This window comes from Delphinus delphis, chromosome 6, assembly GCF_949987515.2.
Source record: "Delphinus delphis chromosome 6, mDelDel1.2, whole genome shotgun sequence".
NCBI classification, from domain to species: domain Eukaryota; kingdom Metazoa; phylum Chordata; class Mammalia; order Artiodactyla; family Delphinidae; genus Delphinus; species Delphinus delphis.
The window spans coordinates 102901019-103040106 of record NC_082688.1 but is presented as its reverse complement, the minus strand read 5'-3'; the positions used below and the strand labels follow the sequence as shown (position 1 = coordinate 103040106).

The window sequence follows — 139088 nt, the reverse complement described above, 5'->3', positions numbered from 1 at the left end:
TTTTGTTCTTTTTGTTGCAGTGGTAAATGGGAGTGTTTCCTTAATGTCTCTTTCAGATTTTTCATCATTACTATATAGGTATGCAAGAGATTTCTGTGCCTTAATTTTGTGTCCTGCAACTTTACCAAACTCATTGATTAGTTCTGGTACTTTTCTGGTTGCATCTTTAGGATTCTCTATGCATAGTATCATGTCATCTGCAAACAATGACAGTTTTACTTCTTCTTTTCCAATTTTTATTTCTTTTTCTTCTCTGATTGCTGTGGCTAGGACTTCCAAAACTATGTTGAATAATAGTGGCAAGAGTGGACATCCTTGTCTTGTTCCTGATCTTAGAGGAAATGCTTTCAGTTTTTCACCATTGAGAATGATGTTGGCTGTGGGTTTGTCATATATGGCCTTTATTATGTTGAGGTAGGTTCCCTCTATGCCCACTTTCTGGAGAGTTTTTATCATAAATGGTGTTGAATTTTGTCAAAAGCTTTTTCTGCATCTATTGAGATGATCATATGGTTTTTATTCCTTAATTTGTTAATGTGTTGTATCACATTGATTGATTTGCATATACTGAAGAATCCTTGCATTTCTGGGGTAAATCCCACTTGATCATGGTGTATGATCCTTTTAATGTGCTGTTGGATTCTGTTTGCTAGTATTTTGTTCAGGATTTTTGCATCTATGTTCATCAGTGATATTGGTCTGTAATTTTCTTTTTTTATAGTATCTTTGTCTGGTTTTGGTATCAGGATGATGGTGGCCTCATAGAATAAGTTTGGGAGTGTTCCTCATGTGCAATTTTTTGGAACAGTTTGAGAAGAATGGGTGTTAGCTCTTCGCTAAATATTTGATAGAATTCACCTGTGAAGCCATCTGGTCCTGGACTTTTGTTTGTTAGAAGATGTTTCATCACAGTTTCAATTTCATTACTTGTGATTGGTCTGTTCATATTTTCTGTTTCTTCGTGGTTCAGTCTTGGAAGGTTGTACCTTCTAAGAATTTGTCCATTTCTTCCAGGTTGTCCATTTTATTGGCATAGAGTTGCTTGTAGTAGTCTCTCAGGATGCTTTGTATTTCTGTGGTGTCTGTTGTAACTTCTTCTTTTTCATTTCTAATTTTATTGATTTGAGTCTTCTCCCTCTTTTTCTTGATGAGTCTGGCTAATGGTTTATCAACTTTGTTTATCTTCTCAAAGAACCAGCTTTTAGTTTTATTGATCTTTGCTATTGTTTTCTTTGTTTCTGTTTCATTTATTTCTGCTCTGATCTTTACGATTTCTTTCCTTCTGCTAACTTTGTGTTGTGTTTGTTCTTCTTTCTCTAGTTCCTTTAGGTGTAAGGTTAGATTGTTTATTTGAGATTTTTCTTGTTTCTTGAGGTAGGCTTGTATAGCTATAAACTTCCCTCTTAGAACTGCCTTTGCTGCATCCCATAGGTTTTGGATAGTCGTGTTTTCATTGTCATTTGTCCCTAGGTATTTTTTGATTTCTTCAGTGATCTCTTGGTTATTTAGTAACGTATTGTTTAGCCTCCATGTGTTTGTGTTTTTTACGATTTTTTCCCTGTAATTCATTTCTAATCTCATAGCATTGTGGTCAGAGAAGATGCTTGATATGATTTCAATTTTCTTAAATTTGCTGAGGCTTGATTTGTGTGACAAGATGTGATCTGTCTTGGAGAATGTTTTGTGCACACTTGAGAAGAAAGTGTAATCTGCTGTTTTTGGATGGAATGTCCTATAAATATCAATTAAATCTATCTGGTCTATTGTGTCATTTAAAGCTTGTGTTTCCTTATTTATTTTCATTTTGGATGATCTGTCCATTGGTGTAAGTGAGGTGTTAAAGTCCCCCACTATTATTGTGTTACTGTCGATTTCCTCTTTTATAGGTGTTAGCAGTTGCCTTATGTATTGAGGTGCTCCTATGTTGCGTGCATATATATTTATAATTGTTATATCTTCTTCTTGGATTGGTCCCTTGATCATTATGTAGTGTCCTTCTTTGTCTCTTGTAACATTCTTTATTTTAAAGTCTATTTTAGGTGATATGAGTATTGCTACTCCAGCTTTCTTCTGATTTCCATTTGTATGGAACATCTTTTTCTATCCCCTCACTTTCAGTCTGAATGTGTCCCTAGGTCTGAAGTGGGTCTCTTGTAGACAGCATGTATATGGGTCTTGTTTTTGGATCCATTCAGCAAGCCTGTGTCTTTTGGTTGGAGGATTTATTCCATTCATGTTTAAGGTAATTATCGATATGTATGTTCCTATTACCATTTTTTTAACTGTTTTGGGTTTGTTTTTGTAGGTCCTTTTCTTCTCTTGTGTTTCGCACTTAGAGGAATTCCTTTAGCATTTGTTGTAGAGCTGGTTTGATGGTGCTGAATTCTCTTAGCTTTTGCTTGTCTGTAAAGCTTTTGATTTCTCCATCGAATCTGAATGAGATCCTTGCGGGGTAGAGTAATCTTGGTTGTAGGTTCTTCCCTTTCATCACTTTAAGTATATCATGCCACTACCTTCTGGCTTGTAGAGTTTCTGCTGAGAAATCAGCTGTTAACCTTACGGAAGTTCCCTTGTATGTTATTTGTCGTTTTTCTTTTGCTGCTTTCAATAATTTTTCTTTGTCTTTAAGTTTTGCCAGTTTGATTACTATGTGTCTAGGTGTGTTTGTTCTTGGGTTTATCCTGTATGGGACTTTCTGCACTTCCTGGACTTGGGTGGCTCTTTCCTTTCCCATGTTAGGGAAGTTTTCGACTATAATCCTTCAAATATTTTCTCGGGTCCTTTCTCTCTCTCTTCTCCTTTTGGGACCCCTATAATGCAAACGTTGTTGCGTTTAGTGTTGTCCCAGAGGTCTCTTAGGCTGTCTTCATTCTTTTTTCTTTATTCTGTTCTGCAGCAGTGAATTCCAGCATTCTGTCTTCCAGGTCACTTATCCGTTCTTCTGCCTCGGTTATTCTGCTATTGATTCCTTCTACTGTAGTTTTCATTTCAGTTATTGTGTTGTTCATCTGTGTTTGTTCTTTAATTCTTCTAGATCTTTGTTAAACATTTCTTGAGTCTTCTTGATCTTTACCTCCATTCTTTTTCCAAGGTCCTGGATCATCTTCACTATCATTCTTCTGAATTCTTTTTCTGGAAGGTTTCCTATCTCCACTTCATTTAGTTGTTTTTCTGGGGTTTTATTGTGTTCCTTCATCTGGTGCATAGCCCTCTGCCTTTTCATCTTGTCTGTCTTTCTGTGAATGTGGTTTTTGTTCCACAGGCTGCAGGATTGTAGTTCTTCCTGCTTCTGCTGTCTGCCTTCTGGTGGATGAGGCTGTCTAAGAGGCTTGTGCAAGTTTCCTGATGGGAGGCACTGGTGGTGAGTAGAGCTGGTTGTTGCTTTCGTGGGCAGAGCTCAGTAAAACTTTAATCCACTTGTCTGCTGATGGGTGGGGCTGGGTTCCCTCCCTGTTGGTTGTTTGGCCTGTGTCGACTCAACACTGGAGCCTACCTGGGCTCTTTGGTGGGGCTAATGGCGGTCTCTGGGAGGGCTCACGCCAAGGAGTACTTCCCAGAACTTCTGCTGTCAGTATCCTTGTCTTCACAGTGAGACACAGCCACCCCCTGCCTTTGCAGGAGACCCTCCAACAGTAGCAGGTAGGTCTGGTTCAGTCTTCTATGGCGTCACTGCTCCTTCCCCTGGGTCCCAGTGCACACACTACTTTGTGTGTGCCCTCCAGGAGTGGAGTCTCTGTTTCCCTGAGTTCTGTCGAAGTCCTGCAGTCAAATCCCGCTAGCCTTCAAGTCTGATTCTTTAGGAATTCTTCCTCCCGTTGCCAGACCCCCAGATTGGGGAGCCTGATGTGGGGCTCAGAACCTTCACTCCAGTGGGTGGACTTCTGTGGTATAAGGGTTCTCCAGTTTGTGTGTCACCCACCTACCAGTTATGGGATTTGATTTTATTGTATTTGCGCCCCTGCTACCATCTCATTGTGGCTTCTCCTTTGTCTTTGGGTGTGGGGTATCTTTTTTGATGAGTTCCAGTTTCTTCCTGTCGATGATTGTTCAGCAGTTAGTTGTGATTCTGGTGTTCTTGCAAGAGGGAGTGAGAGCATGTCCTTCTACTCCGCCATCTTGAACCAATCCTCTCCAGTTTTTTTGTTTTTTATATATGATGTGAGGAAATGTACTAATTTCATTCTTTTACATATAGCTGTCCTGTTTTCCTGGCACCACTTATTGAAGATACTGTGTTTTCTCAATTTTATATTCTTTCCTCCTTTGTCGTAGGTTAATTGAGCATAAGTATGTGGGTTTATTTCTGGGCTCTCTGTTCTGTTCCTTTCATCTATGTGTCTCTTTTTATGCCAGTACCATGATGGTTTGATTATTGTAGCTTTGTAGTATAGTCTGAAGTCAGGAAGCATGATAACTCCAGCTTTGTTCTTTTCTTCTTAAGACTGTTTTGGCAATTTAGGGTCTTTCGTGGTTCCATATAAATTTTAGGATTAGTTGTTCTAGGTCTGTGAAAAATGTCATGGGTATTTTGATAGGGATTGCATTAAATCTGCAGATTGCTTTAGGTAGTATGGACATTTAAAAAATATTAATTATTTTAATCCAAGAACACAGGATATCTTTCCATCTTTGTACCATCTTCAGTTTCCTTCATCAGTATTTTATGGTTTTCTGAGTATAGCTCTTTCAGCTCCGTAGTTAAGTTTATTCCTAGTTATTTTATTTTTTATGAGATTTAAATAGGATTATTTTCTTGCTTTCTCTTTCTGGTAGTTATTAGTGTACAAAAAAGCACCAGATTTCTGTATATTAAGCTTGTATCCTGCAACTTTGTGAATTCATTTATTACTTCTCCAATAGCTTTTTGGTGGAGATTTTAGCTTTTTCTCTGTGCAATGTCTGTCATCTGCAAATAGTGACAGTTTACTTCTTTTTATAATTTCTTTGGGAAGGTATCTGTTAAGGTCTTTGGCCCATTTTTAAAAAATTAGATCGTTTGTTTTTTTTGTTGAATTTTAAAAGTTCTTTGTATATTTTGCAGAACAGTCCTTTATGAGATATGTCTTTTACAAATATCTTTTCCCAGTCTGTAAATTGTCTTTTCTTTCTCTTGTCAGTGTCTTTCAAAGAGCTGAAGTTTTTTATTTTAATGAAATTCACCTTATCAATTATTTCTTTCACAGATTGTGCCCTTGGTGTTGCAATGAAAAAGTCATTGCCAAAAGCAAGGTCTTCTAGATTATTTTTCCTATGTCATCTAACAGTTTTATAGTTTTATGTTTTACATTTAGATCTGTGATCTATTTTGAGCTAATTTTTGTGAAGGATGTAAAGTCTGTGTCTAGATTCATTTTTCTTCTTTAGCCTATTGATGTGATGGTTTACATTAATTGATTTTCTGTTAATGTAATGGCCTTGTAATGAACTGGCCTTGCATACCTGGGATAAGTCCCACTTATTTGTGGTATATACTTTTTTTAATACATTGTTGGATTTGATTTGCTAATAACTTTTGAGGATTTTTAAGTTTATGTTCATGGGAGATATTGGTTTGCAGTTTTCTTATAATGTCTTAGTCTGGTTTTGGTATTTGATACCCCAAGTTTGGTATTTGGTATTATGGTATGCTGGCCTCATGGAATGCATTAAGAAGAATTCTCTCTGCTTCTATCCTCTGAAACAGATTCTAGAGAATTAATATGATTTCTTTATTAAATGGTTGTTATAATTCACCAGTGAACCCATCGTGGCCTAGTGCTTTATGTTTTGGAAGATTTTTAATTATTAATTCAATTTCGTTAATAGATATAGGCCTATTTAAATGGCCTGTCGTTTCTCGTGTGAATTTTTGCACATCTTTTTTTTTTTGCAGTACACGGGCCTCTCACCGTTGTGGCCTCTCCTGCTGCGGAGCACAGACTCTGGATGCGCAGGCCTAGCAGCCATGGCTCACAGGCCCAGCCGCTCTGCGGCATGTGGGATCCTCCTGGACCAGGGCACGAACCCGTGTCCCCTGCGTCAGCAGGCGGACTCCCAACCACTGCGCCACCAGGGAAGCCCCTGCACATCTTATCTTTCAAGAAATTCATCCGTTTCGTGTAGACTGTCAAATTTGTAAGTAGAGAGTTATTCATAGCATTCCTTTATTTTCCTTTTAATGTTCATGGGATCTGTATTGATGTTCCCCGTTCATTTCTTATATTAAAAATTTGTGTCCTTTCTCTTTTATTCTTAATTAGCCTAGTGAGTGGTTGATTGATTTCATTGATCTTTGAAAAGAACTAGCTATTTGTTTCTTTTATTTTTTCTATCAATTTTCTGTTTTCTATTTCATTGATTTTTCTTTTAGTTTTTATTAATTTTCTTCTGTGTAGTTTTGACTTAATTTGTTCTTCTTTTTCTAGTTTCCTAAGATGGGACCCTACATTATTTATTTTAGATCTTTCTTCTTATTTTAATACATGCATTCAATAGTATAAATGTCTCTAAAGCATTGCTTTCACTGCCTTCCACAGATTGTGATTACTTATGCTTTAATTTTCGTTTAGGTCAAATATTTTTATGTTTCTCTTGAAATTTATTTGTTGACCCGTGTGTTATTTAGAAGTTTGTTGTTTAATCTCTGAGTCTTTTGTGATTTTCCGGCTTCTTTCTGTTATTGAATGCTATTTAATTCCACTGTGGACTGAGAGCAGTTATTATATGACTTCTGTTCTTTTAAATTTGTAAAGGTATGTTTTAGGGCCAGAATGTAATCTAGCTTGGTGAATGTTTCATGTGAATTTGAGAAAAATGTGTATTCTGTGGTTTTGCATGAAGCAGTTTATATCCAGTTGAACAATGGTGCTGTTGATTTCCACTATGTCTTTAATGGTTTTCTGCCAGTCTAATCTGTCCATTTCTTACAGAGGTGTGTTGACATCTCTGACCATAATAATAGATTCATCTATTTCTCCTTGCAGTTCTAGCTGTAAAGTGAAAAGCTTTTTTTGAAATTAATTAATTAATTTATTTTTTATTTTTGGCTGTGTTGGGTCTTTGTTGCTGCACACGGGCTTTCTTTAGTTGCAACGAGCGGGGGCTACTCTTCATTGCAGTGAACAGGTTTCTCATTGGGGTGGCTTCTCCTGTTGCGGAACATGGGCTCTAGGAGAGTGGGCTCAGTAGTTGTGGCGCACGGGCTTAGTTGCTGCACGGCATGTGGGATCTTCCTGGACCAGGGCTCGAACCCACATCCCCTGCATTGGCAGGCAGATTCTTAGCCTCTATGCCACCAGGGAAGTCCCCATTCCTTTACTTTTAATCTATGTTTGTTTTTCTGTTTAAAATAAACTTTTTTGTAGGTAACATGTAGGTGGGTGCTGTTTTTTGATTCACTCTGACAATCTCTGTCTTTTATTTGGCACATTTAGGCCATTTATGTTCAAAGTGATTATTAACATAGTTCGATTAATATTTACCACATTTATCACCATTTTCTTTTCTTTTTATTCAGTTTCTTTAAACTAAAGAAATAAAAACAGTTTACCCATTTCTCCTACCCCTATATTGTGCCTCTGGTGACCACCAGTCTCTTCTCTGTATCTATGAGCTTGGTTTTATTTATTTATTTATTTATTTATTTGATTCTACATAAAAGAGAGATCATATGGTAATTGTCTTTCTCTGTCTGACTTATTTCAATTAGCATAATGCCTTCAAGATACATCCATGTTGTGGCAAATGGCATGATTTCATTGTTTATTATTGCTGTTGCTTGTTACTGTTTTCTGTTTTTTGCCCAGGTTCTTCCTATTTTTGTCTTCCACTCTTTTCCTGTCTTACGTAATTTTTTTTTTTTAAGTAATGTGTAAATACCTGAATAACTCTTTTTCCAAATGTATTTATTTATTTATTTATTTATGGCTGTGTTGGGTCTTCGTTTCTGTGCATGGGCTTTCTCTAGTTGTGGCAAGCAGGGGTCACTCTTCATCGCGGTGCGCAGGCCTGTCACTATCGTGGCTTCTGTTGTTGCGGAGCACAGGCTCCAGACGCGCAGGCTCCCAGACCAGGGCTCAAACCCGTTTCCCCTGCATTGGCAGGCAGATTCTCAACCACTGCGCCACCAGGGAAGCCCTGTCTCATGTAATTTTATTGGACAGTTTATATGATTCCATTTTGTCTTCTTTCTTAGCATATCATTTATACCTTTTTCCCTCTTTTTTCAGTGGTTGCCCTAGAGTTTGCAATATACATTTACAATTAATTCAGATCTACTTTCAAATAACACTGTACTGCTTCCCAGGTAGTATGAGCGACTTATAATAACAAAATAATCCTAATTCCTCCATCCCTTCTCTAGTATTATTTTTTTTTTTTTTTTTTTTTTTTTTTGCGGTATGCGGGCCTCTCACTGTTGTGGCCTGTCCCATTGCGGAGCACAGGCTCCAGACGCGCAGGCTCAGCGGCCATGGCTCACGGGCCCAGCCGCCCCGCGGCACGGGGGATCTTCCCGGACCAGGGCACGAACCCGCGTCCCCTGCATCGGCAGGCGGACTCTCAACCACTGCGCCACCAGGGAAGCCCTTGTTTTGCTTTTATCCTGCTTGGTGTTCTGCGTTTTTTGTACCAGTGATTTGGTATTTGACGTTCATTTAGGGGAAAACTCTTAGTCATTATTTTTTTCAAATGTCTTTTTTCCTTTTTCTCCTTTTTTCTCCTTCTGTTATAAACTGTGTATGTTACACCTTTTGTAGTTCTCCTACAGTTCTTTTGTAGGTTCCCTAAATGGGAAAACGATGAAGGAAATCATAGCAAGGCACATCCTAAATATGTGGCCAAAAAAAAAAGTGATAAAGAGAAAATCTTAAAAGTGATAGCTAAAAAACGACACACGACTTACAGAGAGACAAAGATAAGAAAACAGCAAACTCCTCATTGAAAACTATGGAAGGCAGAAAGTATTGGAATTTCTTAAAAGTGCTGAAAGCAAAAAGTCTACCTAGAATCTATATCCAATGAAAATTTCCTTTAATAAATACAAGATATCACATCATCATTAAATATGCCAACATCATAATAGCTACTGTTTAAACGCCAGGAAGTTTGCCACGTAAATTACTTCAGTTGATCCTCACCACACCCTGTGAGTTTAAGTATCATTATCAGTATCATTTTACCAGTGAGGAATCTGAAGCTTAGATACATTGAGTAGCTTCAGCAAGGTTATAGAGGACTAATCAAAAAGCCAGGATGTATTCACTCAATCATTCAATAAAATATTCTTTGAGCACTTCTCAAGTGCCAGGCATGTTTTGGCATCCCGATCACTGCAGTTAAGGCGGCCTCTTTATTGTAGCTTCCTATCTCAGTAGCGAGACAGGTAATTATCAAGTGTGTGATTGAAATAACTTCAGATAGTAACAAGCACCAAGACGTAAATAGAAGGTCAGCGGTTGGTGATTAAGACTAACTGAAGGATGTGGACTAGATTTAGTCTGCAGAAAACTCTCTGAGGAGTAGACATTTGAACAAAGACATAAAGGAGCAGCCTTGTGATGACCAGAAACTTGGCATGCTCAGAGCACAGGCAGGAGGCCTGAGAATGGCAGCAGAAGGCCCAGACGGGAGCCCTAGAAGAAGAAAAGGGGGCGAGAGACAACGGCCTGTTCTTTAGCACTTGGTAAACTGCATTAGGGTTTCCTTGATGTAGGGAAGCAGATTTCAGTGAAGGCAAAGTACATTACTGAGGAAAGCCTGAATCACTCCCAACTGCCCTGGTAAATGTCCCTTTCCCATATTTATTATGATGAGAAAAGCCACATGCAAGTGAGTTCCTAGTTAAGGGGGCAGGACATGTGGTCTAGCCGGGGCCACTTTGGGGGAAGGCCTGAAGATGAGTCTGTACCATAAAACGTTATTTACCATGAGGGGACATTTGTGAATTACGTGTGAGTTAAGCTGGGTCTAGATGCCAGAGAGTTTGTAGGTACAAATGTCGTGGATGTATACACATTGCCTTCATCCAAACCCAGTTAGCTAACACATCAGGTAGAAGGTGGTGTCACACATTTACAATAGCAGCTAACGTTATTGTGTACTTAATATGAGCCAGGCTTTATAGGTGCCTCATATAGATAATTTTCTATTTAGTTCTCTCAACAATCTTACAAGTTAGGTATTATTACTATTTTACAAATGAGAAAACTGAGACACTTGCGAAGTACCATACACAAGATGACAGTGATAGAACTAGTACTCGAACCCAGAACCATTTGACTGCAAAGTACAAACTCACCGCTACTATGCTCCCTTTTCATTTTCACACATATGTGAATGAAGTGGCCAGTGTATTCTGGTTGTTATCTAGTTTCTTGGCCTCCAAGGCACTGTCTAGAAAAATGGCTCCCGTTGGGCCAGATTCTTCTTTCCCCGGATTTACAGAGATCCCACCTGGACACACCAGCTGCACTGCCAGGCATCCTTCCTTCAGAACTTTTTACTAATCACAGAGTTCCTACTTATTAGTTATGGGGTTATGCGAAGTTTAGTCTATGAGGTGTAATTATTTAGCATTTGACTTGTAGGAAAGGATTGGTTTCCTTTCAAATGCTCAAAAAAAAAAAAAAAAAAAAAGCTGGCTGCCCGTGCATTCATCCGGGGAATGATTTCTCTCAAATTATAGTTTTACTTTCCTGTCAAGAGAAAGAGCCACAGTTGTTATCATGCAGAAAATATTTTGCCTTGATCCCTGAAGTTTCATCGAGTTTGAGAACTCTGCAGTGTTATTGCTTTTGGAAAAATAAGGACCAAATGATATAAATCAGTCAGGAAATGGACGTACTGATCCACAATTTTGGGAACTGCTTTGGCACCTGTAATATTGATATCTAAATTAGGATCTTAAGGGAATTCCCTGGAGGTCCAGTGGTTAAGAATCCGAGCTTTCACTGCTAAGGGCCTGGGTTCGATCCCTGGTGGGGGAACTAAGATCCCACAAGCCATGCGGTGCAGGGCCAAAAGAAACAAACAAAAATAACTTAGGATCTTAAGCTTGTGGCACTAACAAAGCTTTGTCTACACCCTTTCTGGTGGATACTGTGTATTCAAATTTTAAATGTAGTCTATTGATCTAGAACTTTCACTTTCAGGAAATTGGCCTAACAAAATAATCAAAGAGTCTGTACATGGATAGTCATTGCAGCATTATTAGCAACAAAAAATTTAGAAAAAAAAAACTAGATGTGGCCAATAAAGTCAGTTTAATATGCAATGGTATATCCTTGTAATACAGTCATTAAAAATGAAAATGTTTATCAGTGATGGGAAAATGTGGGCCATAATGTGAAAATAGTTTACAGAACAGTATGAATAGCACTCCATGTTTTGTATATATGAAAGCAAAACAAATGATCTCTGAGAGGTAGAACTGTGGATGGACTTTTTTTTCTCTTTACTGGCAGTCTAAAGTAGTGGTAAGACTGTGGGCTCTGGAGATGACCAACTGGGCAGTATTTACTAGCTGTGTAGCTCTAGGCAGGTTACTTTGAGAAAATTAATTTATGTAAAATCCTTAGTACAGTGCAATTATCATCATCGTCATTACCATTATAAAATGGAAATTAAGTAAAAATACAGATGTCTTTAACCTCAGAGAGGCATTGTGTGTAATGTAGCGCAAAAAACCATGGGACCCCGGAGTAAGAAAAACTGGGTCCCATGTCCAGGCTTACCCGTGGTGAGACACTGGGCGAGTTACATCCTCTCTGAGCCTAATCAAGGGTCGAACAGGGATAGTAACCCTCTCTCACTATCTCAGGGATATAGTAGGGATCAAATGGAATGTTTCTAAGAGCGCTACATAAACCATGATGTACTCTGCAAAGTATTTGATAATTATTAATTATATTGAGTATGAATTCCATATCATACCCAATTACAAATAATTTTGCCTTGTTTTGGCCCTAAGTCTAAAGCAGAGGTGTAAACTTAGTAGTTTCAGAAGGAAGAGAAGTAAGTAAACATGGTAGAATAAATTGAAGAATGAGCTGTTGAGAGGCCTTCTCATCCAGTGACCAAATCAACTTTTCTGCAAGATCGGTCATCATTTGCTGCCAGTTGAGAGTGAAGGGAGGCTAAGAGGAGGAAAGAACTTTATAATATTTTCTTAGACTGGCAGGGTTCCAGGTGTGGCATTACACCACATCCTAACCACCTTGTTCTTTGCCACTTAAGGTAACAACTACATAACCTGATCAGTGGATTCTTTCAGGCGTTACTAAGTAAACTGTGGGCAGCAAGAGTTTGATCTAGGTTGGGGCTAATAAATTAACATTTTCAAAGATACTGTGAGGAAGCAAAATGTCACTTGGAAAACTTCAAATTATGGTGCTTCATTCCGCGGACTCTGCTGAGAGATTCAGAGAATAATAAAATAATACATTTCAGTTCTCAAAAGGGACATATATTACAGTTCTCTTTGTAGAGTGACTCACAGCTAATGTGACCCTTGACAGAACAATTTTATATTGTGTCATCTTTCAAATGAGGAGTTTGGTTTAATGACATTTGAGTTCCCTTTAAGCAATAATTATTGATGTATATAGATCAAGATTAATTAATGCTAATGGGGCACATTATTTGATATTTTGGACTGAATACTTCACCTATAACAATTTTTCCCTCTTATAACCTTAATGGAGTTCAGAATTAGAACACCACTAATAGAAATGAGAATGCAATGAAGGAATAAAATGATTCATAATAAAACCATCAAACATAAAAATGAACATAAAATAACTTTTTCTCATTTTAAGTTGGAGAAGGACTTTCTAACTATAAATAACTCTTTGGTTTGACTATGAAATAATAAATGAAAACCCAGTTTATGGTATTTTGTTAAAGTAGTCTGAGCAGACTAAGACAAAAGATAAGAGAATGTTATGAATAACTGTGCTCATAAATGTGACAGCTTAGGTGAAATGGACAATTTCCTTGAAGGGCAAACTGCCAAAACTCATTTAAGAAATGATAGATAATTTGTGTAATTTTATGTCTTCAAAACAATTGACTTCAGATAACAACCTTTCAATAAGGAGGCCCAAGTGGCATCACTGGTGAATTCTACCCAACATTTAAGGAAGAAATTATATGAATTCTATCTACAATCTTCAATAATATAGGTGAGGAGAGAAACATTTTATGAGGCATTACACTGACCAATGACATTAAAAAGTAAGGAAACTAGAGATCAATATCTCTCATGAAACTTGAAGCAAAAATACTGGTTCCACAATTAAAAATCAGTGTAATTCACCATGTCAACCTTACGAAGAATGATCATTTTAATAGATGCAGAAAAAACATCTGACAAAATCCAACATCCATTCATAATTAAGAACTCTCAGAAAACTAGGAGTAAAAGGGAATTTCCTCAACCTGATAAAGACCGTCTACAAAAATCTACACCTGATACACTTAATGGTAAAAGACTGCATGCTTGCCCCCTAATACTGGTGACAAGGCAAGGATGTGTCTGATATCACCACTCCTTTCACCATCATACTGGAAGGTCTAACCAGTGCAGCAAGACAAGAAAAAGAAATAAAAGGCGTTGGAAAGGAAAACTGGAAAGACTGGAAAAAAATAAAACATTTATTATAAATAATAATCTGCAGACATGACTACGTAGAAAACTTTTAAAAAATCTACATAAGTGAATCTGGCAAGGTGTCAGGATACAAGGTCAAAATACAAAAATCAATCGTATATCTAGATATTAGCAATGAACATTTTGGAAATTGAAAATTTTTAAAGTACCATTTACAAAAGCACACACAAAAAAACCCATAAAGTACTAACAATATATGTGCAAGATCTGTATGCTAAAATCTAAAAACACTGATAAAAGAAATCAAAGACCTATATAAATGGAGCAACATGCTGCATTCATGGATTGGAGGACGAATATTAAGAGGTCCACTCTCCCTGAACTGGTCTATGGATTCAATGCAATCATTATCAAAATCCAAGCAGGTGGTTTTGTTCTTGTCAGCAGGCTGATTCTAAAATGTACATAGCAAGGCAAAGGAACTAAAATTAGCAAAGCAGTTTTCAAAAAGAACATAGTTGCATTACTTATGCAAAGCTACAGTGATCACGCAGTGTAGTATGGGTGAAAGCTCAGACGTATAAACTAATGGAATAGTTCAGAAATAGGCTAATGCTGTGTCAACTGATTTTCAACAAAGGTGCAAAGAAAAATGAACCTCAATCTATATATGGTACATATATAATTTTTATATGTAAACATATACAAAAACCAACTCAAATCAATCAGACGTAAATATAAAAACTGAAAACTATTAAACTTCTAAAAATATTAAAAATTTTGTCACCTTAAGTTAGGCAGATTTCTTAGATATGACACCAAAAGCATAACCCATTAAAGAAAAAGTTGAAAAAGTGGACTTCTGTGAAAATTAAGAATTTCTGCTCTTCAAAAAGCTCTGTGCAAAGACAAACCTCATACTGGGAGAAAATATTTATAAAGCATATGTCATAAAGTCTGGTATCCAGATTATAGAAAATAATATCTGACTAGAAACATGTAAACACAAATTGGGTTACCATTTTTGACTTTTTCTGATTGACCAAGATAAAACACGAGGTTTTTGTCCATTATTGAGAGTGTGAAGATAGGGGTGTATTTGTGATGGAACTTCCATTTTTGGAACAGAAATTTGACAATATGTACCAAATCTTAAATACACCCATATCCTTTAATACAGTAATTACAGTTCTAGGAGTGTATCCTAAAAATCTTACACACCAAGGCTGGTATGTATGGTCACTATTCCAATATTTCCACTTGCAAAAATGAAAATAAACATCAATCTTGGTAACAGGCACTAGTTAAATAAATAAAGGATCAGCCACAGATTATGAGGCTATTCAGAGGGGAAATCTGGCTTAAAGTATGCCCAGAAGAGAGAGAACAAAAGAATTCATACAAATGTGAATGGGAGTTTTCTCTGCATGATTAACTGCTGGGGTATTTTTTCTTTTTTTTGGTCTATCTGAAGAACATGTATTCAGAAGGCAGAAGTTACTTTTTTTTAAAGGAATTTAGACATTCCAGAGTTAAATCAGCATAAGCGTGCAACGTGAAAGTCCTGGTCTCCTTCTTAAGGAGAAAGTGAACATGGTACATAAGGATCTGATTTTGCAAGGGGAAGGGGGCAGACTGAGTTATCTATGACTGAAAGGGCAGTTCATAATTCTCTTCCAGTTTCATTTTTGCTACTTCTCCCGTAAGGTATGACCATGACAGCATAGTTGATATTTGGGTTCCCCCTCCATCACTCACTCCAGGATCATGTTGAATAGCGGTTTTATTTGGGCATAAATACACTTCGGACTTTCCCTTTATCTGGTTCCCAAATTTGGTTTTTAATAATGAAGCTCTTTCAATATAGAAACAGAATCTCATTTATGCATTCTCAAAAATACAAAAATTGTGTTGGTCAAGGCTTAACTGGTGTCCCCTAGTGGGAAAGTCCTCAAATAACTGGCTGCTGTTCATGTAAGTGCAGAACATTTTTAAAAGGTAAATAAATACTAGCTTTCTCCCTTTAGGCCAGTTTAATTATTTTTGTTTGCCAAATTGCTCCTTTTGCAGGAAACTAAATTTTGTAGTGCCTTCCTTTTTATAGGTAGGTGCTAAGGTGGGCCTTTTCATACGTATTATTAACTTTAAGCCTGCAAGGTGGGCGTTCATTTCTTACACAGTAGGTCACAAAGTTCAATACCATTATGCAATAACATGTCAAGGAGACAAAACTCAATTTATCATTACACTTAAAACCAGCATCTGAGAACCTCAAGACTTTGTAAATTCTCTAAGCTTTTGATTAACACCAAAGAGTGAGACATAATGTCTTGACCTTATATGCACAGTTACAAGATGAAGCGGAACAAGTTTCCAAGGCTTTCTGGAGAGGAGGGGTGTGTAAAAAACCTCTTTTAACCATGGTGTCTCTCTCACACACAAAGCTTTAATTATCAACCGTCTGAACAGATAAGTATCTAAAATAGTAATGCTCTCAAATACTACAGTAAAATTGCCTCGATTCTTTATTACCTAGCATAAACCTGTCTTTTCTTTCTTTTTTAGGGGTAGGGGTTGGGCTTGGCTTTGTTCTTCCAGAAGTGCACATTACTATCCCCCCTTGAATTTTTATGCGGTAGAAAGAAGATGCTGAAGCAGTGTTCCCCAACAAGGTAATGGTTTAAATTTCACTAAAATACTTCTATCAGTAACTGTTTAGCTTTCACAAATAATTTTCCAAGAACCAACATGTTACTTGTATAAATACTGTTACAAACTAAAAGAACCTCAGTTTTATTATTTTTAGTTTTCCTTAGGAATGTCTGTGAACAGAATAATCCTCACATTGAAGGTTGTTTTTTAAATCCTCGCTTAATTTGAAAGGAAAAAGAGTGTGTGAATGTACTTTTCTATTCCAAAGTCTCAGGGCTTCACAGAAGAAAGCTTAATATCCAGTAGTTAAGTTATATAAACATGAGTTTATACAGATACAGATTTATATAACTATTGCCCAGCCACTAAATCAAGATCAAGAGATTAACAGAATGAAAGGTTTTTTTCCTACCATAACTTTTCAAAAAGGTTAAGACAGAGGGATAGAATATGTATATATTTGTAGGTGTCAAGAGAATAGGAGAATACAAGCAACTTGACAAGACTAAGTGTGTTCTATAAAAGATTAACCACGACCATGAGTGGCTGGGCTTATAGTTTGCTACACCAAAGAAATTAAAAATTGATACTTGAGAATATTGTTATAATAATTTATAATAGCATTCCTTTATAGAGGCATTTTAATTTAAGCAATGTTTCTCTCTTAAATATATAAAACTAACCCTTAGTGTCATGGATGAGAATCGTCATAGCTACTGCTAAATGAAAGAACAATTTCCAAGAGCTGTTTGATGGTGTTATTTTAATACCTACACCCAAACTTTAGGGAAGCAATCTCCCAAGAAGATCTTCTGGAAAACTGCCTGATCTGCTCATGGCAGGGGAATAGCCCACTTCCAAGTCAAGCATGAAGAAAAACACAAGTTATGAATGTACCCAAGATCCCCAAATAAATTAGTAAAAGTGCCATTATTTTAAGAATTATCAGACATATAATCAAAGTGTTTAAACACAAATTCAAATTTGTTCAGTCCAAAAGATACAGTAATTTTATTACATATAATTTCTCCTGTGTGCTAAAAATGTTGACTTACAAGACATAGTATCTGTATAAGTGTAGAGGGAATTACGGTGGAATTCTTTAATCATTTTTCATTGGTGAGAAGAGAACAATAAGGTAGTGGACAAATAATAAGAAGCACTCAGAGTCCTCTAAAATTCAAGGTTGTATATTACTGCTCAACCAAAACATACTACCATTCTCTAATATAAATGCCTACTCATTTATCTTTGAAAAATAAAGGTCATTCTTTCTCCATTAAAGCTTCTGCAAGATTGACACAAAGGTTCATTCTACCTATTAAAAATAGGGGTACTCTTCATCTTTGGATAAGGTATCACCATTTAGGGAAAATGTAGTCATATACATATTACTAAATTTTTATTTGAGGCAGCTGTTGGAATCCATTAAGCACTTTTGGAACACTGTACCTTTAAAGTTTGTCTTTAACATTAATAGCTTTGGAAAACCAAAAATAAAAGAAAAACATCTATGACAAAGTACATTTCATTCAGATTTGATAGCAGTAGAATACAAAAAGAAAAATTTAGTGCAGTGTCCATTTTATCTATGTAAATCACTTGAGGATAGTTTTATGTTATAGTTTTATGACTGACTGATAAAAAAAGTTTTAACTTGTTTAAAAACTTTAAGACTTTGACTTAGTATTTAGTAACACAAAAATGAAATTAAGCACTGTAAAGTCTTTAAAAATGAAGTTCTACAAATTTGGTTCCCATTTACAACAGTTTCATTAACAGATAATGAATTAAGTGTAGATACAATGTATCCAATACCCTTATAACTACAGTAAAAAAAAAAAATCTAGTAGCATGTATAGATCATGATATCCTTAGTAATATCAATATATAGTCAAAACATGTTCATACAGAACCAATACCTCTCCTCCATGTAAAAGAACACTTGTTAAAAATAATTAACAAAAATACCCATAAAACAATGGAACCTCATTTCATTTCACTGCACCCAAAGCTATGACACAAAATATTGGCTTAAAGGGGTAGATTAAAAAGAAAAAGAAAACCAGATTCTCCATTCTTTGTCACGTTTATTCAGTAGTAGTTTTTTTTTTTCCTTATTTTCAGTGCCAGACATGGCAAGGAGTGATTACAGCCAACTGTTATTAAAACATTTGTTCGCAACATATACCCCCTTTACCACTGACCCCAAACTGACTCGTTTTGTGTGCTTTCGTTCTTTCCTTTTTTATACCACCACCAAGACTGGGTGGAGGGGCAAGGGTAAGAGAGATGAAGGGGAAGAGTCCAGGAGGCCAGAAGAGGAGGAATGCTACAAGCCACAGTAAGAATGAGCTGTATTTAATTTAAAAAAGGGGGGAGGGGTGTACCCCACAAATGATACAGTAATGAGGATACACAATTAAATCCCATAAGCATGACTGAAGGCTTTCACTTGTGTTTGACGTCATCACAATGGAAGGCATAAAAAGTGGAGTAAATCAATGTTGATACAGTCCAATCTAGTCCATTAGGCAAGATGGTGCAAGAAGTCATTTAAATTAAAAGTGCCCTACCCTTACCTAAATGGCTAGCAGACATGGAGAACACCACAGTGAGGAATCCACAGAGCTTTCTCCATGTAGCTATTAAAAATGTGTTGTCGAATGGCACATTGTCAAACACTGGAAAAGGGGCGCCACAATGGACCTCTCTTTTTTAAGTATGAATGCTAGATTCAACTATCTCAACTAAGCAGGAAGTGGGCTCTTCTGCTAGGAATGCCAACCCTAATTCACTTTGTCTTGAAATATATACAGATTGTTTGTAGTAGCTACAGCAATGATATTTTCCTTGGGGTGCCAGGCTGTATGAAGTATTTTCTTGTTGAAGTCTAGGCTGTCAACGCTTATTTCATCTTTCTTTCGCTTGCCACTTGCACACACTTTGCGTGGCTTCAGAACTGTGCGAGGTTTATTGTTTTCCCGTGATGCTTCTAGGGTTATGTCTCGCTTTGTGTTCCGGTCAAACATTCTGAAGAAATTATTGTAAGATCCAGTCATGACAACACTGTAAAAGTAGACAGAGCACTCAGTCAAATAATGAACATTAGTTTTCAATGGTGAAACCTTGCCTAGTACTCCAAAGAAAGAGCTACTTCAAGCAGATTTGGATTTAAGGAGGGGGCGGCTGACACCAACCCAGGGAACAATCACTGGAATAAACTAGGAATATAGTATTAGTAAACTTGATTTTCTATTAATGACTCCTTTTCATGACTACCAAAACTGTCAGCAAAGTTGAAAGCATCCTCAAGTAAAGCTTGTAAGTAGTACTGAATTATCAGTTGAATATTTTTGCAACTTCAGTCTATGCAACCAACTAGACCAGCCAGCTTCTACCAACCAACAACAAAAAAACCAAAACAATGGTATACAGCTTTCTGTAAGAAACCAGTGCTTTATTTTATGATTTACATTATAAGCTATTTATGTCCCCAGGACACTGTCTGGTTCAGACAATAACATCTTATGTATGCTTATAAGAAATCTGCTTCAGAGTATATAAAGAAAGTAGCATATACAACTATTATTAACAGAAAATCGTTTAACCTATAACACTAAATATATTTTAAGCATTTTTTGACAAATATTTTTAATAGTATCATTTTACAGGGGCACCACATTCTTGCCTATTAACCCTAAGACGATTTCTCTGTCAGTCCTACTCGCCATCCATCACGGCTCAACATCTGCTAAGCAGCCCAATGAGCAAAACTTCACATGTTTGAAACCATTAATAAATTACTTACATCCTTCCCACATGGTTTAAATTATTATTGTAAATAAGATTATAGGACACCGGGAACTGTTTAAGGTAATGCTTGAAAACATCTCTGAATACTTACAAATATTATATATTATACAGGGTCACATATTAAATACAAATGATCATGACCTATTCATTAATGTCAATTCTCCCGAAGGACACTTCACAACATTTTAACCAAACTCAGGTCGGTGCATATTCCTGAAGGTAATAAAACTGTATTTCTTTTAAAATAATTTCTGTAGTTTAGACTGGCATCCCCATGTTAGCTGAACTTGAGGTTTTAATGGATTAGGGCACCTAGTCTATGCTATTTTAAAAGGTGTTGTTAGCCAGCATTTCTGTGGTATTCTTGCCAAAAATGTGTAACTGGAATCTAAACACGAGAGAATATTAGACAACACTCAAATTAAGGAAAATTCTACAAAATAAATTGCCTGTGGTTTTCAAAAAAGCAAGGTCATGAAAGACAAGGGAAGAATGAAGAACTTTTCCAGATTAAAGGAGACTAATGAGATGTGAAAATTAAATGAAACATATACTTTTGGACTGGATACCAGATTTTTTTTCTCTGCTAGAAAGGACATCATTGAGAGAACTCGTGTTATTTATGGGGATCTGTGGATTAGACAGCAGTACTGCATCAATGCAAATTTTTCTGCTTTAGATGCCTATACTGTCATTATATAGGAGAGTCTTTCAAAAAAAATTTTTTTATGTTAAGGGAAATAAACAATTTTTCCTGACAATGGAACACGACGTTTAAACACTATGAGGACGAGCTGGCCGTAGCACTGCGCCATATCCTGCTCCACCAGTGTCGCCTTCCCTTTCCTGTCTCCTTGACGCCTCGGGTGAGCAGTGGCATTCAGATTCGAAGCCTGCTTGCTCCTACTCCAGGTGTGCTGTGGCCAGCCTACAGGGCCTCATATTATAATCAGATAAAAACAATTTTAAGAATCAGACAGAAGATAAATTATCCAAGTTCTATTATATTCAAAAGCACCATGAAACCTGACTCTTATTAAGCTTCAGCAATAAAACTATTGTTGAATACTCATTAATGAGTACCTTGAAAGCAAGTTAATAATTCCAGAATTATGTTTTCTTTTACTATTGTCTGTTCTATTGGAACATAATAAATAAATACTGACATTTAAAAACGGAATGATTAAGACTTATTTATCCTTCGAAATAATGGTACACATTTTGATGAAGTTGTGGATTATAAAAAGCTTAATTACTCATGGTAATATGGTTAAAATAATACATGGTAATTACCTCTTCTCTTCTATGAGGTATTAATGTAGTACCTGGAAAAACCAGTGTGTAACGCTGCAAATGAAGTATCTACTGCCTAAATATTTCTCAAAACAATTTAATAGCAAAGTAACAACCAAACTGAAATTTCACCATTTTAACCACTGGCATGTCAAAAATGTGATTGATCTGGTTCATAAAAGGTAAAGTTTAAAATTTATATCGTAATATATTATATCTAGAATTTTTTGGGATACTTTCACATTTACTAGTGAAACATAATGTTTAATTTTTATCTGCCAATACTGCTGTAAGATTACTAAATTTATTTCAAGGAAACCCTAGGGAAAATGAAGTTGGTAAATGTAATTTATGTCAGTTTAAAGACAGGTTGGCCGTTAGTAAATGTAGCAACCATACTAGGAGTGAAATAGTAAATTTCTCTCCTCTAATGAAATTCAATTTGAATAAGGGGTTCAGTTCAAATTAAAATCAATTTACCTGTCAGATCCATTCCAACAACATTCAAATTTGTCAAATATGCAGTCATTTTCATATAGTGAACAAAGTTTACTTCTGAGGTATTCATGCACCTGGGGAAAAAATAAATATATATGTATACTTAGCTTACACCTTAAGATCTGCTGCTCTTGAAATTAGAAAAAGGTTTAACAAATCTATATATTTTTAAGGCATATACAAACATGTATACATACCTTTTAGTCTCATTAAAACTCAATTCTCAAAACAAACAAACAAAAAAACTCAGTTCTCTGAGAAACAGTAAAGGTATTTTATCCTTTCACAGACATCTGATCCGCCTTCCATGAACACACATTTTCCTCTCGTACAATAGAGAAAAATACCCTTCTGGGCATAGCACATGTACTCTTTACAAGCTTGACTGAAATATTTAGGCCAGAAAACATTTAAAACTGGCACAGATAAGAGACTAATTAAAGAATATTATAGCAATATTTGAATTTGCTAACACTTGATTTTCAGCCCATTAATTGTTGATAAAAAACATGCAATACTGTGGCTTTACTTCCTTTTTCACTACCATTTTTGGGGCATAAATAACTGAAGCCTACAATACCTTATTAAGTGCATACGTTATGCATTGCATGACCCTGCCCTAGTTTGGTGATAAATTATATGGTTATTCCAGGTATGTGTTATGGAAATATTTGATATACTTGTTATTACTTATACAATATCCAAAGATAATGAAAATGTAGCTCTGTTTTTTGAAGTATAATTCTATGTTTACTCACTAGTATTTCACAAAGGGATCAACTAGAAAATAAATTAGTTACATAAAAAGTATTCTGAGAAATGATACAATTCTATATTAATATTACTAAATTACAAAGGACAGTTCCAAAGTATTTGTTGTGATCATAAGGAAAAAGAACAAGTTTCTGTCTCACTATTCTTTTTTACTTAAAGGGAACCTTAAAAAGAAGTAATGATAGAAAAGAGTAGGTACCTTGGGACTTCCCTGATGGCACAGTGGTTAAGAATCCGCCTGCCAATGCAGGGGACACGGGTTCAAGCCCTGGTCCAGGAAGATCCCACATGCCGCGGAGCAACTAAGCCCATGAGCCACAACTACTGAGCCTGCACTCTAGAGCCCACAAGCCACAACTACTGAGCCCACGTGCCACAACTACTGAAGCCCGCACGCCTAGAGCCCATGCTCCGCAACAAGAGAAGCCACCGCAATGAGAAGCCCACGCACCGCAACAAAGAGTAGCCCCCTCTCGCCGCAACTAGAGAAAACCCACGTGCAGCAACGAAGACCCAATGCAGCCATAAATAAATAAATAAATAAAATTTTTAAAGAGTAGGTACCTTCTCAATGCTTAGAATTCTCTATGAAACAACCTAAAGTCATTTTAACTGTCCATTTCAATTACACATATTCAATAATAGCTGAATCTGCATATGCTACATTTGAGCATGATGTGACTCTACTCCCAATCACTAATCTAGTACAGCATAGGTAGAAAACTGCAAATCAGGTAAAACAGGTAAATCATGATAATTCAGCCAAGTTTTAGAGTGCACATACAGGGTTTCTCACCAAACAATGTAAGAGAATGAAGTTAAGGTTCAGACCAATTATTCTCAGTGGGAATGGGGTGGTGGTGGTGACAGTGATGGTGGTGCGGATCACTAGGAGATAGATCAGAATCTCGGCAGTTACACAAATGTAATTTAAAAACAAAGCAGTATTGTATCCCTTTGTTGTTTCAATGTAGCATTTATTTTGAAATTTCAAATACCATTAAGGAGACTCTTAAGTGGTTCATGTTTGTCAAAGAGGATTAAAAAGTTTGAGAAACATCCTTCTAATTTTACTGAGAACATACAACGTAAAGAAGGTACCATTTATAAATTCTGTGTTCCTAAAGCAGTGTTAAATGTTTTCTACACTGCAGCTTAGGGCATAACACAGGTTTCTACTGGCCCCCCAACCCTGTTCCCAGCTGTGCACATCTTCATTCTCTTCTCCAGAAGAAAGGGATCCACGGTAGTGGCTTGGCTGACAAGAAGAGAATCCAAACTGACATCCTACAACAGAAAGGCAGCTCCTAAAGCTGTCTGCTGGGTTCTCACAAGTCCTTCTCCTTTAGGTTAAGACAACAGTTATTAGCCAAAAGGAGAATGCCAGTTCACTTGACTGGGCACACCAAAGCTAAGCTCTAGTTCAACTAGCACGATCCAGACTCCATCCAGGACACCTCAACTAGGACTGACCATTCTCCCCAACCCTCTTCCCCCAGACCTTGATAGAGACCGTAATTCCATCCTCACTTTAAATGTAGATAACAGGGGAAAAAAGTTATTACCGAACCAAATTGGTAGCTTTACACTTTAAAACTGAATACACAAACACAACCTATAAAAATATATATAAATTTAACATAAGCAAAGGCAGTGTACTCATGGATCTCTGAAGGAAAAAGCCTAATGGTGAACACGCACTGCACTGTACTGGGATTAACACATAGTACAAAATCCTTCTCTATGAACACTTAAAAGTAAGTAAACAGGTTATATACTCACTGAAAGAAAAAATTGCAAATACCTGGTATGTTTCCACAGGCCTGTTTTCCATATTTAAGTCCCAAATTTTGACTGACAAATAGTCTCTAGTCATCATATATCGACCACTATGGCTGAATTTTACATCAGAAATTGAAGAGATGATTTCAGAAAAAAAAGACCTGTTACTCGGATCTTCAGGTTCTTCAAACACTAAAAACAAGCAAAATAGGAGGGCTGAGGGCAATTTGTAAATATTCTGGCTTGGACAAAGCATTTACTCAAAACACCATTCATCAACTTCCTAAGAGTGAGCTAAAAATGGCAGAGTAAATAAAGAACCGAAAAACATCTCTCTGGCTGTAAGAACATACCCTCCCTGAGAGTTTCTTAAGAGAATGAGAGTGACTTAGTACTGAAGTTGAAGATGCAAAAGGACGTATGTAGCACAGCACCTTCCAGAGTCATTTGGCTAATTCAGCAGAACCAGACCCACTCAAGATGTCTGACTTCAGTGCACCAATCTGAGGTCCTGCATATACCTCACTGACTTTGCCTGTACTGTCACCATGAGAAACACACCATCCTCACCATTCCAACTCATACCCGCATTTTATTTTTTTAGTGGCCTGGTAAAATTATTTTGATAAGCAGCATGTACCAATCTTCATGAGTTTTTAAAATCTTCAACAACTTGAAGATAAGAATAATGCAATCCTTTAATTTTTTTAACCTGGTACTTTTCAAACTTGTTTAAGCCAAAGAAACCTCATCTCAGAAGAAATCTTCCTAGGAAGCTCAAAACATAAAGGAAGAAAGGAAGGGAGGGAACAAAAGAGAGAAGGGAGGCAGGGAAGAAAGGAACTGCTCTACTTGAATACACGACTGGAGAACCCAACTCAAGTTCCCAAGGAATAGCATTCCATTAAAAATACATCCACTGGGACTCAACAGACATGCCCCCAAGACAGCCTTCTATGCTCTTCCAGTAGAATAACCTACAATCCCTCATGTTGAGTCAGACAGCTTACCAAAGGGAACAGGAGGTTTAAGACTTGTAAACCTATGTAAATGTAGTTACCATGTCTGAAGACAAACAGAAAATGTTATCATTTGAAAACAAGATGCAATAAACTTACGTTTAGAATGCCTATCACAGAGGGCGGATGCCCTCATGTCACATAACCGAATAGTTCCTTTACTGCTGCTGTATACAAATGTGTTACAACTGTTTGGATGGAATTCTGCTGCTGTAATCACCTCTGTCAGCTCCTCCATATTGGCAGGCTTGATATCCACAATATCTGGACAGCATTTTATTAAGGAATTTCCACTTAGAAAAAAGGTCAAGCATAATTTTATGTTTTTCAAATCTAAAATTCATTCATAGACTTAAGCACAACTATTAATTCTAAACTGCATATTACTACTTACATGGGTATAAATCCCAGAGGGATCAAAACTCTTAATGCTTGAAAAAAAGTCTGAGACGAAAACACGGGCGAATTTTAAATCACCTTAGCATGTAGAGGTCTTTTTTTTCTGAGTATGATAAGCCATAAGAAAAAGAAGCCATAAGAAAAAGACTGACACACCATCTTCCTAAATATTAAGAACTTAGTGTATACTCCAAACAAAACAAAAGGAAAAATCTGTACGGCGGCAAAAAAGGGAAACTGTTCACACACAAACAATGGAGCTGATTTACTTGATGTCGAAAAGGTGCTTTAAAAACAAAGAAATTCCAATAAGAATATAGGCAAATCCAACGAAAAAATACGGAAAAGAACAAAAGAAATATAAATGGTTGATAAATACGAAAACATGCTCAAATCTACTCAGGATGAAAGAAGCGAATCAAAACAAGAAGTTTTCACTAACTAGACTGCTAAAGGTATAGGAAAACAGGCTCTTTTATACACTATAAACATACCTCATTTCATTGTGCTTCGCTTTTATTGAGCTTCACAGATACTGCATTTTTTATAAATTGAAGTTTTGTAGCAACCCTGCATCTAGCAAGTCTATCAGCGCCATTTTTCCAACTGCATTTGCTCACTTTGTGTCTGTCACATTTTGGTTATTATCACAATATTTCAAACTTTTACATTATTATTACATTTGTTTTGGTGATCTGTGATCTTTGATGTCACTATTGTAATTGTTTTGGGGTGCCATGAACTGTGCCCACAAGATGGTGAATTTAGTCAATTGTTGAAAGGACAACCAAGGGCTTAGAACATTACATAAACTTAGTTGATAAAGCAGCAGCAAGGTTTGAGGGTACTGACTCCAGTTCTGAAGGGAAGTTCTACTGTGGGTGAAATGCTGTCAAACAGCACTGCAGACTACAGAGAAATCATTCATGAAAGGAAGAGTCAAAACTGACGTGGCAAACTTCGCTGTTGTCTTATTTCAAAGAAGTTGCCACAGCTCCTCCACCCTTCAGCAGCTACCACTACAGGTATGCCTGTATTGGTAGAGTATGAATAATAGTAGTGTGTTAATTTTTCAAATGATACCTATTTGGAAAGACATACATTAATACCAGTTATAATAACTAACATTTATCAAGAAATTAAAAACAAACATATATACGTTTCTATATTTATATGTATATAGTATATGTGTGTGTATATATCTGATATATCACACACTTGTATATGCACAGAAAAATTTCAGGAGGATAACATAAACAATGAAAATGAGGTTTGGGAAAGTATTTATACTGCCATGCATCATGACTTGTATGAATTTCTTTTTCCAATCTTATTTTTATAATTAAAAACATTTTTTAAGAATAATACTCCAGGGCTTCCCTGGTGGCGCAGTGGTTGAGAGTCTGCCTGCCGATGCAGGGGACACGGGTTTGTGCCCCGGTCCGGGAAGATCCCACATGCCGCAGAGCGGCTGGGCCCATGAGCCATGGCCGCTGAGCCTGCGCGTCCGGAGCCTGTGCTCCGCAACGGGAGAGGCCACAACAGTGAGAGGCCCACGTACTGCAAAAAAAAAAAAAAAGAATATACTCCACATATTTGTTTCTGTTACAAGAAACAGCTATTTAAAAAATTTTCTATTTTCATAGGTACAAACAGATGAATTCCTTAAAATTCTAAGAATCTAATTTTTAAATTGATACGTTATGCTTTTTATCAAATAACGTCAGCCAGTGTTTAATCACTTAAACACAAAGAAAATATGGTATAAAATAAGAAGCTACTGTAAAAAGAATCAAAACACCCTAAGGAGAGATGAAAATAAATCCAGTATGGGCACAACATGCGTTCTTTACCAAACACCAAAAAAAAAGAAACCAAATGGATACTAAAACTCCTGTCTGTAATTTCCAGGTGCCAAAGATTAATCCGCAAATCATCTGCAGATAAATACGTTTCGTAATCACTATTAATAGAAATTGAGTTGATGTGATATGTATGAGCATTGGCAAATATTCGTCGTGGACTGGCCTCAACCATTAGATCCATGGGCCTAAAGACCGGCACCTGTCAACAAGACACATGAAAAACCGTTGATTACAAAATGTTTACTGTTTACAAAAGCACTGAAGGTCCAGAATACTTCATTACTCCAGTTTTTGAGGGAACATAAAACAGTATAATATTACACAGATTTAGTTTTATAAAGCAACTGATGTTTGACTGCTTATTTAAAGTGTTAAAATGGGAAGAAAAATGAAAAATCTGGAAAATTTACCTTCTTTTACAGAGAGCAGTACTATGAGAATTTGCAGTTTTTCCCAGTTTCAATCTTTTGCTTGAAAGACTTGCAAAGCTAATAAATGTTTATAATTTAAAGTGGCTAAAAAGGAAATTAGCCCAAAGCATCTAATTCTTGGTATTTTTTTAATTGCAACTAAAAGATTTAGTCCATTTCTACTTTTTTTGATCTCCAAAGAAAGTTAACCTTGAAACTTAACCTTCTAACAGCTGACAATCAAACCATGAGAGCAAAAGAGAGTATGGTGGCACAGTATAAAACACAGGCTTGTGCTGAGTCCTGGTTCAGCCCCTGACCACAGTGAAACCTCTCTGTAGATCAGGGTCTGTTTAATATTTGAGTTATTAATGTTCTATCTGGTTACCGAATCTTGGGAAAGAGCAGACTGTAATTATTCCTACTGATGTTCTGCTGACTATCTATAATATATAACAGGAATACAAAATGTAATTCATCAGAATTAGAACCTTTTTTTTTTTTTTAATGTACTTACACGTAGTGTAGTGACTGTAGTAGGATCTCTATACCTTCCATCTTCCTCTTTCAAGTTATACCCTTCTGGTCTTTTGTCCCTTTCACTGATTTTCCATAATTTTATTGTTTTATCTGGGGAGAAAATAAAGAAAGTCCTCAAAAAAAAGATTAAAACTGATAGAAGAAGAACACTTTAAGATATATTTAAACACACCATTTCGTATCCCAAGAATAAAATCCGTGATCTGACTTAATAGAAAACAAATTTCCTACTACCAGATGAATAAAAACATCCATACACAGAAAAACAGTACAGAAATCGCATATTTATGTTACTGGCACTTGTAAAATTCCATTTGATATTAAAATCAAGTCACAGCCAGGTCCTTATCCTTCAAAAATAATTAAACCTAAAGGGAAAAAATTGTATATTTATGTACATATAAACACATATATGTCTATACATATATACAAACATATACATATATAATGCTTAATATTTAATTTTGCCAGGAGATGGAAATAACCTAAGTGCCCATCATCGGATGAATGGATAAAGAAGATGTGGCACATATATACAATGGAATATTACTCAGCCATAAACAAATGAAATTGAGCTATTTGTAATGAAGTGGATGGACCTAGAGTCTGTCATACAGAGTGAAGTAAGTCATAAAGAGAAAGACAGGGGCCTCCCTGGTGGCGCAGTGGTTGAGAGTCTGCCTGCCGATGCAGGCTCAGTGGCCATGGCTCACGGGCCCAGCCGCTCCGCGGCATGTGGGATCTTCCCAGACCAGGGCACGAACCTGTGTCCCCTGCATCGGCAGGTGGACTCTTAACCACTGTGCCACCAGGGAAGCCCAATAAGCTTTAATTCTGAAGTAAGTTTAGAGTTACAGAGAAGTTGCAGAGTGTTTCCATATACCCTTCACCCAGTTTTTTCTAATGTCAGCATCTTATGCAACCTCAGTACATTTGTTAAAACTAAGAAATTAACATTCTACATTACGATTAACTAAACTCCAGACTTGACTCTGATTTCACCAGGTTTTCCACTAATGCCTCTTTTCTGTTCCAGGATCCAGATAACACTGTATTAGCTGTCAAGCTTCCTTAGTCTCTCTGACTTTACCAATTTCTCAGACTTTCCTTAGTTTTCTTCACCCTGACAGTTCTGAGAAACAGTGACGAGGTATTGTGTAGAATGTCCCTGAACTGGGTATGTCTGCTCTTTCCTCATGATCAGACTGGGATCATGGGTTTTTAGGCGCCCAGAGGCGAAGCGAGTGTATACATAGCACCAACGTGACTTTTCCACTGGTGATGTTAGATTTGATCACTTGGTTAAGGCAGTAACTGCCAGGTTTCACTACTTCCCCATTGCCATACTCTATTCTTTGGAAGTGAGTCACTAAGTCCAGTCTACACTTAAAAGGACAATTAAGTTACAGTCCCTGCACGGAGGAATATCTGTCCACATATTATTTGTAATTCTCCTTTGTAACAAGCGTTCCTTCTCCCCACTTATTTATTTATTCAATCAACCATTTATATCACTATGGACTCAAGCACGTTTATTTAATATTATACTTTGTGTTACAATCCTGAAACTACACTTATAAAGGTATCACATTCTTAATGGCCCTTCATAAGCAAATGGGTATAACACAATTTGAAAAAGCAGTGCATAAAGGTACCGTAGAACTCTGTCATAGAGAGGTAGCAGGGACTCCTCCAGCCTGGCCACCCCGCTCTGCCTGGTGCAGAAGAGCATGCTATGCTGCCCCTGTGGGTGCCCTTGGCAGAGATGAAGTGTACACAGAGAAAAACTGCTAAGTTTACTAACTTGTAACCTAGTATTTCATCTGAACCCTCTGTGATCTTGTTTTTCAGTTATATTGCAGTTAAGTTATATGTGTTTTCTGTGTGCTATTTAGTTTATATATATTTATATAATTTAGGTAAAGAATGATATATTTTAGAATATTTAACCTGTCCCCAAATCTGTAATATAAATGAGCCAAGGCCTGAATTCTACATTTTGGGAGAAATTATCACCTAAATATGATAAGGATGACACACACACACCCCCGGGCACATACACGTCCCCATGATTATCTTATGGCCTGTTCAAATTCTTCATCCTTACTAAAGATCCAAATAAATCACGATATACTTATCAAACATTTGAAATAAGACATAATTAGTGTTTGTGGTTCCTAGTAGTGTTATAAGAAGAAAATTCTAAAAAAAAAGAAAGAAAAATGAAAGAAGATAACTTGGGTAAACAGATTTTTAAAACAAATTAAACTTCAAAACAAAAATTTTAAAGTGATAAAATTTGTAACTTAAGAGACTTTTTACAACCTTTAATGGCATAAACAAAGGATCCAGAAGTACTACACAATTTTAGTGCAGTGCCTGGGAACAAGGCAGGTCCGGAATTTAAAAGAAATCAAAATTCTTATGCTCTACAGTAGTGACCTTTTTATCTGGAGTTTTTGGTCCACAGTTAGAGGTACATGAGAATAATCAAACTCCATAAAACTGCGTGCAAGATTATGTGAATATACTCATTTTCTGTGAAGGGGATTATTAGATTCCTCAAAGAGAACTGTTGCTTCCAAAAAGTTAAGAACCACTGCTCTGCAGTGTTTCCCTGCACTGTGAACACTGATAACTAAAGAAGTCCACAACCCCAGCACCCCCCTCACCAGAGGGTCAGACCAGGGAGAACCATGCCACCAACTCTCCTCTGTGGGTGTGCAGCTTTTACATAAAATCCAAAAAGCTTCTTAATAATAAGCTGTTAAAACACAACCTGTTTATGAGTGAACTTTGTATTATTCATATATTCAAGGACCCGGGTCAACAGATTAGAGCTGGATGTTTTTGCAATGTAGAGAAACTGAAGAGAATTCAGAGAAAGGCAAAAGAAGGCTAAAGAGAAAGAGAAAGAGACCACTTGAAGAAACATTGTGAATAAGTTATAAGAAGGTGACTATTAAGTTATTTAAGTAAAAACAATCTGGGAGGGCTTCCCTGGTGGTGCAGTGGTTGAGAGTCCGCCTGCCGAGGCAGGGGACACGAGTTCGTGCCCCGGTCTGGGAAGATCCCACATGCCATGGAGTAGCTGGGCACGTGCGCCATGGCCACTGAGCCTGCGCTCCACAACGGGAGAGGCCCGCATACCAAAAAAAAAAAAAAGAAAACAATCTGGGAAACACTGAACAGTTTGTGATGATCATGGAAAGCCAATACAAAGATGAAAGTAAGATTAATTTGGGTTATTCAAAGCTGGAACGTTTGGTCCTATTTTCCACTGCTCTCCCCAGTGGTTTCTAATCTTTTTGTGAGTATAAGACCCATTACCTGTGGGGGGAAAAGGTACTATTATGCTATATCTCACAGAGAAAACTATACGAAATAACAGAAAGATACTGCTCAGATTTAACAGAAGTTGACATTTTTCCATATTTGCTTTCTCTCTTTTCAAAGAATAAAGCTTTTCAGATACAGATTTTTAAGTCCTACTCCTCTCATCCATTTTCCTATCTCACCATACCCAGACACAGCAGTTTGTAAAATGTCCGTACTTGTTCTAGCCTTCCACAATGGACTCTACTTTTAGCACAAAAAATACAGCCCCCACCCCCAAATTTGTATTTTACTTAGTATTCATTAACAACAGAAAGACAAAAACCTACAATGCATTGTGTAGTGTCCTTTAAAATAATTTGTATTATTAATCAATGATTTTTCAAATTTACACAGGAATCCTATTTGGGAAACACTGTTGATTCTGTCCACAGAAAAATATTACATAGATTCACATAACCCGACCCAACCACTGCAATTTCCAATGGTTTCTCCTTCCACTGAGCTTTTGTAGGGTTTAGTGTCTAGAAAGGCTCGCCTGGTTAAATGATGCCTTATCTCAAATCACAGAGAAGCACATGGAAACCTGCATGGAAGACACGTGTGGATATAAATAAGAACTGAAAGAGATTTAAGATTTAATCCATAAGTGAACTGAAGTGGGATTTGCTTCCAAATAATACTGAGAAGGAGGGGGAGGAGAAGTACCTGAGAAACAGCTGGTGAGGAACTGAGAACTACTGAAGCTGGGTGTTGGGTATATGGGGCTTCATTATTCTGCTTCAGCTTGTACTTTAAAAATTCCCTTCTAGGGCTTCCCTGGTGGCGCAGTGGTTGAGAGTCCGCCTGCTGATGCAGGGGACACGGGTTCGTGCCCTGGTCTGGGAAGATCCCACATGCCACGGAGCAACTAAACCCGTGCGCCACAACTACTGAGCCTGTGAGCCACAACTACTGAGTCCGCGTGTCTACAGCCCGTGCTCTGCAACAAGAGAAGCCACCGCAATGAGAAGCCCGCACACTGCAACGAAGAGTAGCCCCTGCTTGCCGCAACTAGAGAAAGCCCACATACAGCAACGAAGACCCTACGCGGCCAAAAATTAATTAATCAGTTAATTTTTTTAAAAAAGTGAACCGCCAAAATTACTAAGAGCAAACACACTTCCTGGAACATTTACTTCCAAAGAAGAAACTACGTAAATGGTATAATTACATATTATTTGTGTCAAAGAGCAGTATCTGAAGTGCTATTTGAAATAACTTAGTTACCTATGTAAATTAAAACTGAACCAAGATTAGAAGCCAACATGCGACATGAGTAAACATATAACCTCCATCTAGGATGCTCTAAGTTACAAGCTTTAAATCATTATTTCTATTTATTTTTCTTTTAGTAAGAAGAGAGGGGAATGCAATTTATGTGAAAAGAGAGGGGGTAGATGGTACAGATTTCAATGGACTTGTTAGGGAGAGCTTTGACAATCAGAAAAATTGGCATCTAAGAGGAAGCGAACATTTATGTTGTCAGCTAGTGGCATCATTCTGGGGAATGCATTTCCAATAATTGGATACAATGGGTGATAAGGACTAAGGTGGATGAGGGCAGCACTTAATGCTGTCTACCGGGTCACCCCCGAAGTCACTTGAGTTTACATTCTGCAAGTGCTAAAGAATGGTGAGGTCTAGGTGCTAAAATCTGATTTTATTAACACCGAGGGGATGAGAAAATGAGAGGTTTTCCCCAATCCTTGTGCCAGCCTCAAAAAACTTTTAATCTAAATTTTTACAGACTATAGCTACCCAGAACACCTGGACGTAACCCTCAATCACTCTAATGCTTCTCTTTAGACTCAAATCCACAGGGATAAACCAGGTCACAACAACTCATATGAAAAAAATTTAGAAGAACAAAAGAAATGACCCACTTCTTAACCTGTCATAAAGGACTTTAAATCCTGGTAGAGTCATTATATAATTCTAACCCTCACTTAATAACGTTTCCTGAACAAACAAAACAGTATAAGAAGCATCTTCTTACAGCCATAAGGCTCGCTGGGAAGAAGGCAATGAGTCAACTCCGGTTTGTGTCCTTCTTGGATGGGGATCAAGTAAGAAGAGGGTTCTCCTAGAGAGTATCCTGGAATGGGGGCCGTCCTTTGACAGAGTGTTTTGTATTTACAGTTTGAAATACTCTTTGGAGAGTTAGGCACACTTAAAAAGGAAGAGGAAACGCAATTAATATTTACTGAGCACTCACTATGGACACTAGGAGTCACCACATCTGCTCCTCACAGCCGTACTGTAACACAGATATTACCATCTCCAGTTTGCAGATGAGAGAAACTTGATTCAGTGTTAGTAACCTGCCCAAGGCGACTAAGCCAAGAAGTGGCAGAAACAGGATCTGACCCAAACCGAATGGTAAAGCTCATTCTTCTCACTACAAACTGTGTGGACTAAAAGAAGTGGACGCCTGAGGATCTCTTTCATAGAATTTAAAAACTAAAAGACAATAAAAAAGGGAAGACAAAAAAGAAGAGTTTACATTCTATATAGGGAAAAAATATTTCCAAATGTCTATTTGCGGAGATCTCTTAACAACTACTCCTCTTTGAAAAGGGGAAAGCATCCTACAGGCTTATGTGTACATACTGGGCATATGAAAAGAAAAAATTTACACTTACCATTGGTAGACAATAAAAACTGAGCAGCATTTTTCTGGGGTAACCACCTAATTTTGTTGATCTTTTCTTCTATTTCTAAACTTTTCAAGTAGTCAAACTCTGGTTCATGGCTCTGAAAGGTGCTGTAAACATTATATTCTCCTCTGCTATGAGACTGGATTTTGTTCTAAAATGGAAACAAAAATATTTGGACCAGTTGAGAAATATTGCAAATTAATCAAACATATATATCAATTCCAACAGACCCTGAATCTTATATACATTATATTGTTTTTTATATTTAAAGGCTTTCAAGGAATAAATACAAATGCTTAAAAGAAAAAAAAGGAAAAGCTAAATAAAGCCTAATAATTAGGCCCAATTCATGAGGAAAAGTGTTATTAAAATACAGATCATTTTGCTGATTACTTTACCTTTGTATATGACACAGTACAGAGGACTACTGAGCATACATGACAAAAAGTAAAGATTAAATAAGAAAAGCTCATCAGGAACAGCTGGCTGAGGCACACCTTCTTTCTCTGCCCACTGTTTTAAGGATCAATTCTCTATCTGTTACTTAACATGATGTACTGTCCTCTTCCTTTCCCTTTCTCATGCCTGCCTTTAGGTCAATTCACTGCTGAAAAACTCTTTAAGAGAAGAGCTCTCATAAATGCAACAGCACATCTGACCCCGACCCCCCCACACCCAAGACCAGAGTTACAGGGCTCTATTACCCACTGAGCCCACATTCAGCAATACCCAGCAGGCCTCACCCCATCAACAACTGCGTACCCTCCTTGAATTATCTTTCTTATATTATGAGCCTAGCACGCACCAACGATTTATTTCACTTAGTATCAGTGTGAGTGAATATAATTTAAGCTATTGGATACAGAGACTACCTGTGAACTTCTTCAGTTAACACTACCTTAGCAAAAATGAGAATTATAACCATGTTCAGAATTTTACCTTTTAATCCATCATCACATAATCAAAAACCTTTCCACCAAAAACATTAAATGTCTAGTTCAAAAAACCAATGGAAAAATAGTTTAAAAGATATTATTTATAATGAACTGTTTTAAGTAAAAGTGAATTAGCAAATGAAACGTTTAAGATTACTTGATAATAAGAATGACCTGTTAGTCACTATTATTATTTCTCCTTATAAAAAGAAAACTTTATTGAATCATCATCTTGTAAGTGTATGTTTTGGGTTGTTTTTTTCCAGTAGCTTGATTATCTGGATCGATCATTCATGGTTACAGTTGTATGTGGGTCCTCTAACAGTAGTATCAATTATTACTGAGTGGGTTTGCCAATACTGAGAATGCAGAGCATACCACAGAACATAATCCACACTGGGGATATGGAAAGGGTAAAAATCAAACTCAGAACCTTGGTCTCATTACCATACTCTTACACCAAATCTGATAACCTAACCCATTTAATATGTACATGCTAATATCTCACCAGAAGAAATTCTGTAAGTCTTCCATTGAAAGTTACTCAGTCTCTAAACGTTTGTCATGTTACTCTCCAAAAAAAGCTACATTATAATGCAGTGTTTTTAACTTAGGCTAGAGACTACAGTACTATGTACACTAGGTCCCAGAGGTACAGAGAAATTTAATAACACAGAATCTCTAATTTCTTGTAACTTGTGTGTGTGAAACTTTAGTCAAAAGTAGAAACTAAGGTCCATATAATTCAGGTAAGCAAAACAAAGAGCCAAGGTAAGCAAGGCCAAGGTATATGCAGAAACTAGGTTTATCAGGGTCTGTATTTGATGATAAGGAAAAGAAAAGCACAACCATATAAAAATATTTTCTACAACAGAAAAATAACATCATCCTTAAGACTCAGGAATAACCAAATGGGTCTAAACATGATCTATTACATGATTCAGAAACAAAATCATTGGAGGTGTTTGGCCGTCTCAATGGATTGCAAGAAGCACTGTTTCTTTCCGACAGGAAAAAAAAAAAATATATATATATATATATATATATATATACACACACACACACACACACACCACACAAGGAGAAAGTTACAGCTGACAAGTTAAAGATACATGACGCATGTGCACTCTCTCCTGAAACTATGCTAAAATTACAGTGAATTTTTAAAGACAATGGATAAGAACAAAAAATAACAGGAGAGATGACAGCAGCAGTAACAAATGAAAGATGTCATAAAACAGATGCCATAAAACAATGACTGACTTAACGAACTGCAGAGCCGGACCCTAGCAGACAGTGGGATTTTCCCTAAAACGTGGGGAGGGATGTTTACATTATAATGGTTACGACAGCACTGTTCTCTGCATGAACTAAGTACACTGAGCAAACAAAAAAAAGGAACATAATCCCATGTCCTCCAACACTGTGCCACTCGAACAAGAATGCATCAAAGTCAAAGAAGGCTATTTTATTTTTGTTTTAAAAACTCTCCTACAATCAGAGAGAATCATGATACATTCTAGAATGCTTCAATATTTGGGTTTTTCTTGCACAGCTTTCCAGAGTCTATTTTCTTAACCCCACAATCTATCTATGTGAAATCTTCTTAATGAATTTAGAAACGCTTCATCCCAACACCTGTAATAGTATCTGGCATATAACAGGCATTCAATAAAAATTTTCTAAATGAACAAAAATAAAAGCAAAAAGTATGAATAAAAGGTGGCACTAGTCTGGTAAAGGGCAGCTGGAATTAACCTGGCAAATGGAGTTGGTGCAGAAATTCCGAAGAATGGGTTAGATGCACACACAGCAAGACAGAAGGTTCTCGGAAACACAGCTCTTAGTGATAAAGTAGGACACAGAATGAGGTGCAAGACAGAGTATTCTTCACATACATTAAAAAAACACAGTCCACAAAAACAAAATCACATACTTCAACATGGACAGAAACAGAAGCCACAAATACATAAAGGATACTATAGCATGATCAAGTTTTAAAGCCACAATGAAGACAGTGTGGTGCTCACATGAGAACTGACAAATATACCAATGGAATAGAACAGATGGCCCAGAAACAGGCCTGAATTTGGACAAAAGTGGCACTGCTGAGCCAGGATGGTCTTCTCACTAAATAGTGTTTGGTTAATTGGCTATTCATATATAATAAAACAAACCCTGACCCCTACTACACCACAAGCCACTCATGTAAACTGATTCCAGGTGAATCAGAAATATAAATGTGAATATGTCTAGTACAACACTGTCCAAGAGAGCTTTCCGCAAATAGCCTGTATCTGTGCTGTCCAATATGGTAGCCACCAGCCGCAAGTGGTTACTGAGCACCTGAAATGTAGCTACTGTGACTAAGGAAGTGAACTTTAAATTTTACTTCATTTTAATTAATTAAAATTTAAATAGCCACAGGGATCTACTAACTACCATACTAGAGAGCACAGATCTAAAAGATAACAGAAATGTAGATCTTCCTGGACCTTGGGGTAGAGAAGTATTTCTTATACAGGACAGAAAAAGCAGTTAAGTCTAGAGAAAACATTGATAAACTGAATTATATTAATATTAATAACCTCTATTTGTCAAAAGATACCATTCAGAAAAAATGAAAAGGTAAGTCACAGAATGGAAGATACTTCCAACAAATACAACTGACAAAGGGTTCATATATTCAAAAAGTGCAAAAAGCCTACAAATCAGTAAGAAAAATGACAAACAACCCAGCAGAAAACAAGTGCAAGAGATTTCAGTAGGCACTTCACAAAAGATGATATCCAATGGCCAATAAACACATAAAAAGATGCTGAACCTTGGCGTTAATCAAGAAAGGTACAAATTAAAACCACCATAAGATACCCTCATAACCTCCCAATATTTAAATTTTAAAATTACTGACAATACAAAGCATTGGCAAAGATGTGGAACAGCCAGAATTTTCATATATTGTTCATGAGAATAAAATTGGCAGAACCACTTTTTACTGTGTTGTCTACTAAAACTAAATGCCTACCCCCCCATGACATGATAATTTCATGCATGGCAACGTGCACCAAAAAATCTGCTCAAGAGTGTTCGCAGCAGCATTATTAAGCCATGAACTGAAACAACCACAATGTCTGCATCTATTTGTAACAGAATGGACAAATTGTACAGTTTTACAAAAGAACATTATATAGCAACGAAAGTGAGAAAATTATTACACAAACATAAACTGAGCAAAAAGGCCAGACATAAAATACTTACTGTAGATTCCATTTATAAAAAGTTCTATAACTACAAGCCAAACTAACTGTTAGAAGACAGGTTTACAAGGGGAGGAAAGAGAAAGGAATGACTGGGAAGGGGAATGAGAAAGGTTAAAGGAAGGATGGGAAGTTCTGTGTGTGATAATCCACTAGTGTTTTGTGCACTTTTCTGTGTATATTTCAATACAGCTTTTAAAAAAATACAGCATAGAAACTGTGCAGCCACTTTGAAAACTGTATGGGCGTTCCTCAAAAAAATAAAAAAATAGTGTTTCTCTGGTGACGCAGTGGTTAAGAATCCGCCTGCCAATGCAGGGGACACAGGTTCGAGCCCTGGTCCGGGAAGATCCCACCTGCCACGGAACAACTAAGCCCGTGCACCACAACTACTGAAGCCCGTGTGCCCAGAGCCCATGCTCCGCAACAAGAGAAGCCACCACAATGAGACGCCTGCACAATGCAACAAAGAGTAGCCCCCGCTCACCGCAAGTAGAGAAAGCCCACACACAGCAACAAAGACCCAGCGCAGCCAAAAATAAATAAATTTATTAAAAAAAAAAAAAAGTACTTCCCTAGCGTTCTAGTGGTTAAGACTCCACGTTTCCACTACAGGGGGCACAGGTTCGATCCCCTGTCAGGGAACTAAGATCCTGCATGCCACAAGGCACAGATGGGGAAAAAAAAAAAAAAACAACTACCATATGATCCAGCAATCTGGTATATATCCAAAATAATTGAAAACAGAATCTCAAATGAGATTATTCACAATAGCTAAGAAGTGGAAACAACCTAAATGTCCATCAACTGATAAATGAATAAAGAAAATGTGGTGTGTGTGTGTATAATATACATTTAATGGAATATTATTCATCCTTAAAAAAAAAAAGGAACTCCTGTCATAGGCTACAACATGGATGAACCTTAGGACATTATGCCAAGTGAAATAAGCCAGTCAAAAATGACAAGTACTGCATAATTCCACTTATACGGGGTATCTAAAGTAGTCAACCTCATAGAAACAGAAAGAATGGTGACTGCCAGGGACTGGAGGGAGGAAGAAGGAAGTTGCTGTTCGGTGGGTACAGAGTTTCAGTTATGCAGAACTGGGGGTTCTGTTGCATAACAATGTATATGTGGTTGGCAAAATTGTATTGTACACATGGATATTTTGCCACAATTAAATAACAAACAGCACACAAAAACAAAATACAAATTATAAGAACACATTCAAATGGTTATCTATGAAGGGAGAGGTGCATGGGAGAATGGGAGCACATTATGCAAATAAGTTAACGTACGTGTGACTACACACATGCGTGCACGTGTTTGTTTACTTAAAGAAAGGGCCTCGCCATGATCTATAATGGTAGTGTCATGACCTCAAGTATGCCTCTGAGGTTCAGACAAGCCGAAACAGAATATAAAACAGCAGTAAAATCCAATGATGTTTGAGCCAAACAAACATTTGGAAAGAGAATTAGAACTTCATTTCTTACACAAAAATAAATTCCAGAGGGAATAATTAAAAGTAAATAAAAGCAGCCAAAAGAAAGTACAATGGCAAATAATTTCTATATAATTCTGAAGTGAAAAAGAGCTTCTAAGTATAAAAATGAAAGCAAAGAGCAGAGAAAGGTGGACGTCTGTCCGACTAGGAAGAATATTTAAAGGTTAAAAAAAGTATACTGGGGGAAAAGTGCATCTTAAGACAACAGGTTACTACCTTTCATGTGTAAAAGGTCCTTAAAAATAAGTAGGAAAAATATTAACACCCTCCTCTGAAAGATGAAAAGGTCATTTACCTAAAAAATGATCAGTAAATAAATATATGTGTAACTACTCATCATCATTAGTATTAAAAATTAAGGAATAATGTTTTGCCTTTAAACTGATGAAGAATAAAAAAACATGATAATGACCACTGTTTTAATGATGAGAATATGGACAAAGTCATACACTACTGAGAGAAGTATAAATTTACACAGCTTTTCTGGAGGATAATTTGTCCATACTTATTGAAAGCCTTAAAAAGGTACTGAACAATTCCACTTCAAAGTATAACCTAATGAAAAACAATGATGCAAAGATGTATGAACAACTTAATGCATAAACAACCTAAGTCAAGTAAATTATGAAATGCTATAGAGCCAATTAAATTCATACGGAGATCAATGTTTCTCAACCATGTTAATTTATGCGCAATGCTTCCTTGCTAATTAATACCTTCTGCAGATTCCACAAGCTACATGTTTGTTAAACTGTGTCATTTAAGTTATAAAGACAGACTATGATTCTTCCAAATGACACATGCACTTGTTTCCACTCAGGGTTTGCAATAGTCTCTTCACTTCCCTGACTGAGACTGAGATTAATGCAAGAAAACATTAGAAGTTACAGAATGATACATACAACATGATACTTTTTCTACAAAACAAAGTAGAGCCCCAGAATAAACACAGATACATAAATTGATCTCTATTCATGTGATGGGATGATTTTGGATTTTTATCTTATTCTTTGTGGAAATGATACACAGTTTTCATATTTTCCACGATAAACATATTAAGAATAATCAAGAGTTAAAAATGACTTCTTTGAAGGAACATCACTTGATGTTCTATAACAGCTAATTCTAAATATATAAAAAACTGCCTTGTGTTTTTACTAACTTCCTCTGCCTTAAATGAAACTCTGTGAAAATACAGAAAATATTTACTTTGCTCCTAGACCAAAACATAAAAAATTTTAGGAAACATTAAATGTATTTTCCTTTGATCACATAAAAATGAGAAAACAAAGGACTTTTTTTTTTTTGCGGTACGCGGGCCTCACTGTTGTGGCCTCTCCTGTTGCGGAGCACAGGCTTCAGACACACGGGCCCAGCCGCCCCACGGCATGTGGCATCTTCCCGGACAGGGGCACGAACCCGTGTCCCCTGCATCAGCAGGCGGACTCTCAACCACTGCACCACCAGGGAAACCCCAAAAAAAGGACATTTTTAAGCTTCCAAATAGAGCACTAAGAAAACTTAGTTACTGTTTTTTAATGCTCCTTTAATTCTATTACTTGTTAGAGACAACCATTTGTTTTATATTTCAAAATGTAGTTGACCCTTGAACAACATGGGGGTTATGGGTGCCAAAATCTAAAATAGTCAATGTGCTATTATTCAGATTATCTAACTACCCAGGATAATTTATTTCTAAAGCATGACACAGAATAAGAGCAGGGCATAGGGCAAAAAATTTTAATTACTGGGAATATTACGAGGTAAACTGAGACTAGCAATCTGGATAACAGATGGCTGAACAAGAGGGGTGGCTGGCTGGATGAGTAAATACAAATGAGGACTAGAACCCAGGTCTTTAAACGTGCAGGTCTTTCAAACTCGTTCCAACTTTTCCTTCTCTAAGCCTCTATAGAGAAAACATCATACCTTAATGGCTACTATTAAAAAGTCTGATAAGTACTTTTCTCATTACTATAAAGTTAATGAAACTGATTTTCTTGTGTGATTTATACCACTTAGGCTCATTACTTAGAGGAGTAAGATTTTTTTTTCATTGTGGATGTTCATCCCAATTTATACAGAATTAGCTTTTTTTTTTACCTACTTGACTAGCTGTGTGATCTTAGAGAAGACATTTATCTTCGCTAAATCTCAGTTCATTTATAAATCTGTAATAAATTGAGACATAGTAAGTGTGCATAACATCTTCGTTATTTTACTATGAAGATTAATAAGATTTAGGGAGCTTGGCAGAGGGTCTGGCATATAAACTGTTGTTGCTATACCCATGTCAGAATGGGAAAAGCAATGGACAGGGAATTGGGATATAAGGGTTCTAGAGCAAGGGTTCACTTCTTTGTTAACTGTACAACTTTCCACGAGTAAACCTGCTGTCTGAGCCCCCCAGTTTCTTTATTGGTAAAAAGAGATTGCATTACCAGAGGTTACAAATTTGGGGCCCACAGACTACTCAACTCCCAAGGGTCCATGGGATTTTATAAACTCGGATGTGGTAGAAATTTACATGTTACTTTTACTAATCTCTAGCTGAAATTCAGCATTTCTTTCAATTATGGATGTAGCAGCAGGCCACAGTATTAGCAATACCATGACTTTGTCACTATAGAAATGACATGTTTTAAAATCACACTTCAGCTGTTAGTCACAAAAAAACACATATTGCTCAAAAGTAAGTATTTTTAATAAATTGAAAAATATATTTCAATAGTTTCCTTCACAATCCTATGTATTTTATGCAATTAAAACATTCTTGAGAAGTCCACAGACTTTACCAGGCTACTGAAGGAAGCTACGGCACAGAAAGGATTAAGAACCCCTGCAAACCCTATAAATTTTAGCTCTTAATTTCTATGAACACACCATATACATATAAAGTTCAAAACAGGCAAAACAAATTCACGGTTAGTTCGGGATAGGGGCTAGTAGTGACAGGATAGAGAGGCTTCTGGAGTGCCAGTAATATCCCATTTCTTGACCCAGATGATAGTTACACAAATGTATTTGTTGTGAAAATCCATAGAACTGTACACATATAATTTATGCATTTTTCTATATGCATGATCTATCTTGGAAAAACAGTTTAAACATATTTTTAGAAAAGATAGACTTGAAGCTGTATTTTGGAGCTTCATTATCCTGGTATTGGAATGCAGTCAATTTTAATTTTAATTTTCTAACAGGTTAAGTCCCCAAAGCAGTTTATTAAAAGTAAGTAAGTAAATGAATGAATAAATAAATAAATAAATAAAAAGAGGAAAAGTGATGGTGTCTCTCTGGCTTCCAGAAATTCTGACTTAGTGGTTTTGAAGTGCAATCTAGGAACCTGCATTTTAACATTCTGGTTAAAATTTTTAGGTGGTTAGCTGCACTTTTAGGTGATTCTAACATTTTGTACTCTGAAAGCACAACCTTAGATTAAAAAATTGAATGAAAAATGAAGACAGGTAAAGCCCGGTAGCTTAGAAAAGGAAGCTTATTTTATAGATATTTTGATTTGGAAGAAACCACAGTGGTAGTATTTTCTTGAACTTCTCATATTCTTTCCACAATATTCCTGACAGATGGGCATCCAATTCTTGTGTACTTATTTCCATACACAAAATAAACTAATCTCTTCTTCCACATGAACCCCTAAGTTACAAGACTCTTCGTAGTCTCTTCTTCTCCTGGCTTTACAGCCTTAGTCCCTTCAACCATTACTCTCCAATGTCTCTAAATCTGCTATTCTGCTTGGCGCACGGGAAGTACTATGTTAAGTGAACAGTGCCACATCACTCTAAAACAGTAGGATCTGTCCCTTCACTTAAACAACTGACTAAACCAAGCCCTTTCTATAAACGATATTGAATTCTGTTACACCACATCTTGATTTTGAGTCCCATTCCAGTCTTTCTAAATAATTCAGAAAGGGAATACAAACATATTAACAATACTATCCATCTTTTGAGATAAGCACACTAAGCTTTCTTCTGTACTCTGTTAAGGAGTTTTGGGAATACCACATTAAGAACAAAAAAATGAGAAAGAAATCCTAGAAAGTAACCAGCAGTCACAGAAAACAGAAAACAAATGCTGCATAACGATCCAGAAAGAAATCAGAAAGGAACCACCTCTCTGCTCACTTTTAGCCTTAACTGTCCCTTAAAAATATCAACCCTCCCCCAACACTTTAGCTTATCATGTATATCAAAAAGCCTCAGAGGAACTAGAAGAAGTTCTGAGCAATCCAAAGCCAACAGGAAATCAACTACCTCAACAACTACTGATCACCTAATATGAGCACCCACAGAAACAAAGATCCCTTAAAAACTACGGAACACCACAACGTAACAGCTGCATGGAATCTCCCTCCAAATTATCATTATCAGAAGGAATGTATCCCACCATCCACTTTGTTGTCAAAAGCCATTATATACAAGCTGTGAAAATTAGTAAGATGGGTCAGTTATTTCAGGACATGCTATAAAGAACACTGGATTAGACTCAAAATTTTGGACTCTGACCATGTGATGCACATGATGCCTAAAATCGATTTACCCTTGTGCCTCAATTTCCCTACACACCCTGCTTCTATCACAGAGATTCTGTCAAATAGAAAACTATTCAAACGTGTTAGTTATAAAAATACTATTAAATAACAGCAGAAAATGTTACAGGAACACCAGGCTGAAATATACTCGAACTGAATGAAGACCCTGTTTATTGACCACCCAGTTTCTCTGCCTGGGAAACAGATGGACAGGCAGCAAAGTGTGCCTGACAGGATGACAGGAAGGGGACCTGCCACACCTGAAGGGTAAAAGTGAGACAGAAAGGTGGGTTAAAGATGTCAAAGTTTGATGTGCAAGGTTCACTGCTGCTACAGTATGATCTTTTCTTCTTAATTAAGGGCAATAAAAAGAGTGAGTGGAAATACGTAAATCTCCAGTCAAGTGAGTTTTAGCCAGGAATGCTGACACTGCAGACGCGATCGTTCAAGCATCATTGTGCTTTGCAAAGAGAGCTAGCATCATCATCAGGGTCTAAGAAATGCTCACTTGTTAAGCGCCAGTGTACCTTGGAATGGATGTATAATAGCTGTGGTTGTTAGAAAAGGCTGGATTAAAATTTAGAGATCCAAGTTCTAATCCCAGAGCTTTGCTATTAAACTAAGCAATATAACTTTGTTATGTAAACTTTTGCTAGGATTTACCTAAATATTAGGAAAAGACTATCTCTAGGCTTACTTCCAGTTTTTAAACTGTAACACTATTTTACAGACGTATAGCTATGAACTCATAAAATCTAACCTAAATATATTAGGTATTGATATAAATGTAAGGTACACACATTTATAACCAATGACATAGACGCTGAATGTCCTGAAGACAGCATTATATTAGAAGCTCCAGTATAAGACGGGGCTTAAAAATGTGGAAAATATATTAGGTAAAGTGCATCAGATTAATATTAACAAGATCAAGTTTCAAGAGGGAAAGCCAATAATTACCATCTTTGTTATTTAATCTATCCCTTAAAAAATACACTGATATTTACATTAAATAATTTTCAAAAGACACGCTACTAATCTGAGTTTCCAGATAATTAATTTTTGTCTTTAACTCTTAAATGCAGTTAAGAATGACAGACAACTTACACTTTTAAATAACACAAAGCCCCCATTTGAAATGTAGGCTCTCTCAGAAACCCTCAATGTAAAGCCCTTCAAGATGGAAGTGCCTAGGAAGCAAACTTAATTTTAAATGCTTTTCTCCAAACACCCTTCTTTAAAACAAAAGTGTAGACTGCCATTAATTTTCAGTTAAAAAAAAAAAATACACGGAAGGGCAGAAAATGCCTACGGGAAAGCCAGCTCTAAATTCTGCATAACAAAATTAACACTCACATTTTGGTTACCTAACATGAAAGACATTAGAGCGCACTGAGAGATAACATGTTGGAAGTTCTGGGTTCTGGTTGTTAGCTCTGCCACGAAGAAATCAAGTGATCTCTTAATAGCCTGGCTTTCTCATTTGTAAATAAAGGGAAATGGTAATGACCTGTAAGGTTCCATTTCGACTCTTAAGTATTTCAAAATTCTTATGGTCACATTTTTTAGCTGCTTGAAAACAGGAACAGAAAACTGATTTTGCCCCCCTTCCCACATGATCATTCTCTGTCAAGAAAAGCTTGAGTCTTATTTTCATATTTTCTTCCAACCAAAAAATAATAATAAATAAAAGGAGACATATTTAGTGTTTGTGCATCTTCGAATCAGACACTATTAATCATTTCTTTTAAAATTAAATTACCTACCTCACTGGGTGTTGTGAGGATTAATTCATTAGTGTTTGTAAAGCACTTTGAGATCCTCAGGTCAAAGGCGCTATAGAAGTGCAAAGTAGTAGTATTATTACTAGATTCTTGCTTATTTAAGGAATTTCACAATCCTTTAAAAGCTAACTCTGTGTTATGATTTAGACATCTATTTGTAAAACCCTGCATTTTATCCACATTACTTTTAACTCTTCTTGAATATCTTATAGATAGACAGGGGCAGAATGTTTGGAAACAAATGATAAAGGTTTAACTTTGATCTACAAATGCAGGGAGAGACTAAGGGAAAATCCATTGTGACAAATTCTGTGCAGCATAAAATTTTAGTGAGAAATCTTGTCAATCAGATTTAGAAGTGTGCCTAAGTTGTACCCAAAACAAAACCAAACCCTACTTTAATCACAGATTCTGTAATGAGAAATTCCTTTCTTCAAAGAGAAAGGGAAACAATTTTCAAATCAACTCCACTTTAAGAGGGGTACTGAGCTTATAAATTACGTTACATGCGTATACATGCAACTGTCATTTAAAACCTTTATACTTAAATCACAGTAATAGTATTAGTATAAACTGATGTCAAAATAATTAAGCAGCTTTTTCTTTAAACTACGCTCCCACCCCCAATTACACAAAGCAAACTATGCACTGAAAAGAGGTCAAAGCAATTTTGCTTTTATGGAATTTTAAGAGGAAAAAAAAAAGAGGGCCAAGGCTTTAAAACCAGTTAAAATCTTTTATTCCACACTTCCCACCCCTTTCTCTAACCAAATCTTCTCACAATTAAATCAAAACAACACACACACGTACACATACACACACACAGAGCTAAGAGAATCAGAGCCATCTATACATTGGATACTCTGCTCAATAAACACACTTTACAAATCTGCCAACATCCTCTGATGAGATTCTCCAGCATAAGCTCCAGTCCCAAGAGCAAACTGAAATTTAGATATTAAACTTTAAATACTTACCTCCTGCTCCTGTTGAAAGATGACGACTCTACCACCTTTATCTCCGGTTGCTAGTAATTCTCCAGAATGATTAAATTCTACTGTAGAAATTATATCTGCTGTATAAGTGAAACAAAAAATGAAAAAAAGACATTAGTTCTTTCTCAACTCACTATAGAGTTTCTTAATGAGAACTTAGCATGTTTTTCCTAATATATTCCAAGTCTATATATCAACCTGCCATCAGAAATAAAGTAAATCTAAAGTTCTTTCATGAATATTTTGCTTCACCCAGAAGAAAAAAAACTCCCCAGAGTAAACCAGTGACACTATTTTAACAAACAGGAACACGACAAATAATAAACACAAGCACTTTATTAATATTTCACTAAATTCATGAATGTAAGGAAATCAACAATTTGTGAAACATTCTATGACAGCACCATTAAACATTAATATCGATAATTATTGTGCTAATTTTCTTTCTGATATACTTTTGATAAGCTTCTTTATGCAAACCCAAAAATGGTCTATAAAATTAAGACAGATATAAATAAAATGGGGAAATTTTTTAAATGTAAAAATAATTGCAGGTGGAAATTTAACAATCATAAATATATAAATTAAAATTATGGCTTCTTAAACAAATGTTTGCAAATAGAACACACTTATACCAGCAATGCTTTGTGCTATGCACCTTCAACATGCACAGCTCTTCTTGTGGCTCCCAAACACAGCAGGGGCTACTAGAATCAGTCATGTTACACCCAAAGTCGGTGCTAACTTCACAGTCAAGTTCAAATAAAATTATCAGGGTTTTTTTCCTTGCTTTTTGACACCAGAGCCATTTTCCTAAAGAAAAAAATCTAAGTTACAGAATTGGGCATTAAGATAAAGCAATTACACTAAACAATTCACCATTTTCACAAGCATTATGCCATATTAGGAAAGACCCTATCATACGCATGTTACATAAACAATCAAACTTTTACCATAAGAGAAGGGTCATTTTCTTGCCTATATTAGCTAACCGTAAGAATTTTAAAATGTAACTTTATATAGTAAAGAACACTGTATACTTTAAATTTTAAAACTTACTGACCAATGTATTGTATCATATCAATAACCTGTCCAGCACAGCATTCTACCATTTTTTCATTTTAGTGATTTTTCCAAGTTCAGCTTGATTTTAGAAAGCTTTCTTTGCTTCCTCCATTGTCTAGGTCCAAGGCACCTTACCTTTTTGGAACACTCTGAGAACCTACTGAAAGTTCACATGCTCTCCCAAGAAACTGTACATATTTAAGTACACACAAAAATTTGCATATAATTTCAAAAGGTTTGGACAGCATCCCACCTCCAGGTTAAAACCTTTAGCCCAGACAACTCACCGTGGCCGGTGGTATCAGGAGGAAAGAATAAATCTAGTGTTTACACTACATGCAAATGCAACACCACGGTGTAAAACTGAATATACTGTACTATTCTGTAAAGCCCAACATCTAAATACTTAAAAGCCATTCTATTAGGTGCTCTGTACTGTATTTACCTCTGTAGTAAATATAATAAAGGATTAAAAACATACATAGTCCCTGCACTTAAAGCACATTATAGTATAGTTACAGAGAGAAAGTAAGTAGGAGCTAACAATATCAGAACAAATAGTTACATCTTATTTGAAGGTTAGATTCTAAAATCAGGGAATAAGGTAAAAGCTATACATAGTAAAAATTATCTTTAAATTCAAATCCCTCAGACAGACACCACTTTGGAAATGTAAACTCTTTCTCTTGTTCTTTAAAGTCCAACTCAGCCAATTTTCCCTACAGCATTGATAGCTTGTGGTTTCTTTGGCTAACTCATCAAATGAACTAGTTATTTTGAATATAAAGTCATGCTTCACCAAAAACACCTTATCTCTCGACTGTAGTGTATGCTCTTGGCTTGGTGAAATGCTCACACCCGATACCAACTCCAGATTCATTCTCCTTTTCACTCAATGGAATAACAGGAAGAGTAGGCTCAGTATTTAAATTATTTCCTCTTTCCCCAGGTCCAAATTGTTGCAACCACCTAAATTAATTCCTTGTTAGGTAGATGAACTATTACAGATAAGACTTAACAGGGCATATGTCAGTGATCACGGTATGACCAGCCTGGCTGGCCTCTCTGTTGGGCAGTAGTAAAAAGCAGGGAGGACAGAATGCTGCAGGATGGGCTCCATTTCTAATGGGGAGAAATGTCGATCTTCCTTAGGTGAACGGGACAGGGGGAAATCTAGAGGTGATTAAGTCAGTAAGGAGATCATTATAATAAGAGGATTGAGGAGATCTGGGATGGGGGTGGTGGCAGTAGGGATTCCACACCTGTATTATTCTTAGAGACAGAACAAGAATCAAGGAATAAAACAGCAGGCACAATACCCCCAAGTACTGAAGACGTTACTGACTCACATAGCTGGTTATAATGAGGTCACTGAACATCGGATGGGGAAGGGAAGGAGACGTGTGTGCACGTGCATGGGGGGAGCACATGCATGGGGTGTGGAGGGGAGGAAGGAGAAGAGGAAAAGACCAATAATTTAGTGCAGGACGCAACAGGAATAGTAAGACATCTGCCCTTACAATGTGTCACTTCTTATGCTAAGAATGGTTATTTTACAACAAGAACTGCAGAGTAAAGTGAAATGATACGTGTTTAGTACCAAACCAGCTTTGCAGCAAGGGTACAAAACTCTAAGAGGTACACTTGAGACAGGCTGAGGAACCCTAGAAACAAATGGCCTACACAGTGAGAGGCTGAACGTCAGGAAACGACAAGAAACAAAGATCTATACCATAAAAGTCAACCCACTTTAAATCCTTGAGGGAGAGAAATATTGAGTGAAAGGCATACAATTTTCTCATTTTAGATATTTTTAAGACACTACTGTTTGTGACTATCTTGCCAAAAGCCAATGAACAAACAGAAAATTTTAGAAATAGCTAACCAAGCCACTGACGCTTAGTGAGTAGTGTAGAGGAATTTTATTTGGGGGAGGGGTGGGCAGGCAGACTCATGGCCTCCTTGCTGTGATTTTTATACTGCATATATTTAATATAGCCATATTTCAGATAAGTAAATTATTTTCCTGCCTTGTATGATGAAGTTAAATAGGTACCACGCCATGGTGTTCCCTCCTCCTTCCCCACAATAAAAGAAAGGGGAGAAAAGAAACACCATGATTTCTGGATGCCTGGCCATCCACACATGTGTGAGAGAGCCACCATATACACAAGCACCTATTAAATCTCCAAGTGTACGACTGCTTTTAAAGTTTTTTTGAGTTGTAAAATGCCTAGATCTCACAAGGTCTCACTGAGAATATGACATATAAAAATGATGAATAAAAGGGAGAATAAGATCAAATTCTGCTTTGTAGACCAAGAAAAATACCCAGGAATCCGTTATGGAGTATGCTATGAAACTGAGCTTTGAGCTGTATGTGCTTCTACACCCTGGCGTGCCAAGAAGGGGATATGGGTTTGCCTGGATACGGCAAGCACCCAAACCTGTAACCTCCAGTTCTGAGAAAGCTCTTTACCTCAGTTTACCTCAGTGTGCCATACAAACATTTCTGTTTTCAAGTGTGCCAGGATGTGTAAAAGATGAGGAAGCATGGCTCTAAAAATAGTGCTCCCACATCATGTGCACTGATACCCAAATGAGGTTGGTCAAACACTGCTATCTATGTATTTGAAAGTAACAGTAATTCTGCTCCTAGAAAATATTCTTCTAATGTTCTGATTCCTATGCCATTGAAAAATATTACAGAGTAGATGACTGCAGGAAGTCTACAACAGCACTGTTCGACAGAACTCTCTCGTTCCCATGGAGGTGTCCTATATCTGCGCTGTTCAATACAGTCATCACTAGCCACATGTGGCTCCTGAAGTTTTAACTTTAGCCATGTGTCTAGGGGCTATCATACTGGACAGCCTAGGTCTAAAACATTACAGAGTGGACACTGACTTCTACTGCAAAGCCAAGAATGCTGGAACTAGGAGAATTTTGAACCTTTAAACAGTGCACTATGGGTAAAACAGAACTACCGTGCACACACACACCCAGATTGTTACCTCAAGGAGCAGGCTGAAAATATAAATGCATTTCATGAAAATTTAGATTCCTGGATACTATTTTTAAAACAAACTGTTAATGAAAGCCTCAAAAACTTGAGAACACTTTACTCTTGAGATTAAAGTCACTATCATATACTTTAAAAAGGCAAAGACATTAACCTCACTGTTAGAGTCATATTACTGAACTCAAGGCAGGGTCCAGTATAACACATCAACTAGGTCTGTTCTCATAAACCAACGAAAAACTTCCTCTTCTAAAGAGAAAAATAAGAATCTTTCCTATGACCAATAAAAATGTTATTTCACAATGGAAAAAAACACCTGTGTTAATCATCTAAAGAACATTCTAATACAGTTAATAAAAAGGAAGGACTCTATCAGAACATCAGACAACGGTCCTACTGTGCCTTAAGTCAACACACAGCCATTTTAGGCACACACTAAAGCAAGATTTAAAAGGCACAATCTGATTTTTGGTAAGAAAACTTAACACAATGTTTTTGACCTTTGTTATGATATTCTATATACTATTAATAAAAACCAAGGAATTTATAATGTGTTACACAAAATGGAACTCTAATTTCTTCCAACCTCTTCGTTCTAGACTGTCAGCGCCCAGGTTTCCTCCTAAGAAGGTGAAATAATCACTTTCTTTTGGGGGTGGAACGGTAATTGGTGGTGGTGGGAATGACAACAGCAGTGTTACTGGTCTTTTTTCACTTCATCAGGCACACCACACCATCCCCTTGTTACCTACCTTCTCTATTTCTTATGTACTCTAATAAACAGAATAGGACACAATCAATCAGACAACCGAAGGTTCAAAAGTATAACACGCTCAGCATAAAAATCAGATGAGGGAAAATTAATAGATAGTATCTATAAATGGTAGTAATTAACAATAATGACTAAATATTAAGTGATCAAATTATTATTAGCTCTGACATTCTCTAAATACTTCAACTCCTGCACTGTAAGACACTTTATGGGGTTACTCATTGATTTTATAATTCCATTTCAGGACTACAGTCCAAATAAATAATTTGAAAGAAACCAATTAAAATTAGTACCAACACGGTTATAGGTGAATTATTTACATACAGGCATACTTCATTTTATTGCACTTCCCTTTACCATTCTTCGCAGGTACTGCGTTTTTTTACAAATTGGAGGTTTGTGGCAGCCCTGCAAGGACTAAGTCTATCAGCACTATTTTTCCAACAGCATTTGCTCACTTCCTTTCTGTGTCACATTTTGGTTATTCTCTCAATATGCCAAACTTTTTCATTATTATTATTATTTTATTTTTAACAGTGATCTGTGATCAGTGATCTTTGATATTACTATTGCAAAAAGATTATGACAGCAGTTTTTTTAAATAAAGTGTTTTTTCAATTAAGGTATGTACATGTTTTTTTAGACATAAATGCTATCACACACTTAACAGACTACAGTGTAGTGCAAACAACTTTTATATGCGTTGGGAAACCAAAAAATTTCATGTGACTCTATTTACTGCAGTCATCTGGAGCCAAACCCTCAATATCTGAGATGTGCCTGTTATGAAATAAGCTGAACGTATTTCAAACATCCGATAATGAGGAAATATAAAAGTAACCTCTAGTACACAGGTTGGAAAATTATGGCCCACCAGCTGTTTATGTAAATAATGTTTTATTGGAACCCAGCCATGACCATTTGTTTATGTATTGTCTTTGGCTGCTTTCACTTGACAACAGCAGGGTTGAACAGTAGAGACAGACTGAAAATATTTACTATCTGGCCCTTTACAAAAAATGCTCCTCAACCCCTGCTCTAGAATATTAATATAATTGGATATTAACATTAAATGAACAAATATGACTTATGTGGGTACAGAGACACAACAAACTAATGTCAAAGCACACACTGTCTACAGACAGGTACAACTATAATGTGCCAAGCACTATACTAAGTGAGCATTTACATATATCCTCATTTTATCCTTCTAATACCACTATGATATAGACATCATCTTCAATTAATAGGAGTGTACGAAAGCACGGAGAGATTAAGTAACTTGCCTATCACACCTCTGTCAAGTGTCAGAGCCAAGATTCAAATTTAGCAGGTGTGAACAATCATATGGATAAGGTGGCAGCACAGAATCCTATAAATCACTGGATGATGAATAAAGAAATAATATATGTGTTCAGTTTACTGCTTCTTTTTCATTGCCAAAATGTCCGTGTTCAATAAAACATTCAGAGTCAAACTACATCACCTTTATACTATTTACTAATGACCACATTACAGTTACTTGTACCCCTACCATAAAACTGAGCATTTTTTTCAGCACCTGCTATATTCAAGGGGCTGGGTGATCCAGTCGAAATTCTACCGTCTAAAGGGGCTTAAAGCAGAATGTAATCACAACAGATAAACAGTTAACCAAGAAAAGATTTAGTAAATGTTTAAGAGAACCAAAGAAGGAATATTGTAAGGCAAAATAAACAATTATAAAATGAATCCTAAGCATAAAGACTGAGTAAATATATAAAGATGCTCCCTTCATTTTAAAAATAAATGGGGAGGAATCAACTAGAATAAGCTGCTTACATATTTTTACCCATCTGGATTATAGATTCCCAAAAGTTTCACTTGAAACAGTTAACATAGCATCCACTGAATGCTGACAAACCTGATGCTGTATTTTTCTCAATATGATTAGTCTTTATTTAAAAAAAATTTTTTTACTGACCTAAGAGAATTTTTATTGTTAAATACAGATACACTTTTTAATGAAACAAGAATGTGCAGTATTTTTTCAATAAAATTATGTCAGATCACAAACATTTTTACTTAATCCTAAATTTAACTTAACCTGGTCCAACCTGTTATTTATTCTTATTCCGCCCAGAAAAAAATGCATATACTTTAACCCGTGTCGCAAATTCACTTGCTCACAAAAACATTACTGAGCACTTACTGTGCTATCACTGAGACATCAGTATTAAGAGCCCCCCCATAAGAGCAGCTCACACTTACACAGTGCTGGGTACTGTGCTAATCATACCCCTCAATATGATTAGTCTTTAAAGCTAAGTAACATAGAAGAAAATTTTAAAGGTTAAAATTCATAAAATACTATAAACATTGCTGCAGCAAATAATTCTAAAAATTCAGGCCTAGCTACTTTATGCATCACAAGATAGCATAAATCTCATGACAAGAGGTTCACAAAAATTCTATGAATAACCACTGTTTCTTAAAATTCTACATTTTTGATATTATCTCAAAAGGGACCGCTCTGACGAAAAAAGCAAGCGTCTGCGAAGACTTGCTGCAAGAGCACCTGCCAGCGTGGCCTTCTAGGTATCAAATGAAACTTTCACACCTGGAAGAAAATGAGCTTATTAGCAAGTTGACTATACTGAATCTTGCCTTTTTGCAAATAATATTTAATTTCCCACAAAACTCTACTAGGTAATCAGTCTCCTTTCCTTTTTGTTACATTTCAGTAAAAACAAAGGTTAACAAAGAACACTACAGCTAACTGCATAAACGAAGATGTCCCAAAAAAGTACCAATAAAAATGTGAAGTTAACTTTGCACTTCCTCTTTCAAAAGGCTGAAGTGAAAGACAGAAGTCAAAATTAAAAATCTGTAATTGGTCTTCCGCTTCTGGCCATGCGGGAGTAAGACAATCTGGATTCAACCTCTAGCTATGAATGACTAGAAAACGGAACAAAATATATGAAACTGTTTTCAGACAATGGACAACATGGAGTTTAGGACTGTGAACCCTTAGAGAAGAGTAAGTGAGCCCTGTATTTGCCCTAACTTACCACCTGGACAGTGCAGTGAGTCAGGAAGAATCCAAACATAGGCCAGCAACCTCACCGAGTTGTGGAGTCAGAAACTGGGGGTTAGGGAAAGCCAAAGCAGCTAGATTTTTGTGGATAGAGTACAAAGAGAAAGTTCAAGGGATCTACAGAGATCACTAAAAATCTTTGGTTTAGTACTGATCTGAAGACATGTGGTGTGCCACTCCACAAGGCCTAGAAAAGAACCATCAGAAAGTTTACAAGTGTTCAGAATAAAGAGGTCTCCCACTCAGTCAGAGTAAAGAAACCTCATAATTAATAAGGCATGAGGTAGAGTCCTCAGAAGGGTATCACCTTAGTGGTGAGACTAAGTCAGCACCATATTGAATTTGTCCTGACAAAGCTTAAAAGCAAACATTGAAAAACTGATCTCAAGTAACTTAAACACGTGCAAGGACGGAATCCGACAACAACATAAATTCACGTCTGGCATCTAAAATCACCAGGAATGTAAGGAAGCAGGAAAATATGACCCATAACCAGAAGAAAAACCAACCAATAGAAACAGAACCAGAAATGACAAAAATGATGGAAGAATCATTTTTAGAAGACAAGGGCCTTAAAATAGCTGTTGTAAAAAAAAAAAAAAAAAGCTGTTGTAAATATGCTCCATGTGCTCAAGACAAAGAAGGAACATGTGAAAATGAAAAGTACACAATTTGAAATGAAAGATACACCAGATAGGGATTAACAGATTAGATGCTGCAGTAGAAAAGGTCAAGAACTTGAAGGCCTAGTAACAGAATCAAAACAAAATGATGCAGAGTGGGGGGAGAAAGAGAACAAAGTCTTGATTTGTAGGACAATATCAAGTGTTCTAACATACGTATCACTGCAGTCCCAGGAAAAAAGGTGGGGAATATTTGGAAAAATGACCAGTGCTCAAGCATGATGACAGTATATGTAGAATAATCCAAACAAGGGATAAATGCAGACTTACAAAGGTATACAGTAGTGGCAACTCAATAAACTTCATTAGTTTTTTGTTAGTGATGTGACTGCAAAATCATGAAGAATTCCAACATTTCAAAGCATAATCTTCCCCTGATTTACAAAGTAAACTTTAGTATACACATTAAACACATACTAAAAGTACCAAATAGAGTTGGGTTTTAGGCTTAGAAAATAAAGTCTTTTTCAGCACCAAGAACATTTGGCAGAATATTCTAAATCATGCAGACCATGGAACAACTTCTTCCTGTTCAAGACTGTCCTGCAAACTGCAGAATAGCTAGCATACTCAGCCCATGCCTAGTAAGTGCCAATAATGCCTTTAATCATTGGTAAAATTAGGTAAAAAAAAGAATTCAATAGGACTAGAGTCTACTAATATGTATCTATTTGATAAAAGGTATGGTGAAGATATAATGGTCATAAATCTTCATACTCAAAAGATTTTTACTTTATACTTCATATACTTCAGAGTTATTAGGAATAGAAGAGTTGACAATAATTAGAGAAGGTGGACAAATCCTTTTCCACACCTGACAGATTAAAAATAGGTAGGGAGGGCTTCCCTGGCGGCGCAGTGGTTGAGAGTCTGCCTGCCGATGCAGGGGACACGGGTTCGTGCCCCGGTCCGGGAAGATCCCACATGCCACGGAGCGGCTGGGCCCGTGAACCGTGGCTGCTGAGCCTGCGTGTCCGGAGCCTGTGCTCCGCAACGGGAGAGGCTACAACAGTGAGAGGCCCGCATACCGCAAAAAAAAAATAAAAAAATAAGTAGGGAGGCAGGGAAGGGAGAAAGGACAGACACTTGAAAAATATAATTGATACACACACACACACACACACACACACACACACACACACACACACACACACACACACACACACACACACCTTCATACCAATATAAAAATACGTATTTCTTAAAAAACTCAGGTGCAGCGACAGAGCCCCTTAAAAAATTTTACTTATAAAGACCACATTCTCAATCACAATAAAATTAGCTAAAGATTAATAACCACTGGTTCTAATCAACCACTTAGTAACCTTAAAACTCTAAGGGCAAAGATAAAAATCAGTACTGCAATAAAAATATTTTAAAAGATTTATAGGAACATAAGTATATAAATATTTAAGAGAGTATTGTTCTTTTTTAAAAAAAGAGATACAACGATCACTATAAAACAAACCAACTTATAAAAACTGAAAGAATAAAAAACCTGAAATCCCACCACAAGGGATAACCATAGGTAATGAATGAACAATCTTTTAAGCAAACTCATGCAAATTGCAAAATTTGTATGAGATGTATTGATATTTATATATGTTATGACTTCTGTAAGACCAATTTCAGTAATGGAATTAAAATTAACTTTACTCTTTTTTTTTGATCACACAAATAACTACTTTGTAAAAAACTATAGTCATCTACTCTTAACCCCTCTTTTGAGAGAATTTCAGTATAGTATATCCTTCCATAGTTTGTCCACATGTACTTCCCATGCTCAGTACAAAAAAATATCTATTGTGCTGAGAAAGAATGTTATCTACATTATATCGCTGAGTTAAAAAAAAGTTACAAATCATATTTGATCCTACTGAACAGAAACAAAACGATCAGAGCATTACGGAATTGGTGACCAGAGCGTAGACAGGGAGACCTGTAACAGATACACGAATGACAGACGAATCTCTACAAAGTAAAAAAAAGTAATGAGGTAGCACTACACACCACTCAAATGACTAAACTTTTATCTAAAAATTGACAATGGCTGGTGCTGGTATTGAGCAACTGGAGCCCTCACATACAGTTGGTAGGAATGCAACCCACTTTGGGGGAAAAATTTGGCAGTTTCTCATAAAGCTAAAAACAAACACCATGCAACCCAACAACCACATTACTAGATGTTTACCCAAGTCAAATGAAAACTTATATTCACACAAAAATCTGAATGCAAATGTTTATAGCAGCTTTATTTGTAATCACCAAAAACTGGACACAAACCAAATGATCCTCAACTGGTGAATGAATAAACAAAATGAGGTATATATCCATGCAATGAAGCACCACTCAGCAAAAAAGAAAAAGGAACAAACTACCAATAGAAGCAGTAACATGGATAAAATTCAAAACGCATTATGCTAAGCGATAGAAGCCAGATTCAAAAGGCTACACACTACATGATTCCATTTATCTGACATTCTGGAAAAGGTATAACTACAGGGATAGGCGTGGGGTAGAGGTTGACTACAAGGGGACATGAAACTTTTTGGAGTGACGGACCTGCTTTTTATGTTGACTATGGTAGTGACTGTACGGTTTTTATCAAAGCTTGAAGAACTATACATAAAAGGAGAAATTTCACTGTATGTAAATTATACCATAAGAAAACAAGAACAAAATCCAACTACTGGAATCTCATCTCAGACATGCCAAAATCTGTCTCTTACGTTTTACTTACTGGTTACAAGATGCTTTCCTGCTCTAAAACCTTCAAGGTCCTCTAAGGATTACAGAAGAGTTTTGAAGTACTGCCTGGCATTCAATCTCCTCCATAGTATGAAGACCTCCCTTAGGTATACCATCCTACTTCCTAGTACCATAGCACTCACCAAATTCTCTAGTGAAACTGAGGTTTTTACACCTCCCACATACATACTTTTGCCCACCCTCAACTACTCCTTCTTTAGCTTGGATATATTGTCTACCTTGCCTGAAATACCTTCTTTCCTCTCCCCCTTCCTTCAGCCCTTCTGTATGTGCTCCATCAGGGGAAAAAAACAAACAAACAGAATTAATTCATATAAGATTTCTGGAGAGGTAGAACTACACCAGAAGATTAAAATCTATAGATGTAATAAAATAAAAATGTGATTTTTACACAATAACTAAATAGAAGACAAGTGGACTAGGAAAAATACTTGTATTTCTAGAAACAGTTCATATAACATAGGAGAACAATTCACAGAAGGGGAAATACTAGTAAAACATAAGGAAAGAGCCAGTCAAATCAAATTAAATAAAATTTTTAACAAGACACCATTTTCTATCTCCTAAACTAGAGGGAAAATACTAATTGTTCATAAGGCTGGTATTTGCCTACACTGTATATAGAAGTATATATTATTACTGTAGAAAACTACTTCATAATTTATATCAGAAGCCACAAAGCATTCATTCCCTTGGAACTTCACGTCACTTCATGTCATAAGTCATCATACTGAAATAATCCAAAAAAAATTTTAATGCATAAAGATACTAATGTCTTTAAAATATCTAAAATGTTAGAGAATATAAGAGAAACATCAATGTGCTTATCCTGCCAATATCCTTTCACATTCTGCTCTCATTTTCCCTGAAATCCTCCTCTCTTTTCACCCTTTCCCTACAAGCCCTGGCTCTTCATTAACCATTAGGGAAGAGCAACAAGACAACTGGGCAAACAGCCTCAGCTCTGCTATTAAGTAATAATTTGACAGTGAGTAAGTCGATTAATCTTCATGAACTTCAAATTCCTCATCTGCAAAGAAACACTGACAGATGATCTCTTCAGAGGATTTGTCTTGCACAGAGCATGTACACAACATATACTCAGACACTTAAACTCAACACATCTAAGGGAGGAAGAAAACAGAATAATGGCTGGAGAAAATTAACATGCTTTTGTTAGGATGCATAAACTTCTAATATGCAAAAATTGAAGACTTAAAAGAACAACACATCTGCAACAGTTGCATAACTCTACCCGTGACCACGGATCTCTGCGAGAGATCTCACTCTGACAAAAATGGATCCCAGATTTATTTCTTAACATGGAACTCATCAACAATAGTGATTTAATGAAAGTTACTTCCAGTTAGTTTTAAGCTAATCAGTGATGAAATAGGAATGGAACCCAGACAATGAGGCTGCTCTGCTCAACTTCAGCCACTGCTGCAGCAAAGCACCAGAGATCCTCATGTCATCTGTCGTTAACTCGCACACCTTCATGAGATGGTATCTTCCTCGCTTTTATACACAAGTCAGAAACTACTTAATACATGTACACATAACAGAAAAGTTCCCCATTTTTCAAGCGTCATGGAACAAAATCTACATAACACAAGAGTTAACTGAGCTGGATCTTTTCATCTTCTATAAGTTTATTTTATCATAATTTTGGACTTACAGAAGAGTTACAAGGACAGTACAGAGAGTTCCCATCTACACTCACCTAGATTCTCCTATTGTTTACATCTTACATTACTATGGTACATTTGTCACAACTAAGGGATTAACACTTGAATATGATTACTAACTAAACTCCACAGTTTTGTTCAGATTTCACTAGTTTTTCCCTACTGTTCTTTTTCAGTTCCAGGATACCACATTAGCTTCCTATGGTCTGTGACAATTTCTCAGGCTTTTCTCGTTTCTGATGACCTTGACAGCTTTGAAGAGTACTGGTCAGGTACTTTGCAGCATGTCTCTCCATTTGGGACTGTGTTTTCCTCACAGCCAGTCTGCAATTATGGGTTACTGGCAGGAAGATCACAGAGAGGAGGTGCCATTCTTTTCACATCACATCAAGGGTACATCCTACCAGTATGACTTATTGATGACAACTGGATGACCTGGCCAAGGTACTGTCTGCCAAGTTCCTCCAGTCACTCCACCCCCCTAGAATGTACTCCGGAAGAAATCACTAAAGGGACAGAGAGAGAGAGGGAGAGGGAGTGCGTGTATGTTAAGCTCCATCCCTTTGAGGGGGAATAGCTAGTTAACTTATTTGGAATTCTTCTGTATAGGAAATTTGTCTCTTCTCCCTCATTTGTTTATCCAGTCAATCATTTATCAGTAGGAACTCACAGGCATTAATGTCATACTTTGGGTTATAATCTAATAATATGTAATTATTGTATTGCTCAAACTGTTCCTGATTTGGCCACTGAGAACTCTTTCAGACTGGCTCCTGGGTCCTTCTGACATATTCCCATCCTTCTGGTTTTTTTGAGCACTTCTGGAATATTTTTTTTAATGTGTAACTTTCAGGTATTACTATTACCACAAATTAAAGATGACTTCTAACTCATTCTATAGTTACATACTAAGTTTTAAGAACTGAATTCTCTCAGTTCTGAAGAGAAGTATAAATATACTGAGAACAAAAGGAATAACTAGAGCACCGTAACTAACTCTCATCCTTGGATTATCTGACCGTGACTGAAATTTCTATCCTGGAATAGATTCTCATTTGGTCAGCTGAGGTTCTAACAGCTAAGAAACTGTGTGTGTTAGCCTTCTTAGAAGTCTTAGCACATGCCTACAACTTGGATTTCATAATTCTAATCTTCCTGTACTACTGCTTTTTTTTCTTTTTAGATGTTGGGGAAGTGGGGTGAGAACACAGCAGGCAAACTACTCTCCGTTATAGTCAAGGGACTGCTGTCAAACCATCCTGGCACATAACAGCACAGAAATTAATTCTCATTTTGATCCAGTTTGTTTCAACACTTAAGAGTTCTCATTAAGAAGCCTGTTATCTTGTAAAGCAAATAACGTCTAATAAAGACATTAAAAAATAAAATAAATGTAAAAAAAAAAGCAGCATGTTACCCTTGTTCGGACACATGACCATTTTCACAGTCTTTTCTCCTCTCTTAATTTAGTATACCCTATGCGGAGAACACTGAACTTCAGGATTGCCCCACACAGCTAAGCAGAATATGATTCACCCAAATTTCTTCTCAAAGGTAACTAATTACTCCCTAGCATAGAAAATACTTTGCTGGATAATGTAGCTATAAAATGCTAGTTTTTTGATAAAGGGTAGGCAAGCTGAAGGTATAGTTATTTCCCTGCAGACCGCTATGATGTTCCTTTGTCACTGTTGACCTCTAGAGGGAGCTCAAAGTTCTTGTTACTTCTTCCCAAAGGTCAGGACACTCCTCCCACAAGTTTGCTGTGGTCAAAACTTAAGAACATTTTATTTCGCACCCCAAAAAGGAAGTTAAGTGTGTGCCATCCCTTTAGCAATTTCTTGCCCAGCAGAAGTGAGTAAGACGTGACCTGCTCACCTGCTCCTACGGTGAGCAGGCCCCAACCACTTCTGCCTCTCTCCCTTCCCGACTCCTCTTTCCTACTTTGCATTGGCTAGAGCAGATCACTGTAGCCTGAAAGGCTGCAGGGAGGGCGGCACTCCTGCTGATAGTAGCAGCCAGTGCACCTCCACCTTCCTCCCGCCAGGGCACATTGGCATGGAGGTGAGGGGAGGCTGCTCGCGTCTGCTCCAAGGACTGAGGGATCATTACCTTAGCACACCTCTACCACATTCTTGGGGCAGGGAACTTGTGCAGGAAATGACCAGAAGTCAGACTGGTCATTTCCCCACTGTCAAATTGCCATTTCTTCTGTCTGTATGACCCTAAAGAAGTAACTCAGCCCCCTGAAGACTTAATTTCCTCATCTTTAAATACCTACCTCAGAGTTGCTTTTAGGGCTAAACAAGCCATAAATGCAAAGAAATGATCCCTGAATGAGGCACACAGTAGGCACACTGGTTAAAAGAAGATATGGGCTGGGGTTTGGGCTCTGTTGCACAAAGCAGAAACAAGCAGTTTCCCTTGTTTCTAGACTATTCCAGTGAATCAACCTAGCCTAGGTAAAAAAAAGTTCCCCAAATGGTCCAGCTGAGCTCCCAGGAGCCTGAGGCTAAAGCCCAAACTAGTAACAAAGTATTGCAGCTGCCGGGCTTGCTGCTTCTTTGTAGATACACTCAAGAGGCCTCAGGTTGAAATGAAGCACAACTGGTTGAGGATAGGATCCTGTACTTCTGTCTCTTGGTCAAAATATCACCTCGATTTTACCATGATTTCCAAGAACAAAGTAAGTGCTCACAGCCTTCATCATAACCTTTTCTCAACCTCTGACTCAGTGACCGGGAACACATTATGAGATAAGCTCAACAAAGACCGCTGGCTATTGATGCTCATACAGAACCTACATTGTAATGTTGCCATGAGAGTCAAGGTCCATAAGGTGATTTCCAGAGATGTGTTCTGGAACCAGCCTCCCTTCTTTTTTACTTGTTCCTGGATAATCTGATATCATGTTTGGATAAAATGGAATGGAACAATACCCTCCTGCAACAAAGAACAGAAAGATAAACAGTTGCTAATACATTTAGTCTACAGGGGTGATTTAACAAACAAGCCTTGGTGTATTAATGTTATATGTGATGTTAGAAAGTAGAGTTCTAAATTGACCATTCTAAGCCTAGTTAGCATCTTCGTTAGATGTTCACCAACTTTTAACGGACCCATAATTAAGTCCACTAAACAAATCATCTCATTAGGTTGCCTTATCGAAATAAAATGCAAATAGTTTCTCGTGGAGATTATACAAACAAGCAGTACTGCACAAAGCTCCTGCATCTATGCATGCCTTATTAAAATATTTTTATAACCAGATGGGTATCTGGTTATTACTATCTACCTAAAATCTTTCAAACTAGGATTATTATGGCCACGCTATAAGAACCTGAAAGCACTTCACTGACCAACCAGTGCAAATTTGTTTTCTGATAGAATTCCTTCAGCTCACCTACAAACTGGGTACAAAGAGGCAGAATACTTAGAAAAAGAGGTTAGAGGACTTTAAGATACGATACAAATAATGTTATCGAATTTATTCTGATGACAAAAGGAAGCCCACTGGGGAGTTTTAAATATGAGTAATCCAATTAGACATGTACCTTAGATTACTCAGGCTGAAGTGGACTGGGAATTGGGAGAAGGTTAAGTAAAGAGAAGTCTGGAGACAAACCTAGAGTTACTCCAGAAATCCTGCTAAGCAATGAAAGTGACCTGAGTGAATCAGTATTAGTGTAGTAACAATATTATAAGTAGCCAACATTTAAAATTCACTTACAGTATGTTAGGGATTTAATCTTCATAACAAATCTATGAAGCTGGTGGTATTAATATATCCATGTAACAGATGAAGAAACTAAAGCATGGAAGCAAAAGAGGGAACAGAAGTGTACAGACTTTAAAATTCATGTATGAAGTATATAAAGCAAGGCTTGATAATTAATAAGCTGTGGAGAGCTGAAGATGAAAGCAAGAATAATGTCCAGGTTCTCATGCTGGCTGAATGTACTTATTACCATCAATGGACAGATATTTTACCTTACTTTAGGTATTCTTTAATAGCATCTAAATGGCAGGTCCAACTTCAGGTAAAAGAAAAAAGCTAAGCACCATTGGCTAAGTTCAAAAGAGCATGTCATGAATGACTTCACCAAAACTCTTAACCAAAAGGAATACATCATACATTACTATAAAAAAAGTAATTTCGTTCAGAACATTCTTTTTCCTCATCTTTTCCTTTTTTATCCTTTTCTTCTCGGTTCTGGTAGGTTAGTTTGCTCTAGGTGATAGTTCTCTGACCTTGTTTCAATTGTATTTACACTGCAACTCATTGTTTCTGCTATACTTTTTAAACAATTATAATCGTATTTTTCAAATAATTTGAAATTAATTTCACGATTCCAGTTTCAAAGATGCAATTTCTTTCATGAATCTTACTCAAAAAGAATTAAAGTTTTTCTCCACTTACTTGAACTAAAAGTTCATTCCTCTGACAACTGATCTTATTTTTTATAAATCCTGCATATTTTTGTTGTTTTGCTCATTCCTTCAACAAATTCTTAAGAGAGTCATTCCTTTAACAAATATTTTACTGAGCATCTAATACATGTTAAGACACTCCAGGTTATGCCAGCATTTCTAGGTGCTAGGGATATGGGAGTTCATAAGACAGACCAAAAAATCCCTGCCCTCATGGATCATACATTCTAGTGATGAGGGCATATGATAAACAAATGAATGATAAATATAAAATGTACCGGGTAGTGCTAATAAGTACTATACAAATACAGTAGGGTAGTCAAAGAAAGCCTCCCTGAGGAGACGACTTAGGCAGAAACCAAAATGAACAGGGAATTAGTCATCCAAGCAGAGGACCTAAGTAGAAATGAGTTTGCCAAACTTGATAAGATGAATGCAGGATAACGTGCTAGAAAAGATGGAGCATTTAACAGAGGCCAAACCATATTCAGCCTTGTAAGCCATGGTAGGACTGTGGATTTGTCATAAGTGATAAGAAGCCATTGGAGAGTTTTTAATTTATGTTTTCAAGTGCTCATCTGGTTCATAAGTTATTGCAGTAGCCTGAGTAAGAGATGATGATGGTCTGAACTCAGGTGGCAGCCAGAGAAATGGATGAATTCAGAATACAATCTGAAGACAGCACTGCAGAACTTGCTGAGGTTTCAAAAGAGGTGTCACAGGAGGTGTCAAAGGATGATTCCAAGGTTTTAGAACCACGTCCGATGGAGGAAAGTCAGTGCCATTTACTGAGGAGAGACACACCAAGAAAGAGCAGGTTTGGGGTAAGAAAAGAGCCAAAAATTCCATTTTCACATCTTTGGTGCTGATTTCGACCAGACACACATGTAGAAATGTCATCCAGGCAGCTAGACAGATTTGACAGCTTACGGGAGGAAGAGAAGATATAAATTAGAGTGTCATCAATTAGTAGAGGCATTTAAGGACTAAATGTGATTTCCTAGTGAGCAAGCACAGATAAGAAAACAAGGTCTGGTCTGAGGACTGAGCCTTCAGGCTCTCCCACCATTAGCTGAATAGGAAAGGAGATTGCACCGGTACTACTGGTGAGGTAAGAAGAGCTTTTCTGGAAGCCAGGCAAAGACAGTCTTTCTAAAAAGAGGCAGTGATGGGGAATTCCCTGGTGGTCCAGTGGTTAGGACTCCGCGCTGCCACTGCAGGGGGCAGGGGTTCGATCCCTGGTCGGGGAACTAAGATCCCACATGCCACGCAGCGCATCCAGAAAAAAATAAAATAAATAAATGAATAAATAAAAGGTGGCAGTGATGAACTGTGTCCGAAAGTGTAGAGTAATCAAGGGAATGCTGAGAATTAAACTTGGATCTGGTGACATGCAGATTTTGGGGGTGATTTTGACAAAAGTGGTTTCAGGGGGTTGGTGTCCTTAAAATAAAAGTTATTTTCTGTGGCTTTATTTTACAGTTATCAGGAGAAGCAGCTCTGGCACTGAGCTGTCTAGGTTGAAATCACTGCTCTGGCAGTTGGAAATTTGGCTTGTGAAGGGCATCCTCTTTACGTCTGACACTGATGAAGATTTTCCCTTACTTTTATATGTCTTGGATTATTCTGGGAAGCAGAGGGTTAAGCAAACACTGAAGCTGATTCATCATGCTCCAGAGTTGTTGACTTCTCAGGGGGCTGGGTATACTGAGTGTAGTGTTTTTTCAAGGAAAGCACTTGACTGATACGCTGGGTCATTCCAAGCCTGAAAAATGCTATTCTATTGCCCTATGTGAAGGATAGTTTCACCAATTTAAGATTCTCAGTTTACACAGTTTTTTCCTCAAAGTTTTCTACATGGCACTCCACTCACTGTCTTTTAGCACAGCATGGTTCAATAAAACCTTCTGTGATCACAGAAATGTTCTATTCTGCACTGTTCAATACGGTAGCCACTAGCCACATGTAGCTATTTACTGAGCACTTGAACGGCCAGCAGTGAGAGGACGAATTTATTTTAATTAAGTTTAACAGCTACACATGGCTAGTGGCTACCACTAACTGGACAGCTCTAGCATACAGAAGACAAACACAATGTCTACTTGATATACCTTCCTTTGCCAGTAACCTGTTTCTTGTCTCAATACTTGTACTACTTATTTCCACATCTTAAAATTTAGAAATCCACTAGGCTATTTCTAGGTGTGGATCCCATTTATTTTGCTTGGTATGCACTTAAGTTATCTGTAAAAGAAGAGTATTAACAGACCCTTCCACATGGAAGTTGTATAGAGGTTTTTAAATGAGTTTCAACTTGCCAAACACGTGGCACATAGTAAGTGCTCAATAAATGTTAAATATATTCCCTGAGCCCTTTTGATCTGTTCTCTCTGACCTCTCACTCTGAACTTTTACTCTACATGGAATCTATTATTTGTATTTCTTGTATTTTTGTCTATAATATTCATCTTATATTTTCCTCTGAATTGCAGGAGTATTTCTACAGCCCTGCTGCGCTCTGCCTCCAAAGAGTCAATAGTTAAGAATCACATATTTCGGGCTTCCCTGGTGGCGCAGTGGTTGAGAGTCCGCCTGCCGATGCAGGGGACACGGGTTCGTGCCCTGGTCCGGGAAGATCCCACATGCCGCGGAGCGGCTGGGCCCGTGAGCCATGGCCACTGGGCCTGCGCGTCTGGAGCCTGTGCTCCGTGATGGGAGAGACCGCAGCAGTGAGAGGCCCGCGTACCGCAAAAAAAAAAAAAAAAAGAATCACATATTTCACTTAAGAATTCCTTTTTCTGCTCTCTGATACTTTTTCTTCAAATGCTCAAGAGTCTCCTTGAGAATATTAATTAGTTCTTTAAATTTCAATGTCTTCTCTTGTTTCTTGCAGTAAGTCTGTCACCTTCTCTTAGACTGCATCTGTGTCTATCTTTTTGTGTATTCAACTTTAAAGAGAAAGGTCTATGTTTATGCAATATTGGGAACTGTGTTGGGTTCAATCAAAAAACATTTAGAACCAAGTTCAAATCTTTGGGGATAGGGAGATGTTTACATTGTTACTTCCTGTATTAGTTCTCAACTGCTGCCTAACAAATTACCCCAAATTTAGCAGCTTAAAACAGTGAACAAGTATTATCTCACAGTTCCCGTGGATCAGGAATCTGAGTGTGGCTTAGCTGGGTGCATCTCACTCAGGATCTCTCAAAAGGCAGCAATGTGTCAGACAGGGCACCTGCCATCTCCAAACTTGATGAGGGCTGGTGGGGGAGGGTTTGCTTGCAAACCAAGCTCACGCACACGGCTGCTGGCAGGCATCGGGTCTTCAAGGGCTACTGGCCCACATGAGCTCCACAGGGAAGCTCACAAAGTGGGAGATGGCTTCCCTCAGAGCAAATGACAGGGCCGCCCAAAAGGCTTTGGTGGAAGCCAAAGCTTTGTTGTAACCTAACCTTGAAAGTGACATCCCATCACTTTTGCCACACTTGTGGAAGCAAGTCACTAGGTCCGGCCATACTCAAGGGGAGGGACATGAGTACACAAGGACATGAGTGGGGGGCAGGGGTCACTGGGGACCATCTTAGAGGCTGTCTGCCACACATTACCCTTAGTCAGCTTATCAATTCAGCAATATGTGGTCAGGAAGCAGGACTACAAGGCCAGAGAAGGAAGCTTTAGAGCAGGGAGTTTTAACATTGTGCTTCATGGTTAGTCTCTCTCCTACAACCTTGGGTAGCCAGTCCTTCTCAGCTGGTCACATTCCCCTTGGTAAGAACCACGCTGAGTCATTCAGCGTTTAACCCTGCTTCAAAGCACCAGATACCTTACCAATGAACTGCCCCATGAACCACCTTCAATTCTAGCTCTGGCTGCTCAAGGTAGGTTCCTTTAGTCACACCCCAGGAGGGATTCTCAACCACATAAATGAATCCAAGTCAGCTAATAAGGACTTCCCTCACTATGTTTCTCATCTGTACCGTCTCCTGCCAAAATTCTTTTTAGTTTTGTTACGGCACTCTTCCAGGGTTTCCAAGGAAACTGAACTCTCCCCATTATGCTTCTTGGTCATTTCAGTGTGTTTGTCTGTTTGTTTTAACACATGGGCTTAGATCATCATCCTCCACTGGAAGTCAACACAGCGATTTGTTTAAGTAAAGCACTTTACACACTCCTTCAAAGACTCTGTTTTGATAAATATGACAGGAAATACTTGTTGGTTTTCTTAGTCATATAATTCAATCCTGTTGTTGGATAAAACAAAGACGTTTCAATCTACACCAGTTCCCAAGATATATTCTACTATGGTAATTTAAATAACTAAATTTTGATGATTTCTAAAAAATGCAGTGTCACCAAACTTAGTTCAGTTTAAGATGTGACTAATTAGAAAACTTAACACAGAAACGTTTTAACATTATCTTTAGAGGAATCACACACACAGCTGCTCAGCAGGATGAACTAATCAGAGCGTTGTAAAGAAGCCTCTACCACTATGTGTCCAGCAGGGGGCACCTAGCACTATGAGATGGACATAACACTTAAAAGACAAATCTGAAGTAAAAAACACCAACAGCATCCTCACTCACAAACGAAAATATCCATTTTTGGTTTAACAATAAAAAAATATTTTCCTATACTGTATTATTCCTATACCCCACCCTCATTCCCAGGAAGATAATTTATTCACCCTATTTCCTTAGCATACTAATAAAGTGGGTAGGAAGAGAATCAACAAAAACTCAATCAGATGTCAACAAATTTTCTGATGCGATACTCTGGTACTGGATAATCGGAATTCAGGTTCTTTGTCTTCTGCTGATGAATATGTGGAAAACAGAATTAAGAAATACCTTAAGCAGACACAAGGCCACCACATACTGCTGCACAGGATCTAACCTACACAAGCAACCATCCTGTACAGACACAAAAGGCACAGTGCCTGAGGCTTAACCCTGTATCTGATCTCAACAGATTTCTAGGTGATATATTCTGAGTCAAACGGCATTTTCAAACATTTTAGCACTTCATTTAAGGAATAAAATTACTTGTTAGCAAAGTTGTAGGATACAAAACCAATGCACAAAAATCGGTGGCATTTCTATATATTAAAAACGAGCAATACAAAAAGGAAATTCCTTTTACAATAGTATCAAAAAGAATAAAATATTTAAGAATAAACTTAATAAATGAGGTGAAAGACTTACACAAGGAAAACTACAAAACGTTACTGAAAGAAATTAAAAACATAACTGGAAAGACATCCCATGTTCATGGATTGGGAGAGTTAATAGTTAATATTGTTCAATATTACCCAAAGCGTTCTACAGACTCGATGTAATCCCTATCAATATCCTGATGATGTTTTTTGCAGAAATAAAAAAATTCATCCTAAAATTCATGTGAAATGTCAAGGGACCTGAAAAGCCAGACCAATCTTGAAAAAGAACAAAGTTGGAAGTCTTACACTTCCTGATTTCAAAAGTTACTATGAAGCTAAGAAATCAACAGTATGGGACTGGCATAAATGCAGACATATAGTCCAATGGAATAGAGAGCCCAGAAATAAACACTATTCTACTCCACATCTGATCACACGTGACCCTTCCACACATGGTGAAATGCTTTCTGACAAGGTCTTTTCAACACATGGTGTTGGAAAAATTGGGTATCCTCGTGTAAAAGAATGAAGTTGGACTCATACCTTATACCATTTACAAAAACTGACTTAAAATGGATCAAAGACCTCAACGTAAGACCTAAAACTAGGACTTCCCTGGTGGCGCAGTGGTTAAGAATCTGCCTGCCAATGCAGGGAACACGGATTCGAGCCCTGGTCCGGGAAGATCCCACGTGCCACGGAGCAACGAAGCCCATGCACCACAACTACTGAGCCTGCGCTCTAGAGCCCGTGGGCCACAACTACTGAGCCCACATGCCACAACTACTGAAGCCTGCGGGCCTAGAGCCTGTGCTCTGCAACAAGAGAAACCACCGCAGTGAGAAGCCCAGGCACCGCCACAAAGAGTAGCCCCCACTCGCCGCAACTAGAAAAAGCCCGCGCGCAGCAAGGAAGACCCAACACAACCAAAAATAAATTAAATAAATAAATTTTTCAAAACACCTAAAACTATAAAACTCTTAGAAGAAACACAGGGGAAAAAGCATCATGGCACTGGATTTGGCAATGATTTCTTGAATATGACACTGAAAAACAGGCAAAAAAAGAAAAAATAAATTGAAGTTCACCAAAATTAAAACCTTTGGTGCAAAGGACACAAGTAACAGAGTGAAAAGGCAACACATGGAATGAGAGAAAAACGTGCAAATCATAATCATATAAGGGATTAATATCCAGCATATATTAAGAATTCCTACAGATAAACAACAAAAAAAATCCCCAATTTTAAGACAGGCAAAGGACCTGAAAAGACATTTCTCTAAAGATATACAAGTGGTCAATAAACACATGAAGATTTGCTCGGTATAAGTAATCATCATGGACATGTAAATCAAAACCACAGTGTAAATAAAATCCACTTGACATCCATGAGGATGGCTATTATTATCAAAAACAAAAACAGAAAATCACTAGTGTAAGTAAGGATATGGAGAAATTGAAACCCTGTACAACATTGCTGGTGGGAATTAAAATGGTGCAGCCACTATGGAAAACAGTACGGTAATTCCTCAAAAGTTAAAAACAGAATTATCTTATGATCCAGCAATTGCAATTCTGGGTATATACTCGAACGAATTCAAAGCACAGACTTGAACAGATATTTGAACACCAGTGCGCAAAGCAGTGCTATTTACAAGAGCCAAAAGGTAGAAACAACCCAAACGTGCATGACAGATGAACTGGATAAACAAAATGGTATATACATACAATGACTATTCACCCTTTAAAAAGGAAAGAAATTCTGACACATGCGACATACAACATGGATGAGCTCTGAGGACTGTTATAGATGGAACGTTTCTGTCCCCCCAGCCCCCAAAATTCGTATGTTGAAATCCTAACCCTCAGTGTGATGATCACTAGGAGATGAGATCTCTGGGAGGTGATTAGGTCATGAGGGTAGGGCCTTCATGGATGGGATTAGTGTGCCCTTATAAAAGAGGCCCCAAAGAGCTCTCTCTCCCCTTGTGCCATGTGAGGACACAGTGAGAAGACAGCAATCTGTGAACCAGACACAGAATCTGCTGGTGCCTTCATCTTGGACTTCTAAGAACTGTGAGAAATAAATTGTAATTTAAGCCACCCAGTCTCTGGTAGTTTGTTTCGGCAGCCTGAATAGACAAAGAAGAGGGGCATGTTAAGTGAAATAAGCCAGTCACAAAAGAACAAACACTGTATAATTCCACTCTTATTAGGTACCTAGAGTAGTCAGATTCATAGAGACAGAAAGTAGAATGGGAGTTACCAGGGGCTGGGAAAGGAGAGAACTGGGGAGTTACCATTTAATAGGTATGGAGTTTCAGTCTGGTAAGATGAAAAAAGTTCTGGAGATGGATGGTGGCGAAGGTTGCACCATAATGTGTCATGTACTTAATGCCACTGAACTCTATACAGAAAAGTGGTTAAAACAGTAAACTTATGTATATTTTATCACAATAAATTAGTTATCTCCCATAAGAAATTCCAAGGTAGGGCAATTAAATCCAATGTTAGTTAATTCACCAGCTTATTTAATTAAAGATCCAGGTTCTTTTCATCTTTACATTCTGACAAAAGATAGCTACAGGGTTGGGATCTAGAGTTCTCAGTGTGGGAGAAAAAAGATATAAATACGGAATGGGAGAGGTAAGGAAGAACTCTGTGGTAGTCCATCGAAATTGGCCGATCAGTATAAACTGGTATTTTAAAAATCTTATGAGAGTATTTCAATCATATATGAAAGTAGGTAGAGGAGCATAGTATAACAAATTCCCACGTACCCAGCTTCAGCAATCACAAACTCATGGCCAATCTTGTTTCATCCATAAAGTCATCCCATATTATTTTTTGCACATCCCAGATATCAAATTATTTCACCCTTAAATATTTCAGAAGTTATCTCTAAAAGATAAGACCACCACTTTGAATACAGCCATACACCATACCTGAAAAAAATCAATAATACTTTATCACACCTAAAAATAATCAGTATTACAAATATCAAATATCCAGTATATGTTCAAATTTCCAATTGTCTTGCGTCAAAAAAAAAAGTTTAACTACCTGAATTATGATCCAATACGGTTTTCAAACTACAATGGATTGATACATCCTTTAAGTTTTTTTAATCTATAGGTTCCCCCTCTATTTTTTTTCTTGCAGTTTATCTCTTGATAAAACAACGTACTGTAGTTCATCCTATATGAACTCACGATTTAAAAACAAAACCCAGGACTTCCCTGGAGGTCCAGTGGTTAAGACTCCGCACTCCCAACGCAGGGGGCACGGGTTTGATCCCTGGTTGGGGAACTAAGATCTCGAATGCCTCACAGTGTGGCCAAAACAAATACGCCTTTTAATTTCCTAGTTCTGTCTAGAAAAAAAATGACAGGGCCTAGGAATAAAGATATTCCAGCAGTAAAGAATACACTTAGTACATATGATGGTTTCCAAATACCATTCTCTACTAAAAGAACACAAAATTTCTTAGAAAAATAATTCCTAGTATGGTGGGGGAAAAAGTACAACTGGAAACATCTTGTGTCAAAAGAATAGGGAATATTAAAAGACTGACTGGGACATGTAAAGGGAAGAGACTTGATGGGTCTCTCACTGGCCAAATTTAGGACAATTTGAGCATCAAAAGAAATGGTGGCATTAGCAGATTGGGTGGCATTAATAGATTGTTAATACATGGAACAAAAAAGAACCTACAAGTCCACATTGACACTAAAAAGGAAAAGAGTTGGGAAATTAGAAGATCACCATTCTGCATCCACCAATGTAATAACTGCCTCAGGCAAGGACCATCAGTGATTCACTTATTAATTACAAAGGAGGGAAAAGGTCCTTTTTTGAGAGATCTAGTATATGCTACATGACCAAGAGATCAATCATCAATAACAGGACAAATTTATTACATGATGTGATGCACCAGGAAGCACACTCTATGTACTCTTATGTAATATGTCTTGTCAAAAATGTTTAACATGGATTTAATTATGAGGAAACAACTGGTGAAATCCAGAAAGTGAGATATTTTATAACAAGCTTTGACTCTTCAAAATTAACAGAATGCTTTGGTTGGATCCTGAATTGAAAAAAAAAAATATATATATATATATTTTTTAAGGACAGTTTTTGTGTCAGTTGGGGAAGTTTAAAAATGGACAGTGTAATAGAGAACATTTCTGAATTAATGCTAAATTACTTGGGTATCATAATGGTACTGTGGCTGTGTAAGAGAATATTCTTGTTCTTAAGAGGTAAAAGCTGAGTTATTTAGGAGTAAAGCATCATGCTGCTTCCAATTTACTTTCAAAAAATTTAGAGGCCGGAGTACAGGTATAGATAAAGCAAATGTGGCTAAATGTTTACAACTGGTGAATATAAGTGAAATAAAGAATGGTCATCATCATATTTATTTTTCAATTTCTTTGTGGGCTTAAAATTTTTCAAAATAGAAGTTGGAAAAGGAAGGGATAGAGGGAATATAGCAATCCAGATACATTCTTGTACAATGGCAACAAAAAAGGAAGCTCTCTCCTCTCTGGGTTTCTTTTCAAATGGGTTGCAAAGCCTTTCAGGGAACCACCCCTCTGGTTCCTGCCCCCAGCAGAGAGCTCATCATATTTCATTGTATAGATCTAATATTATCTGTCTGACCTCATTTCACATTTAGCTTAGTCCTACAACTATGAAGCCACCTATAATGGAAAAAAAAAAAAAAAAAAGCCAGACTGGCCTTTTCCTATCTAACCAGTGTGAAAACCAAGATCTAAGCTGGCATGTTTCCCCCAAATCATCACTAAAACAGATAATCTCCCCTATTCTAACCAAGCTATCTATATAGGGCACCGATGACTGGGGGAGAGGGATTCATGCCTCTTACAAAGGAGATGTAGGCCTACTCCACCCCACTTCAAACAAGACACAATCAAATTTGAAGATTTTAACTGTTACTACTCTAGAACCTACTCCATTCTGCATTAACCAACATTTTATCTGACAATGAAAGTTACAGTAGCATTTTTTATTTTTTAATTTCTTGAAGAAGATATCTAATGTTAGGTGCAGATGAGGTACGAAGAGCACTGAACTAAGGAATCATCAGGCCTGAGTAAAAAGTTCTAAGACTGACCCTGCAAGTGGCCATTTCCGCCTTTCTCCTTTTAGTAACAAAACACCCTGATACTCCCCACCGGGGGGCCCTCCATCCGCACCCCCAGCAAAACCACGCACACAGTTTTAACAGGAAAGCAGAGGTTACATTTCTTGGGCTCTTCTAAGGCCATGTGACCAAGTTCTGAACAACGGGGATACGAGTGTAAAGTTTCCACGGCACATCCTTAAAAAGCAGCTCCTTGTCCTCCTCTCTTTGTCTCCCTCCCAAGGGCTGAACACAGATGTGAACCAGATCTGGCCATGCAGATAAGAGCAATATGCTACGGAAGAGTAAAGACGAAGACATAAAAAACCTGGGGTGCTGGATAATCCCAGGAAAAAAGCAGCTTATCCATTTCCGACTCCTCTCTACCACTGGTGGCTTACGTGAGAGAAATAAGCTTCCAATTTGGGGAACCACAGGGTATTTGGATCTTTTACAGCAGCTTGGTCTATAATAGCTTGTGTGACTCAGGGTACTTTTCTGGGCCTCATTTTACTGGTTCACAAAACTGAGAAGAATGATATGAACGCTATTAACTTCTTTAGCTGGCTGTTATTTTCTTTTGTTTTAAAAAACTAGTATATACATTTAGTAAAATAAAACACTGAAGTTTTATATATGTTTAAATAAATGGGATGACGTGAAAACACGCTGCACAATTTATTTATTTATTGGGTTTGTTTTTTTTTTTTTTTGGCTGTACGTGGGCCTCTCACTGTTGTGGCCTCTCCCGTTGTGGACCACAGGCTCCGGACGCGCAGGCTCAGCGGCCGTGGCTCACGGGCCCAGCTGCTCCGCGGCATGTGGGATCTTCCCAGACCGGGACACGAACCCGTGTCCCCTGCATCGGCAGGCGGACTCTCAACCACTGCGCCACCAGGGAAGCCCAACGCTGCACAATTTATATACCCTTTCAACAAATAATTACAAAATGCCCACTGAGTGTGCCAAATACTGTTACGTGCCTGAGATTATTCAAGATGCTAAGAATAAAGTGGTAGAAATAGAGTTCAATGCCTCATGCGTGAAAACTTTAAACTTGAGAGAAAGCCTATAATAAGCAAGCAAACAATAAATAAGATTATTTCAAATAATAATGCGGGTGAAAAAGAGGAATAAAAGCAGATAACACTGAGTGTACTTTGGGGTTGGGCGGGGACTTGAGTTAACTTACACTGGTAGTAAGGCCATGCGAAAATTTGGGTAATGTACATTCCAGGTTAAAAAGGCAAGTTGAAAGCCTTCAACAAGAACAAGACTGTGTATGTGTATGTTCATGGAACACAAAGAGGAGACGACAGAAAAGATCTCAGAGGTAGGCAGAGGCAGCCTGGTAACTAAGTATACAAATGGTATAGTACTAATATCAGGGGATGAGTGCTCCTGATAAAAAGAGAGAAAAATTATTACTCCCTTAATTCTGTCTTGGTTTCAGGAATAAGTGATGTTCCCAGTAGAAAATTATGAACTTAGTTGCCCTGCAATCAGTAACTGACTATAATCTTATTTTATTCACTTTGGGACAAACATTTCAACTAATTAAAAGTGATTTTAGAAGTAGAAAAAAAACCTTAAAAGTCATTAATATTTAATAAAGCTCAAGCTTTCTCCTGACATTTTAAAGATGTGAACAATTTCACATATGCATTCAGTCAACAAATATCTCATGAGCTTCTACTATGTATGCAGACACTGCTGCAGATGCTGAAGGTAGCACAGTAAAGACCTGGTCCTTGCAGAGTTTAATGTATCAAAATACACTTCAAAGTTTAAAAATTATAATAGTAAATTTTTTAAAAACTCACTCCTTTTGGCTGATTCCTTAATGTCTAAAATTTGGTTTGAAAATAGTGTCTTTTACTTTAATTTATCTCATTTTTTGTTCTAATTGAGGGAAAGATTCCACAATTTTCCAAGGTTTATAGTATATGGAGAATAATAGTATACAACGTTAGAATTTAAATATGAGAAAACAATTAAGTCTACCTTTACATTAAAAGAATTAGAAATATGAATTCTGTGAATTCTCCTGTTCCATGGCAGAGTGATTACCAAGTGTCCTGCCACATGAAGGAAACAGAACTATATTTATTGATCTACCTGTTAAACATGGAGATTCCAAACACTTCATTTAACTCTTCCCTTTAGATCCCACTAAAATGACAATAAATGAATAAAAACAGTTTAAGACAATAAGAACAAAGGAACATGTAGGGAAACAGCAGAGGACAATAACAAATGTGCTGGAAAATGGAAATCAGGTAACTTAGCAAAATAAAGGAAACTGAAAACTAAAAGCACGTGGAGGGGGTTGCCAAGGAGAGACGAGGAGATTCACCCCGCAGACCAGAAGATTCACCCCGCAGACCGCAGACCATGCAAGGGGCCAGCACAGGACAACAGTGAGACATGGGGCTCAAAACAAGGCTACTGGTTGAAACATCTACATAAGATGCAGAGAAGTCCTACTCTTGAGGAGAGAGCTATTTAGTTTCTGAAGAAACTGAGCCAGAGAAGATATCGGTTGGAGCTGAAGGCAAAGTACCAAACTGAAAACGAGATCAAGTGAAAGGATGCATACTCAGCAATGAGCTGACCTTCCTGGCTCTCAGGATGCCAGCAGCCAGGCTTAAGATATGACACCCCACACACACACCTGCCTCTGAAAGTGTTCCTTCTGTTGAGACGCTGAGAATCCCCGGCTCATCACCTTACAGTGAGCCCACCAGCTGATTCGCTGTCAAAGGAACTCAAAGGAAATGGAATGCCAAGATTAGATTGATCTTCTCAAAGATACTCCATCTACAAAACAGAGGTTGCTGAAAAAGGAATACTCCACAAAAAGCTTTTAAAAATATAATAACTGAAATTGGAAAAATCAGTGAAAGAGTTGGAAACAAAATTGAGGAACTCTCCCAGAAAGAACAAAATGTAAAGATGATGGAAAATAGAAAGGAAAACACCCCCACAAAAACTAGAGGATCAATGCAGAAAGTCCAAGATTCACATATTAGGGGTTCCAGAAACAAACAGAGAAGAAAAAAACTAAAGGAAATGAATCTGCAAGTTTAAAGGGGCCAACGAGTATTGGCCCAACTAACGAAAAAGACTCACACCATAGCACATCGTCCAGAGAGGAAAATAAAATAGTGTGCTACAGAAGAGCAACAGGCTTCTCAACACTGGACAGTAGCAGTAGCAGTAGCTACTTCGCAACACTGGACAGTAGCAGACAGAAGAAATGCCTTCCAAATTCTGAGGAAAAATGATTTCTAATAACCAGCCAAACCCAAAAGTGTGAAGGCAGAATAAAGACATCTTTTCCAAGCAGGTAAGATCTCAAAAACTACCACCCATGAAATCTTTCTCATGACATACCAGATGCTGTACACCACTAAAATGAGGGAGTAAACCAAGAAAGAAAAAAACATGGCATCCAGGAACAAGGAGATCCAACACAGGAAGGGCAAAAGGAGTTCCCACGATGGTGATGTGAAAATGATAAGAACAAAGGAAAATCCCAAGGCTAAGCAATAAACTTAGAAAACACCCAGAGTATCAGAGGGACAGAGCTCAAGGCAAAAGTGAAACTGGTAGAACATCCAATGTGCTTCAAAACACTGTCAGGAGAGCTAGTCTCCTGTCAGAGGATTTGAGGGTGATTCAGTGATAGATTCACAGAAAATGAAGCAAATCACTTCAGACTGAAACAGCATGATGGAGAACTCCAGGGGTCGAGGGGAGAGAAAATAATTGATTACCTGATTCTTTTGACCATGTAGAAAACTATACTGAAAGGCTACTGAAAGGTGTAGAAAGAAAACAGTGATGGTAGATTAAAACAAAAAAACAACAACAGATGGAAAAACACGGTAATTATTATCCCTAGAAAAAACAATGTTATAGCAGAAAGGATATAATCATAATTCATTACCTGGCAGTGTGAACAGTATTTATATGGACATAATAATGTCTACTTTTGTATTTGTTTCCTATGACCGCTGTAACAAATTACCATAAATTTGGTGGCTTAACACAACAAAAATGTATTTGCTTACAGTTCTGGAAGCCAGAAGTCCAAAATCAGTTTCACTGGACTAAAGGTATTGGCTAGGCTAGCTCCTTCTAGAGACTCTACGAAAGAATATGGTTTCTTGCCTTTTTTGAGCTTCTGGAGGCCACCTGCATTCCTTGGCTTGTAATCCTTTCCTTGCTTCACTTCAACCTCTTGCTTCTGGTGTCATATCTACTCCTTCCTCCTCAGATCTTCTTATCTCCTCCTCTTTTCCTTACAAGTACCCTTGTGATTACATTTAAGGCCTAGGAGGATAAGCCCAAATAACCTCCCTGTCTCAAAAAAATCCTTAATTTAATCACATCTCAAATCCCTTCGTCATATAATATTCACTCATTCCCAGGGTTACAAAGTGGGTATCTTCTTTTGGGAGGGGGAGGGAGGCATTATTCAGCCTGTTTAAACTCACTCTAACATTGGTTTAAACAATAATAATGGTACAACCATCCTGAGGAAACAGAGCAGGAGCAGTAAGAGGGGCAGAATAGAGCTCAATTCGTAGCTACTATTTATACCTGAGGATGTCTAAAATTGATAAAGAGCTGTATGAGCATCTCCCTAGAAATAGGAAAACAAATACCAGAAGAAACTGCAAGAAGAGTTTGAAGGGGAGTCAAGGTGAGGATAGGTGAGGAGAGACAGAAAACTATTAATCTTCCTCAAAAGCATTTTGAAACTAATGACTTGTTAAATTATGTACATGAGCTATATGGATAAAATGAAAATCAGCCTAAAACAAAACTAAGATTAGGTGGCCGGGGAGGGAGAAAGCCTTACTGGAGACTGAAAAGGTCACTCAAGGCTAATGAAACAAACAGCAGAATCACAAACATAAAAATTAAAAGGTTAGTCATTTATACTTATTGAAACCTGTGTTAGAGATTATGAAACAACCAATTAAGGAGTTAAGATTTCACTTCTTAAACTCATCCTTTTCACAGCACTGGGGGACAATCTACTTATAAAAGCAAACTAGCAAAAGCAAGCCTATAAGTATAGCAAGATCTTGGCCTGCGCTAAACTGAACTTGCAAACATGGATTTAACCTAACAATTAGGGATGGCTAAAGTGTAGTGTACTATGATGCAAGCTGTTCTTTTAATAGCTAGTACAAAGCTTCCCAGGAGGTGTTTATTCATTTATTGAACAACTGTTAACTGATGTGAGAAGAGCACAATGGATCTATTCAGTATGTCAGAAATGCTGAGTAAAAGAATTAAGAGACTACCGTACCTGTTCCCCTTCCCCTAAAAAAGGCTATAAACTGCCTTGGCGCTCAAAGTGTGGACCACAGACCACCAGAGCAGCAGCAGCAACAACACGGCCGTCACTGGAGCTGGTTAGAAGTGCAAAATCATAGGCTCCACCCGAGATCTACATGCAGAATCATAATCTCCATTTTAACAAGATTCCCAGGAAATTCGTAAGCACATAAAGCTTGAGAAGTACCTGTATTGCGCTAACACCAACCCTCTGACAACAAAACAGCACACCTCTGAATAAGGAATGGAGGAGAGAAATAGGGTGCTCACTGGTACAATAAAACTTGCTTTCTCTTCAGACGCCTTTTTTATGAGCTATCCATATACTCGTCAGCCTACTCAAGGTTTGGTAAAGCATTCAGATCATCATAGAAACAGCTGAGAAGTGGAGGAAAGAAGAGTGGGAAAATACTTATAATATAAAAGAATAATGTACTTATAATGTTGCCTTAGATTGGGGCGGGGGGTACCCGATAGGGCTTTTTTAGAGCCTCAGTAATTAGGGGTCAATACCTGTAATGGGATTTTCCTGATATCACACCTTCAGGTGTCCCAAACTCCACTCTTAGCTGCTCAGGGAAAATGAAACTAATGGTGAAGGATGCTTTGGGCTCTACTGCCTGTTCCAAGTTCCCCCTCACTCCCGAATTATATTATTCCTGAGAGAAGATGTAGAGTATACAATCACAGGGAAGAACAAAACACTGGAGGAACTTGAGAAAAATGGGAAGATGCAAAAAATTAAAAATTTTAAAAAAAAAGCTTGAAATTTTGTTGCCCCACATTTTTTTTTAAACTTCTTTACTGGAGTATAATTGCTTTACATTGTTGTGTTAGTTTCTGCTGTACAACAAAGTGAATCAGCTATATGTATACATATATCCTTATATCCTCTCCTTCTTGCATCTCCCTCCTACCCTCCCTATCCCATCCCCTCTAGGTGGTCACAAAGCACCAAGCTCATCTCCCTGTTCTATGCGGCTGCTTCCCACTAGCTATCTATTTTACATTTGGTAGTGCATACATGTCCATGCCACTCTCTTACTTCGTCCCAGCTTACCCTTCTCCCTCCCCGTATCCTCAAGTCCATTCTCTACGTCTGCATCTTTATTTCCTGTCCTGCTGCTAGGATCTTCAGAACCTTTTTTTTTTTTTTTTTAGATTCCATATATATGTCTTAGCATATGGTATTTGTTTTTCTCTTTCTGACTTACTTCACTCTGTATGACAGACTCTAGGTCCATCCACCTCACTACAAATAACTCAATTTCATTTCTTTTTATGGCTGAGTAATATTCCATTGTATATATGGGCCACATCTTCTTTATCCATTCATCTGTTGATGGACAGTTAGGTTGCTTCCATGTCCTGGCTATTGGAAATAGTGCTGCAATGAACATTGTGGTACATGACTCTTTTTGAATTATGGTTTTCTCAGGGTATATGCCCAGTAGTGGGATTGCTGGGTCATATGGTAGTTCTATTTTTAGTTTTTTTGAGGAACCTCCATACTGTTCTCCATAGTGGCTGTATCAATTTACATTCCCACCAACAGTGCAAGAGGGTTCCCTTTTCTCCACAACCTCTCCAGCATTTACCGTTTGTAGATTTTTTGATGATGGCCATTCTGACCGGTGTGAGGTGATACCTCATTGTAGTTTTGATTTGCATTTCTCTAATGATTAGTGATGTTGAGCATCCTTTCATGTGTTTGTCGGCCATCTGTATATCTTCTTTGGAGAAATGTCTATTGAGGTCTTCTGCCCATTTTTGGATTGGGTTGTTTGTTTTTTGATATTGAGCTGCATGAGCTGCTTGTATATTTTGGAGATTAAGCCTTTGTCAGTTGCTTCGTTTGTAAATATTTTCTCCCATTCTGAGGGTTGTCTTTTCGTCTTGTTTATGGTTTCCTTGGCTGTGCAAAAGCTTTTAAGTTTCATTAGGTTCCATTTGTTTATTTTTGTTTTTATTTCCATTTCTCTAGGAGGTGTGTCAAAAAGGATCTTGCTGTGATGTATGTCATAGAGTGTTCTGCCTATGTTTTCCTCTAAGAGTTTTATAGTATCTGGTCTTACATTTAGGTCTTTAATCCATTTTGAGTTTATTTAGGTCTTTAATCCATTTTGAGTTTATTTTGCCACACATTAATTTTAAATTAGTCAAATGAATGGGCAAAGTGCCAAACCCCAGCCTGACCCCAATCCTGATGAAATTAATCTTCCCACTTCTGTCTTTGGATTTCCCAAATTCCTAACCCAAGCAAACTACAGTTGTAGTCATTAATGCAACATATACTTACTGAAAGTGCCTGTAACCTGCCCCAAATTTCAAAACCAACTAGATTTTTTTTAATTTAACGGGCTCATATAGGCTTTTATTCTTCTGTTAATTGTTAATCTGCTAGCATTACATAACTAAATAACTGCACCTACTAAATCTTCTGAGCACTTATTATGTGTCAAAACTGAGCACGCACATACATTTAATCCTCTGAATAACAAGGCAAGTCTATTAATTACCCCCATTTACAGATAAGAAAACACACAGTAGTTCTCAAATGTTTGTTTCCTTACCCTTTGGCCTTCCTTTGCCTGTCAAAAACAAACAAACAAAAATCACTTCTTTTACAAAGTTTTCCCCATCTACTCTTGACCCAAATTATTTCTTCTTTGTGCTTCCATACAACCTCTCTCAGGTACAATATGATGGGGGGGGTGCTGATACATATGAATAAGAAAGACAAGCACCCCCAAAGAACAACAGACAAAGGACAGGGCCAGAATCTACACACTTAAACCCACACAAACAAGTAAGTGGAAAAGATTTTTCTGAATGGTAGTATTGTGCCAGACATTGTCAACAGGTCAGGAAATGGGCACTCCCATTTACTGGTGGAGGAAGGGAAACCCAACACCACCTTTCTATGGCAATTTGGTAATACATACCATTAGCCTTAAAAAAAAAGATCACACCTTTTGACTATTATGTTCTACTGCTAGAAATATACCCTAAAGTAATGATAAAATTCTCACAAGGATGTTCATCATAATTTATAATAGCAAAAATCATAAACAAATGAAATGTCCAAATTAAATATACCAGACATCCAATTAAATAACATACAGCCATTTATCTTCTGAAATGTTAACTGGGAAGAAGGCATAATACAAAACTATACGTGTAATGCCAGCTTTGAAAATATACATTCACAGCAGAAAAAGGACTGTACACTGGAAAGATCTATGCCAAAATGTTAATAGACGTTATTTTAAAATGGTGAGGTTATATGTGGTTTTATTTTTTTCACTTACTTATGATGGTTTTGAAGTCAGAAGAAACCAAGGTTCATCCCCTGGCTCCCCCACTTACCAATTGTGTGACCTTGGTCAATTTACTTTATCTAATCCTTGATTTTCTCATCTATAAAATGAAAGTGGTAATACCTATCCTCAGAGATTAAATGAGATAATGCATGCAAAATGCTTACACTAGTAGGCAATCAGCTAAGTTTTGTGAGCACTTTTTTTTGTTTTTTTTTTTTTTTGCGGTACGCGGGCCTCTCACTGTTGTGGCCTACTCCCGTTGCAGAGCACAGGCTCCGGACGCACAGGCTCAGCGGCCATGGCTCACGGGCCCAGCCGCTCCGCGGCATGTGGGATCTTCCCAGACTGGGGCACGAACCCGTGTCCCCTGCATTGGCAGGTGGACTCTTAACCACTGCGCCACCAGGGAAGCCCAATGAGCACTTTTTAAAAATATATCAACATTTTATGTTTATATTCAGAAAGTTATTTTTCCTTAAAGAATAAAAATCTGTGACATTAGCAAATTACCACATAGCAAGAATCTGATAAAGCTGTATTCTCATCAACTGAGCAGTATACAAATCAGGACATTTTAGCATTTTAAACAATGTTAACCAAATTCCCAAGAAATTCATCTGAGAATTAGAGATGGTGGATATGTGAACAAAGGGACCTATGTATTTATTGAACGGTCAGAAAGACACAGTAGAAAAAAAAATTAGGTCCTTGGGATCTAGCCTACTCTATAACATCTACTATAATCTTAATTAAATAATCACCAAAAAGACCAGGTCACTTCAGACTCTACCAGGAACAGTAAGATTCAATTCCAGAAAGCTCAAGATCTAATTTAATAAGGGGTAAGACACAGATCCCAGGTATCAATGAACCCAAACTGTTATTTTTAAAGACTTTGATATCTTAGACATTAATAATTATAAATTTTACTTAGCTTTATTGCACACTAATTGCACACCTAGATGCACATCCCAAACATATACAACCTTCTCAGCAACTCCTCAGGCTGAAGATATAGAAATCACAGACCAGTTAAAAGAAATTGGTAGCTAAGGGGGCCTACAGACCTTTCCTATCATGGATTTCTGGAATATATTTTCCTCTTTTAAATCTAAAATGATGAACATGCTCCATTAAGTTAAAAACATGCAAATATGCAATACTTCCGGAATAACATATAAGAAATTTGTGACAGTATCTCTGGGGACACAGAACCTGGGAGAATGGGGTAAGAGGGAGACATGCTTTCTAGGTATACCTCTTGTACTGTTTGTCTTTACCACTGTATATGTCTGTGTGTGTGTGTTTACATTAAATTCTGGTTAGTAAAATACAAAAATAATTGCCTTATGTTTGGTTTGTAAAAAAGATATGCAGACTAGATTTGCTTACTACAGTGGAGAAAGTCAGATGTAGATATCGTCTGTATGAGAAGTACTACAAAATGAAAGTTTTTTCTTTTGTAAATGGGAGTTTTTAATTGGCTCTAGAAATTTTTTTAAGAAACAGAATCCTACCTTGTCTCTCCTGTTTATTTTTTAGTTTATTAACTATTATTATTTTTTCAAATTCAGTGTACAAGTCAGCAGTTTTTACTGTATTCACAGAATTTTGTGACCATCACCCCTATCTAGTTCCAGAACATTTTCATCACCCCTTAGAGAAACGCTGTACCTGTTGGCAGCCACTCTCCTTACTCCCACCCTTCACGAGCCCTAGCAACCACTAATTTACTTTCCATCTCAATATATTTGCCTATTCTGGACATTTCATATATATGGAATCATGTAGTATGTGGATTCTGTGACTGGCTTCTTCACTTAGCATGCTTTCAAAGTTCATCCACGTTGCAGCAGGTATCAGTACTTCGTTCTTTTCTGTGGCTGTTTAATATTCTACCGTATGGCTACATCACCAGGTGACAGACATTTGGTTTGTTTCTACTTCTGGGCTATTACAAATAATGTTGCTATAAACATTCGTGTTCAAGTTTTTGTAGACACAGGTTTTCAATTCTCTTAGATATATACCTAGGAGTAGAATTGCTGGGTTACACAGCAAATCGGTGTTTAACTTTTTAAGGAACTGCCAAATTTCAAATGAAGGTTTTGAAACACAGGATACAAAGGAAAGGGACAAAAGCGCTTGTAAACTACCACAAACATTTGCCTGGAGAAATCTCCAGTTATAATCATTAGTAAATTCAACTCATGACCATCTGAAAACACTGAAAGACGTATTTATGTCTTAAAAAGACTTGAGACATGCTTAACAAGTATGTGTTAATAACAGAATGCTCCCAGAGTAGAACTGAGCATTCCCAACTTAAAGGACTATAATTCTAACAGTAAAGAAACTTCCAAATAACTTCAATTAGCTCTCACTTTATTTCCATGAGTCCTTGGGCATCAGTTACATAAATAAAATACAACACTTCAAAGTTATAGTGGGGTTTTCTTTCTAGTTGGTATTCGATTTTCTTACCATCATAGCTATAAATAACATATACAAACATCTCCATATGCCTTCAACCTACACTCGTGACAACTGTCATCTACTTTCACAGAATAAAGGCCCTCCAACTGATAACAGCTTATTTGCAGTTAACTCTTTCAAAAATGTGGAAAATGCTCATGTTATGAGCCCTCAGAATTAACACTACTACTTAATGTTATACACTACTAGTTTCTCTAAAGCATAAATATAGACATCTCATAAAAGAAAAAAAGAGACTTGAGATATATGTGATTCTTTGAGCAACCAAGTAGGTGTACTACAACACCATCTCAATATCAAGCAAAGTCAAGTCAACTTGGAAAAGGGGAAATGATTTACTACTCATATCCCAGCATTACCTATAAAAGTTTTACATACGATTAGTCAAGGATCTCCTGGTGACATGAACTGGTTAATACCAAAGGCAACAATGTGTTATGGAGAATGCTTATTGTAATAAAACTGACCTTCCTTAATATACCTAAGTGATGGACTCATGTCTTCTATTTCTCTCACATTCTCCAAAATATTGGGCACTCAAAAAGTACTTGTTGACTTGTAGATGAATACCTAAGGTCTCACCCTAGCACCATTCCCTATGAGAACCAGAGATTTAGATTTAATCAAATAGTATTTTTTTTTAAGCTGAACCACACAGAAGCAACGTGGGAGCCTAAAAAATAGAACAGTTTTACTAACTCATAATCTTAGATTAACATTGCTCAACTTCTTGGAGCTTCAGTGCCCTTGTGTACAAAATGACAATAATGTCTACCTCAAAGGCTATTGTTAAGAAACGCAACCTTGGTCATTCCTTATCTACGATTTCATTATAAAGAAATGCAATGCAGTTATCAAATTTTCCTATTATGGTGAAGACTTTGCCTAATTAAAGTACACACAAAACAACATACTGACTGTCTTTACTGTTAGTTTTACAGTAATGAAATGTGACTTACAAAATCTATGGGATTTTCTATTTTTAACCAGAAACTGCAAATGAGGTGAAACTTTGGTCAAAAATTTAGATTTTGCCTCACCTTATCCTGAAATAGCCTACAAAATAATGTAACCCAGTTCTTGTCCTCAAACTGTTAATCTGGGATAACAGACTTGTATCACAGCAGTACCGATCTGTATTCTTTAATATCCTCTAATCTGATACTTTCATGTTCTGCTTAGGGTTCTTCCTGTCCACCTCCAATCACTTACAGAAAGTACTTATAGGATGTTCCTCCCCACAGAACCCCAGTTATATATAAAAAGGCTAGAAGTACACAATAGCTAAGAGGTGGAAACAAACTAAGTGTCTGTCAAAAGATGAATGGAAAAACAAAATGTGGTATATACATAAAATGAAATCAACCTTAAAAAGGAAGGAAATCCTGTCACATGCTACAACATGGATGAACCTTGAGGATATGAAATAAGCCAGTCACAAAAAGGCAAATACTGTATGATTCCACGTGTATGAGGTATTTGAACTAGTCAAATTCACAGAAACAGAAGGCACAGTGGTGGATACCAGGGCAGAGGAGAGAATGGGGAGTTGTTGTTTAATGGGTCCAGTATCAGTTTTGCAAGATGAAGTTCTGGAGACCTGTTTCACAGTAATTTGAATACAGTTAGCACTACTGAACTGTACACTTAAAAATGGTCAAGATGGTAAACTTTATGTTTTTGTGTTTTTTTACAATGAAAAAAACATAAAAACATTAGGGAGCTAAAAAGTACTTCACTTATCTGCTGCTAGACAAAAATAATTCTTGTCAAGGGGAAAAAAGAAGACTATGAGCAGTCCCTTCCCCGCTACCAATTCTTATAACCATTTCTAATGTTGCATCCCTACATAAGGAATCTGACAAGAGTTACTGATTGCCTACAACAGCTTGTTTTCTTGAAATACAGCCTTCCCAATCTATTAGCCAACAGAAAATATTAAAGATTCCTCTTATGCTATCTTAAAAACACATCTACTCCAGGCCCACAAGACTCTCACCTTGTGGTAAACTGGGAAAGAAAAAAAAAACAGACGTGGGGAAACACCAAAAAGGTTGTTTCCACTTTCATAGGCAGCTGACCTGAAACTACAATGGCAAGTTCTAAAAAGTAACATTGTTCCAGATTTTCAAATAATTTAAAAAATGTTCCCACCAATCCCTTTTACCAACTTCGGTTTCTCTCTTAATACAGACTACTGAAGAAGAATTTAGATTCCTTCTGAATGAAGTATAAACAAGCAATCAGATAAAAATCCAATATACACTGTAATATTTTTACCCATGGTTAAGGAGACAGCAGTTTTTTAATTAAAAAAAAAAAATCAAGATGGGAATACACTAAAGCTGTCAGGTCCAGTTAGAAGATTCATCCCTCTAATATTATATCAGTAACAGTAAGTACTAACAAGATTCCTAAGAAAGAATACCCTTTTAATAGTCTAAAAACTATCATTACCATATAAAATATCCTTGACTCCTCCAACTTAACCATATAGGCATATAATCACAGACAAATTTTTAGATTAAAGCAGAGGTTCTTAAACAGGGTCATTGTTCCATGAACCCCCTTGAACTGGATAAAAGAGATCACTCAAGGACTTCAGAAAAGAAAATTCCAGTTGATATCTGAACATTCAGAGAGAAAGTCAACCTATAGAAACTAAAATTACAAGAGCCTGACCCTTGGTATAGTGGCACACAGAAGCACTCAATAATGAATTGCCAGGAATTCCACATATGCCACAGGCAAAGATCTAGATGACATTTTAATCAGCTACAGCTAACATTAACTAAAAATGTCCATATTAATAAAAAATTAGCTATTTTTAAAATAAACTCAATGTTTATTTAAAAATGTTTAAATGTTTAAACATGGATGGAAAATTGGTAAAGCTAGTTTTAAAAGTCCTACATACTTTGACAATTTTTTTAAAAGGGTAGAAAAGTAGCCACAAAAAAAAACCTGAAAATACTAAGCAATAAATAGTTGATACTGCATTCTTCAAATGGGAAACTCAGCAACTATTTAAATATAGAATTATGCTGCATTTTAAAGTAGAATTTAAAGAAAAACACTGTTCCTTCTCCTTTCCTCCCTTTAGTGGTTAAGAGTTGAAAATAGTTACCATGCCAATTCTGTGACTTTCTTACAAGAAAAAAGTAACACATCAAACCACTACATGTCGGGTTCAAAATAAAACACAATGTCAAGGGCACCAACTCATTTCTAATGACCAGGCAGCCAACCCAGAAATGGCACTAGACTAGGCTTTAAGGAATTTAGTATTCCTACATTAAGTATTAATGATAGCTGGACCTCAGCAGAGATACTGGGAAAAGCCCTGAAAAACTGAAGGCAGATTTAATTTGGTACCTAAAGAACAGCAAGGGAGTAAGTAGGCTGAAACAATCTGAAGTCATAGGAAAGCTTTAAATACACATGCACAAAAGCAGCACTTTATGATTCTTTCTGATCACTTATAGTTCATGATTTTTTTTTTGTTCGTTTGCGGTACGCGGGCCTCTCACTGCTGTGACCTCTCCCGTTGCGGAGCACAGGCTCCGGACGCGCAGGCTCAGCGGCCATGGTTCACGGTCCTAGCCGCTTCGCGGCATGTGGGATCTTCCCGGACCGGGGCACGAACCTGCGTCCCCTGCGTTGGCAGGCAGACTCCCAACCACTGCGCCACCAGGGAAGCCCCCATGAGATTCTTTTAAAGCAATAGAACAATGAAATTAACAGACTAAGCCCACAGTTGTGAGGTATTTCTGGATGGCAGGATTTCCTTATACTATTAAAATCTGAAGACCTCAAAGATATTTTAAATTTTCAAATACTTACTTATTTAAAAATGTAATAAGCGGGGACTTCCCTGGTGGCACAGTGGTTGAGAAGCTGCCTGCCAATGCAGGGGACACGGGTTCGATCCCTGGTTCGGGAGGATCCCACATGCCCCAAAGCAACTAAGCCCATGCGCCACAACTACTGAAGCCTGGGCGCCCTAGAGCCCACGTGTGGCAACTACTGAAGCCCGCATGCCTAGAGCCCATGCTCCACAACAAGAGAAGCCACTGCAGTGAGAAGCCCATGCACCACAACAAAGAGTAGCCCCCCACTCGCCGCAACTAGAGAAAAGCCCACGTGCAGCAACGAAGACCCAAAGCAGCCAAAAAATAAGAATGTAATAAAAAGCCCTACACATTAACAAAAAAGTTATAAAAAGAAAAAAAGAGACTATTGCCCCCCCCAAAAAAAAATCAGTGAGAAGAACGGCATTGTTTTACATTGCTGCAAATCTTTTTAATGTCTGACTTAACAGAAGATGCTGAGGTTCTCTTAATTGCTTCTGCATCCAACATACTACACTATGTTGTGTAGGTTAAATATATGAAGAAATCCAGTCTTAGGTATGTAGTTGGGAAGGGAGGAATAGTTTCCTTTTTTTTTTTAAATAGATGTTGACTTTTTTTTTAAGCTTTATTTATTAAATTTTATTTATTTTTGGCTGTGTCGGGGCTTAGTTGCAGCATGTGGGATCTTCCGTGGCAGCACACAGCCTTCTCTATAGTTGTGGCGTGCGGGTTTTCTCTTCTCTAGTTGTGGCGCACAGGCACCAGTGCGCGTGGGCTCTGTAGTTTGCAGCACACAGGCTCTAGTTGAGGCTCGCTAGCTCAGTAGTTCTGGCGCAAGGGCTTAGTTGCCCCGAGGCATGTGGGATCTTAGTTCCCTGACCAGGGATCAACCTGTGTCCCCGGCATTGTAAGGCAGATTCTTTACCACTGGACCACCAGGGAAGTCCTGGGAGGAATAGTTTAATAGGCTTTTCAGGTACTACGGATATCTCTTTGATACTACAGCAAAACTCAACACGTGATAGTTTCTTAAAGGTTTGTGGGGTCTGAAACCATACCAGTTGTCTGTTATATTAGAATCCATTGCTCTATCTTGCACTTTTACTTATGCATAACTTTTTAGCATCACAAGCATTGGCCATTCAGTTATGCAGATTTTCCAAATGTTGACACATTTCATTACACAGTATTAAAAATCACAATCATTAATATTACTACTGATCTCATCTGAAATATCTGTAAGTATTCAGAAGTTATCAAGCTCAGGAGATACACATTTTCCAAAACTTTGAGTTTTGCTTGAAAGCTCAGATTTTATCACGGGCAACAAATACTGTCCATTGAGGTAACAGATTCACCGTTCATTTGAGAAAATGTCTGCCAAATATACAAGTCTGAGTAGTTTGTCAGTAGCTCCTTCTAGTAAAAATAATGTTCCATGAAAAGAGCAACTACTTCAGCTTGAAACAAATAATTGCACCCATACTTTTCCTTCAACCACTGTACTCTGTCTGGTCTATAACAGAATGGTATAAGTGTACTTTCCATTCTGTCAAACAGAATGTTCAACACACATGTACTCAAGAGTCAAGACTTTCAATAGCAGAGACTTGACAAAATTAATTTTTACTGTTTCATCAAAGACATTACGTAAAACTGGCATTTTAAAACTGCTGGTACATGGCAATGAAGATTACCATGACTACTGGTACCATTTGGTGCCAAGGCCTTGATACATGCTAAGTTGCCTGCAGATTTACCAACCCTTACTTTTGTACCATTGGTGCAAATGTCAACACAGTGAAAAAGGCAAATATTATCATGAAAATAGTTTCAACTTCAGAGACGTTCTGACACAGTTGAGGGGTTGCCAGACCACACGTCAAAATGGAATAAATGATCGCTGTTTTGACAGTGGTTACAGACCCCCTGTGACCAGAAAAATGCACCTACGTACAAGCACACACATTACAACTTTACATACAACATCAGAAGGTTCAAAAACCCCTTATCGAATGTCCTAGCTTAAGAATTCCATTAGCAGAAGATTCAGTAAATCTCCAAGTTGGATTTAATTACTTCAAAACAACAATAATCTGCTTGGCATTACAAATAAACTCTAAACAAGTCACATTCCAACAACCTCAAACACCTTCACCTAAACTAAAAGAAGCAGCTCAAGTTTTTAAGTAAATAAAATTACATTAGGGAAATTTAAAGGTTTGAGGTAAGAATCCCAGCTCTACCACCTGCTCAAGGATACAGTTAGTAAACTAGCCTTCCTAGCCAAGTTTCCTGTCTCTATGGAAAAACAACAGCATCTATTTATTTCAAAGATTAATAACAATATCAATAAAGCACCTAAAACAGTACCTGGCACATAATTGAGAAATCTAATTTATATATTACCAGACTTTACTTCTCTTTCCTTCTACTAAGGAAGCAACTTGCAGACCTTTGATTACTCAATTTTAATTTCCATTATCACCTAAGAGAAGGGAAAAGAGACTGTAATTGAGAATATTAGCTAAAACATCTATCTCCAACCCTTTAATTTTCCTATTTAACAGCATAAGAAGCTTAAAATAAAGTTTACCTTTCTTCCTGCAACTCAACTAGGCAAATATAGATGTATAAATACGTAATATATGGTAATCTTTTTACTGATTTAATAAAATTAATTCTTTCCTTCAGTCTCTCATCATTCTGCTTATTCCACAATCTTCAAAAATTTTAAAATATAGTTCACTAAAAGAGAGTACTAAAAAATACCTAAGTGTAATTTTTGGTTTATTTTAGTAACCTGAGACAAAATGCCATTATCTCTTGTAATTTTTTTTTTTTTTTACCAATAAAGGGGTAAGAAAAAATTTTTAGCATCTTAAAAGAAAACAAGGATACTGCCTAATACTAGATAAATATGATCATTCATGTTATTTAATGGGCGAAGTTACACTACTTTAAGTGATGGTACTGCATTAGTACCAGACTTCTGTCAGCAGTAATGCTAGTGCTGAGAGAAAGATGTGTGACATGTGAAACAAGGTAAGAATGTTAACTAATACCTTTGCTATGAGTCATTACGTTCTGGAATACAGCTGATGTGCCAATATTCTGAAATTTGCAAAAAATGGGGTTCTACTGTTTTCTTCTACAAATTGACCCTAGTGCCTAAATCGAACATGCATACTACTCTAAGAAACACAGAACACAAATGATCTTAAAATCTATTTATATTGTAGCATAAAACATACTGAATGGATTTAAAACCCTCAAATTTTGTGTGATACCCCAAAGATTATTTGCTTCTCAAATTTTATTTATGTCCTTATTCGGGGAGTATTTAGACTCTCCAATGAAAGTTTTTTTTCCAAGAACCAGTCCACAAGTCTAAGTCCAAAAATAAACAGGAAGCAGTGTTGAAAAAGATGCAATACATCTGGATCCAAGTTTCACTGACTTCATGTAATAAAATCATACCCTAAAATAATATCCTATAAAAGAAAGTTTAAGAATATCAAATATGGAGATGAGGAAAAGTATACTTACATTAATTAATGAAAATAATAAAAATTTATTATTTAATACTTAATATTAAATAGTGAAAATTTGCATTAAAATAATTAAAATAACCAATATTGGTTAATTTTTCCTTATCTTTCACCCAAAATTACACACTTCAGATTATCCAAGTGTATTTGAATTTTTAATAATTTTATTTTCACAAGTAAAATTTGAACAAATTAACAAATTATCAGAATTGCTACTGCAAAAAATCATGAGGAAAAATTCCTTACTGTTTCACATTAAAATGATGAACTTGGTTTTCTAGTTTGTTGAATCTAGATTTTAAAAACAAAACCAATAATATCTCTATTAGTAAATAACAAAGAACTGGGAAGGAGTCAAGTCATGCCAAGTTATAAATGGGACAGCACTGGCCACATGTTGATGTTGGGTGATGGGAGTTCATTATACTATTCCATCTTCTTCCTGTAATGTTCAAAATCTCCATAATGAAGTTTTTTTAAAAATTCAAAAGAACTAGGCAAATTAAAAAACAGGCAACTATTAGCTTCAGGGAAAATGAAGGGATGCACAAGAAATGAGCAACACTACAGTGTAGTACAGCTCAGTAGAGAACATCTGCATCCTCGTAACAATGTAAGCACTGACTTCTAATTTAACCACAACATGTGATGTAACGCTGGGGCAAACGCACAAAAACGTCAACAGCTTAATCTTCATCTACCATGGAAGGAAGTCAATTGAAAATGTCTAAAATTGAAAGAAATAGAAATATAATTTTATTCACAAAAAATGTAATTAAGCCCAAGGGAAACAGCTAGAAGAAGGGTTCAACATAATTGCCTTCAGGAGAAGGGCTAAGGAGGATTAGGGAGTGAGTGTGGAAGGGATTGCCATTTTTCATTCTAAACCCTTTAGTATAGTATGGGATTTTTTAAAAACCTTTTTCATTGTGAAGTCTAACAAATACAGAAAATCAAAATCAAAACAACAATCTTCAGGTTAATCAGTTATTACAAACATTTGTACAACCACCATCCAGGTCAATTTGCCACCCCATGAGCCTTCCCAGAACCCCTGGCAATCACAACTGCCTATCACTGCTTAACAATAACCACTATCCTGGCTTTTACAGTTAATTACTTTGTAGCTATTCTTTATAGAGTTTTACCAGCTTCATATGTGTCTCTAAATCTATGGTTTAATTCTAAATGTTTTTGAACTTTGTATCTGTGGAATCAGAGAATATGTATAAAACATACACATACCATTTTCCTCACTTTGGCTGATGAGAAGTTTTTAATAGCCTTTAAAGACAATTGCCCAGTTTCCTCATTCTCCTACTCTCCCTTACTCATCATAAATATTCAAGTAATAACAATAGCTAAACCCTTATTATGTGCTGGGTTTCTGTTTTAGGAATATTAACTCATTTAATCATCAAAACAAAATCCTAAGACAAGTTTTACTGTCATCCTCATTTTACAGAGGGGGAAAACAGGCACAAAGAGGTTGAGTTAACTTGCCCAAGATCACACAGCTAGTAGGTGACTGGGCAGGATTCAAACCATGGACTTTGTGCTCTGACCTACCTTCTCATGGGAGAATAGCTATCAATAAAGGAAAAACTAAAAGTACAGGATATGATAAAATGTTATTACTGTTAACTATGAAGGTTAAAATAAAAACTACATGAGAATGATTTTAGTGCCTCATCCTTCTCCCAAACAATCAGCTACATCAAAGGTAAACTACTTAAAGTGCCTGAAGAGCCGTGTGTGCACAGAATAAGTACCCCAACACAGGCTGTAACTGTCCTGAAGGGCTTACATGGGCCAAAAGACAATGAGAGTATCTGATCAAATGTCAAAATTCTGTCTTAGTTCTGTAATGTTATTTAAGGAAAAATTCTGAGCCTTGAGTAACTAAGTCCACTGTCTTATTTTTAAATTAAGGCCCCCAGAAAGTCTAACATCTCAAACAATTTAACTTACCAGTAATAATAATGTGGGGCTGTCTCTTTTCTAAGACATCTTTGAGAGTTAACAAGATTAAGAGTACAAGAACAACCGAAATCACCTAATCCAGTTCTGTTTTCTTAAGGCTAAGCATACTGGAACTCAGAGGAGTACTTACCACAAGTGACATATACTAGTCTGTCGCTAGGATAGAAACCCAAGGCCTCCTCGCTTCTTTCTACTACACGGCTATATACCATCAGTCCACTTACAAAGCTGCCAAGTAAATAAACTCATGATTGCCAAAAGTATGTCTCAGTCATGCTACCTTTCACCCATACTTGTCCCCCTTCATAACCTCATTATAGTAAATTTTCTTCCTCCATTCAATAAATACTGGATACCTACTGTGTTCCAGGCTTTCTCTTAAGCATAGCAGTTTATATATAGAATGTCCCACATACAGCTTACAGTACAACAGTAGAGGTTTGGGGTACTAATATTATAAATACAAAGTGCTACGAAGGTAGATTCTTAAAATACTCCCAAAAAAGGGAGATGAGTAGTAAAAGGGTTACAGGCATGACCTGAAGGATAAGTATGATTCTGATAAGAGAACTGTGGCAGGAGTATCAGGCCTTCCAAGGTAGGAACAGCAAAAAAAAAAAAAAAAAAAAAAAATCACGAAGTCCCCAAAGTAAGAGTGTACAGGACTTGTGTGAAGAACTGTATCCATTTAGCTGGATCGTAAACCACACTAGCAAATAAACTTAGAGAAGTAGGGGCCATACCAGTGAGAAGTCTCACATTCTATACTAAAATATCTGAATGTAATTCATAAGCCTGTGGATACACTGACCACTAAAGATTTCTGAGGAAAATAAAACTGGGACGGCATTTAAGATTAACTTAGAAGCAAAACATGACAAGAAGCAGGGAATCATTTAGGAAGTTAGAGCAATCCTGATGAGAGATACTGAGAACCTTAACCAAGGTAAAAGTGGGTATGGAAAGAAGATTAAAGCATTACAGAAGTAAAAAGAGTATGCCATGACAGCTGAATACATGTAGGAGGGGAAAGACAATTTGGTGCCTTTGATGGAAAAGAACTTAGGATGTACTGTTAACAGAAAACAGGCAAGCTAAACTAAAGGTTGAGCCAGATGTAACCCATTTAGAGATTATAATCTAAACCAAGGGGGAAATGTATTAATCTTACTTTATTTCAGAAAAGTAAACCTTCTCTTAGTAAAATAAACATAATAGACTATGATGTGCAAACTACAGTATGCAAAAAACCCAAATTAAAGCTGCATAATTTGAAAATTGGGTGCTTTTTATACTTATTGCATTTGTATAGACATAGGTACTAGAATAAATCATGTTTCTATTAAAATATACATACCAAGCTTCAGGATAAGATACTAGGAATGCACTGTATGTTAAAAGTAATATTTAACAACCACAGATGAAAATTATTTAATGAATCAGTTGCAAAATGCAGTTACTAAATATTAGCAGAAGAAAGTTACCACTGATCCATCATACATGTCACAAACTATCATTTGGTTCAGTTAAGTTTGGAATCATCAATTTCTTCTGATTAAATCAAATGCATGTGGTCTTTGCCTGTTTAACAGTGAACTACGCACAGGGTTTGTATTCTAGACACCTTGGAGCGCTAGTGCTCAGCATTTAGGAGGCCCCTAGAAGATCTTTGATAAAGGGAATAAATGGACAACAACAAAGGAACGTTTTTCAAGTATACAGCACTTTCATAACTTGGCGAGTATTACACAACAGCACAGAACTAATGATCCAATATCTGAGTGCCTACTGTTCAATAGGTAATGGAATTACAAAATGAGTAACACATGACTCCTCCCTTCAACTTAGGATTTATTTCTCTGAACAAGCCAAACACCACAGGCTTCATCAGAAGACCCTGATTTACACTATTTGTATGACCATCAGTGAGTCTCTTAACTGCTTTAAGCTTCCAGTTTCTCATCTGAAAAACAGATGAGGATTCAATAGAAAGAAATGTGAGAGTGCTCTGTATCAGAAGTACAATGTATGCCAGTTGGCTCCCCACACAATTCAGCAAACTGATCAGGTACTTAATTAAGAATGACATTGAAAAAAAAAAAAAGAATGACATTGAGGACTTCCCTGGTGGCACAGTGGTGAAGAATCAGCCTGCCAATGTAGGAGACACGGGTTCGAGCCCTGGTCCAGAAAGACCCCACATGCCGCGGGGCAACTATGCCCGTGCGCTACAACTACTGAGCCTGCGCTCTAGAGCCTGCGAGTCACAACTACTGAGCCCGCGTGCCACAACTACTGAAGCCTGCGGGCCTAGAGCCCATGCTCCACAACAAGAGAAGCCACCGCAATGAGAAGCCTGCGCACCGCAACGAAGAGTAGCCCCCGCTCGCCGCAACTAGAGAAAACCCGTGCGCAGCAACGAAGACCCAACGCAGCCAAAATTTTAAAAATATAAATAAATTTTAAAATTAAAAAAAAAAACCAAAAACGAGTAACACTGACACAAGCAAATCCAAGCATTCAACTGGCTCAACACAAGGCCATCATCCTACCGTGGCCTTGGAAAAACCCTCAAAACAAACAGTACACTGACCGTAAGTCAGAAATAGGATCTTATTATGAGGACAACACAATCTAGAGACAGATAATTTATAAATTTTCACTAGACAAATTTTTGAAAATTAAAAGTACATATTTTAATTATCTGAGTATTAGAAAATTCCTACTGTAATTCAAACACACAATACTATTAAAATTCAAACTTTAATATTTCTGAACAATGAAATAATAAAACTAGTTTATTGAATATAATGTCTCCTCCATCTCAAGACTTCCTCCATCTAAGACCATCTCAAATGAATGTAAAATCCTAGAGTTTCAAAACTAGAATTTTGAAATACACTAATAAACAAATCTGGGGGAAAACTAAAGCCCTTCCACTGATCAAATCCAGCTTCAAAATACACAACAATAAGCTCTCCAGAAGACATGCTATACATCTATAACACCGTTATTTTCTTATCCACCTAAGTTAATCTTTATAAGACAATTAAATGCATCATTTGAGCCAGCATTTCTTCACAGAATATGCCAATCAACACCACACTCTCATAGTAGGCAAGTCCAAAAAAACTAAAAATCTCCCCTCAAAATGGAAGATGCTATCAAGAATATTTCTGAGCTAAATATTGATGGCACCTAGTTCAACTAAATTATCTAAAAGCAGTGTACAACCATGAAAATTCATCACCATTTATTTGTACGTGAAATTTACACAGCAAGGACACCTTTACCGCATGGACCTTAGATTTTTCTTGTGACGGTTTTATATATATCATCATCTAGTGCTCCTTATTTTATTCAGGAAAAAATAATAATAAAACACGGCATAAGTAATAAAAGATTTAAGATTATCTTCCAGAAAGGTGACTTTTAAAACTGTTCTTTCCCTGCTTGGACAACAAACATAAAATGTTCTTAAACTAGAACAGACTCAGCTGAAAGGAAATCCTTCAGCAACAGAGATTTTGGAAAGATTCTATATCCAAATTCTGCATTATTAAATGCTTTCTTACCTTCTGCTACATCATCATCTACTGCTCCTTTCACCTGAGAAAAACACCACTGAATATCATTCCCTCCTCCAGCTCCTGGAAAAAGAAAACATACCAATTAAAACTGAGTCCTACTCATGTTTACTCTCATAAACAGAGACGGCATCCATAGTTGGCATGATACTAACAGCCTGGTACTGCCCACACATACAACCACCACCCCACAGCACTAATTTGGAAAAAGGTTAGTCCCCAATAGTTGGTACTGCATTAAAAAAGAGAGAGAGATTCCAGGTCTGAAATATTTAAAGGCCATGTACTATCGTTACCACTGTACATCAGTTCAAAAGTTCCCTTCCATTTTCCCTTCCCCTCAAACACAGTAAAAGCCTTACTTCAAGCAAGACCTACCAGAAAAAAGTAAATACCGAAAGCTAAAGAGTTTTCCTTTAAGGCTACAAAAGGCGGCAGGAGAGTTAATAAGGTTAAGCTACCATAAAACACGGAACGAAGAGAAAACTTCAGGAACATTACTGCCTGGGTGAGGAGCGATGATTCATATGAACCCTATCACCACAGCGCACATACAGCAAACACAACATCACCACCCATTTCTTTGCAGTTCATTACGAGCAAATCACTGGCTCCAGAGAGGAAAAGAAACTGAATTGAATGTTGGTGAAGAGATTGCCAAAAGGAAGCTTGGTTTGCCTCCCTTCACCTAATCCGTCAGAATCCAAAGGACCTGGCAAAGAATTAATTTCGCTCATTTGTCATCATCTTGTGCAGAACAATTTTAATTTCACTTAATCATTCAACAAGGCCAAAAAGCAACTTATGCATAGCAAACCCTAAGTCAATCCAATATGTTAACTTTTTTACAGGTTTAATTATCTATCTAAATATTGATAAAAGCACGGAAAACTGGTTTAGTCCCTGAATGTTTCCATTTCACTGCCAAGCAGGGAGGGGGCAATGTCCTGGATCTATGGAGAAAGAAACTGAATCTAGATCTAGGACTGATTCTACTAGATGAAGGAAGATATTCAGCAACACCAAAATACACAAAAATAATCCTCGAAGCAATTACTTTTCTCTTCCTTCACCTCCATTCCTTGCTAAATATTCCAACCTGGTTTTCTCTCTGCATCTCCCCCCCTCCGCCCCAAGCTTTTACCTAAATCTCTCTCCTCTTGGCTATTTATATCTCTGAGCTCCACAACTATTTTAACTAACTCCATGAAACCCTTTTGGGAAAAGGACATCTGCACAAAAGCTAACATGCAAAACGGAAAGTTAAAATTACATTTTTCACGCAACTCGCTGTATTAGAGGCCTTGCACTCTTTGGACCTAAAGGGTAAAAAAAAACGAAAGGGAGATGGTTCCAAACAAAAAAAAAATTCAGGCTTACAGTCTCAAAAATATACGTACCCACAGTGGAAAGAAATACACGTTATGTCCCCATTGTATTTCAACTTATAAAGCACTCTTCCTTCTCAGTGCAAAATATATTTGTAGGAACACCCAAAAAGGCTTGCAGCAGAGAGAAACATAGGAACTAAAGGAAGGAAGAGCTGCAGAAAAGCCCCCTGGGGGGGCGGGGGCGGAGGTTCCACCGGGCTCCCAAGCGCAGGGACGAATCGGCACTCGCCCCTACCCCGCCCCACCCACGCCTTACCCCTCAGCTCGCCGGCACACACCCCACCCCCACCCATGCCCAGGCTCCAGCCCTCCAGTTCAAAGCCATTTCGATACCACAGCGACCACTCGCCTCTCCAGAACCCGCCCCACCCCCACCCCAGCCCACTTGACCAATTCCCTGAAATCCCAGGGGTGCCCCGTGGCTCTCCAAGAGGCGCAAGCAGTCGCTAGGCGGTGATGGAGGGAGGAGGAAGGAAGCGGTGCCTTGTCAGTGGAGAGGGTGATTTCTCCTTTACCTGCCATGTTGCGCTGCAAATGGTGACCCTGCTGGGTTCCTCGGGGTCTCCGCTTCCTGAACTCACCCCCCTCACCTGGGGATGGGGGGGTAGAGAGGGCGGATGGCGGCGGATGGCACCTGTGGGGGGAGGGGGCGGGGGTCGGGGGAGAAGGAAGGAGGGGCTGGCAAACCAGCCGGCGGGATGGTGGATTTCACTCTTGGTCTTCCCCACTCTTGCTCTTTCTCCAGCGGCGGCGGCGGCGGCTACGACAGCGACGGCGGCGGCGGCAGCGGCAGGGCAGGCGACTCCACTTTCAAAATGGCGCCGGCTGGCCTGGCCAGTGACGTCACCAGGAGGGCGGAGCCGCAGGCCTGGGCCGGAGGGGCGGGGCGGGGCGAGGGCTGGAGCGAGGAGCGGAGGGGGAGGGGCGGGGAGCGGCCCGGCGGGCTCCTGGCCCCGCCCCTTCCCGCCTCGCCCCGCCCCTTCCCGCCTCGCCCCGCCTGCTGCGTGCCCTCCGGCCTGGCCCGCGCGCTCCCTGTCTCAGGCGGTTCCCCCTCTGCCCGCCCTGCCAGTCCCAGTCCGAGGTCCTGCTGCACATCGGCGCCCACACCGTCGCGCCAGTGCCTGGACTCTGGGGCCGGCTCAGTGGTCCAGTTAACGTGGTCGCTCGTAGAGATTGGTGGGGTCTTGTGTCTTTGCAGAGAATACCCGTACTGTATTGCTACTTAAAATAATGACACTGCGGGGCAGCCCCGCGGCCAGTGAAATACAGGGACGGTAGCGCTGACTCGTTGCTCAGCCAAGGTGAAAGTTCGCGGATCTGAGGAGGACGTAGCTGGGCTGGTGCCATCTGGGTGAATTAAATTACCTTCTCATGGGCCCTGGAACTGAGGCGAGAGCCCTTGGCAAAGGAAGGCAGTTAAGAATGGTTTCAAAAAAGAAAACTCAGTTTGCTAGCAGCAGAATATGCCCGAAAGGGTGGCCCAGGTCTGTCCGGCCAAAAGTGTAGAAATAGTAGTTAAGATAGGCTCTGAAGCCAGGATGCCAAATGCTGACTCCACGCACGAGATGAGGGTAACAATCCTACCTTATAGAATTGTTTCGAAGATTAAATGACTTAATTTGAGTACATGATAAACGTTAGCTGCAGTTATTATTAGATTTGTATTGAAAGCATCTTCAGTGGAGTTAAAGGGTATAAGGAAAAAAATAAACTGGAAACACCAGTCATCAGTCAAGAGGGGATGTGTACTTCTTTCAAAGACGCACTAAAGATGCAGTCACTATATACTGTACACTTTACATATCTCACTTAATCTCCACAATATTCCTGTAAGATAGAGAACCACAATTTCCACATGAAAACTGTGAAAACATCCAGGATTTAACCTTCAGGCAGAAAGGAGTGATAAGGCATTCAGAGATCAAGGAGAAGTTTATGATTATTTACACTTCCTCTCCATTATCTCCACTTTCTGCCTTATTCTGTTTTTTTTGTTTGTTTGTTTTTTTGTTTTTTTCTGGTACGCGGGCCCGTCACTGTTGTGGCCTCTCCCGTTGCGGAGCGCAGGCTCAGCGGCCATGGCTCACGGGCCCAGCTGCTCCGCAGCATGTGGGATCTTCCCGGACCGGGGCACAAACCCGCGTCCCCTGCATCGGCAGGCGGACTCTCAGCCACTGCGCCACCAGAGAAGCCCTCTGCCTTATTCTTGATCTGCGGAGCAGTTCGGTTTCAAAATTCCTCCACAGTGGAATAGCTGCACCGTTGTATTATTATTCCCCCGTTTCTACGTTAATATTTTTCATCTAACCAATGAACAAACCAAAACTAAAAATCCACCCTGTATCTGTCATCTCTCAGCTACCTGAAAGATACAAAACTTTAATGCAGTGTGTGTGGTACTGACTTCTGTTTTGGTTGATTTCGTAAATGTATTTCTCTGGATATGCCTTTATTCTTTGTTTTCCTTTTCATGTCTCTGCCCTTGTTCGATAGCTCAATCCTATGCTCTCTAAAAAACCTTAACCAGAAAAGAGAGAATAGATCATTAAACTAGAGGACTGGCACCCCTATACACAAGTCATTTTTCTTTTTTATGCTTCATTTTTTGCCATGTGTTAAGATTTGTGTCTTCACACTTCCTGAAAAATGATTTGGTCTACGTAAATGATTTGTTCTTCTTAGGCGCCAAAGAGCTTGCCTAGAAACTGGGATAATTTTAACAAAAGTTCACATAGCACTGACTATGTGCTGTGTGCTGTTCTAAGAACATTACATAGAGTCTTGAAAGTACTACATGTCTGTGGAAGCTGAGATGAGCCTAATAAGCAAGGATCAGTGCCCTCTGGAGCCCTGGAATGAGTGACCTGGCACTTTTTGACCCTGGGCAGTCTTTTCGGTGGACCACAAACTCCCTCCCTTTCCTTTGAATGGCACTTAGGAAGAGAGGCCAGAAGACCCATTAGCCCAAAGACAAGAGTTGCTCTTGTTCATCTCTCTGTTCTTATCTTACATTCTATCTTCCATCCTCTGCACTATGGCTCTGTCCCTGCTACTTCACGGAAACAGTTTCTGTCAAGGTCATTAACGATCTTCAAGTTACCAAATGCAATGGTCACTTCCTTGGTTTTCTCTTTCTCTCCTTCCCCAAAGCATTTGAAGCTGCTGATCACCCCATGCTTAATGAGACCCTTTTTTTTCTTGACACATTATTGGCTCCCCCCAAACTTTCTAGGCACCCCTTTCAGCTTCCTTGCTGGCTCCTCCTCTCAGACCACCCTCTAAATATTAAGGCAATCCTGTCTCTCTGGGTCTTCTTCTCTAATTTCACACTCTTCTGGGCAACTTCATTCAGTATTTACAGATATTTACAGGTATAAATACCATGCATTTACCAGTGACTGCCAAATCTAGATCTCCAGCTCTGTTCTTGCCTTGGAACTGCAGATACACACCTCTACTTGCCTACGTGACATTTCTACAGATGTCCAATAAACATTTCAAACAAGGGACTTCCTTGGTGGCGCAGTGGTTAAGAATCCACCCTGCCAGTGCAGGAGATTAGGGTTCAAGCCCTGGTCCAGGAGGATCCCTTATGCTGCAGAGCAACTAAGCCCGTGTGCCACAACTTCTGAGCCTGTGCTCTAGAGCCCGTGAGCCACAGCTACTGCGCCTGCATGCCATAACTACTGAAGCCTGCGCACCTAGAGCCCGTACTCAGCAACAAAGAGAAGCCACCGCAATGAGAAGCCCGTGTACCGCAAGAAAGAGTAGCCCCCGCTCGCCGCAACTAGAGAAAGCCCGCGCACAGCAATGAAGACCCAACGCAGCCAGAATAAATAAATTAATTAATTAAATAAATTTATTTAAAAAAAAATTTCAAACAAGCACTGCCAGAATATAAGTCTGTGTCCCCTCAATACCTTGGCAGACACTGTCTCTTTCCTGGAACATCACCATCCACTCACCCCACCCCCACCCACATGCCCATCCCTCTTTCCTTCCTCAGCCAACGAAACGCTTTCTGATTATTTTAAAACCAATGTAGAGACTTCCCTCGTGGTCCAGCAGTTAAGACTCTGCGCTCCCACTGCTGGGGGCCTGGGTTCAATCCCTCGTCAGGGAACTAGATCCTGCATTTCACAACTAAGAGTCCACATGCCGCAACTAAAAGGATACCAAACGCCCACAACTAAATGATCCTGCGTGGGGACTTCCCTGGTGGTCCAGTGGTTAAGAATCCACCTTCCAACACAGGGGACGTGGGTTTGATCCCTGGTCAGGGAACTAAGATCCCACATGCGATGGGGCAACTGAGCCTGCACGCCACAACTAGAGAGTCCGAGTGCCACAACTAGAGAGAAGCCCGCACGCCGCAACGAAAGATCCCGCGTGCCGCAACTAAGACCCAGTGCAGCCAAAATAAATAAATAAATATTAAAAACAAACAAAAAAATGTAGATGTAACTATCTCTAGGAAGCCTTCCCTGATATTTTCCCCATTCCCTACCCACCTTAAGCTGTGTTAGATGCGCTTCCAAAATATTCTCATAAAATCTAATGCACTGGGGCTTCCCTGGTGGCACAGTGGCTAGGAATCCGCCTGCCAGTGCAGGGGACACGGGTTCGAGCCCTGGTCCGGGAAGATCCCACATGCTGCGGAGCAACTAAGTCCGTGCACCACAGCTACTGAGCCTGTGCTCTAGAGCCCACGGGCCACAACTACGGAAGCCCGTGTACCTGGAGCCCGTGCTCCGCAACGAAGAGTAGCCCCTGCTGGCCGCAACTAGAGAAAGCCGGTGTGTGGCAACAAAGACCCAATACAGCCAAAAATAACCAAATAAATTAAAAAATAATAAATTTATTTAAAAAAATCTAATGCACTTCTCTCTTACTAGATCATGTTAGAATTATCTAAATATGTGTCTGTTACTAGACTGAGTTCTGTGAGGGTAGGAAGTATGTCATATTCACCTCCATATCATAAGCCACATAATTTGTTGGATTGATGGCTGAGTGAATAAATCTCTCTGGCTTGGGAAGAAAACCACTGACATGTTGGCTCCTTATCACTTACCGTATCATAAGTGTTTTCCCTCACCCTTCTTAATCCTGGAAGAAAGAGACATTTTACAAATTATCTTGGCCACGCTGATCTATATTTGTTAGGCAATAGTTGGCTAAAGATGTAAGTTGCTTATACGCAGAGTCATCCACACTACTTCCAACTGGTTCTTTGTCCCCGAATACATATTATCTAAGAGAATCCCATAGGACACCATTCCCTCACCAACATGAACCACGTGCTATTATGCAAGCATTTTTCCATGTGAGCCTGAGCCAGAACTTCAACAACTGACCACGTGTCAGATGCACAAAGTATAGTTCCTAGCAGAGATGGGTTCAGCTTAGGCACACCAAGAGGAAAACTCCCTCTGGGTTTTCCTGATGACGTCCTTCAGTCTGTAAGGCCCGGAGGTGTTTTGCTTCCAATCTGAGCTGAAAGGCACTAAAGGACACCCACAATCTCACCAGCAGAACGGAGTTAACGGGACTCACCCGTGGGTTTTTGCAAGAAGGCTTTTTAAAGAATGTTATATGATGAGAGGAGAATCACTTGAAAGTTGTTCTTTTCCTTGGAGTTAAGATGAACACAAACCTCCTCCACAGTAAGTAGAAGTGGCACTTAGATTCTCCTCTAGGCAGTTAGAACTTGGGGTGTCTAGGAAAAACCATCAACTCAAAGGTAAAAGGCGAGGTCCCTGGGACTTCCCTGGCAGTCCAGTGGCTAGGACTCTGCACTTCCTCTGCAGTGGGCACAGGTTCAATCCCTGGTCGGGGAACTAATATCCTGCATGCCATGTGGCGAGGCCAAAAAATAAATAAATAAAATAAAAATAAAAGAGAGAGGTCCCTGATTAGAAAACGATATCGTTTAGGAACTATATTCAATATCCTGTGATAAACCATAATGGAAAAGAATATGAAAAAGAATACATATATATGCATAGCTGAATCACTTTGCTGTATATCAGAAATTAACACATTATAAATCAACTATACTTGAATAAAATAAATTTTCAAAAGAGAAAATGATATGGTTTAAAACACTGGCAAACCCGTCAGAGCCATGCTTTCTGATATGGAACAGGTTCAAGGGCTTTACAGGGAATATTATAAGCAGATGTCAGCTTTTTACATAATTTCTTAATATCTATAAATTCGGCCTGGAAGACAGTTTCCCAAGACTCTGCAGAGTCTAGACTATAATGACAATTCACCCCACAATGTTCAAGGTGTAGAACTCACTATGAAATCACCAAAATATCCTACACTAGCAGGTGTTTAAGAAAAACAATGGTGAATCCACCAGGAGGATTATTATGTCATCAAACGTTTGGGAAAACAGAGGAAATTGCTTGTGCTTTAGGAAAAGGATACAAAATACTGATACAATATGATCAAAGTAGTACAACAAACATACACGAGATATGCAGAGTCGAAAATACAAAGGAAATGCACAAGGGGCTCACAGAAATGTCTCTGGGCAGTGGCACAATGAGTAATTTTTTCTCCTTTGACATTTGCATTTCTCCAAATATTCTATAATCTGTATACATTAGGGAAAAGAATAAACTTAATTTTAAGATCCATTCTAATGCTGGTAGTAGAGCATGATGATAAAGTCTGTGTTCCAGATTTCCCACATTAAAGTAAAGGTTGTAGTCCATTATAACTGTATACACAGATGTGATTTAATCCACGGCTTTACCCTAAAACCGAGAAATTTCTGTTTTGGTCTTTTAACATCATGTATATTTAAAGATGAAGGAAAGATTAGTCAATTCATGCCATTACCTTCTGTTTATAAACTGCAACCAAAAAATCTTGTCTTATGCTTTCATGGGAGGTACGGTCTATAAATATACAGCCTGAAATCTCCTTGGTGTGAAATGTAAACTTTATGAAATTAAACATTATCTCTGAAATCTACTTTCAGTGTTGTTTATTAAATGATCATAAATGCTCTGTAACATAGACAAAGTATTATTCAAAAGGCCTATTTGCCTGAAGTGTCTCTATTTCCATGCTGTAGATCTTCAAGGTGGCATCTGAGTTTAGCTATGGCACCAGTACACGTTTTACGCTTAAATAACGGAAACGTATAGGCTGAAAGTCGAAAGGAAATTCACACTAACTAGCCCAGTTCTCACAACGGATACTTGAATTTCCTATTCAAGATGCCCTCCAGTGTTCATTCAGCCTTTGCTTAAAAACTTCCAACTAACCAAGGACTAAAATCTATTCTATTCTTAGATGGCTATAATCACTAAGTCATTCTTCCCTGTATTGTACAGAAATGTACCTCACTGCAGCTGTATTCTGCAAAGTCTGGCTCTCCCATCTGGGACCTCTTCAACTTGAACACAAAAGTGGTTTAGATATTGGAATATAATCATGTCTTCCAAATTTTCTCTTCTCTACAGTAATTAACTTAGCTTCTTCAAAGCTTCCTTCCTTGATCCAGCTTTGATCTATGTATCAGTGTATTATCTCAGTCAATATCCTCTGCATATAGTCTAACTGTTCCAAACCGTCATATAATGACAGCCTGACAATTACCCATCTGAGTGAAACTGTTACCTGCCCTCTTCTGCAAACCATATTTCCATTAGCCAAGAGTCCACTGGATTTGACAATCACATACTGTGATCTGGGCCCTTTTCCCTGCATAGCTGTTAACACATACACAAGTTCCTTAATCTTTTTTCCCAGTGGTTCTTTTTCTGGATTGATACATAATCTCTGGAACATAGTAGGAACTTGATAAATATTTGGATAAACAAATAGAAGGTTTTATCTTATTCTCTATTAATTGTTTCCTTCATAATTGAGATTTTATTGGTAATAAGTTGATGATCAGTTCATAGAAATTATGAATAATTTGTAAGAAAACCTAAAAAGCCATGTAGTTATAATTCTTTCTACAGAATTATTCCAATACTTGTCAGCTTAAAATTTGGTAGCAAAAATTTTTTTTATTATATTTTAAATTTATTTATTTCATCTTATTTATTTTTGCCTGCGTTAGGTCTTCGTTGCTGTGCGTGGGCTTTCTCTAGTTGCTGCCAGTGGGGGTTACTCTTCATTGCGGTGCACGGGCTTCTCAGTGCAGTGGCTTCTCTTGTTGTGGAGCACGGGCTTTAGGCACGCGGGCTTCAGTAGTTGTGGAGCACTTGCTTCAGTAGTTGTGGTGCTCGGGCTTAGTTGCTCTGTGTCATGTGGGATCATCCCCGACCAGGGCTCGAACCCATGTCCCCTGCATTGGCAGACGGATTCTTAACCACTGCGCCACCAGGGAAGCCCGCAAAATGCTTTTTAAACAAGGATGTCAAATATATTATCTTAAGGTATTGATAAGTTCTTACATCTGGAGCCCCCTGATTCCATGATTATCAGTCATACTACATGCTCAAAAATTTATACATTACACATTAACAAATTATTAGAAAAAAGTGGACTACCACACCCAAAGATATTAGTGCTAGCTCATATGTCTGACAGGGGTGCCTCTTTTTTTTTTCTCTTTTTTGGCCCCACCACATGGCTTGTGGGATCTCAGTTCCCCAACCAGGGATTGAACCCTGGCCCCAGGCAGTGGAAGTGCTGAGCCCTAACCACTGGATCGCTAGGGAATTCCCCGGGGGATGCCTCTTAAAAAGAGTTTTCGAGGGCTTCCCTGGTGGCGCAGTGGTTGAGAGTCCACCTGCCGATGCAGGGGACACAGGCTCGTGCCCCGGTCCGGGAAGATCCCACATGCCAAGGAGCGGCTGGGCCCATGAGCCATGGCCGCTGAGCCTGCGCGTCCGGAGTCTGTGCTCCACAACGGGACAGGCCACAACAGTGAGAGGCGTGCATACAGCAAAAAAAAAAAAAAAAACAGCTATCGGGACTTCCCCGGTGATCCAGTAGTTAAGACTTCCCCTTCCAATGCAGGGGGTGAGGGTTCGATCCCTGGTCGGGGAGCTAAGATTCCACATGCCTCGTGGCCAAAAATCCAAAACATAAAACAGAAGCAATATTGTAACAAATTCAATAAAGACTAAAAATGGTCCACATCAAAAACAAAAACAAAAATCTGGGCTTCCCTGGTGGTGCAGTGGTTAAGAATCTGCCTGCCAATGCAGGGGACATGGGTTCGAGCCCTGGTCGAGGAAGATCCCACATGCCGCGGAGCAACTAAGCCCGTGCACCCCAACTACTGAGCCTGCGCTCTAGAGCCCGCGAGCCACAACTACTGAAGCCTACGTGCCTAGAGCCCATGTTCTGCAACAAGAGAAGCCACCGTGATGAGACACCCACGAACCGCAACGGAAGAGTAGCCCCCGCTTGCCTCAGCTAGAGAAAGCCCGCACGTCAATGAAGACCAAGAGCAGCCAAAAATAAAATAAAATAAAATAAAAATTTTTTTTAAATCTTAAAAAAAAAAAAAGAGAGAGAGAGAGTTTTCAGGGAGTTTCCTGGTGGCCTAGTGGTTAGGATTCTGGGCTTTCGCTGCCATGGCCCGGGTTTGATCCCTGGTTGTGGAACTGAGATCCCACAAGCCATGTGGCCAAAAATAAATAAATAAATAAAAAATAAAGACAGCTTTCAGGCTCCAACTCCAAAGATTTTAATTTACTATGTCCCTTAAGAAGCTTCCAACCATATGATCCATCAATCCCATTTCTGGGTATATATCCAAATGAAATGAAAGTAAGACCTCAAAGAATTATCTGTGCTCTCATGTTCGTTGCAACATTATTCACAATAGCCAAGATATGAAACAAATCTTAGAGTCTGTCAACAGAAGAATTAATTTTTAAAATGTGACGTATATATAGGGATATTATTCCGCCTTAAAAAGGGAGATCCTGCCATTTGAAGCAATATAGATGAAACTGGAGGACATTATACTAAGTGAAATAAGCAAGACACAGAAAGAAAATACTGCATGATTTCATTTATGTAAATCTAGAAGGGTCAAACTCATAGAAGCAGAGAGTAGAGTGGTGGTTGCCAGGGGCTGGGAGGGAGGGAGGAATGGGGAGATGTTAATCAAAAGGGTACAAAGTTGCAGTTATGTAGGATGAATGAGTTCTGGAGATCTAATGTACAGCATGATGACTATAATTAATAATACCATATTTACCATATACTGAAAATTTGCTGAGGTTTCCCTGGAGGTCCAGTGGTTAGGACTCTGAGCTTCCACTGCAGAGGGCAGGGGTGCAACTCCTGGTCAGGAAACTAAGATCCCACATGCTGCATCGTGCAGTCAAAAAAAAAATTTGCTAAGACAGTAGATTTCAGATGCTGTCATCACACACACACACATACACACACACACACCAGTAACTGTGAGGAGATGGATACCTTAATTAGCTTGGTTGTAGTAATCATTTCACTCTATGTGTATAAAATGCCATGCTGTACACCTTAAATATATACATAGTTTTTATAAATCAATCTTCTAGATGAATCTGATGTGCAGTCAAATTTGAGAATCTCTGACGTAGTATATCTACACATTTGATCAACATGCTATAAGGTGTCTGATGGAAATTATTAACAGGAAATTTTAAGGGGCAGTCTACTTACAGCACACCCGCAAAGCAGTGTTCTTCAATCTATTTTCCACAAGATATTAAGTATTCTGTGGGGGGAAAAAAAAGGATTCTATGGTCAAAAATGTTGGGGAACACGAGGTGTAAATGGGTTCTTTACTGTGTGATTTTTTAAATATACAGTTGACCCTAGCACAACACGGGGTGAGGGGCACCCACTCTCTGAACAGTTGAAAATCTGCTTGTAACTTGTAGTTGGCCCTCTGCATTTGCGACTCCTCCAATCCGAGATTCCCAGCCACAGATTCGACAAATCACAGATTGTGTTGTACTGTAGTATTTACTATTGAAAAAAACCTGCTTATAAGTGGAGCTAAGCAGTTCAAACCTGTGTTTTTCAGGGGTCACCTGTACATTGTGAATGTGCAGCAGATGAGATCTAACGTGAAGCACTTCCCCAAACGTAGGGGACAAGAGACTGATCCATTAGCCAGCGTTATTTGAGTATAATCATTCGATAGTGAAGTATTAATTTACTTTATTTTATTTTATTTTATTTTATTTATTTTGCGGTACGCGAGCCTCTTACTGCCGTGGCCTCTCCCGTTGCGGAGCACAGGCTCCGGACGCGCAGGCCCAGCGGCCATGGCTCACGGGCCCAGCCACTCCGCGGCACATGGGATCTTCCCGGACCGGGGCACAAAGCCGCGTCCCCTGCATCGGCAGGCGGACTCCCAACCACTGCGCCGCCAGGGAAGCCCTGAAGTATTAATTTAAATGAAGAAGAATCTAAACCCACATTTCTCCATATTTTCTTATAAATAAAGAAAATATGCAATTCCATTTATTTTTTCTTTCCTTTTTATTTTTTAAATTTTTTTTAATCTTTCCCTAAAGATGCTTTTTTTTTTTTTTCTAAAGATGTTCTTTCACTCATAGACTGTGGTTGCTGGAACGAGATTGTACTGGCTCTTAAGAGCTGATTGTTAAATTTTTTAGGAATTTTGTGAGCTGGTTGTCAAAAAACAGACATTATTAGAAATTAAATTATGTAAACATACAATTAGATCATGTATGTTATAAACAAAGGTAATAAATACTCGAATCTCATCACTTCTTAATTATTTTACTACATTTTACTATTTACTAGGTTCTTGGGGTTATTTACACCTATTGTAACTGTGTGGTGGGAACTGGTCATGATGGGAGTATTTGTACCTCAGAAATAAGCAAATGCTAGAAATCAGGGCCCCTCCCATCCCACATCAGAAAGCCGGAAAAAGTTGTTAAACATTTACCAGCACATCATTGCCTATGCATTGGGCAGTGACTTTCCCCTATAAGTAAATCTCTGTCCTACAGCTGTACTCTGCTTTCCTTCCTAATCAGCATATTTTTACCCTAAAGTGTTTCCTCCCGTTGACATGTTCCAGTTATGATGACCCTCATCTCCATGATAAGTCTGAACATTTTATTTTAAAATTTCAATTTTAAAGGAGTTCCCTGGCAGTCCAGTGGTTAGGACTCTGTGCTCTCACTGCTGGGCCCCAGGTTCGATCCCTGGTCGGGGAACTAAGATCCCACAAGCCACTTGGTGCAGCTGAAAAAAAATTCAATTTTAGGATGTTTACTAAAACATGCCTGTACATTGGATGTGAACCTTTTTTCTACTAAGATGGCAAAATAGTGATGTTGGAACATGTGTGGTCACGAATGAAGATTGACCGAACAACAGCAAAAGAAATCAATGCTTACAAATAAATGTTGCTTTTGAGTTGCAGTAAAGATTGATTTGGATATGCTAGAACCTGTTACTTATTCATTTCTAACCCTACTGCCAGCTAATACTGCTTCCATAATTTCCCCCCAGAAGTCAGTCCACAGCTCTGCTCCAATGTTTGATAATGTACTTTAGGACTTATTTAAGTTATTGTTTCTGTGCTTCAACCTCAGTTTGGACATCCATTATACTAGGTTTATTGTATCTTGCCATTATCCCCTCCCTACTCATATCTAGCTCAGTGCATTCTGTAGTTAAGTCACAAGACATTCTTTAGCGCTAATAGTTCTTCCAAGCCCCTGGTGGGAGATTTGGCACTGTCCTTCATTTTTCCACTGGACTCATTGACAACACTGATGAAACAGCACTTCTCTGATTTCTTACTTAAACACATTTCCTTACTTACGCACATTCTTAGTCATGGAACATTCAACCCCCAATCCTAGATCTTTGATGTAGGATGAATAGACCTCCTATTCATCAGTTTCACACTAACTATTTAGATAAGCTATTGGGTCTGATACATTCAAGAACCGGGGGGTCCTCTAATATTGATTACTAGATCCTATTCAACCATATCCAAGTTCAGTCCAAGTTGCTTCTAGGCCCTTCAGCAACAGTTTGTCAGGTAACCATCCAGAAAATAGCCTTTGATATTGACATGTACTTCCCAATGTCCTACCTTAACAATAGCACTCCTGAATTCAAACACTGGTCCAACACTGAGTCTGCTTCAAGCGCTGAAAGCCCCCGAAAGGTACAGGGAAAGAGATGCCTTTGCAGGTCTTCCTGTGTTCGCCTTGTGCATTTTTGAGTGAGCCAAAGCCCTGCTCTTTTCAGTTTTTACCACAATTCAGGTTTCAGATCTCATATTATTATTCATGACAACAAAATCAACAATAATATCCTGCATTTGGATAGTATATTTGCTTTGTCATGCATATTATCTCAAAGATGTTCATAGGATAGATGAGTTCACATCGGGGTTCTAAGAGATTAAGGCATTTGTTATTAAATGCTGGTAGCTTGCTTGAGGTCACCCAGCTGGTTAATGGAGAGGCTGGGAGCTGAGAGCCAGTTTTTGGCTCAATCCACTCAATGTAATGTTTATTCTGTTATCCCACCCAGCTGCTTGTTTCTCTAGTGTTTTCCTTGGTATCGTACTTTGGCCCAGAGCACTTAACAGAAGATACATCCTCAAACACACACATTTTAAAAACAATCAAATTAGAACTGGCTGAGTAAAAATTCCCTGGGGGGGAAAACATGTAAACTCACCTATGAAGCTCCAAAACAATAGTCTGGTATGAGTGTACCCCTCATCTTTAGAACAGACTCTCCTCTCACCTCCAAAAAGCTTATGAATGCTTCCACCAACACTTGAAGATGGCTTTAGAGAAAATTGAAAGCTTAATGAATCAAACCCAGCTTACACTTAATAGACCTGCAAAAATCTCTCTGACATGGTGTGTTGGTAGCTTTTTGCAATAAAAATGTTAATTTAATAACTTCTTAATTTGGAAGGCAATAAAGCTATGACAAAAGATGAACTTCAAAATTGCTTTCAGCAAGGGAAATTAGGTGAGGTACCACTCTGCAAATGCTATTTGAAGTACCCACCTCCAGAACCTAACCTCCTCCACCACAGCAATTTCGCAATCCTCACCATGTTGCAGAAGGAAAAATACATGGTTCTTGGGAAGGTCACATGAGGATGCTATCGAGTGCCCCACCTATGTCTCCTGCCAGAGTCCTTTCCAACCTATGAAGATTTACCTCCAACACAAGTACCCGCCTCCACAATTTAGCCTCTTTTATCACTATAGGTTTCATGGCCCCAACCAACTCATCTAGGGGGAAATACTGCTTTGTGTCGGGAGAGGGAGGCTAATCAAAATCAAGACAACATGATAAGGTAGTAATAGCTCCAACAAAGTTGGAAGACAGTGCCACAGCTAAAGAATAAATGGGCTTGGGACTTCCCTGGTGGCGCAGTGGTTAAGAATCTGTCTGCCAACGCAGAGGACACAGGTTCGAGCCCTGGTCTGGGAGGATCCCACATGCCACGGAGCGGCTAGTCCCGTGCGCCACAACTGCTGAGCCTGCGCTCTGGAGCCCGCGAGCCACAACTGCTGAGCCCATGTGCCACAACTACTGAAGCCCGGGCGATTGGGGCCCGTGCTCCACAACAGGAGAGGCCACTGCAGTGGGAAGGCGGCGCACCACAGCGAAGAGCAGCCCCCGCTCACCGCAACTAGAGAAAAGCCCACGGGCAGCAACGAAGACCCAATGCAGCCAAAAATAAATAAATAAAATAAATTAAAAAAAAAAAGAATAAATGGGCTTAAGCTATTTCCATTTAGCAAAATCTACAGTAACAGCAAACTAACTGAAGAGCCCCAGTGCTTGGTAAGCTACTCATTTAAGATCATTGAATTAACCAGATGCGATGTTAGGAAATCTGAAGATGAGACAGCAACAGTTGGGTGGATGTTGAAGTATTGATAACTGAGATCTAAATATTTTAAAGGGATTGTGTAGCCTTGACTGAGTCCTGTTCCCAACTGGTCCCAATCTTGATGAGAAATGGAGACCCAAAAGGCAATCTCAAGAGTTTTATACTAGGAGTTCACTCCATGTCAATGCAGAGAGATCATAAAGGGCTTACCAAACATCTCAGAGTCTGGTAACTACATTCGACCCCTTGGGGAAAAACCCAGGTGGTGCAGGAGAGATATATAATTAGCCCATTTGGAAACAGCATCCCTCTCAGATAAGGAGATGGTGCTCTGTTCCTGGAAGGTCCCCAAAGCATAAAAGTGTAACAGGGTAACTCATAAGAGCTGCACCTATGGAAAACTGACTGGAGGTCCCACTGATATCACCGACCAAGATTTGGTAGATATTAAAATCCAGCCCTTGGTGGTGGTGGGGGAGGAGGGTGGTGGTGGGATGAACTGGGAGATTGGGATTGACATATATACACTAATACGTATTAAATGGGTAACTAATAAGAACCTGCTGTATAAAAAAATAAATTAAATAAAATTCAGAAAAAAAAAATCCAGCCCTAAGCGCACAGAGCCTAATTTGGAAAGAGGGTGGGTCTGTCTTTTTTTTTTTAATGAATTTATTTATTTAATTTATTTATTTTTGGCTGCGTTGGGTCTTCGTTGCTGCACGTGGGCTTTCTCTAGTTGCGGTGCGCGGGCTTCTCATTGTGGTGGCTTCTCTTGTTGCAGAGAATGGGCTCTAGGCACGTGGGCTTCAGTAGTTGTGGCATGCAGGCTCAGTAGTTGTGGCGCACGGGCTTAGTTGCTCTGCGGCATGTGGGATCTTCCCGGACCAGGGATCGAACCCGTGTCCCCTGCATTGGCAGGCGGATTCTTAACCACTGTGCCACCACGGAAGTCCCGGGTCTGTCTTTTAACAAGCAAAGATAACGGCACAAATCAAAGCATCGTCTTCTCAAAAAGGAAACCTATGGTGGGTAAGGGAGCCAGTGTGCTCAACTGGGAAGCAACACTGCATCTCTGGGAAGGAGAGAAGTCAACCCAGAGAGGCTTCCTACAGAGTGCAAGTTTCATAATCGGAAACCCCACGAGGAAGGAAGTGGTGTACAAGATACAGGACACACATCTGAGACCTTACTACCACTGAAAGTGTGTTCATGAAACCGTTCTCTCAAGAGTCCACATGTTACCCCACTGGAATGCTAGGATCTAGATGAAAGATGGAAAAAGAGCTGTAACCAGAGTTAGAACCAGCCAGCTTTTCTTTTGATTGACAATTTGGTGTTCTCAATGGGAAGAGCTGGCAGATGAGCTGAAGGGCATTGAAAAACTACTAATAGCCACTCTCTACACAAGATCATTGATGGTGGAATTATCAGTATGGTGACAGATAATGTTAAATAACAGATAATGGTAAATGGGTTTTAGAGGGAAATAAGTCCAGATTTGCCTGTTGTTGTTATTTTTGTTGCTGTTTTTTCTTTCAAAAGTGTCTAGGTTTGGCTGATAAGGTGTATGGCCACCTCATTAATGAGTTACATTAGCTTTCTCTACTCACCTGGTCTCTCTCAGCCGTAGGAGCCCCAGTCAGCCTGGCATCATGGAAGATGAGAAAACACTGAATTCAGAAGACCTGGGTCCTGTGCCTGACCCTGCCACTAACAGCTGAGACCTCAGGCAGGGACATCACCCACTTGGATTGCTTTTTCATCTATAAAATGAAAGAAATGGCAGTTGAGTCTCTCAGTGGTCTCTTTGAGTTCTAAAATTATGACTATAGGAAAAAACCTTTTGTTTTTTGCCTACTCAACCCCACCTACTCAGTCTTCACCTTACTCTTCACCTCCTACGATGAAAGGAACATCACTCCTTATATGTTTCTGCCTCGTCTCTGGACGTCTTCACTCACGCAGATTTAACTGAGTCATCTACCTCTTCAAAATCAGCTTTAAAAAAATTTTTTTGGTCCCCCCCACCTCTTTGTCTTCTGTGCTTTCGGTAAAGCATGCTCATGAGATCGGATGGAGTTTAACAATCCAGGGCAGCTTTGGTTTTCTTTTGCTTCTTTTTCTCCCCATTATAAGCTCTGAGTCAGATGAAGTCTTTCTTAAGTGGTGGTTGAACAATACATTTCTTAGTGACATACTAAATATCATGAGGTGAAAGGCAATTATTAGCTTAAAGAGGAAGTTGTTATACCCCACACAGAAAAGACACAAAGTCACACAGGAAGACACAGAAGACACAGGGGTTTGTAAGGGGCTGGAATGCCCAGATTAACTGAATTATGCTCTTAATTATGGGGAGGCAGTAGAATAGTATTTCCCAACCATGGTTTAACATCCAAATCACCCGGGAACTTTAAATACTGTTGATGCCTTGCTACCACCCTCCAGAAATTCTGATTTAATTGATCTGCGGCGTGGATTTGGACACTCCTTGGGATTTTTAAAAATCCCCTTGGGATTCTAACATATAGTCAAGACTGAGAACCATTGCAAGAAGAGAAGCTGAAAATTATGCTGAAAACAATTGGATCCAGAGATTCATCTTATAAAGGTGTGGCCTTGGAATTCGGCATTTGAAACAGTCACCATTGGGACGGGCCTCAAAGAATTTTGGAAAGAAGATCCATTCCAGAACTTTCTTTATCTAATCCTCTCATGTCTATGGGAGAATCCTAACTTGAGGTCAGTGAACCCCATGATACTGCATGCAAAATAGTCTCTGCATATGTGAATGTGCATTGTTCTGAGCACAAGACCCATAGTTTTCATCAGATTTTTAAAGAAGACCATGACCTGAAATATTAAAAACCACTATTTATTGGAAAGAAAAAGATTATATAAGATGATTACTTTGGGATATAGCAAATATCCTTATATTGGTTGAATACTGGTCCTTTAAGGATTGTTCCTGGGAGTCAGTGCTCCTGGTTAAAAAAAGTGTCACTCAGGGCTTCCCTGGTGGCGCAGTGGTTGAGAGTCCACCTGCCGATGCAGGGGACACAGGTTCGTGCCCCGGTCCAGGAAGATCCCACATGCCGTGGAGCGGCTGGGCCCGTGAGCCATGGCCACTGAGCCTGCGCGTCTGGAACCTGTGCTCCGCAACGGGAGAGGCCACAACAGTGAGAGGCCCGCGTACCTCAAAAAAAAACAAAAAAGTGTCACTCACAATAAAGTAATGTATTTAAAAATTTTTTTTTATTTTATTGAAGTATAGTTGATTTACAATGTTGTATTACTTTACAGTGTTGTATTAATTTCTGCTGTACAGCAAAGTGACTCAGTTATACACATATCGACATTCTTTCTTTATATTCTTTTCCATATGGTTTATCACAGGATATTGAATGAGGGAGGTAGGGAGGGAGAGGGATGAACTGGGAGTTTGGGGTTGGTGGATGCAAACTATTATATATAGAATGCATAAACAAAAACGTCCTAATGTAGAGCACAGGGAACCATATTCAATATCCTGTGGTGTATTTTTATTAGGTCCTCTACTCTGATGAAATGGGGTTAATGCCACCTGTTCTGTCCCACAGGTGTGTCATGTGACGCAGCAGCATGGCCAGTTTTGCTGTTGGTGCTAAGTGAATGAATTGCTTTCAGGAGGGAATAACACAGGCAACAGAAGCAGCAAATATTTACCTTGCACTTACTAGCAGTGCCAGACACCCATCTAAGCCCTTGACATACATTAACTCATTTGTGCTGTACAACAGCCCTAGGAGGTAAGGACCACCATCCTCCTTTTACAGGTAAGAAAATGGAAGCAGAGAGTCTAAGTAGCTCAACAAGATCTCTCAGCAAATAAGTGGCAGAATTGAGACTCAAATGTAGGCTGTCTGACTCCAGGGTCCACCTTTAACTAAGTGTCACAGAAATGAAATGACCGATTGGACTACTAACAAATGTTTTGAAAAGCTTTCACTACTGCAAAGCAAGTCATTCACTTTATCCTCATCACCGTTATTACCAGGCTAGGGATTTAGGGTGACAATAATACAACTAGCATGACAACACCGTAGTTGAGAGAACTGAAGGCAGTGAAATACGCTCTTTTTCTATTTGTTTACCAAGAATTTCTACTCTACAGTTGCTGCTGAGAACATGACCTTCCTCCTAAGTGCCTCCTAAGAGACATGCCTTTGAAGAAAGGCAGACCGATTACTGCAAACCTTGAAGATGACAAGCAGGCTGCTTTGGTTTGATGTGGCAGTCATCCCCACTCTTCTTTGTCACTAGACTGAATTCCTCTGCAGAAAGTCTGAGAGCATAGTCATGATCAGCGTGTGATTTTATACCACCACCATCTGCTGGCGCTCCATAAATGATTCCACGCTAAATACAGGTCCTCCTGATTACCCAAGGAGCTACCGCCTCCAGGTCGTGCTTGGAGATGTGCTTCACAGTTTTGGACCTGGAAGGAGAAAGAACTTGGATGTCCTTCAGGGTGAGCTTCAGGTCCTTCTAGAGAAATCGACTCTGGGGCCAAATGCAAACTATCCGTGACCTCCATCATGTCACTCTAGCTCCTAAACGTTGATAGAAAATGCTATGATATTCATCCATGTCGCATTCTTTTTTTGGTCAGCCAAAGCTCTGCAATTCGGAATTTCACTGGGAAATCCTGAACCTTCTTCTGCAACTCAATGGCATGCACTTGCTTTACCAATGACCTCTAGGAGGCCAGTATCCCTGAGGACTTGCTCTCCTCTGTCACCAAACAGAACATCCTGGGGAAACTGTGCAGCCATGTTACTGATCTTGTCTGCCTGTGTTGCCACCAGAAGTCACATAGTGACACAAACAAAGCACAGGGAAATGGAAAGGCAGACATGTGACATCCGCACCCTCCCAAAGGAGTTGAACGTGTTTCTCCAAGTGTCAGAAACATAATAGAATTGTCAAAAGTTGACTGAATAGCTTATGTGTTATGGAATGTCACAGGTTTTTTGTTGTTCGGTGACAATGTAAAAACTGCAAGATTTTTCATCAAAATGGAAAAGAAAAATGAAGAGTAGCTATAAACACACTGGTATAAGTCAACAGATGATCACAGTACCTGTGTTGTCCCATCCCCACTTGGATGTCACCGCCATGTTTGTTTATGTATCTGCTTACAGGCTTTGCATTTTTTTTTTTTTTTTTTGGCAGCACCATGTGGCTTGTGGGATCTTAGTTCCCCCACCAGAAATCAAACCCAGCCCCAGCAGTGAAAGCACTGAGTCCTAACCACTGGCCCGCCAGGGAATTCCCCAGGCTTTGCATTTCTACGTGCATGTGTTTCTGACTCTCTCTCTTGACCACCTGCTGAGAGATGCGGAATCTCCAGAAGGTCTCCTTGGATTCTTCCCCCCAGTTACTTGCCTTCTGAGAGGATGCCCTGACTACTGAGTGGGAGGGAATTTGATCCAGTTCAAAATAAGCCTGCTTCCTTCCTCTGCCCCTGAACTCCTCATTCCTCACCTGCAATTACATAATGGATGAAGTCCAAAATACTGACCTGGGAGAGAGAGAAAAAATATTTCTGGGGATGTAGAAGGGACCTTTTTGTGATATGATGAGCCTGTCTCACATGTGATGAGGACTAATGGACCCGCCAGCCAGCTGGCTACCTAGGACATCAATCTAAAAGGTATATTCAGGGGACTTCCCTGGCGGTCCAGTGGTTAAAAATCTGTGTTTCCATTGCTGAGGGCATGGGTTTGATCCCTGGTCGGGGAACTAAGATCCTGCATGCCTTACGGTGCAGCCAAAAAAAAAAAGGTGTATTCAACCATCATTAGAGTAGAGTTGAACAATCCCACCCAGTTAGAGCACCCAGTTATTTCACCGAAGTGGTGAAATGTAAATCAGCCCTGCTACCACCAAAGAAGAGTGTGTGCCCTGGAAGAAAAACACAGCCCTTCCCCCTTGTACCTTTAGCATTTTGTGGTACACGCATGTAAGGTCCAGGTACAACGTTATTCAGGTCCTCCCCCAGCCTTGAAGGCAGCCAGCTGACAGTGGTCTGAATAATGGATGACGCTGTGCTGTTTACCTGGAACAACTTATTTTTATTTAAATTGGAAACTATGCTCTCTGCCTTCTAAGGAGCTGTCTGGTTCAGAAATTCGGGGAAAAAAAATCTCATAAATCTAGTATTTTGAACATAAAGAGGTGTGCGCTATGTATCATTTCTTTTAAAAAAATGAGTTCCTCTTTAACCCCGCTAAATAGATGATATAAAAAAAAATACATTGGTTTAAAGGGTGCATAATCACTAGTCTGCCTGAGGCCGACTAGTTTACATCAGGTTCTACATATTCACATTATATCAGCCTGGTAAACCACTCTGATGATCTCTAGTCTTTTGAAAACAGTCAAAATGATATATCAAATCATACTACCTGAGAAATGTTAGAAATACCTGGTATAGTGAGGCCTACGTTCTGTACCAGAATCATGTGGAAAGCTTTTCTTTCTGTTTTTATTTTTAAACGACAGATTTATAGGTCCTAGCTGAGACCTCCTGAATCATTCAGAAATGGAGTCTAGGAATCTCTATCTTTTAAAATCCCGTCGCATTTCTTCTATGACCCATTGGAGAGCCAGGATTTGAGAACCACCAATTCAGTCTACGGATGCTGATGAACCAGCCTTATACAGATGACGAATGTGCAGCTCAGGAAGGTCCCAGGCCGCTATTCAGCATGTGCCTATGGAGTGTTTGCTTTGTGCCAGGCACTGTTCCATGTACAGAGGCTACATCAGCAGACAGGATAGGACCAAATCTAGTTCAATTGTTTGTTCAAAGTAATTCATTAAATTATCACCTGCCCATCATGTATTTTTTTAAGCTAAGTTCTGGAAATATGAAGATAAAAGAGGCATTGTCCCTGCCTTCAAGGACCTTTTAGTCTAGTGAGAGACAAGTATGGAAACAGATCATTACAACACAATAAGATAAATTCTATATAGTAGAGATACACATGAGGCAGGACAAAAACAAGTGGAAACAGGGAGGACTAGAGGCCATTCACGCCCACGATGATTTTTTTTTTTTTCTGCGATATGCGGGCCTTTCACTGTTGTGGCCTCTCCCGTTGCGGAGCACAGGCTCCGGACATGCAGGCTCAGTGGCCATGGCTCATGGACCCAGCCGCTCCTCGGCATGTGGGATCTTCCCGGACCGGGGCATGAACGCGTGTCCCCTGCATCGGCAGGCGGACTCTCAACCACTGCGCCACCAGGGAAGCCCCCCATGATGATTTTTAACGTTACCCTCTGTTTTTATGCAGTTTTATTATTCTGTTAGTATGGCATTCAGTTAGTCATTTGGGAGCTATTAATGAGATGTAAGACTGGAATGCTGATTTAAGTTTTCGGTGTCACTAAAGCCTGTATGATTAAACTACAATACAACCGCGTGAAATTAATTGCTAAGCTGGTAAGGTACTAACAAAAAGTGCCATTGAGGGGTAGACAAATAGTGTGAGTGGGACTGGTAGGTGGAGGGAATCCAAGATGGGAGGGGAAGGGGAATGGACTTATTTATATATCTATTATACTCCCAGGGCACATCACACCTGCTACCTTATGAAAGCCTCATTGGAACCTTCAAGGCAGTTATTATTACCAATCATCCCTCCTCTGACAGAGGAAGATACAGAGGTTCAGAGAGGCTGAGAAACTTTCCCAAAGTCACACAGCTGTTAAGCGAGAGAGCTGGCATGCAAATTCAGGTTTTCCAGGACTCCCAGCCTTGGAATTCTCCCATTCCACCTCCCAAGGGTCCTGTATTTCCCGAGGTTCCCGTCACTGGTCTAACAAAGCCCTAGGCACAACCCTCTGTGCTGGATTATTGACTTGGAAGTTGCATTGGAAACGAACGTGAACCATGCACGGGGTGCCCTGAACCTCTAAGCATGCAGCTTTCCTAGGCATTGGAGACATCACCCAGGGTTCAGCCAGAGGAAAGCATTGTTTGAGGAACCAGGCGCCGGCGATGGCCGGTGTGAGATAAGCCTGCTGACGATTGCCGAGAGGCTGCTGCAGGGGCCTGCTCCATTCAAGCAGGAAAATGTGTCACTTCCTCCTGGCTCCTATATCATTTCTCTGTGGGGGAGGAGGGGGAAGGAGCCAAGCCTTGAAAGAATCTAGAATGGGGCCGGGCGGGGTGAGGGGGAAGGCCAGTCGAGTGGAAGAGTAGGGTTTAACCGGCTCTGGCTACACCCTATTTCAAAGCCCCGGCATATTCTTACTGCTTCGTTCCTGGGAGGCCTACCCTTCTAACTGCGTCCTCATCCTTTTTTCAATTCAGTGCTGGAATCTCAGCACAGTTACTCCTCCTCGACCTCCTCCTCATATGCAAATCTCACTCCTCAATCTCGGCTGCATTTATTTTTCTGCAAAGCCGAAACGTTTAGAGCTGGCTGAATGCATCCCCCCTTCTCCACAGCCCCACCCAATAGAAATGTGTACACACACACACACACACACACACACACACACACACACATGGCACCCAGTGCCTGGTTCCCACAGAACAGCTATTTTAAAGAGTCCTGGTTTTGCTAACAACTCCACTCAGCTATTTCTCCCTTGTGATCTCATTGGAAAAGTAGTGAAAGGAAAGGAAAAAGTAGGGTTAATGCTAAACCAATTTGCGTTTGCAGAGGAGCTCCAGTAATTTTGAAATGGAAGAGCTTATCGTGTTTAACTTTCTTTCTGCAGAGGAGAAAACTGGGGCCCGCAGAGATTAAATGACTTATTCCCAGGCTCACAGCTGGTGAAGAGTGGAACCCAGGCTGCAGCCTGGGTCCCCACGGTGGACTTTGCTCTGTTGTTAGAGATCAGGCCAGAGGGGGCTTGGACAGGCGGGCATTTCCGCTGCCCACAGCTCTTCTTCCTTCCGTAATTCTCTACGTGTGCATAATTGCACCACTAGAGCTTTTGTGGCATTTGAGAGCCTTCCTTGAACCCCTTAAATGGCTGTCTCCTCAAACATCCTGAAAGCTGGGCTTGCCACTCAGGTGCCTTTTGAGTTTCATGGGAGGTAACTCCTTCAACCTTTCATTCTGAAGCCACCTAGACTTTGGCAACAACCAGCTTCCTTATTTGCCCTGTTCCTTATTTGGAAGCCGCTGAGCTTTCCCCCAAACATGTTGGGACCATTCTAATTGGCGAGGTGTGTGTCAACACATGTAAACTCACCGGCCAGCTTGCATTGTTCACCTTTCAAAGTGCTTCCAGGAGAGAAGCCGGTTCCCTTCCCAGCCCTTGCTGGATACCACACACACCCAGCCCACGGGATCAGAAGGGCTTGTGCAAGGAGAATTTCCTGTTCTGCTGACTCATCTCCTGCAACGAGATGGAAGACACGTTTATATTTTCTTTTCCAGCTGTTAAAGGGCAATGGGAGTCTTACAAGTTTGGGGCTCTTGGAGATGAGGTCCAGTATAGGCAGCGCCTGGCACGTAGTAGGGCTGAATAAATGAGCGTTGTTGAATGTATTCATGGTGACCCCAAGAGCCCACTGAGAGTGGTGAGTGCTCAGGGGAGGGGTGCAAGGCTGGCTGGGGACGGAACATCACTAAGGGGCTTTGAGCTTCCATTTTGGAGGGAAGCTTTTGACTCTTGGCCAACAGGACAATTTAAAGAAGGCATGCTGGGGTTTCATTTGTGAATGGGTAACAATGCAGCAGCCAGACTTGGTACCCCATATGCTTTCCGACTGAAAACAAAGGCATTCCTCTTCTCCAAGCGAACCTAAATCGAGGGAAGGATGATTCAACACAGTGTAGGAAACAGCAGGAAATCCGTCAATAGCATTTACATCTGGGAGGCAATAGAGCCAGATTTTTTGGCAAACGAGACTGGCATTAAGGGGAAAAAAAAGGATCCTGATAAGATTTGTGCATTTCAATGTATGTACATTTTACCTTAAAAAATTATGTACATACTAATGGAGTAGGGGGTGGGGAGTGATGGGTACATGAGGTTCTATTATAATATTCTGTTTATTTTGTATTGTTTGAAATTTTTCATAATAAAAATATTTTAAACACTTGGATCCTATCTTTTGGCTCTAATTTTCAGTGCTTCTTCATGACTTTTATTTCTACAGTTCAACATCTTCATCTAATGTAGGAATATCTCAATGTATGCCTTCTTGGTAAGGATATTCAGAGTATTTGTGAAATCATGTATAGGAAAGTACTTGGTAAATTACAGTGGTCTAAGGAATGTATTAGTTAGAAAAGACACATGTTTACATGGTAAAGGTAATCTGAGCACATACTAAAAAAAATTCAAGTCGAACAAAGATATAATGTGGAAGTTTCTTCCAGTACTTTCCTCCGAAAGGAATCACCGTTATAATAGGCATTCCATGGATATGAAATTTCCTATTTATTTTCACATGAAATTTTTAAAATAACTTGAAACTTCTAGGCCAGGGGGGTCTCAGACTTTAGGAGAGATTCATTGAGGTGGGACCCAGAACTGCACATTTCTCACCAGGCTTTCAGGGGCATAGGAATACCTTGTTGCAATGCAGAGTCTGACGCAGTAGGTCAGGGAAGGGGTCTGAGAGTCTGCATTTCTAACCAGCTCCCACATGATGCTGGTTCAGGACCACTCTTTGAATGGCAAGGCTTTGAACATTTCTTACCCTGCCTGGAGAACTCCTTAGAAAAAGGAGGCTTATTCCAAATACTTGCAGTAAAGTAGTGAAGCACATAGAATTCTAAGAATCAAAACAATACTGAAGGGGCTTCCCTGGTGGCGCAGTGGTTGGGAGTCCGCCTGCCGATGCAGGGGACACGGGTTCGTGCCCCGGTCCGGGAGGATCCCACATGCCGCGGAGCGGCTGGGCCCGTGAGCCATGGCCGCTGAGCCTGCGCGTCCAGAGCCTGTGCTCCGCAACGGGAGAGGCCACAACAGTGAGAGGCCCGCGTACCGAAAAAAAAAAAAAAAAAAAAAACACCTGAAAAATGCCCTGAAATCGATAAACATCCCATCCAAAATCACCTCAGACATGCTCTGAACCTGAGAACCAGTGAGCACCCACTCAAGGAGGGCAGGTTCTTATAACTTCATTTCTTCTGGGCTCTAGACTCTACAGCAAAAATGAAATCCTCTGTGCCACCCAACAGGTGCCCCTCAGGTACAAAATCACATTTTCTACCAACATACAGCTCCTAATTTTTTCACTTCACTGCTCCTCTCAAACGACAACTGATCTCAAAAGATCTTTCGAGCTTTTAGCTTCAGCTTTTTGTGGGCTAAGTTTAACAAACAGATAAGGTTCTGACAAATTTATATATTATATACATATATATGGTATAAATAAATATAAAATTGGGGACTTCTTGTCAGGAGGGCAGAGGTTCATTTGGCATATATATTGATTAAAGTTTGGGGAACTATTACAAACAGCACTGCCTTTAACATTTGGAAGAACATCTGTGAAGTAATCCACAGTGGCATAAAAATTATTTTGAGCTGAAGACATTGGAGGATCAACAGATGTAGCAAGAGGCTTTGTCTGACCACCCCCCAACCTCCCCCTTCCCCATCACCTTATCCGACTAAAAGAAAATTCTGGGAGTGAGACTGTCATAATTCCTCTCTTCTCCAGGAAAGAGACCTAGAAGGAAACTCCCATAAATTCCTTCTCCGAGGGAGTTTCATGCCCCCAGATAAGATGAAGAGGACCACTCATATGTGCATAAACAAACATTATTACAAACTATCTTATCTCCCATTTTGTTCTCCTAAAAGCTTATTTGTTTTTCCTAAAGAAACCCATTTGTTCTTTCCAAAAGAGCCCTTTTCTCCCTCCTCCCTTTTCCCTATTATTTAAATAAACCCCTAACTTAAGGTATTGAGCTGAGCTACTTTCTATATGCGCTCCTGAGTACCTATGTGAATAAACATCGTCTTTTCTCTTGAAATTCTGGCTTTTGTCAATTTAATTCACAGACCCTCAAGAACTTAACTTACCTCCCTGACACCTGTTAATAGTACCTCATATTTGGTAGAAAACTCTTGATGGAGAGCAAGTATTACTTCTTTTCCATTTGAAAAAAAATTTTTTAATTGTTGTGTAATACTCATAACATAAAAATTACCACTGTAAACCTTTTTTTGAGTACAGTTCAGTATTATTAAGTGTAAAGTAAGTCCCTGATATACGAACGAGTTCTGTTCTGAGAGTGCGTTCATAGGTCCAACAAAGTTAGCCTAGGTACCCAATTAACACAGTTGGCTGTATAGTACTGTCCTGTAATAGGTTTATAATACTTCCCACACAAATAATACATAAAAAAAACAAACACAGGGGCTTCCCTAGTGGTGCAGTGGTTGAGGGTCCGCCTGCCGATGCAGGGGACACGGGTTCGTGCCCTGGGTCGGGAGGATCCCACGTGCCGCGGAGCGGCTGGTCCCTGGGCCATGGTCGCTGGGCCTGCGCGTCCAGAGCCTGTGCTCCGCAACGGGAGAGGCCGCAGCGGTGAGAGGCCCACATACCACACACACAAAAACAAAAACAAACAAACAAACAAAAAACACAAAAAATAAAGAAAACATTTTTAATCTTACAGTACAGGACCTTGAAAAGTACAGTAGTACCAGTTACACCACTGCTGCTTTTACGCTTGCTTCCGGACATCCTGGGCTTGAAATAAAGTTATTATACTACTGTACTCTATACAGTACTGTACAGTAAAGTACACAAAAGCACAACCACTTGTAGAGGATGGACGCACGTGTCAATGTACACCAGACACGTGAACTAACTTATGTTATTGGACATACCAGTGCGCATTTGCATCTTTGCAAGTTTGCAACTTGAAGGTCTTCATGTAGGGGACTTACCGTATTCACATTGTTGTATGATTCACCCCCAGGACTTTTTCACCTTGCAAAACTGATACTCTATACCTATTAAAAAAAACAGTTCCGGGCTTCCCTGGTGGCGCAGTGGTTGAGAGTCCGCCTGCCGATGCAGGGGACACGCGGTCGTACCCCGGTCCGGGAGGATCCCACATGCCGCGGAGCGGCTGGGCCTGTGAGCCATGGCCGCTGAGTCTGCGCATCCGGAGCCTGTGCTCCGCAACGGGAGAGGCCACAGCAGTGAGAGGCCCGCGTACCGCAAAAAAACAAAAAACAAAAACCAAAAAAAAACAGTTCCCCCGCACGCTTAGAGCCCGTGCTCTGCAACGCAATGAGAAGCCAGTGCACCACAATGAAGAGTAGCCCCCGCTCGCTGCAACTAGAGAAAGCTCGCGTGCAGCAACGAAGACCCAACGCAGCCAAAATAATTTTAAAAACCCAAAAAAACAAACAGCTCCGCATTTCCCTGTCCCCCCAGCCCCTGGCAACCACCATTCTACTTTCTGTCTCTATGAATTTGAATAATCTAGTTGCTTCATATACATGAATCATACAGTAGTTGTCATTTTGTAACTGGCTTATTTCTCTTAGTATAATGTCCTTAAGGTTTATTCCTTTATTTGAAATGTTTTTAACAAAATGAATACTCATTCATAGAGGTATTCCAGAGTCAATGTCCCGTGAAGTTTCCTCTTGTCAGATTTTATTTTTGTAAGGATGAGTTTTAGCTGAGCATGTGTGCGTCTGTGTGCATGTGTGCCTATGTGCGTGTACGTGTGAGTATGCATGCGCTTACATGCATGCCTTGTGCCTGTCTGTATGATTTGTTTTATTTTTCTTGTCAAGGCTGGTACTTCACCATCTGTAAGGCTCTAAGTGATTCATGTCATCTTACCTCACACTATTCCTGTTAAGTCATGAAGCTAAAATAAATAGACATTTCAGAAACAAGTGAGTCGTTGGTTGAAAGTCAGATTGCAGGGCTGTTCTGTTTGTGACTGAATTATCTCCAGCGCTGATCTAGGGGAGACAGCGTCTTGGTTGTAATCCCTTAGTAGGTCAGCTTAGTGTGTGTTCCGTGGGCAACATAGCCACTTCTAGCCCTGCCCCCATCTTGATTCACAAAGGGCGTGCGTGACCATGGGAGGGTTCTCTCTAAAATCACCCAAGGCCTGTGTCCTATGGCCTCTGGGACACAGCATTATCACCACAAACAAGGACACATTCATGTCCCTGGCTTCCTCCCAAATGTCCTTCGATTCCTGCCAGAAGGGACTGAGAAAAATGAGCTCCATCTTCCTGGAAATTGTCTTATTTTGATCACTCTGAATGCTGATCCTCTGAGGAGGCCAGGCCAGAGGGCCCCCACAAGGGGACTGTGATGGAGGGGGGAGGAGGACAGAACCTGAACTCTAGCCTTGGCACTGCCATTCACATGCCCCTGATGGAACCCACCGGTTGCTGTGCCCCAGAGCTTGGGCCATGCTGGACACATGGTAGGCACCTAGTAACCATTTACTAAGAAAAAGAAGTGAGTTTTCCCACATAACCTTGGACAAACCAGCTAACCTCCTTCATCTTCAACTACCTTCTCTGTAAAATGAAATAACGGGCTAGCATGAGCTCTGTTTTTCCTCTCAACTTGAGTATTCTTTGATTTGAGAAAGAGCTATCTAAATTTAACTGTTATCACTTCTATGTCAGCATGTTCTGGGTAGGGATACATTTCAAGAGAACAGTTTTTTAAAATTTATCTTCCCAGAGAAATAAAATGGCTTTTCTCCTTAGGGTAACACTTCAGAGTTGGAGGCTGGGTGGAGAAAAGAAGCAGGATTTTGGAGATTAGTCATCAGCCTAGAATAAGAGTCTATAGATGATTGCCTGTCACTGCCTCGGGTCACTTTTGGGATAACAGGAATGTCCTGGTAAGGAAAACACAAAGATGTTCTATTAAAAAAAATAAATCTCCTTATGAAAGTGAGGAATCGATAGTCAAACAATCTAAATTATCCAGCAAGGATACTATGTGCTTGTATGCATTTGAAAGCCCACCATGCCCTTTACAGTTTACTGTATACATTTATTATACAGGATTTGATTAGTCTGTGCTTAAAGCAATTTGCTTTTAGAACAAAAATCAAAAAAGAAAAGAAAGGAAAGGAAATCTGTGATAGGCAAAGTTTTTTGTTTGTTTGTTTTCTCTTGATACGTCGATTGTTCTGTGAAATGCTGGGTAACTTACCACGACTGCTGCCTTATAGCAGGACCATGAGACAGCCTGTTGTGGTCCTATTTTATAGCTGGGACATTTCTGGTGTAGGCAGATTCGGTATAAAATGAAAGTATAATCATAGCGCTGTTCAAAATGATGTTATTTTCACTCCTGGAGAGGGATGTGTACTTGTCATTACCAAACCCTGAGAAAGATACAATGGAGCTAGAAGTAAAGATGCTTGGGCGCTCTGATTTGAGCGTTATTTTTTCCTGTATAATTATCAAGCGCTTGCATTACTTAAAGGGGATAGAAGGAGGCACAGAAATCTGTCGGACAGACACTCGAGAGACATGGCACAGAGCGTGCATCTGGGGAAGGGGGTCAGTGACTGGGAGACTGAAGTAGGGGTTGAGAGAGAGACACTCAGTTTTCATAAGGTATGTTTTGTATTTGAATTTTTCGAAACCGTATGCGTGGAGTATATTTTCAATTTTTACAAAAAACCATAAATCACTACTCAAACTGCCAGGATAAAGTTTGTTGTAAAACATGGACCAAACTGTCAACAGGCTATTATGTAATAAAGCATAATCAAACTGTAGAATCAAAGTTGAAAAAGACACCATAGCACGTTGAAAACAACGTTGGCATAGCTGTCAAGAGGGACTTACGGCTGTCTGGTTTGGTTATTTCTCTTTTTTGGTTCTCAGTTGCCCCAGGGAATAAGAGGGGGTTGATCTGGGTCAGTGGTTCGCAATCCCGGCTGTGGATTTTTCTACTGCATTAGAAAAATAGTTTAGGAGGGAGGGATAAATTAGGAGTTTGGGATTAACATATACACACTACTATATATAAAACAGACAGCCAACAAGGTTCTACTGGATGGCACAGGGAACTACATTCAATATTTTGTGATAACCTATAAGGGAAAAAATCTGGAAAAGAATAGATATGTATATGTATAACTGAATCAATTTGCTGTATACCTGAAACTAACACAACATTGTAAATCAACTATACTTCAATAAATTCATTCATTTATTCATTCATTAAAATTTTTAAAATAGTTTAAAAAATAGTGTTGGGGATTCTCTGGCGGTCCAGGGGTTAGTACTCGGCACTTTCACTGCTGGAGGACCAGGTTCAATCCCTGGTTGGGGAAGTAAGATCCCACAAGCCACGCAGCGTGGCCAAAAGAAAAAAAAAATAGTGTTGCTTGGATCCCGTGCCTAGATTCTGATTTACTTGATCTGAAAACACTGGTCTGTCAGCGTCTCTCAATGTTTCTTTCACTATCTCACCCCTAAGGAGCCCTTTTCAAGATATATTTTTGCTAACTGCCCTTTCCCATAAACTTTTCATACCACCAGATATACTGTATATCTGTTTATGAACTGTATGTACATTTGTGCTTTACATATAAAATGAGTAAGATTTTTTGGCCCGTGTTGAGAATTCATGATGTAGATGGAAGTCCCTTGTAAGTTTACCAATTGTATAACTCTGTAAGTTTAACTTATCTGAAATAATGGAAGAAGGAAATAAAGAGAGGATACGCTACAGCGTAAATTCCAACACTGTCTCCGCTGGGTTTTGTTACCCAGTCATATATAACACACACATGGGTCCTGTGCCTTGTAGAGCTGGACCTGCCTTGGCAGTTCAAGACATTACACTCAATGGAGAAAGCAGACTGGTGTGGGGGACAGAAATATCAGACAAATATTGGGAAGATCCATCTCGCCCTTGGGATGTTTCCTGAACACCCTTGCTGTGCATTACTGGACAGAAGGGCCTCACCCGGTAGTCATCTGCCAACACTGGGAGTGGTCAGACAGAGGCCAGATGTAAACGAGAATCCCAGAATTCATTGGGAGTTTGAGCCCAATAATCTTATTTATTTATTTATTTATTTAATTTGTTTGTTTTTGGCTGCGTTGGGTCTTCGTTGCTGCGCACGGGTTTTCTCTAGTTGCGGCGAGCAGGGGCTACTCTTCCTTGCGGTGCGCGGGCTTCTCTTGTTGCAGCATGGCTCAGTAGTTGTGGCGCACAGGCTTAGTAGCTCCGCGGCACGTGGGATCTTCCCGGACCAGGGCTCGAACCCGTGTCCCCTGCATTGGCAGGCGGATTGTTAACCACTGCGCCACCAGGGAAGCCCAAGCTCAATAAGCTTTTTTTTTTTACTTTTATTTGCATTTATTTTTTGCAGCATTTATTCCCGGGCCATAAGTTTTTGTTTGTTCAATTTCTTCTGGGATATCTTTTTCTTCTGGGCAACCTCCTCTTCTGGTTTAGGAACAATCTGTTCTTTTTCAGTAAGGATCATCTCAATGTGGCACGGAGAGCTCATGTATGGGTTGATCCGACCATGAACTCTGTAAGTCCTGTGCCGCATCCTGGGGGCTTTGTTCACCTGGATGTGCTCAATGACCAGAGAATCTACATCTAAGCCCTTAAGTTCAGCATTACTCTCTGCATTTTTGAGCATGTGCAGTAAAAATTCAGCACTCTTTTTGGGCCACCGACCCTGCGTGCAGCCCCACTGTTTGGCCTGGGCACACCTACCAACTCCACCATTGTAATGACAGAACGGCACACATTGCTTCTTTAAAGTGACATCCTTCAGATACTTGGTGGCTTTTCGGATATGCATACCCTTAATGGCCTGGGCTGTTTCACGAGTGTTCTTAAAGTGAACACGAAGATTTGAACCTCTCGACTTGCATGATTTTGTGGGATTTTCTGGGTCAAGTGAATAGCGAACCATTTTTAGAGGTCACCTCAGGCCACTAACCGGAAAAAGCCCAAAGCTTTTAAACACAATTCTATGCCCAAAGCAAGAGCAAATAAGTGGAATAAAAGATAAAGCAATCTCCTCTCTAGGACTTCATGGCAGGCGGTGTGTGTTAGGTGGTCCTAGTTACCTCCACTTGTACTGGGGCTGTTTCTAAACAGGTCTGTGGTCCTCCTATTAATAAAAGGGGCAGGAGAAAAGTTTGGCTGCTGCCCATTTAACGGGTAAGACCAATAACAGCTATACTACTCAGAGTGTGGAATTACTTCCAGTAAAATGTTTTCAATTAAGTCTTTTTATTCTGAAGGAATCTTTTACACGTAGGCTGGACACCTCATCATAGCATTTCTTTGCTTTAACAACAAAAAGCTCAGAAAAGTCTAGAAGTTCTAAATATGCTTTTGTAAATAGAGTCCTAGTTTTAGAACTCAGGTTTGATCTGAGATACTTGTGATGCCATACTTGTGGACACAGATCCCGAGTTCTGGGGCTTCCTTCCTTCTGGTAAAACAGTAGCTCTCTGGGCTTCTCTGGTGGCGCAGTGGTTGGGGGTCCGCCTGCCGATGCAGGGGACACGGGTTCGTGCCCCGGTCCGGGAAGATCCCACATGCTGCGGAGCGGCTGGGCCCGTGAGCCATGGCCGCTGAGCCTGCGCGTCCGGAGCCTGTGCTCCGCAACGGGAGAGGCCACAACAGTGAGAGGCCCGCGTACCGCAAAAAAAACCCCCAAAAAACCCACAGTAGCTCTCTGTTCCTCACCTCATTTTCATCTGAGTGCACCTGTGAAAACTTTTGGTCTAAAGTTGAAGATTCAGGGTCAAAGGAGAGAGTGAGGGGTGGAAGGGAGATGTCAGCCTATAAAAGGAAAAAAATAACAAATAAACAACAACAACAATAATAATAAATCTGGACACTCAGGTTGGCTTGTGTTCCCTCAAGGGTCTGACAATACAGTTGGTAAATCAGACCATTTTTATGAAAAGTTGAGTAATAATATAAGGTATCATTAAATGGGAGGTGCAGATAATAAGGAATTTAGAGGAGGGAGTGCTCGCTGAGATCTGGTGTCAGAGACATTCAGGAATGCTGGGGGTGGAAATACCTGCATATGTATAAGGCAGGAACAAAAGCCAGCTGAAGTCTAAAACGGAACAAAGTTCATCGGGTTAAACTGTTCAAGAGAAGTTTGGAATGAAGTTTCTCCTCTTAATTCTCGTTCTTCAAGCTGCTGCTTCTGGAGTTCTTCCTCTGACTAATAGTACAAGTCTAGAAGAAAATGATGTGCTGTTTGCACAAAGGTACCTGGCCACCCTTTATGGCCTCCTGGTGGAAACAACTCCCATGCTCAAATGAGAATCATTAGCAACTTTGTGGTGGACAAAATCCAGAAAATGTGGCATTTCTTCTTGGGGCCTAATATGACCCGGCAGTTGGATGCCTCTCCTCTGACAATGAGGTCCACACCAAGGTGTGGGAGGCCCAGTGTTCACCAGTTTGGCACAATGATGGGGAAACCAGCATGGACAAAACATCATGCCACCTACGGAATCAAGAATTACCCTCCATGGTGTGGAAGGACGTTGACTATGCCATCCCCAGGCTTCTCAAGTACGGAGTGATGTGACCCCCTGCAATTCAAACAGAAGAATCCTGAAGAGGCTGATATTATCATATATTTGCCACAAGGAGCTCATAGAGACTCTAATTCTTCCGATGGCAGAGATGGAAACATCACCTGTGCTTATGGGCCTGGAGCTGGTATTGGGGGAGGCTTGAACTTTGATAGGGCTGAAATCTGGATTTAAACACACCAAAAGCATAAATTTGTTTCTTGTTGCTGGTCATGAGTTTGGCCATTCCAAACATCCAAAGGCTACCATGTTCCTCCTCTACATATGTTGACCTCAACAGACTTTGCCTCTCTGCTGAGGTCATTTGTGACATTTGGTCTCTCAATGAAGACTCATAAAGGCAGTGTCACAGCCTTAGACCATGGAACCAGCCACCTGTGGCTCCAATTTGACTGTTGATACTATCATTACAATTGGAAGAAAAAGTTTTTTCTTTAAAGATGAGTTCTTTTGGTGGAAGCTTCCTGAGCTATTAAGCCACATATGAAATTGGAACCAGGAGTCAAGTTGTTCTTTTTAAAGATCGCAAGTACTGGTTAAGCAGTGATTTAAAAACCACAACCCAGCTATACCAAGAGTACACATTATCTGGGTTTCCCTGACTCTGTGACAAGATTGAAGTTGCTGGTTTTAATCCACTCATCTACAAGACCAGCCTCTTTGTGGATAAACGATGTTGGAGAAGAAATGAGAGAAGGTAGTTATGGATCTTGTTTATCCCATATTGATTACTAAGAAATTTCCAGGAATTGAACCTAAAATTGATGCAGTCTTCTACTCCAAAAGACACATTTATTTCTTCGAGGGATGTAATGAACTTGAATCTGACAAGCTATACAACTGTGTCACCAAAGGCTGGGAAGCAATGGTGGTTTTGGTAGGAATGGTGTAACTAATGGCATTTATCAATTTACTTCGCTTATTATATATTTACTGCATGTGGGTTTTGTGCCTGGTATGCCTTTATTTAGTGGTATCTTAAGATAAGAAGATAAAAATTTTATATAGACCATAGATTAATGATTATGAAAAATATAAACTGAATTTTTATAATATTTTCTAATTTTGAAAACCTCCAGCAAATAGGTTCTTCATTTTCAATTTTTCTTGTTAAGTTTGAACATAGAAACCCTCGAAGGCCAAGAGGATACATTTTGGAAAATGCTCAGTAAGTCAGTTTCTAAAATCCTTGGACTGAGATACCCCTCTCTGGTTTGCCTAAAATCACGAAATGACATTTCAGTGACCATTACATTTTCAACAAGGGCATCATTTTATTTTATTAATTAGTTAATTTTGTTGTTTGTTTTTTTTTTTAGCCGTGCCACCACACGATATGTGGGATCTTAGTTCCCCGACCAAGGACTGAACCCGTGCCCCCTGCAGTGGAAGCATGCAGTCTTAACCACTGGACCGCCAGGGAAGTCCCAAGGGCATCATTTTCATTAAGAGTGAAAGCAGAATTCCCCTTAGAACTTAAATAAAAATGACAATTATGTAAGTAAACTATTTAAATGGTGATAATATAATTTATTCTGTTTCAAGATTGACTTCTTAATATTACATATAAAGTATATATAAATTAAAACTTTGAAAGGAAATAAAAAAACGGAATCAGTGTTCTGTTTGGATCCCCTAATCCTGTGCCAAAGACATCATCCCCTTGGCTTTGACCTATTTTGGATTTCTGGTCTCCACTTCCGAGTTCATCCCAGGCCTCTTGTAGCCTCAGCCTCCCATAACCAGCTTCGGCCTTTGCTGGTGGACGGCTGGCAGTGAGGCCCTCCCAGGACATACCTCCAAGACCATCTCACCTGTGGGGCAGGGGCAGGAAGCAACTGGACCCAGGCCTTGTGGGCAGCTTAGGACTTAGGCAAGTGTGGGGATCAGAGGAGGGCTTGTATGCAGGGGGGATGATCTGAAGAAAGATGCAGAATGGAACATGTGAAAGCTGTTTGGGGGGCTGTGTGTTGGTGGGTTTGCCTGGAACAGGTGGTTTGCTGTGGAGAACATTGAAGCTTCTGGGTTTAAGACCCAAAGATACAACAGAACTGACCCTCAATCTCTAGGTACCGTAAAGAAATAATAAACTGCGGGAGAGGAAGGTAATATTAGCTGCCGATGTCTAGATCCCCAGTTTAGTTACTGGATCTTTTTGCACAATTTTGTAGTCAGGCTCTTTGGGAAGGGAAGGAGCAAAAGCCTGGTATGTTCATTCTGTTCTCCTAATGAATGGGGAAACCCCACATTTCATCCAGTTTGTAGAATCAGAGACTCTGAGGGTGAGAAAGGGCCTTAAAGCCCTGATACTCCATGACCTCATCCGTTGTTTAAAAACCTGCAACATCCGACAACGGGGCATTCGGCCTAGGCTTGAATCCTTCCAGTGTTGGGTGGCTCCCTGCTTCTCAGAGCAAGCTGCAACCTTCAACCGTTTTAGCTGGTTCAGTCTCCTTGGGATTCCAGGAAGCACCTCTCATTCTCTCTCACGTACCACCAGGTGCCCCTAGATTTTCTCTTTTCCCCTCACCTTCCCAGGCTGAACATCCCAGGTCCTTGAAATGCTTTTCTTGTGACACAATTTTAAGTTTCCTCCTATTCTCATGTCTGTCCTTGCCATATCTTCCTTTATAAAGAATAATATTTTATGGGAATGGACTGGAGGAAGCATTTATATAGGTTTTAAAAAATTTTATGAGACGTTTTATATATATATATATATATATATATATATATATATATCATGAAATCCACAAATTGTAATGTAAATTTCAAGCACTTCCATCCTCCAAAAGGTCGCCTTGTGCCAATTTGCAGACACTCCCCATTCCCACCTGCAGCTCTACTGCAACCTGCAGCAACCACTTATCTGCTTATCTGCTTTCTGTCTCTAAAGTTTTGGGGATTTTTTTTTTTTAGGGTTGCATCTTATATAAAAAAAAAAAATTTTTTTTTTCTATCAGCCATCTGAGAGCCTGTGGAAACAGCTTTATATTATAGAACATTCCTTTGAGATGGTCTTTCTGGGGGGATTTTTGCCTATAGATGCAGACAGGGTGAATAAAAATTCATGAATGATTATTCCATAATGGGTTATCATATAATGTATCTTCCTAATCGCTAAAGATTAGTGATTACCCAAATAGGACAACCAGAGGCTCTCCCAAAATATCCCCCCGAGCTACAGTCCAAATATAGAGTGCTGAATGGACTACTGATCTAACCCAGCGCGGCGCTTCAGACGACTTTGATGCTGTGCCCGGGGTCAGGGAATGAGGACGCGATGGAGCACAGAGGTCTCTCCTCTGCTCTCCTAAACCCTCCAAGCTCAGTCCTGTTTTGTTTCCAACCTCCTCCCTGTACAGAACTCATTACCCATCTCTCGTCTAACTTGAATCCCACCCGCTCTGCAAGATCCAGGTCTCTGATGTCCTCCACTGACCACACATTGGAAAAGCTGTCTGTGTTCAAACACCACGCATTTCAGTCCCACCAGACAATGCGTATGACCATAAATGGCTTGAGAGTGGGGACCTTGTCATTAAGCCTCCCTTAGATCCCACAGCCTTAGATGATGGCCCATCTGAACCCCTGACCCCTGACCCCTG

At 39.0% G+C, this 139088-nt stretch overlaps 2 protein-coding genes across 2 annotated transcripts; both read right to left on the bottom strand.

Moving 5' to 3' along the window:
• Nucleotides 1-18310: 18310 nt before the first annotated feature.
• Nucleotides 18311-101864, bottom strand: PPP2R2A (protein phosphatase 2 regulatory subunit Balpha). The gene is made up of 10 exons (XM_060015191.1): nt 101573-101864; nt 99655-99729; nt 47687-47784; nt 34657-34822; nt 28614-28726; nt 27708-27885; nt 25522-25686; nt 24426-24595; nt 21830-21921; nt 18311-19309 (listed from the first exon to the last, which is right to left on the bottom strand). Exons 1-10 carry the CDS (start codon nt 101577-101579, stop codon nt 19030-19032), a joined length of 1344 nt encoding a protein of 447 aa, XP_059871174.1. The 5' UTR covers nt 101580-101864; the 3' UTR covers nt 18311-19029.
• Nucleotides 101865-133243: 31379 nt separating this feature from the next.
• On the bottom strand, nt 133244-133849 carry LOC132426791 (large ribosomal subunit protein uL22-like). Its single transcript, XM_060013593.1, has one exon. It carries the CDS (start codon nt 133821-133823, stop codon nt 133269-133271), a length of 555 nt encoding a protein of 184 aa, XP_059869576.1. The 5' UTR covers nt 133824-133849; the 3' UTR covers nt 133244-133268.
• Between the last annotated feature and the right edge of the window lie 5239 nt (nt 133850-139088).

What these genes read in the sequence shown, in the direction of transcription:
- PPP2R2A (XM_060015191.1), bottom strand. An exon ending in AATTACAGACAGGAGTTTTA is followed by an intron (nt 25,687 to 27,707) that starts GTATCCATTTGG and finishes AATGCTGTCCAG; the next exon opens with ATATTGTGGATATCAAGCCT. An exon ending in TGTTGGAATGGATCTGACAG is followed by an intron (nt 19,310 to 21,829) that starts GTAAATTGATTT and finishes CTACTTTTACAG; the next exon opens with TGTTGTCATGACTGGATCTT.
- LOC132426791 (XM_060013593.1), bottom strand. Translation starts at nt 133,823, where the DNA reads ATGGTTCGCTATTCACTTGACCCAGAAAATCCCACAAAATCATGCAAG.